At 46.9% G+C, this 144179-nt stretch overlaps 1 protein-coding gene across 8 annotated transcripts; it reads left to right on the top strand.

Annotated features, from left to right (window-relative positions):
• The first annotated feature begins 47819 nt into the window (after positions 1-47819).
• On the top strand, positions 47820-127963 carry Pcbp3 (poly(rC) binding protein 3). Of its 8 annotated transcripts, none has more exons than XM_051153281.1 (15): positions 47820-47897; positions 67356-67488; positions 92416-92570; positions 93689-93712; positions 94669-94701; positions 95368-95484; positions 102685-102816; positions 103784-103912; positions 107115-107189; positions 110282-110323; positions 121256-121331; positions 121985-122044; positions 124139-124191; positions 126427-126596; positions 127281-127963. In XM_051153281.1, exons 2-15 carry the CDS (start codon positions 67479-67481, stop codon positions 127315-127317), a joined length of 1113 nt encoding a protein of 370 aa, XP_051009238.1. In that variant the 5' UTR covers positions 47820-47897; positions 67356-67478; the 3' UTR covers positions 127318-127963. The 8 variants fall into 8 exon arrangements, with proteins under 8 accessions (XP_051009238.1, XP_051009237.1, XP_051009234.1 ...); XM_051153280.1 differs by having other exon boundaries at positions 121253-121331; XM_051153277.1 differs by having other exon boundaries at positions 107115-107258.
• Positions 127964-144179: the final 16216 nt, after the last annotated feature.

Here is a 144179-nt window from a genome sequence, read left to right as displayed (position 1 = left end):
CTGCTTGGGCTCCCTCCCTAACCTCCCTCAGTGATGGACTGTGACCTGAAAGTGTAAGCCAATGAAAGCCTTTCCTTCCCCAAGTAGCTTTTGCATTTCAGTACTGTAACTGAAAGCAAAGCAGAACATCAGCCATCGTATGGGGAAGGCAAGGCCTAGGCAGCTTCACGGTGACAGGAGCGTGCTGCTGGGAGTCCTCATATCTGAGCCAACCAGGAAACACTAGGCAGGAAGTGGGGCTAGGTTGTAACTATTAAGGCTGACCCCCTTCTTAGAGTTCCACTTATCACAGTGAGGCCTCCCCTTCTAAAAGTTCTGCCTTTCCTCCAAATGCTACCAGCTGGGGACCAAGTATTGGAACCTGTAAGCCAATAGGGGCCATTTTACATCCAAGCTATTAGCTAGAGCCAACTAGCCCTTCCTTGCTTAGCGTCAGATTTCAGTGTTTTCCTTGTGAGCTTCAGGAGGCGCTCTGCTGCCCAATGGCAGGAGTGTCACATGCACGGGGCCACTTGGTCAGAAGTTGCTTGCTTTTGTTCTGGTGGATGGAGGATGCTGAGTGTTTCTTGTCCCAGTGAGGGCGGTGGTGTGTGCGCATGCGCCCTGATGTACTCCCGTTCCCAAAGTTTCCCTCTTCAGTAGTAATTGTACTTTCATCTCCCACTCAAACACCCTTGGCTCTTTTGAGAAAAAAAAAAAAGTTGTTAAAACGAACCAAGCAAACAGACATTTGCTTAGCCTAAGCCTTTCACAGTCATGGTCTTCTGTGGTACTGTCTTCAACTCTACAGCGGCTCTCAACCTTCCTAACGCGGTGACCCTTTAATACAGTTCTTCATGTTGTGATGACCCCCAGCCAGAAAATTATTTCATTGCTGCTTTTTTGTTGTCGTTGGTGGTGGTTTTTTTAAATTTTTATTTTATTAATTTATTCATATTACATCTCAATGGTTATCTCGTCCCTTGTATCCTCCCTTTCCTCCCTCCCTCCCATTTTCCCCTTACTCCCCTCCCCTATGACTGTGACTGAGGGAGATTTCCTCCCCCTGTATATGCTCATAGGGTATCAAGTCTCTTCTTGGTAGCCTGCTATCCTTCCTCTGAGTGCCACCAGGCCTCCCCATCCAGGGGACATGGTCAAATATGGGGCACCAGAGTATGTGTGAAAGTCAGACCCCACTCTCCACTCAACTGTGGAGAATGTCCTGTCCATTGGCTAGATCTGGGTAGGGGTTTGAAGTTTACTGCCTGTATTGTCCTTGGCTGGTGCTTTAGTTTGAGTGGGACCCCTGGGTTCATTGCTACTTAATAGCTAATTTTGCTACTGTTAAGAATTTATACACACACACACACACACACACACACACACACACACACATACACTGCAGGATATCTGATATGTGACCCTCAAAGTGGTCGTGACCCACAGGTTGAGAACCACTGTTCTCTGTCTTGTTCCATTGGAAGGACTTCAAGGCAGATGATATGCATGGAGATGTCATCCCCTGTGGTAATAGTTTCTTCTTCAGGAATACCCCCTGAAAGGTAACTTTGAGGCTGCTTGACAGTAAACTCTTTTTTTCCCCAAGTAGAAACACTATTCATAAAAATGATGGCAAAGTTACAGTAAGCATGGTCTATAGTCATTATGAAGTATTATATACTCTACACAATTGTTTGTGCTGTAGTTCCATGTGACTGGCAGTACAGTGGGTTTGTTTATACCAGCATTGTGACTTACGAGGAAGGCAGTGTGCTGTGGGGTTACAGTGGCTGCTATACCACTGGGAAACAGGAGTTTTTCAGTTCTTTCATAATTTATTTTTTTACTGTGTTTCTCAGGCTGACCTTGAAATCCTAGGCTCAAGCAATTCTCTCCTGGCTCAGCTCCATTATAATCTGATGGGACTGCTGTGCTCTGTCACTGACTGAGATATTGTTAGGTGGTATATTGCTGACTCTAATAATTAAGCCTCAGAATATAGAGAATGCTCACACACATTTGTAATAGCTACACTTCACAGAGGAGAATTGGCCGACTTTTAAGGAAAACTTGATAAACATGCAATCACGTGAGCTCTTGTAGTATTCCCTTCTTAGTAATTCGTAGTCACATTCACACACTTAAAATAATATTGAAGGTTTTAGTGGCACATCAGGTTCAGTCACGTGGTCATATACAAAGCTTGTTATTATATTTGCTCATAAAGTAAACTCAAATTCAGACCATGTTCTTTGACCAAAAGAGTTAAGCAGGAAATAATAATGCAATCACAGAGAAGGAAAGCTTATGTGTTTGACATTTGAAAAAAAACCTAAAAATCATTCAAATTTAGTGAGTAGCAATGGACCTATCTAGGATTGAATGATTAATAGGGTCAGTAAGACTTATAGACTATGTAGTACTCAGAAGGAAATTGATATCTTTAAAGTTAGGTGTTTTAAAATGATAAAAGTTGAAAGCTGATATTGCCAAGTTAAAAAAGCTGACAGAAAGTAGGAAAAAAAAAGAGGAAGGCTAAGAATAGAAATTACAAGCACACCTGTAATCTCAGCACTCGGGAGGCAGAGGCAGGCGAGTTCGAGGCCAGCCTGGTCTACAAAGCGAGTTCAGGACAGCCAAGACTACACAGAGAAACCCTGTCTCAAAAAAACCCAACAAACCGACAAACAAAGAATAGAAATTATGGACAGGAACGCACATCATTCTTTGACCAGTGTGCAGCATGATGGTGTACTGCTGGGCTCTGGCACTGGGCTATCCTTTGGTAATAGGGATGAGTTTCTGGTTCTCTGCCCAGGACCGCCCTTGACATTGAAATCTTCTGGTCTCTCCCTCTGCCTTCCAAGTCCTGGGGTTAGGAGACATGCGCTGCTACTCCTATGACTGGTTATATTTTTGATCTTAAACCTTGAATTTTGGGTAAATGTCATTTGGTCATGCTGAACAATCCTTTTTATGGATTTGTGCATTTAATTTGCTAGTATTTTGTTGTGATGTGATGTGATGTGTGTGTGTGTGTGTGTGTCTGAGGCTTCTGTGAAGTTTTTTTTATATGGTTTGGTGTCAGACTGTCACTGGCTTCATACAGTGTCATAGAATGGATGGGCATGACGTATCCTTGTCTCATCTGTTCCTTGAACGAGTTGGTGAAAGACTGAAGTTCATATATATTTTTTTTAACATTTGGCAGAATTTACCAGGAAGCTGCTTGGGGAAAGTTTTTTTCCAATTCAATCTCTATATTTGTTTCAAGTTTGTTTATATTTTCTAGAGCTAGGTCTTTGTCTTAGTTTATATTTACAGGAATTTCTTAATTTCACCTAATTTGTTGATATGCATTATTCTTTGTTCCCTTATTCTATTTATCTTTATGAGTTTAGTAGTAATGTCCTTTATTTCTAGATTTTCCTGAGTTTAGTCTTGTCTCTTTTGTTAGTTTGGGTACAGGCCTGTCAGTGTTATTTTCAGGGAGCCAACTTTTGCTCTTGTTTTCCTGTCCTTTCCTTTCCTTCATATGTAGTATTTACTGTTCCTTATGATTGCACTGGGTTGAATTTTCTCTCCTTTTCTAGTTTTTGGAGGTAAACTTCCACTTACTGAGTTTCAATTCTTTGTTAAATGCAGGTGGCTTTGGTGCGGTGAAGTCCTGCCCTGCCCTCCGGTAGCTGGCTGCTGGCTCCCGGCCCTGAGCTCTTGGTGAAGCTGGAAAGGGGATGAGAATACAGTAAGTTAAACATGCCTTCTTACCACATGCTGCTCTTACCATGGTCAAGTGGCTTTTCCTCAATAAATGACTCTTGGAGTCCCCCGACCTTGTGATCCCAGAGCTCTTAAGTAGTTAGCTGGGAAGAGTTCTCTTTGCTTATATGGAAGAGAGTGCCGGAAGTGGTTAGTACTCCTCCACTCCTGCTGGTCTTAGCGACTTGCATAGTTTATGCTTAAGAATTAATAACAAGAACGCGATTACTGTAAGGCGTTTTATGGAATGGTTTTGGTTCTGCCTTATAACCATCACAAGGAAGCCAGTTGTATAGTTTACTAGGAAATTGTGGGAAAGAACTGATCCTAAGAGGCCAAGGGAATAAAAACCATGTGACTGCAGAGTAAAGCCCACTGCTTTCAGAGCCTCTAGAGTCTGGAGCCAAGTTCCTCAAAGGGAGCTTCCTCATATCGCTAGGCTGTGGAGAAGGTGCACTGGCTATCTTATTCAGAGAGTGGAGACCAGTGGCACCTGCGGGATTCCTATAGCTGCACATTCACAAGTCTTTGCTCTGAGCGAGGTCAGTTGTCCCCTGGGTCTGGGCCTGTAGTTGATGCTGAGGATAAAAGCTCTCAGGTGTCTAGCCATATCTGAGGGAGGGACAGCTAGAGTCACTATTGCGTGGGGAGTGGAGATAAGCCGGGAACTAAGTAGTCAGGACATTGTACTCTTGAAACAGCAAGTATGGAGAAATATTTTCATTGTGAGTTCCCCAGTCATGATCCTACATGTGGGAGCTCAAAGGGGGCCAGGATTCTAAGTCTAAGGTCAAGCGTACCACATGTCAAAGTTCAAAGGTCAGTAGAATAGTCAAGTGGTCACCAGACATAGCACCTATGGTCTGGCAACTGAGTGGTGAGAAAGGACAAAGGTTTGTAATATCTGAGAGTACTGGGACCCTCACTACTGTTTGTACGTTAAGACTTAAGAGGTTCCATGTGTGTGTGTATATATATATATATATATATATATATATATATATATATATATATATTAAACTAAAATTCATGTCACTGTTAAATACATTGGCGGCGAAGCCATGCAAAAATGTAGTGGTCACAAAATTGATAGCTAAATTTAGATCTTTTAAAGATCCTGGTATACGTGACCTTCGTAACTACACTTGAGGGCCATGGTAGCCTCTCCTGCTGTCTTGTGTATTTTTGATATAAAGATGACTTGAGTGGCCCAGAAGTTGTATCTCAGATCGGTAGAGAGCAGGCTGCACACGTTAGACCAGCTAGTTGGTGAGCTAGACTGCAGTTGCATATTCTGAGATGATTTAGACATTCAGTTCAGTCTGATCTGTGTTTCTGGATGAAACAGAGGATTCCTATACTCTTGCACACTGGGATAACTGCAAGGCAGCCAGAGCTCCCTTTAAACAGAAACTTTGTGGTAGCTTCAGGCATTTGTGGGTGTATTGTTTATTGGCGACCCTTTCCTTCAACCTGGTAGAGAGTAGTATTAGAGTCTAAGCTCTTGGGCTCAGACACGCCCCTGAGGATTTCTGGAGACGACCTTTGGTGAAAATTGGAGACAGACCTTTATATACTGACTTCACAGTGATTTTCATCCCTGCCCCAACGTTACCGTGTGTAGATTCATTTAAAAATAATTGTAGTTTGAAAATCCCTGATCTTCTCTACACCACACTCAGCTACGTGTGTTGGGCCTTCGCTGTAACTTCCCTTGTGCTGCTTGCTTGTCTCATCCGTTCCGTCCAGCGATGCATATTCTTTTCGATGTTGAGTACGTGTTTCACGACACCAGCTCAGCTACCAGAAAGCTCCGAGTGAGGCTGAGCCTACCATTCCTAGACAGAGCCGGAGCCCAGGCACTACTCTTCACGCACCTCACTGACTCACAACTTGAGAAGATTTGTAATTCTTGTGTTTGGCCCTGAGAGCATCATCTTATGGCCCAGGATGGCTGTAAAAATCAGGTTTCCAGAGGGCTCATTGTCCATGCAAATGAGAAACTTTAAAAACGTTTATGGACTTTGAAAGTTCCACTCTTCTGAATTTACCTTTAGGATATGAGAGAAATACTACATTTATGTACAGAAAATACTCATCATAGGATTAACTTAAATAATTAACAGTTTGAAGCAATCAAGTACTCCAGAATAATAGAAGATTAAATAAATCAGTTATTGGATTTCCATAGCACAGTGGAATATTAGATAGCAATAAGTACTCAGAGAACTGCCTCATGGCATGAAAATATGTACCCAGTTCACTGACGCATGTGAATAGAATGTATAAAAAAACCCAAGTATTAAAAAAGTTACCATGTGTATGTATGTATGGTGTGTATACATGAAGGCATGAATTTAAAGCCCTAAGGAAGCACAGCTAAAGTTATGCTGTTGCACTGAGAGGTGGGCCCAGTGCTTCGCAGTTGCACACAGTTTTTAAATTTTTCTAAGTTTTTCTCAATGGGCATATGTTATTTTTATATTTATGGGAGAAAAACATTATTATTAGTTTGGTTTTTCAAGACAGCATTTTTCTGTGTCGCCTTGGCTGTCTTGGATGTGCTTTGTAGACCAACTGGCCTTGAACTCACAGAGATCTGTTTGCCTCTGCCTCTCAGAGGGATTATAGGCGTGCATTACCATGCCTGGTAAGAGCATGTGTTTTTATTGCTAGAGAATAATTAATGTAAAGCAATTGCAACTAACAGATGTTTGATTTTCTTTTCTTTTTGAGATTTGTTTATTATGTATACAGTGTTCCACTTACATGTACACCTGCATGCCAGAAGAGGGCACCAGATCTCACAGATCCGGTGAGCCACCATGTGGTTGCTGGGAATTGAACTGTGGACTTTTGGAACAATAGCCAGTACTCTTAACCTCTGAGCCATCCCTCTAGCCCCAGATGTTTTATTTTCATAGACAGATTTCTTTGATCCACAATAAATACTATAACAAATATGTATGTTAAAATTATTACATATATATAGTAAATTATCCTGAGAGGATATATAGTTGATGTCATTTTGTTTCAAAACAATTATAATTATGAGAGAATACTTAAGAGAAAACATATAGCTGTCAGCACTTCTGTATGGGAATTTGGTACTTTTAAATGTATTTCTTGTGCTTTGCTCTAGTTCCCAAGGCCTCTACACATAGACCAAGCCTGCATTCTACAACAGCCTGTGTTTCTTCTGTCAGTGCAGGGGCTGCAGTGCAGGGGTCCAGCTGGCCTTCATGGGTCTCTGGCAGACCTGGGCACAGCTAACTTCCCTGCTCCTGATTGCCATGTGGTAGGTCATCTGGAAAATCCCGCAGATGTATTTTTAGGCTATGCTGGCGAGTGAGCAGATAGACTGACTCTGGTAGTGAGAATGACCCACTCAGAAAGCTAGGAAAGCAAAGTGAGGACGTTTAAAATTTTAATGTAACTCCACATACTGATAGCAATTAAAAACTCCTTTATAAATCATTGGAGGTTTATCATAAATAAAATCCACCCATATAGTTAAAAAAAAAACATGAAACATGGGTATATACATCTATGCCTACACTTACCTAGAGTATGGTCTATTATAAATAGGAAACAAAACAAATACAACAACAACAAAATGCTTCCTCCCTAGGTGTGGGCAGGTGTGTGTGGAAGGCGCTGAACTTCTCCACAGAGGCATTTCTTAGGCCTGAATATCTGCAGGGAGGGAAAGGCCTGCACCAGATAGCCAGCCCTCTGAGGTCTGTACTCCCCCACCCCAGATGTGTCATGGCCACACATTGTCCTCACAAGGCTATTTTTTGAACTGGAGGAGTAAACAAGCTCACCCCCAACTATTTCCTTCTCCATTCCTCCGAGACTCAGAGTGCTAATTATTTAGAAATGGTAATTGTACCAGTGAATCTGTGATGGGAATTGAGTCGGAACAGCATCGCCTGTCCTCCCCCAGTAGAAACCCTTTTTAAGCCTCAGCTCTTCCTCCCCTTAACTTTTTGTCAGCACTGCAGCTCTGCTCTGCTGTTGGAGGCGATGTAATGAGAGAACGCTGCTGCCCCCAGATCCGCAGGAGGAGCCAAGGTCGCCCTCTTCCCGAAGTCAGATCCTTGCTGCTGTGCCTGCTAACTGCGGGGTTTCTTTAGATCCACAACCATCTCAGCGCCTGCTGATACATTTAGCAAAAATGCCACCCAGGAGAGCCTAAGCGCCACATTTCCAGATGCGTCCATCTGCAGGACACTTCACTCCGCCTAGTCCCAAGTCATCAGTGTGGCCTTTGGAGTGGTGGGCTAAAACTGCCCACAGGGCAGTCCACCTGTGCTGCCCTCATGGTGCAGGTCTGTCCCCAATGGCCCCTTGCTCGTGCCCACCTAATGGGAAAGGCTCCTGATATCCATACTGTGGCAGAAGGAGCCTCAATCCTACCCTGCTGTGACATGAACACAAAGCCCCCAAAAGATGTTAGCTGCGTCACTGAAAATGTGCAAATAAAAAGGCATATTAGATGCATGGCGGTGTGGTATGGTAGAGTGTGGGGCCTGAGATCAGAGGAGGCGAAATCTGGTGTTAGGTTGGGACTTCAAAGGGTCTAGAAGAAGTCCCCTTCCTTAGCAGAAGCTGTCGCTTTGGGGCTGGCGGGATGTGGAGGACACAGTCACATCTAGAGAGATGTCTACTCATGGAATACTGCAGTGTGCTACAGAACTGTATGCCCCAACGGAGGGAAGTTACAGAGAATAACTCAAGGAAGGCAGCATGTCTGTGCCATTTTCAAGCTCTCTAAAGGCGTAGCACTTTACCCTCTCTTCGGCCTTCTTAGTCTCTGGCTCAGAATTAGTACCCTGAGGAAAGCATTGCTGTGGGCGAGTGGCTTCACACTGGTGCAGAGGTGTGAGCCTGGCTCGGCTTGTGCCACCTGGGTGCCTGGAGCACATCTCTCCTGGGTGTCTACAGGGTGCAGCACCTGAGTCCTGCACAGAGAGCATCTGAGTAACCCCATGCCTTCTGATCATGTTCCTCCCACTTAACTGAATTATCTGGTGCTAGATACTCCTTTTCCTTACATCTGAAGAGACAGAGAGAGAGAGAGAGAGAGAGAGAGAGAGAGAGAGAGAGGGAGGGGAGAGAGAATATGTCCACAATTGCGGCGGCACACATGTCCTGGGATTCCCTGAAATGTCTTCCCATGGCCCCCTCATTGTTTTCAGTATGCTATCCTTCAGGGACAGGGCCCTGACCTGTGTGTTGTCCCCCACTTGGGCAGCTGCCTGCCTGTCCTCTATTGTGATGCCACGAGGCATGTTCTGGGAGCTGTTTTTCAGGTTGTGGGTGGTGGCCTAGAGCGGAGGTCTTTGATCCTGTGGTGCTTTCATACTTAAGGTGATGAGAGAGAAAGCTGAGGTAGACGAGTAAAGCTATCGAGAATGATTGGGCATTGCTTAACGGGTGGTCACGGGAGACTTGTTTAAGAGCTGAGGACTCATCTAGGTGACAGGAAGGAGCCAGGTGTGTGTGGCCTGGACAGTAGTAACTTAAGGTGAGATGGGGGTTGATAGAGTGTGGGATCTAGGTGGCACAAGCTGGGCCAGGTTCGTATACTGGTGTGGGTTCACTTATACATCCCAGAACTGATATGAAGCCACTCACTCACAACAATGTTTCCATCAGGGTAATATTTCTAAACAGAGACTATTGAGAAAAGTAGTGTCCCTTTAGTGACAATCATGTTATCTTTATCTTTGAGTTCTTATCTGTACTTAAATTTTTTTTTTCTATCTGGATGTCACCTGCATGCCAGAAGAGGACATCACATCTCATTATAGATGGTTGTGAGCCACCATGTGGTTGCTGGGAATTGAACTCGGGACCTCTGGAAGAGCAGACAGTGCTCTTAACCACTGAGCCATCTCTCCAGCCCTATCTATACTTACTTTACTTTGGGGCATACCGTTTTATAGCACACTGCAGTATTCTAACTAGTGCATACACCAAGAGTAGACTTCTTTCTGGAGGCCAAGGCCAGCTGGGCCTATAGGGACATATAGAGAAGACGTGCGACATGGTCGGCAAACAGCATGCCTGGCTGATTGCTGAGAGGTCTGGTATCAACCTCCAGTGCAAAAGTGTATGCATGAGTCTGTATTCGTTTCCAGAAGCTTGTTGGCTACAGGGAAGAGTAGAGAGGAGCATATTCGATGCCCACGTTGCAGCAGTCTACAGAGACTCCTAGGTGATTAGGGAAGGAAGATGCTGAGAGATGGAGCATCAGGGTGTGTGCAAAGGACTGAACTCCATGGAAGGCGGGCTGGGGGTGGGGGCTGCGGGAGAATGACTCATCTCAAGGTCTGCCTTTGTGCCAGGAGCATTAGCAGAATTCGGATCCCTTTGTAAGCACCATGCCCTCACGCCAATAAGATTTTCATCTCTGAAACCCGTTTTCTCCCCCTGAAATGAGTGTAGTCTTTCTGTCTTTTGATGGTGTTAGTAGGGCATATCTTTCCTTATCATTTTATTAACCTGTGTGCATGTTTACATTGACAGAAATTTCTTTAAAAAGCACTTAGTATGCTCTCTTCCCCCCTCTGTCTCTGTCTCCCCTGCCCCCCCCCCCCGTGTGTGTGTGTGTGTGTGTGTGTGTGTGTGTGTGTGTGTGTGTGTGTGTGTCTGTGTGTGTGTGTGTGTGTGTGTGTGTGTGTTGGGGCATATGATAGGACTGTGCATGCCAGGCAAGTACTCTATCACTAAAGTATTTCCCAACCCTGTGATCACTTATTTATTGAACTTTTAAACCTATGCAATTTAATGGGAATGATTAGACCATTCATACTCAGTATGACTGGGTATAAATTGGTCATTTTGCTATGGGTTTTCTATTCTCATGTTTTATTAGATTCCTCTTTTTTTCCTATTTTGGAGTCATTCAGTTTATGGAAAATTTGGTCACTTTTACTATCTTATCAGTGATCTCTGTTTTTTTGAGAGATAACTTGGAGATTATTCGTGGTATTCATTTTTAATTCACCACAATCCATTTTGATGTAATATTATTCCACCCACAGTATAAGCCTTACAATAATCTATTTCCGTCTCACTCCTCTTGCTCTCTAGGTTATAATCATCATATACCTTTAGTTCTGTATTTTTATAAGACAATTCTATTTTTACTTTAAGTGGCCTATTCTCTTTGAAAACAAAGAGAAATGGCCTTTATATTACTATCTTTTCTGTTTCCAATGTCTTTTCCTTCCGTAAGCCTAACGTTCCTTCTGGTATTTTCTTTTGTGTTCTGGACTCCTTTTAATGATACCTGTAGTTCTGGCATGTTGGATTATGAGTTAGTTTAGCTTTTGTTGTTGGAATTTTACTTTTATATTTGAAAGTCAGTTTCATCCTGTCCGTTGATGGCTCTATTCCTCGTCAGTCATGGATAACATTCCATTTGCTTCTGGGTTGCAGTTTTCTTTCTGAGACATCCTCCATCTACCATGTCTGTGTTCATCCTTTTCTACAGAATGTTTCTTTCGTTTTTGAAATAAAAACCATCCTTTTCACATAATGTTTCTTTCAGTTTGAGTGAAACTTATTGTATATGCGTATTTAAAGTATACAGTGATATTAGGGGATATATATATATATATATATGAATGCATAACGGCTTCTATAATTACAATTATCCTTTTGATTGTTTTTGTGGCAAGAGCAGCCAACAAGCAGATTGTAATGCTTTTTGTTTTCTTCGGTCAGCTTGACCAGGTACATTATTAACGTCTATTTGTATGCATGCGTGCATGCACATGTAGGTGCACATGTGTTCGATGTACACACGTGATGATGTTTATGTGGAGGCCAGAGGACAGGTTGTGGGAGTTGATTCCCTCTTTCTTCTATATGGGGCCCAGGAACTGCCCTCAGGTCATCAGGCTTGGTGACAAGCACCCTCACTTGCAGAGCCATCTCACCAGCCCTCTGTCAGAGTTTAAGATTCCCCTCTTAGGTAATTGATTATGATGTACATTGGTTTAATTTTCTTTATCTTTTCTTTCAGAGCTATGCATTGGCTCATAATTTTTAGCCGAATCTTTACAATGCCTTGGGCAATTCTGAGTCTCACGCTACGCTCACATCGCTAGTTGAAACATGTCTCTAGTTTTGGGGAGAGAACCTTTATGTCTTTATGTTTCATTTTACAAAGTTTGGGCCTAAGCGGGTTGTTCCATTTCTCTGCCAGCTCATCCCTTCTCCAGTGGTGTCTAGTATGGCGTTAATCCCATCTAGTGTACTTTTCATCTCAGCCCTAGATGCTTGATTTATGGCTTTTTAGAATGATTTGTTGTATCTCCTTAGCATTTCATGCTTCATTGTCTTTAACAAATGCAATATATTTATTACGGTCATTTTATTGTCTTCATATACTAATCATTTCGGTGTAATTTCTCACTCTGTTTCTTATTTACCAAACACATTCTGAGGCATATTTTTTTTTTAAAGAAAATATGTGCCTTTTAATTTTATTTAGTTGGGATACACCTAAGTAAGTATTAAACATATTAATAAAAACTACTTACTGTTTTACTGTATAAGTCAAGAACTGCCTACATGTGCGAAAGAGAGTGACAGCTGGGACTGAGAAGGTGGGAGTATCTTGAAGGTCTACGTGTTGGTGAGAGTCTTAACTTTGCACTGCTAGGTGATCCTATGGATGCCGATTTTATATTAATTCGCTGGGCTGAGTTAGTCTAAAGGTTGTTTTCAGAGTTTTTAGCAGAAGACCTGCTTCCTAGAAAACCTATATAACCATAATAGATGCTAGTGTTCATGAGGCACATGCTTTGTACTGGCTCTCCTGACTTGAGTATCTCTGTTAGTTACTAGCTCAGTCTTCATAGTACTTCTTGAGATGGGTATTACTAACTCACCTCCCCCCCCACCCCCATCCTGAGGCTTAGAGAGCCAAGGACCTCTTGTCATCTCAGTTGCAAGCGGTAGGCCAAATCTGACTCCATGGTAGTGAGGTGAGAGTTCTCAGATCTTACCTCCCACTGGGCCTGACAGCAGCCTCTAAGGCTGTGGAGAGCTCGACAGCCACAAGCCACTGACCTCCCTGAGCTGTCGCACAACAAAAGAGTGGTCACTTTCTCATAAACCTCCCATGAGAGACACCATGAAAGGCTGGGGACTTGTGACACGTGTAGTACTGGAGTCCTGACTTTTCTACACAGAGCTTTTATTAGCAAATTGCTGGGGCAATGACTCTCTTTGTTCTTCGATTCACTTATGTGCCCGACGTTCCTGGGAAAGGCTGGGCACTCCTCCAGCATATTGACATCCTTGTAGGGGACACAAAACATGGCTGCAATCAGCTAACGCATTATATTGCATGCCGTGTGGTAAAGACTGCAATAAAGGAAACAAAGAAGGTAGAATGCAGTGTTGGTTCCGTGCCAATAGGGTGGCTCGAATAGCCTCTGGGATGGCGGGTATCATTGGAGTGAGTGGTAGGGTGCTGGGGACATGCCCGGTGTGGTTGCTGAGCTTCAAGGAGACATCATGGCAGGAGCTGGATGTGCAGAGGTGTGAAAGAGAAGTGAGGTCTGGGGGGCATCAGGAAACTTGTCTGGTGCTTTGCAGGGCATCCTAAGACTAGCTCTTAGTCTCCTCGGCACAGAGGTGGGACTAGAACATGTGGGACAAATGTGGGACGAGGTGCCGTGAGCCTGTTTTCTCTCTGTGTTGGATCGTCTGCTTTGATAATGGGTGCTGTTGATGATGCTTGTTTCTGAGAGGACGTACAAACACATCCTTATTGCCCAAAGACCACCTTTATAATTGTGCCAACCGTATCTCATTTTCACAGAACTCTCTAGGGAAGGCTTCCGGCTCCCTGGCACAGAAATACCTTCTCTTTCCCATCATGTTTTTATGCCAATTCGTCGTCCTGGCAGATGGAGGCCTTGAGTTTCGATCTGGCCTCCCGTGCTGGAAATAAAACAGGATGCTGAGCCGGAATCCATCATAGTTACCTCAGCCGTCTGCTCTGCACAGTGGGCTCAATGCTACTGACAAAGCTGCCAGGCTGCGAGAGAGGCTGGGCTGAGCCACACAGTCTGAGCCATCAAAGCTGTGAGCAAATGGGTTCTGGCGGGCTGCAGCAGGCAGACGCTGGAAGCTCCCAAAGGCCTTAGTCAAGTAGAGACAGGAGTGTTTTAGTGGGCACCTGTGGCCTGTGCTGTGAGTCCTGAGGGAACTCTTAGGGGTACTGAGCTGCTAGGAACAGAATGGCTCTACCGCCATGGGTGATGTTGATTGGACACTCCAGTTGCTTCTGGTGGGATTCCTGGCTGGCGTGCCAAACCAGAGCAGCTCATCTGCAGCGGACGCTTCCTAGGAGAAGTGGCAGCTCTGGAAACACTCCACTTCCATTTCAACACTGCAGAACTTTCCTATTTCCCTGGGGCCAGAGGAATGCTGCCCTTGGTGGAGAAGCCCAGGAGGGCCCTTCCAGGGCTTATGTGCCTGCAATCCCGCTGTATTTTGTAGCCAGACCAATGCCCACTGCTCCTCGGCCACTCCTAGTCCCACCTCAGAGCTTCCTTTTCTTCACCTATACTAAAGAGAACTGAGAAAAAGAACAAAGCCTCTGTTAAAAGATGTCTTTTGTTCTCTTAATATCAATTTGTTTATTTTTGTTTTGTTTTTTTGTTTTTGTTTTTTTTTTTTTGTATTTACCCAGATTACTTTGAGAACTTACAGAATTGGGACAATTTGAAATGATCTCATTATAGCTGATGTAGTTTTAGGTCCCCTTCTTGTCCTGATCCAGGTGGTGACTTGCCCTAGCTTCTCAGCTTACAGGCATCATGCAAACTCTTCACTTGTTCTGCGCATTGAGAGTCGTTTAGACCGAGGGCACGGGGCTGTGGGGAGGCCGCACAGCCATGCACACTAGCCTCCTGTCCTCTCCTGGGCCAGGGTTTGCCAATGCCTTGGACCCTGGCCAGTCCCTGCAGCACTCCTGGCAGATTGACCTGCCTGTCCATTTCTCTTCCTCACATTCCCGTGGATTCTGATGTCAGGCTCCACTAAGGGCTCCACTGCACTTACAGTGAGGAGCAGAGGCATTTCTCTGCCCCTTGCCCAGTCCTGAGGGCTCAAATTATTTCTCAGCCTTTCTTGTTCCTATACTGTAGAGCCATCTGCACTGGCTTTGGGTAATACCACCTTTCTTGTTTGGTTAGGGATATGTTCGTATGACCCCTGATGCTGCTTGTTTCCTGTTCCCTGCCTATTGATAGACCACGTCCACTAGCATGCAAGATGGCTCACGCTCTCCTCTCCTCGTCCCCTTTTGGGGACACTGTCTTGCTGTAGCACATCTGTTGGCTTCAGGCTCACTATCTCCTTCTCAGTCTAAGAACTGGGACTGCAGGTGTGTAACAGTACTCTAGGCTCGAAGCCCTCACACACAAAACAAAACAAACCCAATGGCAGACACAGTTTATAATGAGTCACTGCCTTCTTCATCTCTTCTTTGTTTTTAAAAACCAATAATCTAAGGTGGAGCTGAAAATACAGCTAAGTGGTAGAGCTCTTATCTAGCATGTGCGGTGGACTAAATTCAGTTCCAGCATCCATAAACAAATGAAAATGAGTCAACTGACTGACTGACCGACTGACGTAAGGATGGGGAGACTGCTCAGCAGTTAAGAGCACTTGCTGCTCTTTCAGAGGTCCCTAGTGCCAAGTCACAGCACCTGTAACTCCAGCTCCAGGAGATCAGGCCTCTCCTCTGTCCTCTATGGGCATCCACACACTTAAATAAATAATAAAAATAATCTTTAAAAATTTCCCTAAAATGACAAAAATGTATGTGGTGCCTTTGTGAATGTGTATCCATGTATACATGGCTGTAGTGTACATATTTAGGTGTGTAAGCAGTACCTGTGTATGTACTCTATACACATGTATGGTCCATGTGTGTTCCTGTGATATATATGTGCTGAGGGTACTAAGGGTCTCCTGAATCTAAGGAATGGCATTACTTGTCTACCTCTGAGAATGGAAAAGGCAGTAAATATGAGAAGTAGGAAATGGATGGAAAGCCTGTCTGAGAAGCAGCTTCTTTCCTATCTCCCTTTCGGCCTGGCAGAAGGGTGAGGACCCTGGCCTAGAAGGGACCTAGGAGCTTGTGGGCACGGCAGGGGAGTGCCACAGGCTGAAAGGCAGGGCTGCACTCTAGTGGATTTCTGATTCCAGGAACCTAGGATTGCTGTGGGAGAGAAAGGGCTGCTGGAGTGAAGTCCAGCCCGAGGGTGACCCGCCTCCAGGAGCATCCCAGGAAGATGCCAGAGCTCAGAGCAGATCCAGAGGCCACTGGACCACTGACTGAGTTTGGACAAGTATGTAGAGTGTGTGGATTGAAAAGCAAGCCATACTTTGTGGTATAGAAAGGACGCAGTTCTAGGTGAGGGGAGTAATAGTCGCCGTTGAGGATGGGGAGATGGAGGATGGGGTTCAGGGGAGCCAACGCTGGACCTTATAGAGGGAAGTTACAATGTAGAGTATGAAAATGAAAGAGCTCATCAGTGGCGCAGAAGCAAGGCAGTGACTGGGTGCTGCTATTGTATAATTATTTAATTTTAAAATTACTTGTTTATAGCCTTATAAAAGTGAAAATTAAAAGGCTATAGAAAATGTTTTAGGGGAAAAAAATCATGAAATTAAAGCCCCTTCAGTTTTCTTCCCTTGCTTCCCCTGTCAGGGAGGAACTCAATCACAGTCACACAATTGCAGGGAGGGTTCCTCACCCCACCCACGTGACCTGGCTTCCATCATGCAGAATATGAAGGGCATGGAGGTAGGAAGAGTTTTGGTTGCTTTAAAAGCCTAGTTATGTTGAGAATATGTCTTTCTTTTAATTCCAGGTGTGGGATATGGGGCTGCTTCAGATTGTCCTCAGCAGCTGACTATGAGTGGTCTAGTGCTGTGTGTGTGTGTGTGTGTGTGTGTGTGTGTGTGTGTGTGTGTGTGTGTGATATTTTTTGCCAGCTGAAAATAGTTTATGTTTGAATTTTAGGGACTCTTGAGAGGGTATAAGAAATGCCAGAACGCCAGGCGGTGATGGCGCACACCTTTAATCCCAGCACTAGGGAGGCAGAGGCAGGTGGATTGCTGTGAGTTCGAGGCTAGCCTGGTCTACAAAGTGAGTCCAGGACAGCCAGGGCTACATAAAGAAACCCTGTCTCGAAAAACAAAAAACAAACAAAAAAAGCCAGAACCCCGAGAGAAACAGTGGCTGATCTTCCCCTGCTGCTGCTGCTGCTGCTGCTGCTGCTGCTGCTGCTGCCTTTGTTAAAGCTGGATTGCTGGTTGCTGCTTGGAGATATCCTGGTGATAATATTGGACTTGCCCCTAAAGGAACTCAGCACCCCTAATCAGCAGGACGTAGTCTAAAGAGATCTATACCCCTTTCCTATCTATCCTTCTTCCTCTCCTACCTAGTGTTGGGGGGCTGGAAGGGATAGGGGTGGTGTAGGGAGGTAGGAAAAGGAACCAAAGAAAGTAGCCAAAAGCCTGCTACCCACAGGCCTTTTTAGGCTTCGTGAGTTCTGCAGGTTTGGACCCCACACCCTTCATTCAGGGCTCTTTCTCAGGCTCCTTGACTGCGCTCTCAGTTTTCCTATGTTTGTGGAATCACCTCTTCCTCACTGTCCTGATTTGGCTCATGAGTCCACATGTTGGGCACAGTCCTTGCCCAGTGCTTAGGGGGACAGATGAGGTCTCATGCCTGCCAGGGGATGAAATGGGTCTACATGTGCTTTTTTTACTGCTAGCATTCTGTGAAATGTTCGACCTAGTCTAGGCAGGAGGCCTTTGAGAGGCTTGAGTTGTTCCTTTTGTATGGGTGTAAATATGTTTTTTTTTTTTGGATCATTACCCCTTTGTACACTGTTGCACACCAGTGGTGTGGATAAGCATCTTGCTGTACAGCTTGTCTCTGCTGTTGTTGAATTCTTAAGTTGGAGCAGGTGGCCACAATGTAGAACTGCCAGACTGGTCTAGGTTGCTAGTTCATACCAGCCTTGGGCCAGCCAGGCTTGAGCTATGTCTTCCCTGGAAACGGGCCCCATGCACATCTGCACTTGCCACAGGGAAGCAGGGTCACAGTGGGCAGTTTTAACACCCATCGGGTCTGCTCCGGTGTATAAGCGCTCTTCCCTGCTGAAGACAGTTGTGTGCCTTTTTGAGGAAGGTATTTTCCCAGTTGTGCTGCTTGCCTTTACATCTGCCCTGTAGCATGCTGGGCGACTCACTTCATATTCTAGTTATACTGCCGTCCTCAACTGTTTTCATTTACAAAGCTCTTTCCTACCCTGAAGCAGAGGGCAACCACCTGTATATCCTGGCTTTCTCCTTCTTCTTCTTCTTCTTCTTCTTCTTCTTCTTCTTCTTCTTCTTCTTCTTCTTCTTTGCATTTATTGTGCAATTTACTTGAGATTTAGTTAGAAACATAAAGACCCAAGTAATTTTTCTTATAAATATTAAAACCCCACACACTGGAAAATGTTTCCTTTCCCCAGAGATTGTGCTATAGTTCTTGCATGGTGCACCGTGTTCCTTCACTTGTCGCTGTTGTCCCACTGTCACATCTCATACTCGGAATTATTGTAATCTTATTTGTACACATCTGATAAAGAATCCTGTTCTTTTACTCATTGTCTGGCGTTCTTGGCCTCCTGTGGACTAGATGAATTTTAGAATCCCTTTTTAAGTTACAAGGTGAATCACACTGAAGCAAGGCACAATAATATAATTATGTGCCTGTAATCTCAGACCTCTCCAGAGGATCATGAGTTCCAGGTCAGCTTTGGCTACATAAGGAGATCCTGTAAACACCAAATTATTCACATTAAGATGTGGATTTAAATGGATCAAGCATGGATTGATTGATTGATTGATTGGTTGGTTGATTGAGACAGTGACTTGTTATATATTCCTGGCTGGCCTGGTACTTGTTATGTAGCCCAGCTTGGCTTTGAATTAATAGATATGCCTCTGCCTCAGTGTTTGTGGATAACAGTTGCATCCTACAACTTCCAGCTTCAGACCTGTAGTTTAAATTGTGAGCAATTGAAGGATTTCCAGCTTCTGTTGTAGGGTGCCATCTTGTCTTACCATTAATTGTCTTCTTTGCTGTAAATTTCTCTCTTCAATTCCTTTTCCAACTGACTTACGTCATCTGGTTAGAGCAATTGGGATCTCGATATTGTATTTATCCTGTACATAATAGTATATAGAAAATAGCATATTTGGATGTGGCTGTGTGTTGATGTTTTTTAGTTGCAAGGGGATTTCTAGTTGAATTTTAATGTAGCCTTTACTTGGCCCAAATGCTGCTTGTTACAGCTGGCTGCTAAATATTCATCACTAAGTTAGAGTTTCTTTCTATTGCAACTTATGGTTTGTTTTTAAAAATTGAAAATCACAGTTTACTACGCATGTTAGTTGCAGCTGTTTTTCTCAGCTGGGGCTGGAGAGAGGATTCAGTGGTGAGCATGATTACTGTGCAAGCATGAGGACCTCAGTTTGGATCAGAAGCACCAGGCATGATGGCGCACATCTGTAATCTCTGCGCTGGGAACTGGATGGGAAGACCCTGGGCTGGCTGGCTGGCCAGTCTAGCTGAAATGGCACGCTCCAGATTTACAGAGAGGCTTGCTTAAAAAATAAGGCGAAGATGGATAGAAGACAGCTGACATTCACCTCTGACCTTTGCATGTGCATTCCCACATATGTACCCTCCCACACATGTGCACATACACATTTCAGACTCAATCTACAGATACGCTGATGACTTCCTTTCATCATTTAATGTGAGCTCACTGATGTCTTCAAACGCTGGTTTTAAGGGAGAAAACCTTACTGGATTTTCCTGATTCTTTTAACTATTTTTCCAGTTGTAATATGTCCCACTATTTTATTTGGTCTAGCATAAGCATTAAAGCTACAATCCAGTCAATGTTAGGGCTGGAGTTTGCATAGCATTAGTTCAAGTCAATGTCAGTACAAGGTTCCTGTGAGGGTTAGGGTTAAGGTTAGTGTGGCTGCACATTGAAAGTTTATTTTCCTCTAATTTTTTGTGTATATGCATGTATGTGTGTTTTTAAATGTGTGAGTACATGGGTGCATGAATATGTACATGGGTATAGAGACTTTGCATGATATTTCTCTCTCTCTCTCTCTCTCTCTCTCTCTCTCTCCCTCCCTCCCTCCCCCCCTTCCTCTCTCCCTTTCTCCCATGCCTCATTTGAGGCAGAATTGCTCACTGGCTTGTATCGCAAGTAGGCTAGGCTGGCCAAGGATCCCTAGGGATCTACCTGTCTCTATCTTTTCAGAACTGGAATTACAAGTGTGAACCATTATACCCATTAAAACAAAACAAAACAAAACAAAACGTGGTTGCTTGAGTTGGGTGCCATAGTAAATGCCTGTAATCCCAGCACTCGGGAGGCAGCGACAGGCGGATCTCTGTGAGTTCAAGGCCATCCTGGGCTACAAAGTGAGTCCAGGACAGCCAAGGCTACACAGAGAAAGCCTGTCTTGAAAACCTAAAAAACAAAAATCCAAACCAAACCAAAAAGAAAAACAAGAACAACACCACCATCACCCCCCCACAAGAGCCCCCCCTAAAATCCTCCCTGGATTCTTAGGATTGAACTTAGGCTTAAATGGCAAGCATTTTATCAAATGAGCTACTAATAGCCTTGTCCCCTTTATTTTTAATGTTTATTGTTTATGGCAGGATTTATTAAATGCCTTTGTAGCATTTACTTTTTGTAATAACTTATTATTTGTATATATACAAATATATATATTATGTATGTAATTGTATGTACTTATATGTATACACACACATACATATCCCATAATTTTGGTCACTTCCGGAATTTCTAAGTTTTACCTATATGATTTTACTTTTCTTCCTTTAGGTTGCTAGTACTTTTTAATTTCTTGGACACTTTGCAGATGTCTTTAGCATTTAATAAAAAATTAAACATGGGATGATTTTTTTTCTATAGGGAGGATCCTTTTTTTTTTTTTTTTTTTTTTTTTTAAAGAATTGTGAAACTATGTCTTTAAAGTATTGTTCAGAGATGATGGCCTGCGTGAATCAAGAGGGTGCCAGAGCTAGGAGGCCTTCAGAGTTGTGCTTGTTCTGTAGGGAGCAGTGATGAGGGTGTGGTTTGGGCAGGTGGCTGTGGGATTTGGGGACCAGTGGGGAAGTGACTGCAGAGAGGTTGAAGAGATGGAGTCTAGAATTTTCGGGGAGCAGGATAACTTCTCTGGTAGACCAGATGTCCCAAAAGAGCTGTAGGAAAGGGATGAGTGTGACTTGAAACCCCCCTGGTGATGTCATCAAGAAGGTTAAGCTGCTGAAAGAGTTCCCTACACCAACTAGCATCAACAAAGAAAGGTTTTTTCTTTTCTTTTTTTCTCATTAAGATCTTTTATGCTTTTATTTATTGTGTGAGTGTGGGTGTATGTAAGCATGCACATGACAGTGCAGGTGTGGTGGTCAGGAGAATTGTGAGTACTGTGGTCGTCTTCTTCTTCTTCTTCTCCTTCTCCTTCTCCTTCTCCTTCTCCTTCTCCTTCTCCTTCTTCTTCTTCTTCTTCTTCTAAAATTGTTCACTTTATATTCCAATCGTAGCTCTCTCCCTTGTCTCCTCCCAGTCCCTCCCTCCCTTCCTCCCTCCATACCCCTCCCCTAGAGGAGCCCTTCATCTCTATCATCCTTACCAAGTCTCATCAAGATTGCCTGCATCCTCTTCCTCTGTGGCCTGGTAAGGCACCTTGCCAGGGGGAAGTGATCGAAGAACAGGCAACAGAGTCTTTGGGAGGGACCGCCCCTGCCCCCCTTACTAGGGTCCCCTATGGAGACTGAGCTGCCTGTCTGCTACATCTGAACAGGAGGCTTAGGCCCTCTCAATGCACGGTCCTTGGGTGGTACATCAGTCTCTGCTGCTCTCTTCGGGCCCAGATTTGTTGACTCTGTTGGTCTCTTTGTGGAGCTCCAGGCCCCTTCAGGTCCTTCTATCCATAAGACCCCCTGCCCTCTGCTCAAAGTTTGGCTGTGGGACTCAGCTTCTGCTTCGATCCCCTGCTGGGTGGAGTCTTTCAGAGGACCTCTGTGGTAGGTTTCCGTCCTGTTCCCTCTCTTCAACTGCTTCCAGTGTCTATTCTATTTGCCCTTTTGAATGAGAATTAAGCATCCTCCCTAGGGTCCTCCTTGTTATTAGCTTCTTTAGGTGTGTGGATTATAGTGTGGTTATCCTGTATTATGTTGCTAATATCTGCTCATAAGTGGGTATAATACCATGCATGTCTTTTTGGATCTGGGTTACCTCACTCAGGATGGGCTTTTTCCAGCTCTGTCCATTTGCCTGCAAATTTCCTAATGTCCTTGTGTTTGATAGCTGAATAGTATTCTATTGTGTAGATGTACCACACTTTCTTTATTCATTCTTCGGCTGAGGGACATATGGGTTGTTTCCAGTTTCTGGCTATTATGAGTAGCTCTGCTGTGAACATAGCTGAGTACATGTCTTTGTTGTATGATGGAGCATCTTTTGGGTATATGCTCAGGAGCAGTATAGCTGGGTGCTTTTCTTCTTTGATGCACTAGTTCTAGGAGCGGAAGTGCTGACTCCCTGTCCCACCCTCCATCCTGGCCCAGCTCTGCTGATCTGCCATTCTCTGTGGTCTCTGTTTCTTGCTGTGTCAACATAACTACAGAGCTGAGTGGACTCTCAATGGATTGCTGCTTGTGGCAAGGATGATGGTATGGCAGAGGGCAAATTCGTTTTAGTATATTGGGGTCCAAGACATGTTCATATGCATCAGTATCCAGGGCCAGCTATAAACTGCTGATACCAAACAGCTCCACACCAAGTGAGTATGAGTGACCATGGCACAGGAGCATGGCTTCAAATAGTTCTGAATGACATGTTCCATGGGAGTGGATATGTCCTCTCTCCCTCTTTCCCTCCTCTCTTAACCCCTCCCCCTCTTTTTTGAGGCATCATCCCTGACTGGCTTGGAGCTCAGGTGGGCTAGGCTTGAGCTCCACAGCACAAAGGCAGCCATAAATCAACACACCAGTTTCATTGGTGGGGACAGCAGATAAGGCAAGCTACAGATGGCTGAGCAGAGTGAGGGGTAAGTCTGCTGTCGGTTTTAAAATTTACCTGAACACATTCTTAGCTGGTGAAAGCTAGTCATCTGCTAAGAACTAGCTCTAAAGGTTTTCTCTGATAACCAAGATGGGCAAGAAATGCAATTAAGGAGAGTACAAATAGCCCTAAGCCGTGTTGGCTTTTGATCTGTGGGCTGTAACATTCTTACTCCCACAGTCATGGAAATTCTAATCAGCTAGTCTGCAGAATCGTTAAAAGAGGTGGAATCCAGACTGGTCAGTATGTCCATGACTCTCTGTGGTAGGGTGATTGGGCCACGTGTACTCTGACAGGCTACCCTGAGCTCTGCCAAAGCTGTGTTGCCATGAAGGAGGGAAGAAGGCCTTGGGGAGAAGACCCTGTCTGCCACAGGTGAGGCCTCAGGTGTCTGAGAGAGCTCAGTTGAGAGGGGGGCTATGGAAGTGCGTGCCTGGCCAGGGAGCACCAACTAGAGCTTTTACTGTTTGAAAGGCAGAAACCTACCTGGGTATAATGGTGCATGCCTTATAGTCACAGCATTGGAGCAGGGGTGGGAGTTCTGAGGCAGGAGGCTTATGACTTTGGATGCTAACATGGTCTATATAGTGAAAACTGTCTTAGAAAAAGAAAGGGATGGAGGAGACAAAAAGAAGGCTGACATCTGACCTAGCAGGAAGACTTAGCTAATCCAGGGGAACTGCTAGCTAGCTGTACACAGGGCAGCGTGCATGCGTGTGTACGTGCACAGAATGCTGGCTCTTCCATGTAGAAAGGGCCTCATATGAAGATAGGTGGTTGTACCATTGCCAAGTTGGGTCATTCTCGCCTTTCAAAGAGCAGGGTAAGGCACAATAGGCTGAGGAGACTTGAGGTCTCACTAGGCAGCTGTGACTGTGACTGTAGCAGTCCTGCTCCACACCAATGCCTCCTTAGCTAGCAGGGGTCCTGCACTTCCCTGGAGTTCCAGCTGGTGGGCTGTCAGGTCTCATCTTCCTCTTAGTAGTTCTAGGAGCCTTCCTCACTCTGCCTTTCCTGTCATAGGATTCCAGAGTGTCTTTTCCTCCCAGAGATTCAGATTGGACTACCATCTGCTGTTGAGGACCTGTTTCCCCGCCCCCCTCCCTTCAGGATGAGATGACCCATGTACCCTCTACTGCCTGCTGCCAGACTGTCTGGCGAGCTCACAAGACAGAGACAATGATTGGAGGCACATAATCGCTGTGGCCCATTGTTGCTAGAGGGTGGAGAACTGTTTCCTCTAAGACACCTTGGGACAAATGCTTGGTATAGATGCTCCACAGTTTTCCTGCTGTGCTCTTGGGCAGGGTGAGCATTTGTGGGACAGTGAAGAACATTGTTTGTGGGATGGTTGTGTCGTACTCTAAGCTCCAGCTCAGGGCAGCTGATGTCACCTGACTCTTAGACATGCCACTCGGCATCCAGGGCTGGGATGCTTGGTTTTTTCCCCACAGAGCAACAGTATATATCTAGCAGCTCTGTGGAAAGAACCATACACACTGAATTAATAGGTTCCTGGATGCTGCCTTGGCTTTGTATATGAAGGGCAACCAACATAGGCTATGGTAAGGAGGCTGTGTGTGTGTGTGTGTGCGCGCGCGCGCGCGCGCACGCACGTGTGTATGTGTTGGGGTAGGGGCTTTATTCCTGGTGGCCTGGTTAATTTCTCTTCTACTGTGCAAGACTGCTATCTATAGCTCTGCCCACTTTGTTGAAAACATGTTTGATTTTTTTTTTTTTTTTCTTGCTTGTGTCCTTGCTTTTTCACAAGCTGGTGAGGGACCCTGTGAAGGGTCTGGGTCTTAGGCCAGACCTGGTAGGCTGGTTGTAGCTGTAGAGAGCTGTTTCGAGGAGTGCAAGAGCAAGTTTGGCTCTTCAGCCCCTTGTGGTCACCCTGAGTCTGGGTGGATATCCTGGGCATGGAGCTCTCTGACCAGAGCCCTCTTGGGCTGTGGGGTCGGCCTATAGCTCGGGAATCCAGAACTTGCAGGCTGCTTTTCTTGGAACCACTCAGTGACCTTGGCTAGGTCTTTCCCCTTGCTTTCCCACCCCTAGGATGTACCTGCTCAGTGCCCTCAGAGGAGATACGGGCAGGACTTGTAGGCGGTTTTAGCTGCTATAAGATGGTGTGGAGGTGGGGGTGGGGTCATCCCCTTTCTAGGAATAAATATCTGACCAGATGGTTTCTGTGATGAGTGTAATGTTCCAGGCAGAAGTTCCTCACTGAATCTTCAAGGTCTTTAATTCTCCTGTTTTATCACTGAAGTAGCAGAACCCTGAGGTGAGTCAGCATTGCACAGGCACAAGTCCAGACCCCTGGCTTCACCCCTGTTTTTCTTCACCATTAACTGAGAAGTCCAGAAGCCACTCACTGGCTTGTGCCAGGGCTAGGGTTGGCATCCATGTCTGAAGGCCTTCGTCATGGATCCTTTTCTTTTTCTCCAGCGAGACGCTCAGGAGCTCAGTGAATGGGGCCAGAGAGCTGTCCTTGGGTCGTCGTCACTGTCACGAGACAGCTTTGAGTCACTTCTGTTGTGAAAGCCGAAGACTGATGGAGGCCGATGGGTGGCTGTGAAAAATACATGACTTTGGAGCTTGGGATAGGGAAGCATGGGAAATTTCTTTTAAAAAATGTGTGTGTGTGTGTGTGTGAGAGAGAGGGGGGGGGGTGACTTTGTGGAGTCAGTTCTTTCCATAGAACTTCTGGCTTGTATGGCTGAGCCATCCTGTCAGCCCTGGACGGCTCAAACATGGCCACGGCCAAATGTCTTCCTACAGAGTCAGGACCCAGAGCTTGGAACTGTGCTGTATCTGATGTGGCTGTGTTCTCTCTTCATTTGGAGTGTTTCTCACAGGCTCCTATCATTGACATTTTGAAGAATACAATTTCTTTCATGAAATAAAGGTCCTTTACCAGCCTGGCATGTCTGGCTCACACTTGCAGTGCCAGCATCGTGGGAAAGCGGAGATGACAGTGTTGCCAGTGGTTCGAGGCTAGCTTGGGTCACCTAGCCAGTTTCAGGCCAGACTGGGTTACAGAGTAAGACACTATCTCAAAACCACTCTAAAATCCTTCCCGTTTGGGTGTTTCCTTATAATCTGATTCATGCACTCTTGGTTAGACATCACCTGTGTGGATGATGCTTTTGTTATGTACAGAATGTCTGCCTGCCCTGTTTGGGCACATGGAGTTGCTTTACAAGCCAGCAGGAGCCTTGGCTGTTTAGATTCACAAGCTTTCTGCGGGGAAGATCTGTAGGCTCTGCCCATCCTGCTCCATAGCAGAGCCCTGGGCTCGGCATCTGCTGGGGTGCTTTGCCTAGAGCATCTTGACCATAATACTTGTGTGTGCTTTCAGTTCAGTCATGGGACGCTGGCCACTCACGCCTCCTAGACATGGCCACCTGCCCTGAGTGGGAGTCTTCCCTTCTCTATTTGCTCATCTAGTATTACCAGCTTTGCTTTGTGACATTTGTGTTTCTAATTCGTTACTATCTGTATGTGTCATTCACCGGCCTCCATGGCTTAGGAGTTCAAATGTCTGGACAGAAGGAATCTTCCTGGCTAACTGAGTAGAAGCACTGTTACCTCTCTCCTTTCTTTTTTCTAATCTCTTTCCTTTCCACACTTTAAAAGATAACAAAAAATTCATTCTTCTCTTATTTAATATTTTAAACTTCTCTTGTGCCTGGTCTTCCCAGCCTCCATCAGGATTTCCTTCAAGGCCCTTGGTTCTTTGTAGTGTGGAAATATTCAAAGTTTGAGTTTTGGGTGTAGGTTTTTTGTTTTTTGTTTTTAACTATTTATTAGGGAGTTTCTGCGTCTAGCTTCATAGAGGTCAGCACTAGGAAGTCATTATGTGCACATACACGCATACTCACTCACATGTGTGCACATGTTTTACATCCAAATGTGTGTACACAAACGTGCATACACATGCATGTATACAGAAGCAAAGAAGCAACTCAATGGTACAACATCCTTTCTCTCTCTCCCACCCCACAGGTGGCAATGCTGTTCTGAGACCATGTTTTACCTGTTCCTGAGAGGCCCCGTGTGTCTCTTCCTGGCTCTGCTTGGGAGTTTTCCTGTCTTAGGAGGCTTTGTGCTCAGAAATTCCTCTGGCTAGTGCTAGCAGGCAGACCTCCCTTCCAGCCCCCAGAGCTGCTAAGCACTAATGTGCTCATCAGTATAGTCCTGTGGGTTAATTTTTAAAACTTGTTAATTATCTTTTCTCTATTACATTTTATAAAAAATCAGATCCATGTTTCCAAACTTTCTCACATAGAATATATATAACATATGTTGCTACATATGCTCCCTTTCCATTAATTTATTATAAAAAACATAGAACAAAATTAGAAAAAAATTTACTATTTTGACTTTTTTTTTTTTAAAGCGTAGACTTGAATGAGTTTTGCCCAGAGTGTCCTGCAGCCGTCCATGCCTGTGTTTCAGTCCTTTGGGATTTCCTATGGCTCTGTCTTCTTCAAGTCTCTGGCCTCTCTTTGTCCTCTCTGCTCTCCAGTTGCTTTATTGTCTGTTAGGGTGCTAGGAAGTGCAAGTAGTTCACAGCATTTTGAAGTTGCAAACAGTGCCCTGATGGATGACCTTGAGCATTTGTATTCTCATGGTATTGAGCTTTCAAAATAACAACAACAAAAACCAAGCTGCCATCGTGTTTTTTGAGGCAGGATCTTTTCAGTGGGATGCAGGCTTGCTGATGCGGCATGCGGCTGGCCACTGAGTCCCAGGGGCCTTGTGCTTATGTGGCAGGTGCGTCACCGACTTTGCTATTTCTCTAGCCCCAGTAAAAATATTCTCTGTGCCAGTTGTGATGGTGCATGGCTGTAATCCCAGCACTTGGGAGGCAGAGGCAGACAGATCTCTGTGAGTTTGAGTCCAGCCTGGTCTACAAAGTGAGTTCCAGGATAAACATGGCTGTTTCCGGGGGGGGGGCGGCCGGTGGCGGGGCGGAGATGCAGAAGAAAAAACCAATTTATTATTTTTACTCCTATACCAAACACTTTTATTTTAAATGTATTCATTCTTTCATCTGGATTCTAAGTTTTTGAGATAATTCTATGACGTATCCCTGGCTAACCTGGAGCTTGCCTGGTAGGTCAGGATGGCCTCAAACTCATAGAAGTCCACCTGCTTCTCCCTCTAGAGTGCTGGGGCTAAAGGCGTGTGCCACCACACTCTGCTCTATACGCTCATTAGAGGAAATCATTCATGCTTTATTCTGATATTTGCATTGTGGTTTATTTGTTATTATTATTTTTATTATTTACATAAATTTTAATTTAAAATATATTTTGACCATATTCTTCTCCTCCCCCAAAGCCTTCCAGATCCTCTCCCCTTCCCTTTACCCAACTTTAAATTCTTTCTAAAAAAATAAACAAAACCCCCTCCCCAAACCAAGAAAACAAAATAACGCACCCCAAAGCCCTCTAAAAACCAATCCTGAAACTGTAAGCAAATAAAAGCACACATACAAAGAAACAAACAAACAAAAAAACCAAAAAATCCCCCAAACTGTGAGTTCAACTATATGCTGGTCAATTCCTCCTGAGCACGAGGCCTGTGCTGGATGGTTGATAATACCCAGCGTCACTCTATTGGAGAGAACTGAGTTTCCCTCTCCCAACAGGTGTGACAGTTCAGTTGGCAACTTTTACCCCAGTGACTAGATGTTTGTCCACTTACTCACTTACTCAATTAAAAATATAACAAAATAAAATATGAGATAAAGTGGGCTTTTGTGTTGTGGTTTAAATACACAGTCAGTCCCCTCCCCAAAGCTCCTATGCTGAAGCGGCCTGGTCCCCAGCTGGATCTATTTTTTGAAAAGTGGCTGGATTAAGAGAGCTTTGGCTTAGTGGATTTGCTTAGTGGGGTTCATAATTTGACACCCTCACTGGGAGGGAGGACTTAGTTGAAGGAAACATGCTACTCTTCTAGTTTGCTTTCAGTTGCAGTGATCAAAAGCAACTTAAAGAGGAGGGTTTATTTCATCTTTCCGTTGTCTACTGAAGCCAAGACAAGAGGAAACTGAGGTAAGAGTTGAAACAGAAAACATGGAAGAATGCTACCTACTGGCTTGCTTTCTCTCTCCCTCTGGCTTCTGTTCAGTTAACTTTAACTAGCTCAGGCCCACATGCCTAGGATGGTACTGGCCACAGTGGGCTTGGTCCTACAATATCAAGTAGCAGTTAAGAAAATGCCCTCTTCCTGGATAGATCCTTGGTTGTATAAAAAAACATGCTAAGCAAGCCGTGGAAAGCAAGCCGGTAGGAAGCATTCCCTCACTGTCTCGGCTTCAGTTCCTCCTCAAAGTACCTGCTTTGAGTTCCTGCCATGGCTTCTCTCTCAGCGATGGACTATAACCAATCAGCCAAATAAACCCTTTTCTTGCCCCAGATTAGTTTTGGCTAGTGTTTTGTCACACAAAGGAAACTAATCAGGCAGTGTCTGCCTTTGTAGCCCAGGCTAGCCTTTGAGTTTGAAATACTCCTGCCTGAGGCTGACTAGTACTACCTTTTAAGTAACCAGTGGTTATGAGTTCCCTGTACATACTCTGATACAAAGAATCTGTCAGGTACGTTTTCCAGATATTTTCTGTCAAAATGTGGTTTCAACCTTGCCTATTTTTCAATTGAGATGCTTGTCTTTTTATTGTTGAGTTGTAAGGGTTCTTTGTGTATTCTGGATACCATACCATTATCAAATACAAGGTTGTTATAGAACATTTCTTCCATTCTATGGATTGCCTTAGTGTTTTTTGACACAGAAAATTTTTAATTTTGATCAGGCCCAATTTTTTTTTTCCATTTTTCTCCCCTTTGGCTACTTATGCTAAAGGTCATGTTCAAGAAATTGTTTTTAATGTCTTTTAACAAAAAAGGCCCGGAAAGAACAATAAAACAGAAATGCTTAGGGGTGTGTGTGTGTGTATGTGTGTGTGTGTGTGTGTGTGTGTGTGTGTGTGTGTGTGTGTGTGTGTGTGTGTGTGATCACTAGCTACCCTACTAGGGCCTATGGCCAGAAGGGCCATCAATAAATACACGTGAATCAGATCTACACCTATGTGTCTTCTAAGAGCTTGCTAGTCTTAGCCCTTTCACTGGTTTTTAGTTAGCTTTGGTATATGCTATGAATCAGGGTCCAGAAACTGTCTTGCATGAGGATTTCCATTTGTCATAGCACTTTTGTTGAAAAGACTGTTCCTTTCCCTGTTGAAACGTCTCAGCCTCCTAGTAAAAAAATGATCTAGTTATAGATGCAAGGTTTATTTCTGATTTCCAGTTCCAACCCCTGACTCCCACGTGTATTCTTATGCCAGGCCTACTCTACACCTGGAGGCCTCGTGCATGCTTTGAAAAAGGCCAGGGTGAGCATGCTGCCTTTGTTCTTGCTGTTCAGGGGTGTTCAGGCGATCCTGTTTTGTTTGTAACTCGGTGTGAGTGTTGGGGTCAGCTTGCCCACTCCTGTAAATAAGGGCGGGTTTGCTGAGGATTGCCTCAGATCTGCAGATAAATCTGGGGAGTGTTCCCGTGCTGACAACAGGAAGCCTTTGAATCTGGGAAGATAGAATGGCTTATGTTTATTTAGCTCTTTTATAAATCTTCCAACAATGTTTTGTAGTTTTTACACAGCAATGCTTGCATTTGTGTTAAATTTAGTTCTAAGTATTTTGTTCTTTTTTTTTTTATTATTATGGCAAACATAACTGATTTGATCTTGAATTTTTCTTGCTAGCTTATATAAATATAGCTCACTTTAGAATATCAAACTTTCAGTTCTCTCATTTGTTTTTTCTTCCAAGATCCCAATCCTTGTACTTTTTTATTTGTTCTTTGTCTTATTCATTTATTTTTCCTTCTTTACCATATCAGTGCAGTGATGACTAGACATGACGAGACTGGTAGGCCTTGCAGCATTCCTGAACTTGTGGGGCAGGGGATGAACTTAGTGTTTCATGTGAGTAAGGTTTTAGCTGAGTACAACAGTAGCTATGAGTAAGGAGTTTGTGGAGAACTATTTCCTTGGTGAATTTTGACAGGTTATTTATGATTTTTGTTAGTTTTGTTAAATGTGTATTGAAATATATTTTTATTTTTAATTTACAAATACTAAATCATATTGCTTGTTGAATTAATATTAATGAGTCAAATCCTACTTGATTATAATGTGTTGCCTACAAGGAGTTTTTTGGGACCATAATCACAAGGGAGTCTGACCTTTGGGTTCCACTGCCTCCAAAATGGACATTTAGAGGGTTTCCATGAAAGTGGTCTTGAGCTCACGAGGTCTCGTCTGTCTTTAGGGGGAGATAGTGTTCTGTCCTCTATGTTTACTAGACTTGACATCACAAGTGCTTATGATGCAAAGCTTATAGCTTTCTTTGTGGAGAATTTTCAGCTATAAAAGAAGTTTCCTATATGTCTATCAGAATTATCTTTGTATTTATCTACAATTCTGTTTGATATCAGAGTCCCTTCAGAATAGCTTCTGTTAGCATTTAAACCAACCAGCCTGATTTTCTGTTAGTCAGTCTGTCAGTCTGTCTGTTTGCCCTTCTTTCTTAATACTTCTTCCCTCTATATCCTGTGTACTCTGGCTTAGAACTTGCCATGCTGCCCAGGCTGACCTTGAACTCACTATCTTCTTCCTCAGCCCCCCCACATGCTGGGACCACAAGAGTGGGATATCACATCCAGTCTCATGTTTTATCTCTTGTCTGTATTGCCTTGCTCCTTTTTAGCAACCTCAGCTATGTACCATTCTGTGCTTCTTGGCTTCCTCTTATACACACTGTTCTTCTGTGCCATACCATGAGTGTCTAGGATACAGCACAGAGGCAAAGAGATGTGACAGGATATCAGACTGCAGTGAGGACCCTAAAACCTCACACAGGATTAACTGGTTTTCTATAAGGAGGAGACAGTAAAGTAGAAAATATTTGAAAAAGTGATAGCAAGCTGTTTTCTAGGATTGAAAGCCACCAATGTACAATTTGAAAAATTCTGACAGGTACTAACCAGATGAGACAGAAATAAGTCTGCTTCTTGCCTTGCGGTGGTAGAACTCTAGGGCCTGAGGACAGGCAGAGCCCTTGCAGAGGAAAGTGCCACCTTCCAAGAAATGAGTAGCATTAGCCTTGCATGTCACAGGAAGGTGGTGACCCAGCTGGACAGCACTTTATCGGATGGAAAGAAGACATCTGCTTGGCATTCCATTCATAATGAATACACCTTTCAGGAGTGGATGAGCCAAACACATGTTAATACAGATAAAACCAGAGATAATTTGATAACTATAGGCCTTTAGCAAAAGCATTTCTGCATGTTCAATTTTAGGAGGAAGTCATGTTGTTTCCTGTCCCCTGCCCCCAGTTTGAAGTTAAGGAGTTGGAAGCAGAATTATATGCCTGTAATTCCAACCATGTGACAAGTGTCCTCCAGAACAGGCACACTGACACATCGGTTAACGCCCTTAGGTGAAGTTCGGAGCAGAAAGGGTTAAAGGCCCTGGGACTGTTTGAGTGAAGCCTGAAGGCATTTGACTTGGATCCTCTAGGGCAGTGGCTTCCAACCTGTGAGTTGTAGCCCCTTTGGGGGTCAAAGAGCCCTTTCACAGGGGTCCCCTAAGACCACTGGAAAACACAGATATTTACACTACCATTCATAACAGTAGCAAAATTACAGTTATGAAATAGCAGTGAAATAATTGGGGTTAGCACAACATGAGGACTGTATTCAAGGGTCGCAGCATCAGGAGTTAAGGAGTTATTTCCAGGATAAAGAAAATAAGAAGAAAAAAGTATGTAAAATAGTAGAGAAAATGTATAACAACTCAAGAGACTTCAAGGGTTCCTACAAAGAAAATCCAATATGAAATGGTAGGCAAATCCAGAGGTACCAGAACCTCTACAGATGTCAGGGGGTGAGGGGGTTTGGGAGTGGATTGTAGCCTCGAACTGTGAGTGTCACTGTGCGGTTGTGGAGCTTTGTTTTCATCCTTTGGTTTCCTCAGCGCCGTCAGGTCTGTGCAGAGAAGGAATGGCTTGTCACATCTCATTCTGTGTACTATGGAAATCATGGTTTCCTCTCAGTGCTCCCTGCTGCCTCTCGCCTTTGTCTACATACTGCTGAGCCTCACAGCTCCATCGTGTAGCTTCCCACTTTGCCCTAGAGAAGCACTGTTCTCTCTAAAAGTTACACGTTAGGTCTGGATCTCGACAGTGTGCCGTTTTGTATGTTGTCTCGGGTCCAGGGCTGGGACGTTTAGCCTGGTGATTACTGTTTTCTTTCTGTTCCTTCTAGTGGCATGTTTCACATTGCTTGATGTCAGCATATGGATTTCCCAGAAAGTGTTTCTCTGCTACCTGGCAAGGATTGCATTTTAAGAGTGCTAGGTGCTCACTGTGGCCTGTCACTGGATCATAGTGTAGTGTCTCCATTGTCCCATGGATGCTGAGCATTCGTGGTGGCCTATCTCTGGGCCATGACACAAACTTGCAGCTGGGTATGGAGTGTTAGGGGATGTATGTTAGCTCACGCCTGTAGGATGCACTCACTATGGCTTTCTTCTTTGTCAGCTATAGTGTGACACAGACACCACTGCCCAACTAGAAAGGTACCAGAGGGCTCAGCTACTTTCCACACAGTCTTTATTGTTTGTCTAGTAGCTTTTCCTGTACCTGTACTCTAGTTGTACCTGGTTTCTTTCTACTTGACTTTTTCATGAAACCTGCTATTATCCCTAACACAAGCTTGTACTTTCCAGTCTGCTTTTTCTTTTTAAAAAAAAAAATTATTTTATGTATACAGTGCTCTGCCTACATGACAGAAGAGGGCATCAGATCTCATTATAGATGGTTGTGAGCCACCATGTGGTTGCTGGGAATTGAACTCAGGACCTCTGGAAGAACAGTCAGTGCTCTTAACCTTTGAGCCATCTCTCCAGCCCTAGTCTACTTTCCTTGACAGTTAGCTCTGTAAATTTCATCCTGCATGCTTCCTTTCTAGACCATATGATTAATTATGGGACTGCATTCGGTGTTTTTTTTTTCCTTTGTCCAAACCTCATCCATACATCCAGACAATCTGGTGGCATGTGTATGTCACCTGAATAACCCCTTGGTCATCAAGGTGTCACTCAGATGACTGCTTACAGAAAATTGTTTTTCCAAGTAAGAGGATACTCTAAAATAATAATAAATATGATGAATATATACACCAGTAGCATTGTTGTATATTATCATTAAATATGTATTCTACACATAATTGCATGTTCTGTATTGATGTATATTTTTCCAGGACCACAACCATGCATGTGGTCCATCATTGGCTGAAATGCCATTATGCTTGTTTTTCTTGCCATATATAACAGTCCCAAACTGTCCCTTAAAGCAATAATTACACATTCTCTCACTTTTTTTTTTTTTTTTTTTGTAGTCCAGGAACTGAAGGATAGGGAAAGGTGGTTCTAGATGCTGAGTCTACTGTAAAGCTGTGTATGTTGACTGAACTTGGGATAGAGGTCTGTATCTAAGGGAGCTTCCTCACAGGCTGTGGGATGGAGGCTTTGGTTCCTTTAGGCTCCCCTGCAGGTCTCACTGTGTGCCTTTCCTTTCTGCATGGCCATTGCTTGCCCTTAAAGGGAGGGACCTCAGATTGAGTGTAAGGAGGAATCTCGTCACCTCAGTATCTTCATCACACAGTGCTCCTCCTCTGAGTTCATCCTAAAGAGAGGCTCATTCTCTTAAGGGTGAAATGCTATAAAATATTAGTGGAAACGTTTTATAACCACCTCATCCTCAAAGGTATTTCTCAGATTTTCTTGTGCTCTAACAGGAGTAAGGTGCCCTGAGAGTCCATATCCACAGACTTTCCAGGGACCATTGAGCCTTGGCTGTTTTGTCTCATGACTTCTGTGGTTATTTTCATAGATGTTTCTAGAAGGCTCCCCCCCCCCCCCCCGCTCCTGTGATATAAAAAGACACTGTTTAACTTCCTCTAGTGCCGCGTGCTCATTATTGCTCTGACACACACCTCTTTGAAGTTTCCAGACCAGGTGCCCGTGCTCTGATGACTACACCAGGGTCTCAGGTTGCCCTCTGCTGGACACGTCAGTGTCTCACCACTGGGGCAGCAGCCTATCTGTGGGCAGGGAGGTCCTGTAGAACTGAGTATTTGCTGTTCTATCTATTGCAATAGTAAGCTCCCGTTTTTAGTTTACCTGACGCGTAGACTGATACCTTGAGAGGCCTGCTCAGCCCCTGGCATCATACTCCTTCTCTGAGGGGTGTGGAGGTCTGCTGGAAAGGGCAGACATTTCAGCTGTGCGGTTCCGAGAGCACTGTGCAGCAACGCACTAAATGTCGAAACACTGTGTGAAAGCAACTGAATGCAAATGGTTTGTTATTTACCCTTTAAATTTTACTTCTTTTAAGTGTAGAGAAACATTCAAAATACAAATGTGCAGAAGCCAAGAGAGGAGGGGCATTCACAGAGGGGCTCCGACGGGGAGGCGGAAGCATGGGCTTGCCAGTCTACTGCCTTGTGCATCCTTGTTACCCTTGTGATATAGCATTTGATCAGTGACCTGGCCAGGGTCGGCTACTGGCTGTGGGTTTTTGTGACAGTCAGCACCATATCCATAGGGCAGACCCAGGCCTAGCCAGCTCTGCCACCTTATTCTCTGCTTAGTGTCTTTAGGATACTCTCTCTATTAACTGGTACTGTGATTTGGGGGAGGGTTGCTCAAGATTTGTTTGCTAGGGGTTAGACTTGATTTTCTTTACATGAAACAATTGCTTTAGCTTCTGGTAACACGGGCTGTGTGATAGAGCATGACTTATTTCTTTGTTTCTGAAATAAATGAAGAAAAAGTATCTTTATGTAGATATATGAAGCCGGCTGCCAGGCATCCTTTCTTCTCCACTCGGGTCACTGCTTAATGTGATACAGTGTCAGGAATACTGGTTCTGGCAGCCCCACGCATGTCATTTGTGTGCTTACCCCTTTTGTGGGAGTTACTGTGGTTCTGTCCCTCTCTACTGCCCCTCTCACCTACCCAGCTAGGACAGACCTCCTGTACAAGGGAAGGGCACACAGCTGTGCTTAAGAGCGCACAGAGGGAACAGTGTCAGCTACCTCAAGGGTGTTTTCGTGCTTTTTAATTTAAATAGAATCATAGAATGTCAAAAATAGCTTTACAACGTTTTCTGTTTGTCACATTTTGGCAAGGGAAAGAGTGGTGTCATCATTCTGTGTGCTTGCTAAGTGATAATTACAAGCGTGGAGACAGATGCGACTTCCCGGGAGCCAGCAGGACTGTGCCAAAGTTTCCTTGCTCCTGGAAAGAGAAGTGAGTAGAACTTAGCCTTGGTTGACTGTGACAGTGGCCCCCAGAGGCTTGGAGCTGGATAGTTAGGGCAGCTGTTTCTGGTCCAGCGTGGACAGTGGGGACTGAGCCAAAGAGTGGATTAAAAAAGAAGCCATGGGGCTGGAGAGATGGCTCAGCAGTTAAGAGCACTGATTGCTCTTCCACATGTCATGAATTCAATTCCCAGCAACCACATGGTGGCTCACAACCATCTATAATGTGATCTGATGCCCTCCTCTGGCCTGCAGATGTACATGCAGGCAGAGCACTATGTACGTAATAAATAAATAAATCTTAAAAAAAAAAAAAAAAGAGGCTATGCATGACAGAGGATCCACATGTGGGGAGCGGGGGGACCAGCATACATGGTAACATGGTACACAGTTAAAGCCCCGAGTGAAGTCACCGATGATGGACCATGGTGCCCCTTAGGAGGACGCAAAGAGCAGGATGCATAGAGTACATAAAATGGGCAAACTGGAAACAGCTTTAGGTCATGCTGGCCCACTGGTCACATGCTCCAGCTCCTGGGAGTGTCAGGAAAAGAAAGGCTGGCTGTTTAAGCCACTTAAGAATTTTATCATGACAGCTGAACAGATTAAAAGGCAGCCTCCATTTACCCAATGGGTGTAGTCCCTGCAGAGATAAAGGATGCTATCCAGTCACTTGGAGACCAATTTCTTGTAGTCACCAGGGCTTTGCTTAGCCTGAGAATGGCCCCTACTCACTTTGGGTTCCATAGCTAGTTGACTTGTGGATTACTTAGAAGTAATTAAAAAAAAAATTTTTTTAAAGCAAGTGGGAAGAACAACACAATTAACAGCAGCATCAGAAACCAGATGATCAAGCGTGGGCTAATAGCACTCAGTCTCTGTCCTTCCCACTTCCCCCAGGGCAACGTTTGAACCAGACACAACTCTGTGTGGTGATTATGTTAATACACCTGGGTGTTGAGATCTAATTCATATAACATAAACTCCACCATTCTGAGGTGACCTATTGTTCAGTGGCACCAAGCATACTTGCAGTATGCACAGCTTCTGCATCTGTCTAGTTCCAGAGTATTTTACCACTCCAGAGTAAAGCCCTGGCCATGTGAACCAGGAATCTCTATTCTCAAATGCCCACCTTCCCTGGCCTACTTTTTGTCTCTGCCACTCTCTCTGCCTTAGACATTTTCTATACATGTAATCATATGCTACAGCCTTTGCCCCGCCCCATTCCCTAAGTGTTCATCATAGCATGCCTCAGAACTTCATTCTCTTATTTGATTTTATATTATTTTTTTTTGTAGATCTAGAGATTGATCCCTGTGCAAATAACTCTACCACCGAGCCACAGCCTCAACCTCTAATGCTTTTTATAGCTGAATAATAATTGTAGAAAGATATCATTTACTTTACTTCATTTTTCTGTTGATGAACATTGGTTTTCCGCCTTTTTTTTTTTTTTTTTTTGCGTGGGGGGGTGGGTTGGACATTTTCAGTTCCCTTGGAATTAAATTAAATGTGGATGTGGCATTTCCACACTTAACTTACTGAGGAACCCCCTGTCCTCCATAGCCGCTGCACTGCTTATCTTTGTAAGGTGGAATTGTTACTACCCCGGTTTCATAGGTGCAAGATAGAAAGACTTAGGAGCCATCGGTTGCAGAGCCAGCTGCATGTGGCTCATTGAACCATTGAATGCCCTGGTCCAGCTTTGTTGTATACATCAGCTAATGCTGTAGACTGGATCTGGAAGGCCATTGGCAAATGGCAGGGAAAGAAGGGCCGAGCCAGCCCTTTCAGGGGCCAGGACGAGGGCAAGGAAGCCATGCAATTGGGCAACACAAGTAAGGGTACCCACTCTCATGAAGCCGAAACAAGCTTGGCTAGATTGTTTTTTCCTGAGTGTAGATATGTCCTTGGGACTGGTACTATGGCCAAGGGTGTTGACCAAATGCCAGGGCACCAATATTCTTCTGTTTTTTATTGTCCGTATTCTCCACTGCTTTCTAATACCCAATATGAAATTGCCTTTTCACCTTTTGTTGAGACAATGCCCATAGATATGGTTTGTTCTGGCCCCAGCAGACTCTGGCCATGCCATTAGCCATGTGTAGCCAACTCTTGCCAAAGCCTCACGTTATGACTGGGAGCCTCCCTGATGTTCTGAGCACAAACACTTGATGAAATGAAGACTTCTGTCCCTGGCAGACTCACTTCTGAAAATGTGTTGTACTTGACACTGTTTTTATACACCCTGTGCTGCTGCAGGCGTTTTCGCTACACAGTGAAATCATTAGCAGGGCCTACACGCTAGCATTGCATCCGCAATGCAACCCTGGTTCCCTATGAATGGCAAAACAGATGCTCCTTAGAATATTTATTGACATTTTGGTATATCATGATCACATCTATCCGTGGATGATGGTCCCCAGGAGCCCCGTGTGAATCTAGTGTACACGGACAGCATCTCTTTTATTAAGTTATGGGGACCAATTGTTTAGCAAAGAAAATACAGAAGACGGCTCCCAGCACTCCTGTTTAGCATGGCCATCATGTGGAATGCTGGTGGGCCAGCATTTGGTTACTTGTGCTAGTCCACTGGCATGTCAGCCCTGCCTGAGTATGGGAGTCAGGCCTTTGGTAGAGTGGGGCATGTAGGTACAAGAGCTGGATGAAGTGCATGCTGTCACCCTCTGTGGGCAGGGAGCTAGCCATATCTCCTCATCCACTGCTCCATGGACTCCAAGAGGCTGTCAGTATGTGAGAATCCAGCCCAGGAGGCAAGAGGTGCAGACTGCTCCAGAGAGGTGATGTTCCCCTTTCTCTGCCAGAGTACGCTTAGCATTGGGGTTTTGTCTGATGCCAGTACTAGCTGCATGTGCTGAGCCACCATGATCAGTTCCTGACTGTGTTTAACTCACTCAGATTATCAGAGGCCTAAGTTCCAGGGTTCCAGGAGTGGTGCGAGGGCACTTGTTGCCTCTTGTTAGTTTTCACTCATTTAGCCTGCATTTATTCTGTGACTACAGTTGAATGGGAGTGCCTCTGCAGTGGTGCATATTGGTCGGTAAGACTTACTCTTTGAGGGAAAGTGGTTCTCTTAAGACTGTGCCTAGAATTCAAGTGGCCATGTGCTCAGGCTAGATTTGAATGCTCCCACAGGTCTGCCCATACCAGTAGTGTGGACAATGGCTGGGCATTGGTTCTGTGAGCGATGGGCCACGATGGTTACTTTCCTCATGTGGACTCCTGCTGGTGGTGCGATGTTCAGTTTAGTTCCTAGAACCATGGCTTTAGGGTGGCATGGCATTTCCCCTAACAGAGGTGGGAACTTAAGTCCAGATGGGTTGGAACGCAGGTTACCAGCCTCTGCCTCACATGGTACCAGTCTCTTGGGCTTTCAAGTCCTGTGTTTCTTTTTCCCGCTCTGTATCTGGCTGGTGGTCTCTGTATGGAGGGCTTTATGGTGTGTGTGTGTGATGATCTAGCAGAGAAAACGGCATTTGTTATACAAGGAATGTAAGCTATGTGTTACATCTCTCCGAGAAGACTCCTCACGCCTAGTGATTGAGTCTAAAGTGCAATGAAGTAAAAATCTGGATCGTTCTTGTTAGAAAAACACATCTTTTAATTAATTCTGTGAGAAGAACAGGAAGAAAAAAAAAAGAACTTACCCATCCCAGGTGCTGTGCAGTTGATCCTTATGGTTTTCTGTAAATGCACTCTGAGCCTTGGGGGAGGGCACTTACTCCTCTGTACCCTTTGAGCACAAGAGAGCCCTGCAGGTGGACACTCGAAGTCACCAAAGGAAGAGGACCACAGAGCCTCTCTCTTGTACATCCTCCTTGCATGAAGCTGTGCAGAGGAGTCTCTACTCTCTAGCAGACAGAGCTAGTGAGCAAACATTAAGAGACAAAAGGAGACAAAGCAAGCAAAGTTAGTGATTGTTTTGTTTTGTAGTTATATGGGATTTCCCCTATTTTTAATGTAATATATTTTGACTGTATGTTCTTTCTTCCCCCAGCTTGTCCCAACTCCTCCCCACCTACCCTGTATTGTATTAAAATATTTTGATATTATTTTTATTTATCTTTCTCTCTTAAAGAAAAACAAGCTGCAAAATGAAACTATAGCCAACCAGCCAATAAGACAAACCAACCAAACAAGCAAAATGTGACAAAAAATCCTTCCCACCAAAATCCAGAAAACCAGTGTTTGTGTTGGCCAACTACTCTTAGGCATGGGGCCTACCCTGGAATGGTTGATATACCCAGTGAGACTTCCTTTAGAGAAAACTGATTTGCCTCTTGCCGTAGTTATTAATTGCAAATATCTTCTTGGTTAAGGGTGGAACCTTGTGTCTGCCCTTTCCTCTGTCCTGGGTCTTCATCTGGCTTGAACCTGTACGGGTTTTATGGAGGGTGCCATAATGCTTGTGAGCTCATAGTGCATCAGTTCTATTATGTCTGAAAGATACTATTTCCTTGGAGTCATCTAGCACCTCTGGCTTTTAACAGTCGTTCCACCTAATCTTCTGCATAGATCCCTGAGGTGGGTGGAGGTGGGGTGGGGGTGGAGGGAAGGTTGATGAAGGCATCTCATTTAGGACTGAGCGCTCCAAAGTCTCTCACTCTGCACATTGTCCAGTTGTGAGTATGTGTTAATTCCTATCTATTGCAAGAAGCTCTTGGATGAAGGATGAATGAGTCACTGGTCTTTGGGTATAACATAATGCCATTAGGAACCATTTTATTGCCATGTTTCTTTATCAGAGTAATAGTAATATGCTTTCCCCTAATCCCATGACCTATTTAGACTCAGGTCCTGGGCCACTTTAGCAGTGTGAGGTATGGGTTCTCTCCCATGGAGTGGGCCTTAAATCCAATTTAAAAAGTGTGTGATGACTCCCATAGCATCCGTGCCACTTTTGCACCAGTACGTCTTGCAGGCAGGTCATTGCTATAGGTTGCAGGGTTCATAGCTCGGTGATATTGATTGCCTTTCTGGGTTTTGGACACACGTTGGCCCTTATTTTGCTTGGGGCCAGCTCCCCAGGTCCCTCTGCTCCCTGGCCACACACAGACGAGCAGATTGGCTTTAAGAAATGAGGTGTCTCTATTTTCTTCCCTTCAAGAAACACACCTCACAAGAGCTGGCCCTTGCCAGTTAGTTGTAGTACTCAGGAGAGTGGGCCCTGAGCCTTGCCTGGGCAGCACAGTTGAGCTGACCCTGGTGGTCAAGGCACAGGTGAGTGAGAGCAGGAGAGCTGGCCCTTCTCCTTACTGGCTGCAGCACTTGAGTGACCTGAGGGGGCAGGGGGATGGGGAAGCTGGAGAGCTGGCCCTGTTGGTGTGGGTGCAGGAGAGCTAGCGGACTGATCAACTCAGCTATCACCCAGGCCCAAGGATTTGAGCTGGCCTACTCCAACTCACTTTACACTGTCAAAGAGACAATTCTTCAAGGAGACATTACAATTTTAATATATATCCACTGAACATAGATGCACACAAAGCAAATAGCACCAGATATAAAGTAATAGATTAACCCCAACACAGTAGTACTAGGTGATTTCAGTATCCCACTGTCACTAATATACAGAACATCTGGGTATAAACAGAGAAACACTGGAGTTAAATGATACCATAGATCAAATCAATGGACAGCTACAGGATTTTCATCCATGCACTAGAGAATACATACCATTCTCATCAGCCTATGGAACACTCTCTAAAACAGGTCATGTATTTGAACACAAATGAATCTCAATAAACACAGATAAGGTGACATGACTTCCTGTATCCTGTCTGACCACAGTAGAAGAAAGCTAGAAATCAACAGCAATAGAAGCTACAGAAAATTCACAAATCTCATGTTGATTCCACTGTACACTATTGCATTGTGATTAAGTCACTGAAGAAATGAAGAGGGAAATTTAAAAATTCCTAGAATTGAGTGGAAATGAAGATGCAACACACTAAAACCTATGGGATACAATGAAATCTTAAGAGGGAAGTTGATAGTGCTAATTGCCTACATTAAGAAATCAGAGACATCTCAAATAAATCACTTAATGATGCACCTTTCACCTTGGAAAAACAAGAATAAGCCAAATTGAAACACAGTAGATGTAAATAATTAAGAACAGGCAGGAAATTAATAAAGTAGGGAAAATAAAAGAGAAACATACAAAGAATAAATGTAACAGAGTATTGGCTCTTTGAAAAGATATCTTTGAAAAAAATCAACAAATGCTTAGCCAAACTAATCAAAAGAATGAGAGACAAGTTCCAAATTAATACTGTTAAAGATAAAAAAAAAAAAAAAAAAAAAAAGGAGACATTATAACGGATACCAAAGAAATTCAGAATAGGAGAGTATAAAAGAAATGGATGAATTTCTAGACTATCATTACCTTATAAAATTAAACCAAAATGAGATAAGTAATTTGAACAGATCTATAACAAGCAATAAGATTGATACAGTAATTAAAAATTATTCAACTGATAAAAGCTCAATCCCAGATGAGTTCACTGCAAAATTCTACTAGGCTTTTGGAGAACAACTAACATGAGTCCTTTTCAAATTATTCTATAAGATAAAAAGGAAGAAATGTGTCCAAACTCTTTTATGAGGCTAGTATGGGATACATCTCAACACAATAAGGGCTATATGTGGCAGACCTACAGCCAACATCATACTAAATGGAGAAACACTTGGAGCTTTTCCACTAAGTCAAAGTTTTTCGCTTTCTCCACTGTTATTTAATATGGCACTATAAGTCTTAGCTAGAGCAACAAGAAAAGGGATACAAATGGGTAACAAAATAAAAATAATTCTTATTTGCAGATAATATGATCCCATACAGAAGAAACACTAAAGACTCTACCAGAAAACTCTTAAAAACTGATAAATACCTTCAGTAAAGTGGCAGAATATAAAACTAATACAGAAACCAGCCTTCCTATATATACGAAGGATAAGCATGTTGGGAAAGAACTCAAGGAAACAGCGCCACTCACAGTAACATAAAAAACAAACAAAAACCCAAAACACCCCAACAATAACCATCACCACCACCACCACCACCACCACCACAACCACCAACCCTATAATAAGCCTAACCTAGAAAATGAGAGATCTCTACTATGAAAACCTTAATACACTGAAGAAGGAAATTGAGAATTAGAATAATACCATGTTTATGGATTGGAAGAATTAATATTGTAAGAACGTCTGTCCTATCAAACACAATCTACAGATTCAATGCAATCATCACTAATATTCCAATGCATAGCTTGGTCTACAGAGTGAGTTCCAGGACAGCCAGGGATACACAGTGAAACCCTGTCTCAAAAACAAAAAACAAACAAATAAAAAAAACAAAACAAAACTTTAAAAATTCATCTGGAAACAAAAGACCTGGTATCCTAGTTTGGTTTCTGTTGTTGTGATGAACACCGTGACCAAAGCAACCTGAGGAGGGAAGGGTTTATGTCATTTTATGCTTTATAGTCCTTCATCAAGGGAAGACAGAGGGGTGATGTGTGCTGGGCTGCTCCCAGGCGCATGGGCAGCCTCCTTTCTTATATAGCTCAGGCCCACCTGCCTCTGAAGGGTACTGTCTAAGAATGGCCTGGTTCCTCCTACATCAGTGAGCAATGAAGAAGCAATGATGGAGGGAATCTTTCAACTGAGATCACTTTTTTCCAGGTTTGTTGTTAGCTGAAGTTAGTTATGACATCCTAAATTGTCAAAGCAATCCTGAGCAAAAAGAATATGGTTGGAAGTATCACTATATCTGATTTCAAATTATACTACAGGGACATGGTAATAAAAACAGCCTATTATTGGCACAAAACAAACAAACAAACAAAAAACAAGCATACAGATCAAGACAAAGAAAAGAAAAGAGAAGAAAAAAGAAAAAGAGGACCCAGGATGTAAGCCCACACAGCTCCAGCCACTTGGATTTTTGACAAAGATGCTAAAAATGCACTTTGGAGAAAAGATAGCATCCTCAACAAATGGTGCTAGAAAAACTGAATATCTACCTACATGTGGGAGAATGAAACTGGACCCTTATCTCTCACCTTTCATAATCAGCTTTAAATGGATTACAGACCTTAATGTGAGACCTGGGACACTGAAGTCACTACAGGGGGAAAGAGAATAGACTTCAAGATACAGGCACGTGTAAAGAGTTTCTGAACAGTACTCCAGTTCCTCAGGACACCAGGCCAGTAGTCGATAAACAACCTCATGAAATGAAAAGGCTTTGCATAGCAAAGGCAGCCATCAGTGGGGCGACCAGGCAGCCTATAAAGTGGGCATCTGTCCATCTGATAGAGAATAATACACTAGAACTCAAAAAAAAAAAAAAAAAAAAAAAAAAAAAAAAAAACTAGACAAGGAAAAAAGTAGCCCAGTTAAAAACAGGCTAAGGAACTGAAGAGAGTTCTCAAAAGAAAAAAATACACAGGCCAATAAATATTTTAAAAAGTGTTCAATACCATTAGCCATAAGGAAAATACAAGTTAAAAGTACTCTTGAGATTTCTCTTCACAGCGAGAGCCCACCTTGCCCCAGTTAGATTGGCTAGCTCCAGGAATCTAAATAATGGGGATTGAAAAGATGGCTCAGTGCCTAAGAGTGCCTACTGCCCTTGCAGAGGTTCAGGGTTTGGTTCCCAGCACCCACCTAGAGGTTTACAACTGCCTGTGAATAATTCAGGGGATCTGGAACCTTCTTCCAGACGCTGCAGGCATCAGGAATGCATATAATACACATACATAAGGCAGACACTCACGTACATAAAGTAAAAATAATATTTAAAAAATAGATATTGGCAAAGGTGTGGAAAAAGGGGAAACCATATTCACTGTCAGTGGGAGTATAAACTGGTATAGACATTGTGGAAATCTGTGTGGAGGTTTCCAACAAAACTCCGTATGACCCAGGCAAACCACTTCTGGCCATTTACCTAAAGGACTTTATATCCTACCGTGGAGATTCTTGTACACCCAGGTTTATTACTGCCGTCTTCACAATAGCAAGGAAATGGAATCAGCCTAGAGGTGCACCAACTGGTGAATATGGGTAATGGAACTGCGGTGCCTAAACACAATAGAATTTCCTCCAGTCAAAAGAAAATGGAAACTGTGAATTTTATAGGAAAAATTGGATGGGCCTGGAAAATACATTAAATGGCATAATTCAGGCTCAGGAAGATAGTGGATTTTCTCCCTCTTATGTGGGCCCTACCTTTTAACCTTATATATCTGCTTTTATGTGGAAGTGAGTATTTTTAGAGCCTAGGAAACTAGAAAAGAAAAAAAAAAGAGGGTTATGAAACAGGTAAAAAGATTCTTTACGTTGTATGTGTATTGGAGGGTTGCATAGAACACATGTAGTATAAAATTAGAAGAGGGAATTCTGGGAGTGGAAAAGTGAGGGATTGAGGTGGGAGCAGCATCCAAAACCAATGATCTATGGGAAGGTCATAAAATCTGATAGTCAATAGGCTCATCAAACTGTAAAAAGGGACTTGGAATGCAGGTACTGTAAGTGTGTAGACAAAGCTGCTCCTAGAAGCCATGTGCTAATAAACAAAAATCCTAATGTGCGTGGCCTGCTGTTCTGTTAGTGGTTGGCCAGGGAGGCTCCTGAAGGCCCCAAAACAATACAGGCAAATGCTGTTGGTTGAGACCCTAATGCTGAAGGCAGTACATGCCTTGGTCAGAGGACATAGAGGAATCAGCTACAATGGGCTGCAACCCTGCTCCCTGCTTGCTAGCGCACAGTGGTGGAAGCTGCTGTTCAGGCTGCTGAGGGAGAACTGCCATCAACAGCCTTGCTCAGCTTGGGCTCTGTGTAGCAGTACTGACTGGCCAAGGGCGAGCCCACTGGCACAAGAGTACCACATGTTTTTGTATTGAATATGATGCCTGCTCCACACAGGGGATTCCTGATGGATACCCTGAACCTGCTCAAAAGCCTGCAGCTGGGGAAGTGACAGGCTTTAGTGAGGAAGCTACTGCTGTCGTCTTGCTAAATGGACCTGATGTAGCTGTCGAGTCGCCTTGTAAGCAACCGTGTTTATGACCATGGATTGGTGCTAGCGCCAGCCTTGACTAGTGAAGTTTCTTCTACACAGCCAGCAGTGACTGTAGAGACTCACTCCAGCCAGAGTGCTGAGAACAGTTGACCAGTGAATTCCTAGCAAGGGGCAGCTGCATCCCCAGTTCCAAGGCTCAGAGAACATAGCAAAAGAGGGGATGGAAGTGGGGGTGGCGTTGCAGTATGGAACATTTGACGTCTGGGCATGACATGGCTGCTAAACTCTTAAATTCACGGTACAAATCGGAACAGGATTGAGCCTGCCAGTACCCTGCCGTGGAAAAGAGAGGGTCTTATGGGAGCCACTTCTGCCTGAGGGTTTATATTCAGTTAGTGGTTGATGGCAGGAAAGACATTTTTCTTCAGTAGTGTAGCCACTAGTTAGGTGCCCATGTTCCAGCAAAGAATCCCGATGAAACTCATAAGATCAGAGGGAGGAGGTGGGGAGAGACACGCACACACAGAGACAGACAGACATGTCTGACAGAGACAGGGAGGAGAAAGAGGGAGAGACAGAAAGAGGCAGAGAGAGGGGAAGGAGAGGGAAAGAGATGAAATAGACAGACAGACAGACAGAGAGGACATGAAAGTAGAAGGGGGAACTAATTGGGAAGAAGTTGATTGGCAGAGGGGGACTAGGGGTGGATATAATTGAAGTACATTATACATGTGTATTGAAAGTTTTTATGAAACTATGTATAACTAATATATGCTAGTAAAATACTTCAAAAAAGATGTCATGGCTGCTACGCTTAGAAGACAGCATTCCATGACACTAGATAAGACCCTCCCCATCGACTGATGGGTATTACTGTGTACAGAGCAGTGGAGGCATCCCAGGCAGGACTTAATGGCTTCCCTTTTCTCTTTTGCCACTATGTTCCACAAACAGTGGGCTTGGCTAACATATAGCCTGGGTCCTTACTGTCCTTCCAAGATGTGTGGTTGGCTTTCAAAGACGCATTTCTGTGTCCACTGAGGTTGCAGACTGTTGGACAGTAAAATTAATGAGTCTGGCCAGACAAAGTGAGCACTGGGGTGGAGCTTTAGTAGCAGTGTGCTACAAGCAAGGGGCTGGGTAAAGGTGAGGCTATCCGATACAGGCTTAGTGTCGGGAATGGGCCCACATCACGTTCACATTGCCCCTTTCTTGGGGTGTACTGTGAGCCATCGAGGACAGTGTCTGACAGTTGCTGATGGATACCTTACCTAATTTTTTTTCGTGAGCTTCCCAAGGGACTGAGAAGGGACTGGAAGGGGTCAGATGGGATATGGCCTGTGCGCCTTCATACTATTAGCCTTGCCAGGTTCCTCAGGTAATGTGATGCTTCTCCCTTGCTTTTTGGTAGATGGACAGTCTCTCCTCGGGGAGCAGGTGGGCTGGCAGGACAGGCGTCCCCAGGCCGGGAGAAGGAGGCGCTCCCAGGTACTCTCGTCCACCCCTGCTGGTGACTTGCCCACCCAGCCCCGTCCTGTTCCAGACAATGGCCACCTGTGACCCTGCCTGCCTTGACCTGCTTTGCCCACCTGTGCCCACCTGTGCCTGCCTGTGCCTGACCTCAGCCCAGAACTCCCACCCTTTCCCACCCCAACTTAGGACTAGTCCTGACTTCCGGTTCCTGCCTTGCTTTACCACTTTCACCCAATTCCCAGTAACCCCCTTCTGCCATGTCATATCACAGGGGCTTCTCATGAAGGAACTGTTGAGAGCCTGTTGGTGCTACCTGCTTCTCGTCTGTTTATTTTTGTTCAAAGGGTAATTTGTAGTGAAATGAAAACAAATGCTTATTTCTAAATAATCTGGCCTGGATTCTGTGACAGCTGTTACGTCTCATCTACACAGACTGTGGGTAATGCTTTATTTGCTCTGTGCTCATCTCCATCGGGTTAGAAACAGTGGATGGAGGTAATGAGAGATGTCAGGGTGGCCCTGACCTAAGTGAGGCTGGAGGAATTGAGCGGCTTACAGGGTCAGCAGGTCAGCAGTAACCGAAGTGGACTCTGTCAGGCTCTGAGAAGTCTTGGGACATGGACTTTCCATCTGAGAAAACTAGTGAGAGATTCAGAAGTAAAAAGGGGGTAAAGGAAGGGGGTCGAGAGTAAATGGGTACATACATGCCTGTTCGTATCAGTATGCATGTAAGTTTGCATGTAAGTTTACATGTTAGTGCCTGTGTGTGTGAATGTGAGTTCACATTGGTATGAATGAGCACAGATGCACATGGGTGTGGGAATGCATGTCTTTATACATGTTTGATTTTGTGCATGCATGTGTAGGGAGGTGTATATGTGTGGGTTTATGCATATGTGATTGTGCTGTATGTCTGTTGATGTGCACATGAGTGCATGTTTGTACTCATTTGTGAATGTATGTATGCATGATTGTGTGTGTGTGTGCATGCGCATGTGCATGTGTATAGATGTGCACACATCTTGCCGCACTTGAGAAGGTGACATTTTAACAAAGGTGATAGAATAGGCAATAAATGAAGAGCAGTCATGCCAGTGTGAATGTTAATGGTAGAGGAACGCCAGGGGCCAGTGTGGCCACAGGAGAGTGAGCATGGGGACAGCTTAGCTCAGAGAGGCAAGGGCGGGTCCCTGCAGTACTTTTGGCCTGAGTAAGAGCTACCTCATGGTATAAGCAGAAGAGAGACTTGAGCTGATGGTTTGTTACAGAGTCACTGTGACTTCTGGGTAGGTGAGACTCAGAGTGTGACTAGAGACCAGTTAAGAGACTGCCTGGGCTCAGGCAAGAAGCAGTGGTGGGTAGAACCCTGTGACTGTAGCGGGTGGTCCTGGTCCCCTCTGGAGGGCCATCTCTGGGGACAGACCACCAACCGCCAGTGTGGTCACTGGTGAATCTGTCCCAAGCCTCACCAGAGCCTGGCACAAAGCCCTTGTTTGGCTACTGTTGGCTTACTGACTATGGGTAGCAGCTTAAGGCTTTTCATCGTCTTCTGAGGAGAAGGCAGGCCCTCTAAACAGTGAGAAGGGCGTCACAGGGAGGCAGTCAGCACTGAGGCAAAAACTGAGGCGAGCCTTTCAGGTTGAGAGGCGCCTGGCATCTGGAGAAGACAAAGGAGCTGTGGACTTGTGGTTGGTTGGCAGATGCACGTGTGGCTAGAAACAGCATGGACTATTGAGGGAGCACAGGTAGACAGAGGAGAGGGTCAGGCCCGGCATGGGTGTTCCAGCCTCTGTAGAAGAGGAGAGACAGAGGAACAAACAGGGATTGTGCTGGAGTGCAACTAGGGACAGGAGGAGCCATGAGGTACAGAAGCTAGCAGCCTCAAAGGCCAGGGACATTCCATCCCTGCGGACAACCCTGCCAAGGTGAGAGTGAGGGCTCAGTGTAAGAGTCTGGGAAGCCACAAGCTGTCTTGAGCTGTTTAGATTTAGGGAAGCAGGAATGAAAGCATGGGGCAGAGGCAGCTGGAGATGTGGTTTTGTGCGGGGGCAGCTGGAGATGTGGCTCTGTGTGTGTGGGGGCAGCTGGAGATGTGGCTCTGTGTGTGTGGGGGCAGCTGGAGATGTGGCTCTGTGTGTGTGGGGGCAGCTGGAGATGTGGCTCTGTGTGTGGGGGAGCAGCTGGAGATGTGGCTCTGTGGGGGGGGCAGCTGGAGATGTGGCTCTGTGTGTGTGGGGGCAGCTGGAGATGTGGCTCTGTGTGTGGGGGGGCAGCTGGAGATGTGGCTCTGTGTGTGGGGGGGCAGCTGGAGATGTGACTCTACGGATAAGAGTTCTTGCTGCTGTTACAGAGCACCGTGGTTCAGCTTCCAGCACCCGCATGGGAGCTCACAACCACCTGCACATCTAGTTCCAGTGAATTTAATGTCCTCTTCCAGCACCCATGGGCACTGCATCATGTGGTACACAGATACACGTCACCACAAACACATAAAAACATTTTCTTAAAAAAAAAAAAAAAAAAAAAAAAAAGAGTGCCAGGTACTGTGGTGCATGCTCATAGTCCCAGCTACTTGGGAGGCTGAGGTAAGAGCATCGCTTGAGTCCAAGAGTCCTGGGCTACAGTGGGCTATGCGGACCAGGTGTCTGCACTAAGTTCTGCATCAACATGGTGACTTCCTGGAAATGGGCAACCAAAAGATTGCTTAAGGAGGGGTGAACCAGCCCAGGTTGGGAAACAGAGCATGTCAAAACTCCCATACTGATCAGAGAATTTAAGCCAGGCATAGTGGTGCATGCCTTTAATCCCAGCACTCAGGGAGGCAGTGGCAGGTGAATCTCTATGAGTTTAAGGCCAGCCTGGTTTATAGAGCAAGCCCAGGAAAAACCAAAAAGAAAGAAAGAAAGAAAGAAAGAAAGAAAGAAAGAAAGAAAGAAAGAAAGAAAGAAGAAAGAGAAAAGAACGAAGGCAGAGTACGCGGTGTAAGTTAGGGGTGGCAGGCATGGGGGAAGCTACTTCTGAGTTTTACAACACAGGACAAGCAAAAGGGAAGAAAAAAGCTAGATTTCTTTTGGAAATTGGAGAAGCAGCAACATCTGAGGCGTCACACACAAACAGGAGGAGGGAGAGAAGACAGCCCACAGAGGCCAGCGCTGGGTACTTGTGGGTACCTGTGAGGTTCAGCAAAAAAGTCCTTCCCTAAGGTGCTGCTGTCATCAGCCCTGTGAGAGTGGAGAGGCATGAAGACAAAGTGTGCAACATCCCAGACAGTTTTGGTTGTAAAGGCTACATTTGAAAATCTGAGATTTTGACCAGACTGGAAAGGAGACTTGCGACCTCTGGGCTGTGTAGCCTGTATGTGACGATGGCATGTACTTGGTGACGTTTGTTTTCCAGTGGTGCGTGTACAGTTACATGGTCAGGGTGGAACCAGCAGAGTGACATTTTAGCAGAGGGTAGCTATCAGTGAGAACAAGTGGCAGATGGGGCCAAAGAGAGCTGATTGGTCTGAGCAAGGGCAGGAGAGAACCTGAGAAGATGACAGCAGAAAGCAGAATGCCCCACCTGGTTGATACACACACACACACACACACACACACACACACACACACACACACACACACACACACACCCCTCTCCCCACCACTTTCTCAAGTTAGAGAACACTACTTGGTTTCCATGGTTATTGCCCTTTAGCTACCCTGCAAGTGTTATGTAGTGACACAGGGTAATTACAGACAACGGAGAAATTGCAGGATAAGTCTCACATAAATACAAAGCAGCTATGTACTTTAGCCTCTGCTCCCGCGAGTGATGCGCAGTTCGCTTCTGGGCCTGAGCTGCTTATAGGAGCTGGCCCTTGGGCCTGTCACCAGCCCAAAGCCAATCTTCTGGCCCTCAGCTTTTCTTTGCTTTATCACATGACTGGATTCCCCCCACCCTGCCCCCTCCCCACTTCCTTTCTGTACCTGGACCTCAAGGCAAGCAGCCCTCAGCCCCACCTGGCCTTTGTGGCGCCCTCCATAGATAAGACTGGGAAGTAAGATCCGGCCTTATGTGACACTCTGGGCTGGAAATGTTACCAGTACTTTAGAAAGGGAGTTTTGAGCCTAAAGATAGTACACACCAGTCTTCTGGTGATTTATTACAACCGGAAGACTGCTAAGAACCGTCATCTGCATCATCTTAATTCAAAAAGCCTCCAGAAGAGACATAATTTAAGCAGCAGTACACCAGGGACAGGGGTGTCTGTTCTTAGAGGCATATAGATTAATTGAAACAAATAATGTTGGTGAACATTGCAGGAAACCTGCGAAGAGGCCATAAAGAACATGTTTCATGAAGAACAAGACTTCTGATGCACTGAGGAGCTGGAGAGAAAGGGGAGGGGCAACCCCTCCACCCTGAAGTCCTCTTCAGCAATCTTCAGAGATGTGTATGCCCAACTCACATTGAGAAAGTGGATTATGGATTGGGCCATGACATCAAAAAGCATGCCCAGCTATCTGTAACTCCAGGAGGGACTGGGGACCACTCCCTGAAGACAGAAGATAGGTGTATGGGCTCTAGGACAGGCCAAGCAGATGGGGGCCCAGATATGTATATCTTGTAAGTGATTCTAAATTTAATCACGTTGACAGTGAAAGTTAACAAAGGATGTCTGATACTGCCAGCAAAGATTCCCTCATTGCTTGACCCCACAGTGATATACAACCCTGTTGTGGGGGAGTAGTTTACATCCTCCCCTCCCGTGGCTATATGTATGCTAAGGCCTCAGGCATCCCTGAATTGCTTTTGGACATCCTTATCCTGGCACCATGGTGGCCACATGGGACACCATCACACCAGAAACTTAGCACAGCTGCCCAAGTTTTGTCCTGTGCCCTTATGAGATTGCAGGGCCTAACGTTGTCCCCTACCAGGGGCCTGGCTCCTATAGGAAAAGATATATGTTTGACCTTCTGGTTGCACGCGTGGGGGAGCAGGATGCTCCCCCTACCCAAGGCAGATCAAGGGGAGGAAAGTAATTTGAGCATTCTAGATGGGAGGTAGTAGTGGCAAGGAGGCATTTGGAGCTGGACAGTGCGAAGATGACAGTGGGGCCAGAGGTTTGCCTTCAGAAACCATAGGCCCCTAACATTCACTTCAGACAGCCCGGTCAGTAGTGGACCACTGGAGTCTGTGCACTGTTTTAGTCAGGCTTCCCTAGAGTAACAGAACTTAGAGACTGAATCTTATTCGATAGATAGATAGATAGATAGGTAGATAGATAATAGATAGATAAAGGGGATTTGTTAGAATGGCTTACAGGCTGCGGTTCATCTAGTTTAACAATGGTTGTCTACCATTGGAAGGTTCAAGAGTCCAGTAGATGTTTAATCCATGAGGCTGGGTGTCTTAGCTGGCCTTCAATATACACTGGAGTCCTGAGCAGGTAGGCTCGATTGCCAGTGAAGGAGTGGCCTAGCAAGGCAGGAGCAAGCAGGCAAAGAGAAGATCTTCCTCCTCCCATGTCCTTATCTGGGCTTCTAGCAGAAGGGGTGGCCAAGATTAGAGGTCGGGTTTCTCTCAGCTCACAAGGTCAGTGTGGAGCCCGAAGTGCTTGAAGAGAATGCTGCTTGCTTCCCTTTTTGTCCCCAGTTGAAACAAATGCCAGCGTGCTCATGACGTGATTCTAAGTAGGTGAGATGCCTAGCCCTGCATCTGACCTTGTCTGTGTGTAGGGTGGCATCTCCCTCTGCCTTGCCTGTGCATCCTGGAACCAGGAAACTGAGAGAAGAATTGGCAGGATGGCATGAAGAGACATCAAGAAAATTCCTTCATGCCTTCAGGGACAGTAATCCCCTGGCTAATTTTGCCTGAGATAGATGTCAACCCTGTTCAGAGTAAGTGTGACCCATCTGATGAACAGTACAAGAAGGCTGGCCTGCTGGCAGAGACCCGGCCACACTGCCAGTGTGACAGACACAGGATAAGTGACTCAGCACTGCTGTTTGGCTTCTTCAATGGTTATAAAGTGCGGTGAGGGAGAGAGCTCGGGCTGCTGGGGGCTACCCTCAGTCTGCAGACTGGGGAACAGCGCTTAGGTTCTGTTCTGCGATGTCTTACCCAGAGTGCACCTGCACTCTACCAGCAGACAGTGGTATCCTGGTATCATTTGGTGCTAAGCCAGGAAATGCCTTTCTTTTGTCTCCTATTTTTACTTTAGGATCATATGAGGGAAATAACGCCTAAAATTCCCTCATCTGTGTAACATTTTGCAAATTATAGAGTACTTTCCCCAGCCCTGAAAGGTGGGTATTTCATGATCCCCATTTAGAATGAAGAGCCAAAACTGAGAGGAATTGAGTCACAGGATTAACAGTGGGAGTGGGAGTGGCAGGTTCTCTGCAGAGCAGGCCTCCAATGGCCATGGTCTCAGGTGTGGGTCCCTATCTCCCAGAATACATCTGCTGACCCTGAGTTGTGGGCCGGCCCTATCCTCCAGGGATCAGCCTTGGCCTTGCCTTCTGCTGCTCATGTGCCAGTGTAAGCAGCAGCCATTTCCTGCAGATGCTGCCTGCATGCTCTAGGAGCCCCAACATTCCTTCCTAATTATTCTTTGAGAATTTTATATTTGTGTGCACAGCCGATTTTCCTCTTGGGAAAGTCACATTTAGCCTAAGTGTCCCTCAGTAGAAGAATGGATAAAGAAACTGTGGTACATTTACACTTTGGAATACTACTCAGCTATTAAAAACAAGGAATTTCCGAAATTTGTGGACAAATGGATTGAACTAGAAATGGTCATAATGAGTGAGTTAACCCAGAAGCAGAAAGAGTCAAATGGTATATATTCACTTATATCTGGACACTAGCCCAAGGGGCATGTCCCATGAAGTCTTCACTTATCAGGAAAGTGGGACAGAGGGGAGGACATCCTATTGGGACTTTAGGCAAGAGAAGCATGGGAGACTGGGGAAATAGAAGGATCCAGAGGGTCCTAGAAACTACAAGAAGAACATTATGACGGGTGGATCTGGGCCCAGAGGTCCTGCTCAAACTATGGCACCAACCAAGGACTATATGTGTAGTAAACATTGAACCCCGACCCAGATCTAGGCAAGGGACAGGACATTCTCCACAGTTGAGTGGAGAGTGGGGACTTTCACACGAACTCTGATTCCCCATATTTGACCATGTCCTCTTGATGGAGAGGCCTGGTGGCACTTAGAGGAAGGATAGCAGGCTACCAAGAAGAGACTTGATACCCTATGAGCATATACAGGGGGAGGAGGTCCCCCTCAGTCACAGTCATAGGGGAGGGGAGTAAGGGGAAAATGGGAAGGAGGGAGGAATGGGAGGATACAAGGGATGGGATAACTATTGAGTAAAAATAAAAAATTAATTTCTGGGCCTGCTCTTCTAGAGGACCCTGGTTCAATTCCCAGCACCCATATGGCGGCTCACACCTGTCTGTAATTCCAGTTCTGGAGGATACAACACCCTCACACAGACATACATGCAGGCAAAACACCAATGCACATGAAATAAAAAAGAAATTTAAAAAAAAAGTTAATTTCTGGGAATGCTTTCCATTTATGAGTTCTTACTTTTGATTAAATCATATAAGTGGTTTATTCACTGCAGCGCTCTATAAACATAGGATGTTGTGGTAGTTAGTAAGGCTATCAAGCCAACTGATCTAGATTCTCCTAGGAGACACGCCCTTGGATGGGCCTGTGAGGAACAGTGTAGATTAGCTTAGTCTCGGCCTTGCTTGTGAGAGACTGTCTTGGTTAGCTAAGGTGGGAGGCACCATTCCTTGAGCTTAGGCCTACACCGCATAGAAAAGAACAACGCTGGCTGAACAGTGGCAGCCAGCACCCCCTGCTTCCTCACTGAGGAGTCAGTGTGGCCAGCCGCCTGGACTTCCCCGCCATGACAGACTGTGCCGCAACAAACCTCCCTCTCCCTTAGGCTCTCCCCTCTCTATCAGTAACTGATCAGAGCAAGAGGAGAAGTTGCTAATGCAAATGGTGCCCTGTGGGATGGATCATCTTCCATTTGTATCGCTGTCTAGAATTTATTCTGATGATCCTACAGTTCAGGACTCAGACTGGGAAGCAGGTCCTGCTCCAGGCGCTTTCAGTAGAGAGCTCTGAGCCCATGGGATTGTTTTACAAAGGGAAAGCAAGCCAGAAGGGCAGACGGGATGAGGGGGAGGACCTGGGAGCAGAAGTGGGCTCACTGGAGTCAGAGGGACTCTTGTTCTGAACCAGAGCCCACTCACCTGTGCCAAGTTACTGACCTGTGTCATAAGAGATGCTAGAAGTTCCTTAGAGAGAGAAAGTGGTAAAGAGAAATTCAAAATTGTTTTGAAGTAGATGAAAATTAAATTGCAATGATAAGACCTAATGAAGTAGAAGGAAAGATTGAAAACAAAGTAACTTCTTAGAAAGGAGATAATTTGACTCGTGTGTGTGTGTGTGTGTGTGTGTGTGTGTGTGTGTGTGTGTGTGTGTGAGAGAGAGAGAGAGAGAGAGAGACAGACAGACAGACAGACAGACAGACAGACAGACAGACAGAGTAGGTTCCAATTCTCATTAGGGGCACACCTCCTCTGAGCCAACTTCTTCCCACTAGGTACCACTTCCTAAAGCTCCCAACACTTCCAGGTAGAACTGTAGGCTGGCAGTCTAGCCTTTGACATCTGCCCGTCAGGAGAACATCTAAGATTAAAAATTGTAAATAGAGAAAAACTACACAAAATTCACAAAGCTAGTAGATCACTACAGAAAGGTTTTCAAATAGGAGATTAACATACAAAAATAAGTCGGAGTCCTGTATACTAGTAATGAACATGCAGAATTAAAATTAGAACACAGTGCCACATTAGCAGACCTCATGATTCCTAGGTAAAAACATGCACACACACACACACACACCACACACACCACACAATCTATATGAAGCACACTTAGAAAAGCTGATAAATGAATCAAAGGAGAATTAAATACGTGGAGAGATATTCCATATTCAAGGATTATATACTGTGAAAATGACACTTTGCCGTAACGATGCAGAGTCAACACAATACAAATAAACATTCTCTTAGTTATATTCAGACATTGACAAAGTGACTCTGAAGTGTACGGAGGGAAACAGTGGGCCCAGAGTAGCCTAGTGGGGGGAAAATCAAGTTGGCGTTTGGTTTTTCTGATAGGATGTTAAAAGTACTGATTTATGGGGGAAAGAAGCGGTAAATTTTGTTAAAAGCTTTCTGCTTTATAGAGTATGCTGCTGGCTATGAGACTGAAAAACAAGCCCCAGAAATATTTACAGAGGATACCTCAGTTACAGGGCCGCCATACAAAACACAGAAAATTCCTTAAATTCAGATTCTTCATCAGAAAGGATACATATGTAGCAAAGAGAAGAGATTTCCACATCATATCTCATTAGGGAAATGCAAATTAAAATGAGATCACTACATGGCCAAAAGTACAGAGCACTGACAACACTGCAATCTAGAACAAATGGGGAGAAATAAGAATTCATGCTCATTGGTCCTCCCTCCCTCCCTCCCTCCCTCTCTCCCTCCCTCCCTCTCTCCCTTCCATACCCCCATAGCCATTTGTGAAGAAAGACGTTACCAGCTCTCTCTCTCTCTCTCTCTCTCTCTCTCTCTCTCTCTCTCTCTCTCTCTCTCTCTCTCTCTCTCTCAAATGAGATATTCTCATATTTTATGACCCCACAATTATGCTCCTTGATATCTACGCAAATGTGTTGAAAAGTTATACCCCCACAGAGATCTGTAAATGGATGTTTGCAGCAGCTTCATTCATAATTGCCAAAATTTTAAATGCAACAGGATATACTTCAATGGGGTGAAGGAATAAGCAAACTGTGGCACATTCAGGCAATATGGTATTCAGTGCTAAGGAGAAATGGGCTACCAACCATGAAAAGACATGGAGAAATCATAAATGCTTACTAAGGAAAGCTGAACAGAATATGCCGTACACTGTGTGACTCTAACTACATGGCGGTTTCGAAAAAGCCCAGCTACAGAGCAGAACAAAGATGGGTGATTGCCAAGAGGCTGAAGGCTGGGAAGGATGAGGAGACACGTTACAGAGCATATATTTTTAGTGCAGTGAAATGTGTCTGTGTGACACTGTAATCATGGGCACATGTCATTATACCTTTGCCTGAAGCTAAAGAATATGTGACAAAGGAAAACCTTGATGTAAACTCCGTATTTTTCAATGAGAGTGACGTGTCGCAGTTGGTATAGTGCTTGTAACAAGTGTACAAGATGTTGATAATGGAAGGGACTGTACGTCTCCAAGGTGATACCTGGTAATCAATTTCTTGTGAGCCTAAATCTGATCTTTAAAAGTCTATTGAGACACTGGGTGGTGGTGGTGCATGCCTCTGATGCCAGTCCTCAAGAGCCTGGTCTACAGAGCTAGTTCCAGGACAGCCAGGGATACCCAGAGAAACCCTGTCTAAGAAAAAAGAAAAGAAAAGGCTTATTAAAAAAAACAAAAGCATTCAAAATCCTGAGCACTGCCCTGGGTCAGCAAGGAGGGCTGCCCTCACTCTGAGGAAGGCTGTGAGTGTGTGTTACAGTTTTCCCAGGAAGAGAGACTCTTCTGGATGTTGTTTACTGATGATGCTGGGAAGGCGGGACTGTGCGGCACATCACTCCTACTGACCCAGCACAGCACCACCAATGGGGCCAGTACTTGGTTGGTGGAGGTGGGTGGGTGGTGTGTCACTGACCTGTCCATCCATTTACAGTAGAAATAAGGGGCTTAGACCTCTCTGTGACCTCAAGTCCTTGATGGCAGGCTGACTCCACAGTTCTTCCCATGGGCTATTTGTCTGGGGTTGGAGTGGTTTTCTCAGAGATCCTACCTGACTTTTCCTTTCCAAGAGCATAGTAGAAACTAAAGTGATGGCTCTGGCACCTGCCGAGTATCTCACCCCAATTTTGTGATTAGTAATGGTGAAAATGTCCAGCTGTCACTTGATAGCACAATGGCCCTGTGAAGGAAACTGAGGCAAGGGTTCCATGTGTCACTTTAATTAGGGTTCATGATATTGTTTGGGCCTCCTCCTGAAATGGACAGAGCTGGACCCAGTGTCTAGCAGTCTCTGAAGGTCTGCAGGGACTCCTTGCTGCTTGCTACTTTAGGCCCCTTAGGGAAGGGTTAGGAGAATGCTTCGTACACATTGCAAGGTTGTAGGTCTTCTTCCATAGAACCCAGCATCCCTCTCAGTGCCCCTTTCAATCGCAGGCTCTGCTCAGTGGGCAGCTTAGTCCTACAGCCTGGACAACACTCATTTCCAGCTCTCATGGTCATGTAGATCTTAGCCTGGAGGCCACCGTGGCTACAGGGCTGTGGGCCAGCACACCCTGGTGACCCAGGCAGGGGTGACTATTAGAAAATTGTGCCCTCCTACACTTGGTCTTTGATGCCTTGGAACCTCCCAACCCTCACATCAAGACTGGGTCTTGATGCCACGTACAGTGCACAAGCCTTGATGCGACAGTGAACTGTGTCACAGGAAAGTGTTGATGATCCGGGAAAGTGGTAACACACAAACACTGTGGCACCCTGTCACAATGACTTAGTCGAGCCCATGTACACTTTCTAGACTAGCCTGGAAGGAATTAGCGTCCATTTTGTAGTATTGTTCCCTTCCGCCCTGGGAGATAGAAATAGCTGTGGACAATAAGGTGAGCAAGTGTAGGTGATTCCCTTATTAGAATTATGGAAGCAGGTGTCTGGAGGCCTCAGTGCTGGGATACAGCCAAGGCCGGGACACAGCTTTGACTTTGAGGAGAGGTGCTTGAGCAGGCCTCGGTGCTCTGCTGCCACCTAGTGGCACCGATTTCACATAGTCAGTGCGTCATCATCAAGCGGAAGCACCCAGACTGTGAGTGTGCCTTTCTAAACCTGCTCAGTACGGAAGTCCTGTTGACCACACACTGCAGACTACAGTAGCCAGCCTTCTTTGGAGAGGCTGGAGCTGTATCTGGGGTTAGCACCCCATGCACAGGGCACAGATCGGGGCTACAGCTGTGACCTGTGTAGTTCTCCATGTAGAGAGCCCCTAGTGTATTCCATCCATCAACTCAGGGTCAGAGCTAGCATGCCTGAAGCTACATCTCAGTTGACTTGAGGGTTTCATGTTTCGGAAGCAGAAGCCTTTCTTCAGTGTGTGCTTGTTTGTTGTGTTTCTGCCCAGGCACGAAACTCGACCTTGTCCCTGGAGTAAGCAGGGACAGTAGTAGAAAGCAGAAAGGAGTAAGAGGAAAGTTCACTCGGTGAAAGGTCATTCCTTAGATGGCTTCACTATGGGGCTTCTGACCAAAACCATCTTATCTTGCAAAAGGACCGGTCACTATTCACAGCTCATAGGGAGCAGTGGCTTTTACGGTTCCCACCCAGGGTGGCTCCCTACGACCCTCATGGCCACGTGGCCCTGGCTCCTCATTCATCCCTGGTCTCACGCATGCTGGAGCATGTAGCCTTGCACTTGCCATCTTCTCCTGAGTCCCCTAAGACTCCTCACTGCCGGCAGGCACCCCTATACCTCACAAGTACTTTTACTCCCTGACCTCTCGTCCTATTGAGATTCCCACCCACACGTGGCTGGGGAACCACATAGGCAGTGGGTTACGCCAGCTGCCTACTGGCTGCCCAGTAATGGAAGAGCCTCTCCATGAACCAGGGTGCTAAGAACTTTGCCATCAGTCGGTGTGGCCAAGTTTTCTTGGTGTGCAATGTGTCTTGGTAGCCAGAGCCCAGGCATGTGTCTGCCTGTGCACATCTAGCCCCTAAGTTTTCTACAAGCCTGTGGCTAGACTCTGGGAGGTCGGGGAGTGGGTTGAGTTTGCGGGTCTTAACATTCTGAGATTATAAACATCTTGGGGGCCTGTGGAGAAAGAAGGTACATACCTTTGCTCAGAGCTTGTGAGTTGCTCCTAACTGCCCATCTCAGCTCCTGGCTCAGCAGTGGCCTTCCTGCCCTTGCTTCATGAGCCCCTTTCTTACCGGGCTGACTGCATTGCTCCCTCCCTAAAGGGATCATCGCTGGACTTTGTGTGGTATACTTCCAAACCCTATGTGCTGAAAGCCTCAGGGGGAGTTCTCCTAGCCACATGCAGTGCGCAGCCTGGCCACTTGAAGCTGTCTGTGCATCTTACAGTGCACAGTGGAAACCCACATACAGAAAGAGCAAGCTCCAAAAAGTTCTTATGGCTCTGGTGCCTGCAGATGACTCTCTTGGTCAGCTCGGGTGCCCTGGGCCTCTGCTGTCTGGAACCCACCCTCCTGCCCGTTCTAGAAGCCACTATATTTGTCACACTTAACAAACGGGAGCCCCATTTTCCCTGACAGTCTATGAACTGAAAAGTGGTGTTTCAGAGCCCTTCGGAACCCTGTGTCACCAGGTTGTGACAATTGGCTCTTGCTTGCCTGACATACGGCTGCAGCCCAGTGCCCTGTTCTCATCTTTGTTCATCCCTTCCCCCTGCCCTGCCTAGTGTTCCAAGAGGTTGTTTGTCTCAGAGAATGTGAGCCTGTAGCCCCAGGTACTGTCCTGAGCCCTGAGCAATAGGAGGCCACTTTCACCTGATCTTTCCAGGGCCCACATCTGGGTCCTATGACCTATCTCTTGAGGTACCTCGTGTCTCATTTAGATAAGGTCTGTGCTGAGACAGTGACCACTCCATTAGACTCACTGCCTCACCACAGCATCTATGCAGATGTGCACCAAGGCAACACATCTGGACCCTGCAGGCCTGAGTGCCATGTGTCCTGGCTCCTTAGAAGTACTCTGGCTCCCTCCTGTGTATCTAACAGCTAAAAGCCCCTCTCTGGAAAGTTCTTGAACACACAGCTTGATAGAAGCCGTGCATTGATGTCACTGTATATAAAGACAGAACCTCAACCTACAAACAAGTTCATTTAGAGGGAGTGAAGACAGGAGTCTTAAAGAATATGATGCCAGAAGGCTGCACCATCAGGAAGGGGTGTGTGTGTGTGTGTGTGTGTGTGTGTGTGTGTGTGTGTGTGTGTGTGTGTGTGTGTGTGCGCACGCGCACGCACACACAAATCCATGTTTCCCATCCAGTCTTGGAATGGACTTTTAAGAAGATTGAGGGGCTATGCTCTGAACAGCCAAGGGCTTCCTCAGTTTGTCCCTGCCCAAGCCATAAAATTGGGGAGACTCCTCTCTAATGAAAGACTTGTCTTTTGTTATTTATGAAAGGCATATTCTTAGTGAGGGGAGATACTTCTCAGTAGTTGGGAGTTTGGCAAAATAATGACATAAGCTAGCATGATGCTGAACATATTTCAGGGTTAGGCTTTCCCCTAGTGGGAGAGGAATCAATGGAGTCACCATCTGCTTTGTCCCTATTGTATATGAACAAGCATCCCTTACCGCCTCCTTCCCTTCCCTGGTCCAGGCACCTCCCCAGCTCAGCAGCTGGCCCTCTACAGTGCTCCAATGTGGGCATCCCTAGGGCATTCCTCAGCCTGCATCCCTAGAGTCCATCCTGCCCAGTCTTGTCCATCTTTCCTGGCCCTGTTCAAAGGTCTTCTGAGGGCTTCTTTGTAGCTAGGCTGCTCTGAGGACCTGACTCTGGCTTTCCAGGTTGTCATAGGTCTTCCTCCAGAAGTCTGGGATTGCTGCTCAGAGACCCAGCCTCATTTCTTGCCCCACTACTGTAATCCCAGGGCTCCTGGGGGCCTTCCTGGGTACTGTGATCATGCAGAATGGTGGTAAACAAGGGTGTGCTCACTGTAGCCCTTTGGTCTCATCTCATTGGGTTATAGTGACTGTGCCACAGCACCTGGGTACTTTTGGAGTCTGATGTTTAGTATTTGTTTGGCCCTGCAAACCCTACCATGGACCATAGTCACGCAGCTGGAAAGAACTATGGTGAGGCGTGTGCTCCACTTTTCCTGGTGAGAAAAGAAGTGAGCCACCCTTCCCATCCCAGTTCTCCTTGTCCTCAGGTCTGTGGCCTTCATGGCTACAGAGAACAGGATTCTCTGTAGAGACAAGGAGAAAACTGAAAATACGTTGAGGTTTTATTTTCTATTTCAATAAATTTATCTACACTATCAAGTTTCACTGAGTTTAGAAAAATGACTCCATGAACACAATTGAGAGAAATTTTACACACACACACACACACACACACACACACACACACACACGATAGGTTTGGTCATTGAAAGTCTTCCTCACAATAACATAGAAGTAGCAGAACTCTCTAAAGACTATCACAGTTTTCACCCCGAGTGCTTTGTTACACAGGCTTCAAGGCACCACGCTAAAAGGAACCAAACTTTGGAGAATCTGTTACCGTGCCATGTTCCAAGGTGAACCATGGTCCTGGGATTCTCTTCAGTGACAAGCCATCGAACACATCCAGTACCGTGAGAAGAAAGTAATGTGGCCAAATTGATTTTCACAGAAACAGCCACTTAGGGCTCATGTGGGCAGGCTTGTGGGCCACCTCAAATGCTAGCCTCTCAACATGTGGTACACCATGGGGCTGTCTCTATCCAGCAAGTGGAGACAATGGGCCAAACCATGGCCAGCCGGCAGCCACACTCATCACACTATGATCCTTGAGGAAGGGCACCAAACAATAGGAATCACATTTGTATTTGTTAGTATGCTGCATTTTTTTTCTTTAGTTCCCAGAACAGTTTTGTACTTTTCTGTAAAAGACACAAACATTAATATTCAAGTTGAAAAAAAAAGTAGGGGTTTCACAGTGAAGCAAGCAGAGGCCAAGCTGATGGTCACTGTAATGGCCACTAAGCTTCAGAGTGCTGGCGAGTTGCAAGTAGCTGCCTGCCCAGGTGCTTCCTTTCTGCTCGGGCTTCTTTCTACTGGTTTCTTAGTGTGTTCAGATGAGCGGCCTAGCTCTGGACTTTTCCGGATTGGCTAGATGGGCTGTAGGGAGCAGGGGTTAACCAACAGGAAATACTATTTCACCAGGATTTCATATTTGGCTTGCCCCTGAGCCTGGCCAGATGCTTCCAGGGCCCAGGCATATAGCCATGTGCTGGAATAGCAAGCACATAGGCAGAGGTCAGAGCCACGGGCCTGGACCCCTGGCAGTACTGTTTCTCTCCCTGGGACATAGGTAGTTCCTTCCCACACAGCAGGGTTATAAGCTTCGGGGCTGAAGGGGTTCTGGACATCAGACCAAGAAAGGCATCATGGCTGTGTCCTTCTCCTGTGCAGATCTGTAGGAAGAGGGTCGCTTTGAGTTTATACATTTATCACTCAGAGGTATACTTTGATCAATTCTTGCTATCTTTTTACCCAGGATTCTAGAGGTTTGTGGCCCAGCCTTCTTTCTGAAGAGCTCACCTCCATAGTTTCTAGGGAGCCCTGGGGGTGGGGGAGCCCACATTTCAGCTCTCTGGCGCTATTATTATTCTTAACCAGTTTTAGATGACCTGGGGTCATCAGCAAGCATCTGTCCCCAGAAGCATCCCTTCCCGCTGGCCAACAAAATGCACCTTTAAACAAAAACAAACAAAAACAAAAACACAAGGGGCTGGAGAGGTGGCTTGGTGGTTAAGAGCCTTTGTCGCTCTTACAGAGGACACCGGTTCAATTCCCAGCACCCACACTGTGGCTCACAACCACTTGTAACTTCAGTTCCAGGGGATCTGACGTCCTCTTCTGGCTGCTGCAGGCACTGCATCTATGTGATGCACACACTGGATGCAGGCAAGACACTCAGACACTGTAATCTTTAAAAAGCAAGTAAACAAACAAGCAAGCAAACAAAAGCCCCAAGTGGGCTCTCCGAAGAGGAGACCAGCACAGGGTGTCTTCCAGTGGCTTAGTTCTCATTTCTGACATCAGCTCAGCTCCACTCTCCCATCCTTCATATGCTTCTCCAACACAGCTCTAGAACCTTCCTCGGCCACTGCCCCAGCCCCTCTGAAGCACCTTTGTTCCATGACCAGCAGTTCTATTCTCACGTACGCCTCACCTCCACTGGAGGCCCAGGACTTGGTGCTTTGGTCCTGAAGCCCATTGGCCCTCACTCTTGGCCTCTCTCCTGGGGTTGTGTGCTGCCCCTGCTTCTGCCATCTCCACCATGGCTGCCGCTGCCACCACTGCTAGAACCCCACAGTGCTTCCCTTCTTTCTCAAGCACTCAGCTCACAGTGAAGTTGTTGGCTGATGAGCACGCAGGAACTAGGAAACTCAGAGCCAGCTGTATGAAGCCCACACTTCAGCTGCAAGGGAAAGAAACACAAACACCGAGGGCCTGGCCTTACTGTCCCCCCACCAACACAGTGCTCTGGCTGCTTCACCGTGACATCATCAGGACTGCTGAATCCTAATGTTCTTTTCCTGGCTTCATGCTGATTGGCGGGAGAATTCTCAATTCTGATTTGAGAAAACTGCCCTTGCTTCTAGAATTCGGAGGGCCTTGCACAGGGCACTGGGAAGGCCCATGCTTTCTCCTTGAGATCTTCATGGTGACTAGTGATGAGAGGCCCAGTGGGTTGGAGTCTGTCCCAGAGGTCTCACTGTGACTCTTGGGATGTGACTGTCATTAATTCCTGCAGTACACCTGAGCATGCCGCATGAGCAGGGCCCTGAGGTGTTCACTGCTCATGGCGTAGGTTTCAGTTTTCTTTCCTGCTTTGCTTCACTCACCCACTTGAAGGTTCCAGTCCTGGTTCCACGGCTTCTCTCTGTTTTTCAGTATGCGTGCATGTAGGGTTGTGCCCTTTCAATCACTCAGTGTCAGTGTCATATCAGGGTAGCTCCGAGGGTGGGAATGGGGTGAAAATGAATACAAGCTAATGTCGCAATAGTTAATAGAGTGGAGGATCTCTTTGAGTCCTACTCCCCTGTATGGTATTGGAGCTCAAACCCAGGTTTTGTGAATGCTAGGCCAACACTCTACTACTGCTCCATGTCCCTAGCCCTTGGAGTTTTGAATGAAGGTCTCACTACATATTGTAGGCTAGCCTTGAATTTGTCATCCTCCTGCTCTGGCTTTCCTTGTGCTGGGATTAGGTGGAAAATACCATATACCTGACTCTTACTTTATTTAATACTGTGTGTGTGTGTGTTCATAGTGTGTGCAAGTGCACACATGTATGTGCATGTAGAAGTCAAGAGATTAATATTAGTGATGTCCCTCAATTGTTCACCATCTTATTTATTTATTTATTTATTTATTTATTTATTTATTTATTTTTGCAAGAGTCTTGCACTGAAATTTACCAGTCTGGCTAGAATACCCAGCAATCCCCAGGAATCCTCCTGCCTCTGCCTTCCCAGCTCTGGACTGTAAGTAGGTGCCACTGCACTTTGCTTTCTACGCAAGTGCTTGGGGCTGAACTCATGTCTCCGTGCTTATAAAGCAAGTCATTTACCAATTGAGGCATCTGCCTACCCCACTGTGTAACTTTTTAAGTATTACCTTAGCTCCTATGCTCTGTACACATTCACGTGACCTCAGTATCCCACACACTGACTTCAGGGCCCAGGTCCATACCCTGGCACTCAGAGTTCATTTTTGCAGCAGCTTTCCCAGATGCAGGACCTGGGGAGAAGGGTGGGGTAGGCGTCTTTCACCCTTGGCTGGCATGGAATCCCTTTGCACCAGTCTTGTCTTTTTGCCTGGCTTGGAACTTGGGTGAGTAGCACACACCTGCTGGAGACAGCCTCCCTCAGCTGCTTCGCTGGCCAGCTCCGGGAAAGGCAGACACAGCCCAGGCTGTGACCGCTGTCGGCGCACTGATCTCACAGGTCCAAGTATAAGCCACCTTTTAAGCATCCCTGCCAATCACTTGTGGATGCCATGGATGTGTACACGTAGATAGAGTAACAAACAGTGAGGACGATAATGGGGAAATGCTGCTGTGACCAGCAATCAAATGTCTGCTGTTGGCACCAAACCTGACTTCCAAAAGTGAAACGCCAGAAGCCCAGGCTGAGACTGCAGTGAGGCTGGAGAGGACCAGACAGTGTGGAAGGGGGCTCCAGCAGCAATACTACAAAGGGGTGAATTGAAGGGACTGGTGTTATTACATTTGTGAGCTGTGAACATAGAAAACCAGCAATACACTTAGCATGTAATCTGATAACTGTCATTTTGACCTGTGCGGACATATATGCTAAATATTATAAGTAGAAGATATACATGCTAAAATTCTAAGCAAATCAGCCATGGGATGCGTGTTGTGAAATGGATACCTTCTTGGCATTCTTTTGCCTCTACTGTGCTGCTCTGCCATCATCTCAAGGGCATCTTTGTTGGTACATAACCTCCCCACATAGGTCTTAGGTTTGGCCATTTTCAGAAACATTTGCTGCTCTGCTGAATGTGAAAAGAAAGACTGCCAAGGGCCTGGTCCTAAGATCAAGGCCTTGGAGTTCAGGTTCACACTCCACTATGTTTCTCTTTCAGGTAGGTGAGCTCCAGCCAAGCCAGCCCCGCCAGAGACCTCCAGTTTTGGTGGACGGTGCTCTGAGCCACAGTGCGTTTCAGTATTTGGATCTATGGACCTGCTTTGAACCATAGAGCCTGCCTATGGGGGAAGGTGAGTGGCCCTAAAAGCCCCTCTGTTTGTTTGTTCATCAGATGCGATGGTAGCCAGAGCCAGGTTCACCTTTAAGGAGCATCCATGTTGGCAGTGCCACTGCACTCTCTTTTTCCAGCTCCATTCTACTAGGCCCTGAGGTTCTGTAAATACTTTGGATTCCTTCCCAGAGCTGTGAGCTTGTACACCCTCTGCCCAGACCACCCAAAAGGAGTCCACAGAGGCTGGATCCCTCTCCTGGAGCTGCCCTGAGCAACCAGGAATCATGAGGCAAGCACAGGTTTAGGGACTGAAGAACAGAAGTCTCCAGAATACTGATGGTTGCCATGGGGTTTTATCCCGATTTTCTGTTTTCTCATACTATGTTGGAAAGAATTATTTATTTTGGGCTGCTCATTGCCATTCACAGTGCCTTCTGATAATAATGGGTAGATGAAAGGGCAGGTGCTTTGTAGTTAGGCACGTGGCAGTGGAGAGAGACTTCTGCCCTTGTTGCAACTTTGGATGAACGCCATGAGTTCTGGAAAGCCAATGACGGCGGGAGAGGTAAGGCCGCAAGGTTACTTTCTCTTCTTTCAGTGCCTCCCAAGGCTCATTGCAGCCCAGACTGCATGTTAACCTGAAACCCAATGGGAGCTCCCAGAGAAGGGCTAGAAAGGGCCATGGAGCACAAAAAGGTCTTAGTGCACAGACGGTGGGGACAAGACGGCACCTGGGCTCCGCGCGCAGGTAGTGGTAGAGCCACAGAGCAGCTGACTAGAGGGTTAGCTCTTGGAGAATTACTCTAGTTGAGTGGGAGAAATACTTTAGGGGGCACTCTCTAAGATACCCCCTCTGTTCCTCTGTCCTGGCCTGCACCCCCACTTTGAGACCCCAGTCCCTAGAGAATGTCATGGATTGGCCCTTATTGGGCCAGGCTGAGCCAGACAACATAACTGTGAGTGGTTGGTCAAGGGGGGAAAGGGTTTGCAGAGTCAGGGCCCCGGGCATGGTGCCTCAAGAGGGAGCAAAAACAGGCCATCCGGTGTCATGTGACTTTTCCTGAAGAGTCTGGTTTTATTCATCTCAGATAGAGAAGTCAATGACAGACCAACGGAATGACTGTATCCAGTTGTGTCTTGGTGAGCTAATGAGTTTATTGGAATTACAGCAGCATAGGTAAGCAGCTACTTACAGGAGCATGGGAAAATTATGGGCTGGCAGCTATCACCACTGAAGACTCTCTCCTGATAGCTCCCACCCCACTCCATGCAGTTATTGGGGTAGAATACTTATATACACTTGGGAAGAGACGAACTTGGTGGGCCTTATGAACCTGGTGAGCTCTCCACTCCTTCCAAGAGGAGATGTTCCAGAGCCCGATTTTGTAGGTCTTGTAAAGGTCTCATGGAGGTAATCCTAGATACTCTGAGTTCAAGATATTAAGGGCCTTGGGATGCCTGGAGGTCAGAGTTCTACAACCCCACCTCTGCTGGGTCAGTGTCCTGGGTTGGCTAGGTGCCTGCTGCTGTTGGCCTTGATTCCCAGGTGAGACAGAGGGCTCCTTCTCCCGCCTCTACCCAGAAGAGGCTGATCCTAATAGGCAGCGACTCCGCCCAGCTCTGTGATCGCTGGTGTGACCAACAAGCTCCTGAAGGACCTGGTTCCTACAGCCATGTCTCTGCCATGCCCAGAGCCTCCCTCTAGGATGTGCTATGCCCCCTGCGTGAAGGTGCATGGTCTTTCCCAGGCACACCTTCCCTGAATGAGTGAGCGGCCATTCAGGTTCAGGTACCAGCTACTGTGAGTTCTGGGACTGCAGGCAAGCATACCTGACATCATTATGTATTTTTGGCCCAGAAATGTTATGCTATAAATATACATGCCAGGGAGAGCACAAGACAAAGAGGACATATTCCCAGGACTAGATAAGCCACAGCTCACGTAAATCTACTACTTGGAGTTCTAGAGTCTGGAAGGTCAAGGTGAAGGTGCCAGGCCATCTGTTCATGTCTGGTAGGGATACAGCTGCTTCCAGATGAAGCCTCCTTGAACACTGCATCCTTTGTAGAGAACATTCTATGTTTTCATGTGACTGGAGGACCATATGGCAAAGAGGGCCAAACTAGTCGCTCTGTGAGACACTAGTTGGGTTATGCAGATGGAGGGCACAGCCTAATCACCTTTCACACACCTCTATATTGGCATGGTGGAGATTGATTTTGCCCTTTTTCTTGTTTTTTGTTTTGGGTTTTTGTTTTTTGTTTTGTTTTGTTTTGTTTTAAGGCAGGGTCTCACTATGTAGTTCTAGTTGGCCTGGAACTTGATGTAGACCAGGCTAGCCTTGAACGCATGGAGATCTGGCTGGGTCTGCCTCCTGGGGGCTAGATTTAAGGTGTGTACTATCACAGCTAGCCTGGAGATTGATTTTAGAGCATACATATTTGAGGGGAAACATGTGCCCCAAACCTCAGCAATAGTACTACAACGTTGCTCAATACACCAACTCAAAATATCTGGCACGTTTAACTATTGTAGACTCACTATAGACCTACATACTAAAACACAAAATGGAGTACCTGAAATCTTACAGAGAAAGTGAAATACCAGGAATTTGGTACTATTACTTAAACCTAAATGCGTTAATCTAGGTAAGTGTTTACTGTGGAATACTAAACGCAAAAAGGGAGGATAGATGTGGGCAGTTTGGTCCTATTTTGTTTAAAAGATACAGTGATGGAACCTAAGCAGCGCCCCTCTCAACACTGTAGATCTCAGGCTGCTGGTCTTTCAGGGGAGCACTTAATTACGTTATTTCTCTGCAATGGATATCCATTGCTTGTAGTATTTGCTTGGTGAGGCTTCAGGACACCGTTTTCGTTTCTGTGCTGTGGTGGGCATTGAAGAGTTACTAGCAAGTTCTGTGCTCACAGTGGCCAGCTTCTTCCACTGTACAGTCTGCCTTCTAGCACAGTCCATAATAGCTCCTCCTGCCCTTATCCTTCTCATATAACGCTTGCTAGTGTTCTGGTTCTTACCTCCTCTGATCTTATAGAAGTTGCTAGGATAAAGTTAACATATAAGTATCAAGTAGCGTGGGATAGCTCTCTTTCCTGCTTAGTAGCAGACATGCCCAATTTGATGGTGGTCAATATGCATGCTACCCCTCCATTGAGGTCTCAAGTACTCGAGCCTCAGGGTCCTTCCTTACTTGAGCCCTGCATCCTGCTTACCACAGCCTACATCTGGACCACCTTAAATGACTTAGGATGCTCATCCACTTCTGACTGTATGTATAGGCTTGCTTCGCAGGGCTAACTACAATTAATTAAGAATAGGGAAGGTGAGAATTTCCCGTTGGTATCATTTTGGTTACCTAGTTCTGGTGAGGAATTTCCTATGAACTTGGAAGCGTATCTCCAGTCAGTCCAAGGCAGCCCCATAGTCAATGGCTAAGGACCTGCCTCTGCCCAAGCTGGACATGGCTGGTCAGCACAAGAGCAATGTCGTATATGAAAAGCTGTGCCTGGATTAATGCTAGCCAATCCCCCTTCCCCATTTCAGCCTGAGCTGCTGTGCATATGTCCTGCAGGCACATTGGCTTGTTCAGTCCTGTTGGGGGCTGAAGTGACAGCCCACGAGTGCTGGGTGCCCCTCCAAGGGCACAAGGGGAGCTGGGCAAAAAGTAGGTCACATGTGCCTGGGCGATGTCACGCGGTTCCCACCCCAGGCCAATGGGATGGGTGGCCTCTTTCGGTTGAGAACAAAACATCACTCTAATTTTTCTCTGTTAGCATTTCATCTTCTCTAAACGGGGAGAGGAACCATCTGTCTGGTTCCCACATCCAGCTCGATCCTCTTGACCCCACGGGGCTGCTTTGTTCAGAGGTAAGGGGATTCTGTGGGCCTGGGTGAGTGGTCAACAGAGCAGGACAGGTGGCTAAGGCTGACAAGTCCTAGCTCAGATCTTCAGGCGGTGTGTCAGAGCATGCCGAGGTCACATAGGTGATGTGGTGGGAGAAGGTACCCAAGGAGCTGCCACAAAAGTGCACAGAGCTCTGCCGGGCAGCGGGAAGAGTGGAGTTGGTAGTCTATACCAACAGCTGTAGACATTTAGGTATTGGATCCTCTGCCTTCATAATGCAGTTTTTTTGGGGGGAAGACCATTGGCATTCTGATGTTCTTTACTATTGAGGTGACATTATGTACAAGAAAGAAAAAAGCATGCAATCTTACAGTCAGAAATCTCAGTTACAGAGAGGGATGTAAGCCCTACCCACGGTCAGATGAGCATCCTTAGGAGCAAGGACCCAATGTTCTCTGGCTCAGCTAGCTCCTTCAGTCACGTCTTTGTTGGAGACATAAGCCTCTGAAGTTAATTGCTCCCCCAGGAAAGAGCACTATGAAGTTCAAATATCAGAACCCAATATCAAAAGATTGATTCACATATATTGTTAATAAATAGAAAATGTACATTTTAGAGTTTAATATTTATATTGTACAATTACTAACTATCTTAGTGCAGAGCAGGTCATGTGTGAGTGTGTGATAGTTTTTTAAATATTTGCAAAACTAATATGCATTTTACGCCTTATAAATAACAAAATTTCACGGCTTTCCTGTCCTGTAAATGAGCTCAAGTGTGTGCATTAGGTCAGGATGTTCCAATGTGTGTGTTTGACAAGCAAGTTGCAGCATGTATGTGTTTGCGGGCTCTGGTTATGTCTGCCATATTCAGACACAGGGAAATACTTGCAGAAATAGTGTGCCAGAATAAGAACTGTAACAATTGAATCTTCAGTATGTTCCAGCAGGGTTTTTTTTTCCCCCTTTCAGATGAAATTTGTGCTTATTCTAGTTTTTGGGGAACACGGGTACGTGGCCAGCACTGTGAGGATGCGCACAAGCACTTCGGATTCTGCAATGTTGTCCATCCCCCTTGTGTGGCACATAGTTGTGCCCTTGGCGACAAAGCAGGGTTCACAAGGACCCTCTGTGCGATCAACCTGCAGCCTCAGAGTGAATCCTAGATGAGATCCTAAAGCAGTGGTTCCCAGCCTGCGGCTCGCAGAGCAGACATCCTGCGTAGTAGATGTTTACATTCGGAGTCGTTAACCGCGCAACGTTACAGTTATGAGGTAGCACCAAAATGACTTTATGGCTGAGGGTCACCACAACACGAAGAACTGTATTACAGGCTCTCAGCATTAGGAAGCGTGAGAACTATTGCTCTAAATAATATTTCTTTAGTTATTTGGAAATCTTGAGGCTCTTGAGTTTTGCTTCTTTGGGTTTTTTGTTTGTTTGTTTGTTTGACTAAGACAGAGCAGAAATGTGTAACGCTTTCTACACTTGTGGCTGTTAATGTGATGCCTGGAGAGAGCCCCACACACGGATGCATTTTTAACATTGTCTCTTTCTTTGTGCCTCCTGTAACATGTATTCCAGAAACTAGGTTTTAACGCTAGCACTCATCCATAGCATGTGAAGGTGGAGGTGTACAGCCGTGACAACCATCCGTGCTCATGGGACATTTGAAGCTATAACATTCCCTATCATATCTCGGATGAGGGATGAGGGCTGCTGCTTCTGGAAACGAACCCACTCGTGGTACATGGGTATGGTTTATGACCCTTATTTTCCTCTACCCATCCCGTATCCTGTACATGAGAGGGATGGGCTATTCCAGGAGCTAGCTGAGCCCTGATCATAGGCCAGAGGCCTCAATAAAGTATTCTTCCACTGGGCAAAGAGGTCTGGGGAGGATTAGGATGAGGAGCAGTACACAACAGGAGGTGCCTGATGAGGCATCTGATGAAATAGGCTTTAGACGGTAAGGCGCTCAGAGGACTACTGTCTCAATATTGGGAGTTGGGGGTCAGGAGGTCCCCAGAAGTGCATGGTTCTGTCACTTGTCAAGTGTTTCCACCCTAGTTTTGTGATTACTAATGGGTGACGATGTCTGGCTGTCACTTGACAGCACAATGTTCCTGTGAAGGAGGCTGGGGCAAGGGTTCCATTTGTCACTTTAATTGGGGTTCATGTTAGTGTTTGGGCCTCCTGAAATGTCCACAGCTGGGCCCAGTGTCTAGCAGTCTCTGAAGGTCTACATGGACTACTTGTTGCTTGCTGCTTTAGGCCCCTTAGGGAAGGATTGGGAAAAAGCTTCTTGCACCTTGCAAGGTTGTAGGTCTTCTGCCATAGAACCCAGCATCTCTCTCAGCCTCCCTTTTAATCATGGTTTCTGGTTTCTGCATTGCATCTTGGATGCTCCGCTTATGAAATCGAACGTGTCTCTGGTTATCCAGGTATGATCTCCACACCCCCACCATCCCCTGTGGAGATGTAGATTCCCCACTGTCCCCCTGAGATCAATGGAGTCAGAGCCTCTGGAGCCAGGCAGGACAGGCCTCCCAGGTGTCTATGCAATGTCCACTGTGAGTCTGGGAACCCCTGGTATTGCTGTGAAGTGAACGTGTAAAGACAGGGCTCCGGATGCAGCCAGAGTTGGATGCAGAGGGTCTGGACCCAAGTACCAGGCCTAGAAGAGCAGAGGATGCTGCTGATGGTTACCTGGTCAGATGCAAGCAGACCATCCTGTGGGGGCATTTGAGGCCAAGTCACACAGTGCTTCAGTTGTGTGCAACCAGAGCTTCCTATAGGAGAGGACACGGCTGCTCCACCTGCACCTGTGTGGGGCTCAGAGGCTTGTGCAGACGAGGAGGAACTGGCTTGCTAGAACTCAAGGAGCGTTAGAGCAGAAGCCCAAGGCCAGTGCTTGAGCAGGAAGGTGTGGCAGGAGCTGCGACTCCTGCTGACTCAGCACCTCCACTAGGGCAGGCATCCAAAGGCCACTCAGCGGAGTAGTCTAGAAGTGAGGAGACTGCAGTAGCCACCTCTAGCCCCTAGGCAGATGGTCTTAGTGAAGAAAGGGCCTGTTGGGCTGGGAAACAAGCCCGGCAAAGCTGAGGACTGCACAGGACGGACTAGATGCACACCCTCCCTGCTTCATGGTGATGCGCTTTGAAAGCCGCCTGCCTCCCTCTCTTCTGAGCTGCTGGTGTGGGGTATAGTCGTTATAGACAAAATAGGACAGAAGGAAAAAGAAACTTGTATAAGAATATGCTATCGGGGCTGGGGTGGGGCGTGGTACAAATGGGACCCGAGTTCAATCCCCAGGGCCCACAGAAAAAAGCTAGGCATGGTGGCATTAACACTCCAGCACTTGGGGGTGGGGGTAAAGATAAGTAGATCACTGGGAACTTGCTGGCCTTCCAGCCTAATCTACTGGGTAAGGTCCGGACCAGCAAGCCAGCAAGAGACTTAGTCTCAAAAAACAAAATGGGTTGCACCTAGGAGCAACATATGAGGTTGTCCTCTGGCTTCCACAGGGGTGCAGAGACACAAGTGTACATGCATGCACGCGCTCTCTGTCTCTCTCTGTCTCTGTTCTCTGTGTCTCTGTCTCTGTCTCTCTCTGTCTCTTTGTCTCTCTGTCTCTCTCTCTCTCTCTCTCTCTCTCTCTCTCTCTCTCTCTCTCTCTCTCTCAGGAAAATAATCAAAATGTTGCATAGGAATAAAGGGCAGAGACAAATAAAAATGTCTGGTTTTGTTTTGCTGTAATCAAAGTGACATTTGGATTACTGAGAATGATAAGCTAGTCAACAAATGCTAGTGGGTCAATTAGCAATCTGTTTTTTAAAAGTACTAAATTTAAAACTCCACGCAAGTTTTGGGATGGAACACTGAGCTACAGGCATAGAAATTATATGTTTGCTGTTTTGTATGTCTTCCTGAGGAGGCATTGTAGGTGATCCCTGGCCCCAGAAGGCTTGAGTGCATGGCAGACATGTGGGAACGCTGCCAGCTTGTCATGTGGGTAGCACCTTTCACAAGGCAGTAGTGTTGCAACAAAGCACAGAAGCATAAGCGAGCAGACAGGTGAGTGTACAGCACTTAGGGAGTGACCAGTGGGAATGAACTGACAGACAGCCTCGTGCACGGCAGCAGGAGTCTGTACAGCAGCCTGCCCGAGTGCCCTGCAGGCTTGGTCAGGTGTGAACTGCATTGCTTTGTAGAACATGTGGCTGGTCGTGTCTGCCAACATTTTAGTGTAAATACCGTTTGGTCCTACTTTTTTTTTTTGCTACAAGCCAAGTCTTTTCTCTGATTAAACCTTATTGCACAGAGATATCCAGGCCCGCAACTCTTGCCACATTGTGGTTTATTTAAAAATAAATAAATGAAGCCTTTTAATTCTCAGTCAGGACATGTGAAACTTGGGTGAAGTAGGTCCTTACATGGCCCCATGAGACTCAGCGTCCAGGCCATAATGTTGTCTTTCCCTCACCCCAAGAAGAAACTGCTGATGCCATCAATAGGAGACGCAGCCACCATTTGTGGTGACGGTCATGGCTGTGGGGTTCTGTTTTGCATCAGATACTCACTATACCTGTCACACAGCAGCACGGGTGAATCCTAGTGTCAGAGAGGCCAGGCAGAGAGGGGCCAGAAGGCGTTCCCCAGTGCTGGGTGAGAGCCATCAGTGGCTGCCTGGCAATGCCTGACTTTGGATGTGAATGTTCTAGGTTACAAAGTAGTATTGTATAATTAAGTGCTGTGTGACATTTGAGCTAACCTCATCATATTTGTGCTGTGCTTGTGCCTAACGTGTAAGTCCCAGATATATATATATATATATATATATATATATATATATATATATATATATATATATATATATATATATACACACACACACATATATATATATATGTATACAGTGTTGAACTTGTGCAGGGCAGGCCTAGGCAAGGGCCAGCACCTGGGACATGTGGGGTGTGGGTAGCTGGAGTCCCTTCCAGAGAAGTTCTGCTGGCATTGCTGTTGGGCTTCTGACACTGTGGTTGGCTGAGCCCAGGAATCATATCAGTGTGGCAACAGACCCACAGCTGTATGACCCCAGCACCTGAGGGCCCCAGTATCCCTGCACTGATCAGACATTTTTTTCTGGCCAGTCCCTGGGACTGCACCCAGTGAACAATTCCTGCTGTCCAAAGACCCATGGCACCAGGAAGAAAGGAGAAAGGGCTGAACCAGTGTTGACCCCGTTGTGTCTTGCCTCATTGCTTCTGGTAGGGACCATATGGAATCTCCCCTAGATCTTGCTCAGTAACATTTTTTTTTTTTTTTTTTTTTAAGCATCCCCACCACTTAACTCTTTGTGGTATAGCTCAATAGTTTCATCTTTAAGATCCTAGGTACCCAGTTTGGGGCTTTTGAACTTATTTTGCATATGCAGTTGTTAAGCTCATGAATCTATACTTATGTTTTGGCAGGTGAATACAGAGTTTATTTTCATCTACATATCTATTTCTTTGTCTGTCACATACACTGAAATGAAAACAAGCCAAATGCATCTAAAATAAATTAAACAAGCAGCAGTGAGGCTTTTGGGATTAGGCCCTGAGCGGATTGAAGCCGGAGCACTTCTTGGGGCACTGCTGTCCCGGGGGATTAAATTTAATCCTAAAATGTACGGGGAAAGCAGGGCAGCTCAGTGCTGTCACGTGGCATGGCATGGAGGCTGAATCCTTGAGCTGCCTTTGCACAGTCCCCTACTGAGTCAGCCCAGCCTAGACCTTGCCAGAGCCCAGAGGATGCTGCGAGGTCATCGGGTACATGTCAAGTGTGGGGCATGAGGGAGATGCTGTCACTTTCCTTCCCCGCCTTCCCAGACACACGGGTAGGCGACACCTCCAGGATACTGATGTGGGTACACACGCATGTGGGTCCTTGGCAAACATGAGGCTTGGATGCAAGGACTTTGAGAGTGGGAGACAGGGGTCTTAGCGGGCTTCATGACTGGAGCCACATGTCTGTGAATTTGGGGAGCCTCATGGGCCTGGATCGCATGCTGCTTTCCCCTGGGTTCAGCGAAACCATCTGCAGAGCAGTACTGCTGAGCCCAGCTGTTGGCTCGCTGAGGCTTAGCGCCTTAATTTGATCCCTCAAAGCTTACAGTCACGCTCTAGGCTTCACATTTTCCTCTTTAAATTTTTTTTACTTGTTATATTGCTTCAGATTTATCTAAATGTCCTTTTATTTATATGTCATTTCTCTAGTGTATCTTACATTTTTCTTTACTTTGCAGTATCTTTTCTATGTATCACTCGTATTCTATTCCTTTTAAATTTTTACTCATATTTGTCATTGTTTCTATTTGTAGTCTTGTTTTCACTTCAGCCTTTCAGCCTTTTTTTTTTTAAATTCATTTGTTAAAATTCTTAATGGTTTTAGTTATATGTTTTCCAATTATTCTGTCTGAAGTAATAGCTTTGTGCAGGGCAACAGTGAGCTATTATTGCTCAGACCTTGGGACACAAAGAAATGACCTGTCAATCGAATTTAGCTTGTTTTTCTATCAGGGTTAATCATGAGCAGTGATTTTTGCCTATGTTGATGAGTGAGTGTTCTAAAATCATTAATGAGTGCATCCCCAAGGACTTGCCATGAACAGCCTCCCAGGAAAGCTGGGAGCTACGTTCCTCTCTTGCCCAACCTTGACCTCCATAGAGATCGTTGGAACTTGGCACCTGCTGGCCATGCTGCCTGCAGCCTCCAGAGAACCGGCCTGCTAGAAGCCATGGCCTACAGTATTAATTCCCTTCCCATGTGGGGCCACTGTCAGGTATGTCGCTGTACTGCCCACCGTGGACAAGCTACCTTTGCCCTTGTCCTTTTCCGTGTATCAAATAGGCAGTGATCTGTTAGCACTGTTTTCCCACTGTGCCCTCCCAAGAGACTGAGCTATGTCTTAGGACAGAAAGCGCTGCCTACTCACTGAGGATGTGCTGGCACCTACGGTACTCCTCACATTCTCTGTGGAAGCTTTCTAAGCAGAGGGTCAGGGAAGGCTGCACTGCATGGTGCACAGGGCAGGGCATCCTGTCTCTGAACTGGCGGTGAGTCACATGTGGCTGCCCTGTCCCTTCATGCCTCTCAACTGAGGAAGAGGCAGCAGCAGGCCACCACTGGGTGGAATGATTATTCTCTGGTTCTCGCTGGGCCACTTGGGCAGGGAATGTGCCAGGGACTTGAGCTGCTGTGACATACCATCAAAGAGGCTCATCCTTTTAGATGGTCCCCTGCCACTCTTTCCTTCCAGAAGGACAGCCATGCTTCCTGCCACAGGGATAGCATTGCACTGGATATTGGAGGGAGCCAGAGGCCATCCGGGAACAGAGCCCTTGCGACAGTCTGGGAGTAGGGCCTGAGATCCCGGATTAAGGGAGACATCGAGTACACAGCAATGGGCAGAAGAACATTTGTTCCGTCCGGCAGAGTGACAGTGCCTAGCAGCTTCTCACACAACCTAGCACGTTGTCTTAAAGGAGTCAGTGAGGGGCAGTGACATGGGGCGGAATCTCTCATCTGTGGCCCAGTTGAGACCCCACAAGTTACCATGGACACTGCCCATAGCCCTCTCTTCCACAGCCGGTTAGGAGTTGTTTTTCCTTAAAAATCTCATTTCCTGATCAGCTGCCTTGCTTTTCACATAGGTGGCATTTCTCCTTCGCTAGATATATGTTAAAGGCTGCCTTGGCGCCTACGCTTATTACCCGTGGTTCTTTAATACTAGCTAGAACTTGGAGTACTTGATGCTTACCACCCACCACCAGTGCAAATAACAGCAAGGACACAGATGTGAGACAAGCTTGTGGTGCAGGACATTTGTGCTTTAGTGGATTACCTTCTCAGTGTACGTGCTTCCTGCTGGTCCCGCTGGTTTGATCTGGTCAGTGATACTGTGAACTATACTCAGTGCTTTTCCCTCATCTGGGTAGGAGCCACGTTTTTGTACCAGATGAGTGTCCTGTCCTAGTCCCATACCCTGTCTGGTGTCTGGATGCTTTCCTTGCCCAGGTGTGGTGGGGACAATGCCTGACCTGTGGCAAACACCTGTCAGCGTGAGACACTGCTTCCTAAAGTTTGCATGGTTACTGAGTTTCTTCCTTATTAGTTATGTGAGCAGAAAACCTGATCCTGTAGTGCCTACGTGCCCCAAGTATAACCTTCACAAAGCCATTGTGTAACGTCAGTCTACTCACATATTGCTGACCTATATGTTAATATTTAGTTATGACTATTAGTTGGCATTTTTGTCTAGGCCAGTGGTTCCCAGCCTGTGGGTCAAGACCCCTTTGGAGTCAACTGACCCTTTCACGGGGATCATCTAATGCCCGAGACCATCAGAAAATACAGATATTTACATTATGACTTGTAACAGTAGCAAAATTACGGTCATGAAGTGGCAATAAAAATAATTTTATGGTGGGGAACAACAGGAGGAACTGCGTGAAAGGGTCACAGTGTTAGAAGGGCAAGAACCACTGGTCCAGGCAGAATCTGGGGTTGGATCTTAGTTGACACACATGATCCATTTCATTGTTTTTCCAACATCTTTCCTAAGCAAACACACACACACTGGAATGCAAATGAGGAAGCAATGAGTGTACTAGTTACACTGCTGCTTTCCAGTGCTTCCTGTTACGGTTTTAGTTTTTTAGATTTTTATTTATTAATTTATGTATTGCATGTATGTAGGTGCACACATGCTGTAGCACACATATGGAGGTCTCTCTTCTCTCTTTGTCTTATGTGGGCCCCAAGGAGATGAGGGCATCATGGCCTTAACCTGCTAAGCCATTTTTCTCGTCCTTCTGTTAAGATTTTGTTGTCTTTTAGTCATCCTGGTAGGTGTATGGTGACATACACTGTGACTTTAAGTTGCTTTCCTCTTAACTGTTGAGGCTGACTGCCTTTTGAGAAACAGCCATTCTTCTGTATCCCCTGGAGTATTGGCCCCAGATCTACCCCACAACTCCCCACACATGTCCCAGATTCCCCCAGATGCTCAGGTCAGATGGTGTGATGTGTGATAGGATTTCACACGTCTTTTCATGTACTTTAAATCACATCTAGGCAACTTAGACCGCCGAATGCAATATAAAGGCTCTGTACACAGCTGTCGTACTGTGTTGAAGAGATACTGATAAGGAAATTCTGTCCACTAGTCAGTATAAGTACAGTCCTTTTTTTCCAAATGTTTTATCTATTGGTTGGTTGGACCTGAAAGACACAGACACAGAGGGTCAACTGGACTAGTCATATGAACAAGCCCCTTCAGGACCCACTTATTCAAGGCTCTTGCTATGGAGGCCCTAGCAGTGAAGGGACAGGCAGCAAACATCTGCCTATGGGCTGCTTTTCTCCCTGTTGTCAGCGTCTGGGGACACAGAGAATCTTAATCCTACTGTGGGCCATCATCTCAATCTTTGTTTTAGCAGCTAATAGCTTTTTATGTCAAAGGCAGTGGCTCTCAGCCTTCCTAATGCTGCCCTTCAATACCCCCCACCATAAAATTAGTTCGCTGTTACTTCATAACTAATTTTGCTTCTGTTATGAATCCTGGTGTAAATATCTGTGTTTTCTGATGGCCTCAGGTGACCCTGTGAAGACCCACAGGCTGTGACCCACTCCTCTACTTCATATAAATTGTTGTGCTGTCCAAGGCTTCCTGTTGACGTTTCCTGTTGGACTCACTGGCGTTGGTCTTAGGGTGGACTCTGTAAGGGGGTGCCCTGTAAGGCCTCATGTCCCCACTTGCCTGTTCAGTTGGCTGAGCGCTACCTCCTGAAAGTCCATCTCAGACTTTGCCATAGTTTTAAGCACTGGTTCGTGACTCTCACATCCTCCATCTATTCATCTCTTCTCGCACCTCACACAGACATGCTGCGTTGGCTCTGAGTGCAGAGTCCCCTCCGCTTCTCTTTCTCAGCATCCGCTCCCTATGGCAGCATCGCAGTGCTGTGCCAGCATCACGGTGAGCAGAGGGCCAGGGCAGAAGACTTGGGGTTCATGGTGCATGATGGGTGTTCTCTATGGGCGCCTGCTACTGTTGTTCTGCTCTTGACCCCATGAGTTTTCCAATTTGAAATGAACCTGCCTATAGAATTGGCTCTGTAGATGAGTTTGAAAGAATTGATGTCCCCAGCTCTAATCACTTGAGTCTCTTAGGTCTGCTATTCTATGTAGAAATTTTTCACATCATTTTAAGGTTTTCCCCCAACTTTTTTTTTTTTTTAATTCTTCCAATTTTTTAAAAATTTAATTTTAACCCAGGTTGGTATAAACATATGCTAGCTTAGTCACTCTGATAAAAATCCTCTTTGACTATCATTCATAAGTATTTGGGCCTTCCTGTGCCCGCCTTATCTTCTGTGGCATTCTCTTCCTTCCTTCTCACCATGCCCATAGCAGAAAGAAGCCTCCACTACATATCCTGGAGAGCTCCTCACAGGTCACATGTCTGGGCACATGATCCTCAAACAGGAAGTTACTAGAAAGCTGAAAGTGTACTCAGAGGAGTTCTTGGACCACCCAAGTCCAAGGCAGAGAACTCTGCCACTTCCAAGGTAGCCCGTTACATGCACGTGGCCAACTCAATGCTTTCCTTTCCCAAAGGAAGACATTTAATCCTTAGCTAGAACTTCCAACCTCATTCAGAGGTGTCTCAGGATCCCCTGTTGAGAGCTACATCTAGCCCTAGCTGGCCCCAGGCTCTGAATGGCTGGGCCCTCTACTCTGCAGGCCCTGGTCCATTGCAGGGCTCTCTGAAATCATCAGCTGTGTGTGTAGGCCATTGTATGCCCCAGATTGCAATATTGAGCTGCACAGTGACCTGCAGATAAGATGAGAAGACATGGGGGTCTCTGCTGTTGCATGGTGGGTGGTCTCCATGGGCTTCTGCTATGTCTGTTCCGCAATGCTTAGTCCAACATGGCTCCTCCTGCTCTCATCTTCCTTGTTTCCAGACATCTTCTAGCAGAGGTCAAACTGGTCCTTTCCATTCAAGGTGGTTGTTCTGGATGACCAGTCCTGGCTAGGGATGTCTCGCCCCAGCCTCTCCTCCATTGTCTTAGGGATCCTGAAGCCATACAAACTTCTCTCCACTTTCTTTAGAGCATTGGCCTTTGGCCTTTCTCTTCTAGAGCTTTGGCCAATGTGAAATTCATAGCATGTAGATTTGTGAAGCATGACAGAAACAACAAAGACAGGTGTTGACTTTGAACCACGATTGTTTTAAGCTGCCCTAGCCTCAAGACTGATTTCTTTACCAAACTTTGTAATGATGGCCACCCTTCATGCCTGGTACCTGGTGAGAACTGCAGAAAGATATGGCATGTTCCAGAATCCCTTTGCTGCGGGCCTATGGACGGTCCGTGGGGTGCAGGACACGAGTGGTGGACAGGGTGTTGTCAAGACCTGATTAGGAGATTCAGCTCAGCTCTTATGCTTAGCCTGTATCCACATTAAAGATAGTATAGACCTTGAAACCAGTATCTTAAATATGAGGGCATTTGAGAGAGATGTGTGTGCTGACACGGGTTTTATTACAGTAGGACTCTGTGAAACCTGGCTCATTGCTAGAAAGAGAAGAAAGCTCCACAGATTCCAGACCAGGCCCAGGAATAGCCTCCAGAGCAAAACAGTAGGGCTGAGCTCATTGGTCCTAGGCATGTCACTTTTTGTCTTGACACTTGAGTGACAAGTGAATAGGCTATTTAGAATGCTTTCTGAAATCAAGGTTGTGTAAGTCTCAACATCTTTCTAATGCTAACTGTGACTGGCAAGAGCACTGAATTGCAGAGTCTCCCTTAGCCTGGATGGCCTCAAGGACCTACATACATTGTGAGTCTCTCAAGGAGAATGAAGCAGCTAATCAGCTTTGTCGGCTTCTGCTGCCATGGCCTCATGCAGCCTGATGTGGGCAGTGAGCTGTTAAACACAATAAATCAAATCTGTTTGCTTTCCCCCATCCCACATCCCTTCTAGACAGCTGAGGCCCTGGGTGCAGCCCTGGACAGAGCACAGCTAATGAGAGCAGGCCAGAGCCACTGGCCTTGACAGGCACTCACGATGGTTGTATGGTCACAGATGTGTGGCTGGCGGTGCTCCGCATCGTTATTTTGTGAGAGCTCGTATAATGAGGGACTCAGGCAAGCTGCACCCACAGTGGAAGAGATTGCTAGTGCAAGAGCCAGGATGCCTGTTACCTATTTCTGCGTTTCCCCCGAAGCCTACTTCCCTCCTGAGAAAAGCCTTGCTATTAGGACATTTAAAATGTGAAGATTGTGTTCCTCCCGTCTGAAGCACGGGGTTACTAGCTTTCATTTTTGCTCTGTATGGACATAGTGCATAGCTGGCCTACTGGTGGTCCAGAGCCTGGCCTGGGATCTGCCTGCTGGCTCTCTCCCTAGTACCTCCTTGCTCCATGTAAAGCAGAGGTGAGCATGCTGTTGAGTGAGGACAGGAAGCATGTGTATACAGACTCACCTTCACCAAGCACACTTGGCTATAGCGCTTGAACAGCTGCACAGCAGTTCTTGCTATTGCAGTATTTACTTTACTAGCATTTGTTGGTTTGAATGTTATTTAAAAGGAAGATTAGGCAAATTTTTTTTTCAGAATTCCATTATAGTGTTTCTAGTTCTAAACAGATTTTTGCCATTTTAATCCATCTAGAAACTAAAGGAAGGCTTGGCTCTAGTTAAAATGTAGCACTTGCTACTTTTCCCTTCCAACTAAGCCACTGCGCCTTCTGGGAAGAATGTGTGGGGCAGCTGCTGAAGAACTGTGATGTCCGGGACAGCCTAGGAATAAACTAGAACTCAGCCACTGGGTTCTAGCCTAGACCCAGAGGCAGCCCTGCCCAAAGGTACACACTAGAAGCTCTGAGCTCAGCACTGTACTTGGCTGTGTGGAGCAGTGAGGGAGCCCCTAGAGGATGCTGTGGAGAGGCTCTACTATTTCCTTTCCTTTCCTTTCCTTTCCTTTCCTTTCCTTTCCTTTCCTTTCCTTTCCTTCCCTTCCCTTCCCTCCCCTCCCCTCCCCTCCCCTCCCCTCCGCTTCCCTTCCTCCCCTCCCCTCCCCTCCCTCCCTCCCTCATTCCCTTCCTCCAATTCCCTTTGGGTTGTCCAAAGTTGTGATGGCCAGTATGTCTAAACATAAAGAAGAGAGGAAGGACAAGGCCCAGGGTATAAGGACTTCAACCATCACTTCTCATCCTAGCCCTGGAGGCATATTCAGTGGCAGGCAAGAGAAGACTCTGGCTTTTTACCAGGAGGTATTGGACTCTCGCAGAGGATGAGCTTGAGAAAGCGATTGCTTACTTAATGTTGTGTGCCACTCCCAGGATGTGTCTCTGTATGTGTGGATCTGACTGCATGCAGCACAGCAAAACCTTTGACAAAAATAACCACAGGGAATGACCCTCCCTGTCCCCTAGCACCCTGCTGTGATATTCTGTCGTGCCGTGTGTGCTGGACACTTGGCAGCATATGTTGGCACAACAAAAGGTCACTGCAAAATCTCTTGAGACTGCACTGACATTGGGGCTATAGCAACCAGGAGGGCCTGGGCCTGGCAACCTGGAACTTCTACCTAGCATTTGTAGTCGTAATGTAGTGCTCAGAGTGACCACACTTGACATAAGAAACCAAAGAGCAACAATATCAACCTATGGTGGGAGAAATGATTGGCAGGCACCAGCCAAGATGGCCCCATGATAGACTGACGAGAGACTTCAGGTACTAAGAAGGTAGGACTTACCTTTTTGAAATAAATGTAAAAACAAAACATCCCACAGGGAATACAAGGTGTAAAAAAATGAAGATTTTAGAACTGAAAAATCTAATAATCTAAGTAATGTGTTGTGTGGATTCCGTCACAGAATAGAGGTAACGGGCCAGTCTATGACATGGAGACAAATATAAAACAAATGGGAGAAACTGATAGAGTCTGAGACTATGGGACAGTACAAAAGATATGCATAGCTGGCTACACATGTGCAGTATTCATGTAGTGGCCTGTAGTTTGTTTACACAGGTCACTATGCTAATATTTTAAGGCCCACTAGTTTAAATAATTGAAATCATATGAAATTTACTTTCTAGCCAGAATGGAGTTACAATGTCAGCACACAAATACTTGAAAAATCAAAGCACGTACCTTTACATATGTAATGGTCAAAGAAATATCAAAGGAAATAGCTTGGACAATAATAAAAAAAAAAATAATGAATGAAAGTTTTTCAGAATAAATCCAGAAGGAGGGATGTTTCATTGGAAAAGAGGAAAGATCAAACAGTCCTGAGTTTCTACCTGTGGAAATATAAAACCAGAGCAACCACGCAGATGGAAGGAAATGATAAAATAGAAGTTAGCGACAAAACCACGGTTTTCACTGTGGAGCAGCTCAGACAAGAGACGAAGCAGTCATTCGAGAGTTTGAAAGAGCCTTGTATAGTTTTATTTTAGGGGTTGCATTCATAGTAGTTTCACTGGCCTTGGCAAGACCCCTTCCCTTCCTCAGCAGGCCTTCTCTCCTTTCTGATATTGGGTGGATTCACCCTTAAGGTTGAGCCTTAAATTGAGAGAATGGTCACTTGGAGGCATGGAGCCAGATTCCCAGATGTTCAACTAAAACTTTGCCTGGGCCTCTGGTGGTAGTGGGCCTGGGGCATCATGGTTCTGACTCCACAGGCTTTACCCTGCCATAGTTGAGACTGCCTCCCACAGAACCCCCACACTTCAAGTCTGTGCCCCTTCCATTGTACCCTGACCCCAGCAAATCCTCAGTGAGTGGAGGAAGCCATGAGCAGGTGAATGTCCTGGGGTCCATGGAGGCATATGTGTGACGATCGGCTCTACCTCATGGGTCCCAACATTCAGTGTCAAGTCCCTTCTATAAAGCGTCACAATATGACATGTATCATATGTGTATCCTTCTGTATATTTACGTTATCTTCGGATGAGTCACAATACATGGATACAGTACAAATGTTGCATAGTTTCTATGCCATCTTATTTGTAAATAATGACGGAAGATAGCTGTATGTGTTCAAGACAGGCAAAACTAACATGGGAGAATTTCTAGCTGTGTCCTAGAGGGACTGAGACTGTGCAGCAAGGCCCAGCAGATGTGGGTGCAATATGGAGAACTTTTGGGGACCATCCTAGAATGGGATGTAGCTGGAACTCATAGGTATGGGGGGCTATCCAATCTTGGATATGTATGAGTCTCAAGAGCAGAAATCATCAAGTTCTGACTTCAGAGTCTTCTGTGAAGCCATAAAAATTGAGTTGGGTTCGGTACTCATGGTATGCATTGTCTGATTCTTAAATATGTTCTGGGCTCCTCTGGGCCAGGAATAGGGTTGAGTGGTGAATGAAGGCAACGCTGTGATCCCGGTGTGGGGTGAGAGTCCCAAAGGCCCAGCTGTTGGAAACTTCGTCCTCAATGGAGCAGCGCTGAGGTGGTGGGATCTGTAAGAGGTGATTGGGTTATGGGGTGCCACCACCACCAGTGGGGATTGATGTGGGTCCTCCAGAGTGAAGTCTTTGAGAAGAGCTTGTGAAGGGAGGCCATCCCATGGTCGTAGCCTACTTTGCATGTGGCTGTTTCCTCTCCGGCCATAACTTGAGGCAGCTAGAGGCCCTCACCAGGATACCAACTGTTTGCTGTTTGGAACTCCCAGCCGTCAGCATTTATGAGTCTAAGCCTCTCTTGCTTTGTAAAGTACTAGCTCAGAATTCTGTTACATCAGCACAGACCAGACTAACACAGAGAGCACGAGTGGGGAAGAGTGTGTGGTGGGGTGGATGCCTGGCCAACACAGTCGGGTCTGGTGATGGTAACAGGCCCAGGTAAAACAGGGGTGCCGAGAGTTCCCTTCTGCAGAAGTCCCTGAGACATACGTAGGAGAACGTAGTACTCCCCAAAGAGAGCCAGCAACCCGGGTCAGAGGAGTAGGGGCAGTAGCAGATAACAGCTTGTAGACAGGCAGGTAACTCTAGGCTGAGCTGCATGGAGGTGGGCTGGTACGTGAGCCTTCCAGTAAGAGGGTGGCATGGTCTCTCCTGGGGGAGTGAGGGTGTCAAGCTTTACATGTCCCACCATGTGTTTCAAGGCAAGAGTAGTGGGAGCTAAGGGTGCACGCACCTCAGTGCTTGTCCAACATGGAGTTGGCATACACACACATATATACACACACAAAATGGACCTGACCACAACAGGATCACGTTGGGCCTTTAGTAGTTGTCCTTAAGGGTGTTTCCTCTATCTGCATATGACCCTTTTCATTTTAAAAACCTCCTATCGGTACTGAAATGTGTTAAATGCTTTTCTTCTTACCTTGGTGTGACTATGTATGTCTTTCTTCTAATAATATTTTGGATTGCACTGGTTGATTTCCAATTCCTGTCATTACTGGAAGATTGGTCACTATGCATAATTACTTTCGTATATTGCTAAGTCCTATTTGTTAATGTTCATTGTATATAAAAGGACTCAGTCAAGCATATTCATATATGCATCGTCTCATATACTTCTGTGGTGAGCTCGCTCACTAAGAGTCGGTGATTTTCAAGACTGTGGAGTTGTGAGCTCTGATGTCCATGCCGTAAGAAAGCTCATTAGCAGGCATTCCTCCTCCTGTCTGACTGAAACTTTATAGCCTTTACCCAGGATTTCCCAGTTTGCCACTTCACCCTTCTAAAGTCTCTGCTTCATTGAGTTCAGTTTTAAGAATGCACATTTAGGTGAGCTTGTGCAGCTTATTTCCCTTTACACGGTGTCGTGCAGGAGCGTCCACGTTGGACTGAATGACATGGCTCTTTGTGGCAGATTAGCATTCCATTGTGTATACATACAATGCTTATTAATCATGAGTTGTTGGACACTTAAGTTTGATTCCATGTCTTGTGTTATGAATAGTGCTGCAGTGAATATGGAGGTGCAGAAGTCTCTGACATGTTCACTTCATTTCCTTTAAATCTGTGCCCAAGACTGGAATTTCCAGGTCCTATGGTGGTTCTGGTTTTTTTTTTTTTTGGGGGGGGGGGGGGGGAAGAATTGCCATATTGTTTTTCCTAACAGTAGAACTAATTACAGCTTTACCAGCTGTGCACAGAGTTCTCTTTTCTTCCTTGTTAACCTCATTTCATTCTCTTGCTGACAGCCATACCAAAGGCTTGAGGTGGTTTTCATTCCCCACTTCTCATTTTCCTTCTATTGAGAGATGTCTACTGAAGTTCCCGCTAGCCTACTCTCCCCTATTTTGTTGTAAGATGTCCTCTCTGTGTTAGCTCTCAGCCCGATCAGAGGTTTGGTTTATTGATATTTTCTCCCGTCTGCTAAGTGTCACCTTCATTGAGCAGAAGCTTTTTAGTTTGGTTTACTCGTGTTATCTATTTTTGATTTTGTCTCTTATGCTTTGGGGAATTGTTTTTTTAAAAATCATTGCCTAAACTAGTGCTACAGAGATTTTGTCATTTTAGATCTTAGATTCTCAATGTTCCCAACCATATTTTTCCTGTAGTCAGTTCCCTGTCGCCAGCATAGGAGTGACTGTTCTTAGTCTACTGTTTTTGTTTGGTTTGGTTTGGTTTTTTGAGACAGGGTTTCTCTGTGTAGCCTTGGCTGTCCTGGACCCACTTTGTAGACCTGCCACCTGCCTCTGCCTCCCAAGTGCTGGGATTAAAGGCGTGCACTACCACACCCGGCTAGTCTACTGTCATTTTTAAAATTACACTATTTACATTTCCTTATTGAGATGTTAGGGCTTAAGTATGTCATTTCATTTTTCATTTTCTGTTTATTCTTTCATTTATGTGACTTTCACGCTTTCCTCCTGCCTTCCTGGGAGTTATTAAGTTTTTTTTTTTAAATTCCATTTTGATTTGTTAATAATTTATGACATCATTTTATCAGTTTGAAGGAAAGGTAGAAAATTTGCCTTCCTTTACCCTGGCTCAAGATACTATTCATATCAGACAGTGCAGTAACTTTTACTTTAGCCATTAGAAATAATTTTACAAACAGAGGTCTATGGCATTTACCTTCATTTAAAAGTGTTCTCTTAAAAATTATGACTATCAGCATATTAATTATCCAAATGAGTGTGGCATTCCCTCTGGTGAGTCCATAGGGCGTGTGTGTGTGTGTGTGTGTGTGTGTGTGTGTTGGTCCGACTTCCTTCTTCCCACTTCCCACGTTGCCTGCTGTGTTTGGCTATCCCCTCCTACCACTGCGAGGAAACCTCCCCAGCTGTGCTCCTGGAATGGAGCCACTGGCAGAGGTTCTTAGTTTCCTTTGTCCTGGAGTTCTGTCTTCTCCTTTACCCCCCCCCCCCCCAAGCCTACTTTCCTGGACCTTGCACTTGTCCTCTGGCAGCCTTTTCCTTCTCAGCACCTTCGGGTCAGCTCTGATTGGCTCCAGTCCCTGACAGGTGGCCACTGCCTGCTTGTCTGTGCTGTCCCACCATCTAGACCACTGCCTTTGCCGCACAGCCCTATCCCACCATAGCCACTTTACTCCTGCCATGCCCACCCTTTATGTCTTTCATTAATTTGGCGTCTTCTCATTGGGCAGAACATATCCCTGGGCTAAAGAGATGGCTCAGCTGGTGAGAGTGCTTGCTGCCCACGGATGAGGATCTGAGTTCGGATCTCAGCACCAGCATAAACTGGATATGGACCCATGCTCCTTGTAAGCCTAGCCCTGAGGGAGGCAAAGAAAGGTGGATCTCCAGGCTAAAGAGCACAAGTTCAGAGACTCTGCCTCAAAGGAATAAGGTCAAGAGTGATAGAGGAGGGACCCAATGTCCTCTTCTGGTGTCTACATGCACAGTACATAGCACACGTGTACACATGTGACACCACCACGCAAAGAAGATTCCTAGTTGTTCATAGGCGCACTTTTATGGTGGCTGCTTTACAGATGTCCACTGGTATTAACATCTCTGTCATCTTGGGATTGGCATCTGCTCATTGCCTTTCATCCACCTTGAAATTTTTCCAGGTCTTTGACATGTCAGGTAATTTTCTGTTGAACCAGAACATCTGGGCATTAAGTGCTAAGGCTCCTGCCTTCGTTGAAGCTTTCCTTTTCAGCTAGTTTCTCCTGACTGTGCCCTGCTGGGCAGCAAGAGGGTGGAGATTCGGGCTTTCCCTGGGCTTCTGTAGACTTCCAGGCATGGAGAATCTCCTTACTGCTGAGCCAGAACTCTGTCCCCTGCTGACCCCCCTCTGGTTCCTTCCTGCTCCCCACAGCCTGCACTGCCACCATGAGCCAGGACCTGTTACCCCTGGGACTTGAATGCCTGATGAGGACAGGAGGTACCCCAGCTTGGCCCCGCTTTGAGGAGAGTAGATGTCCTTTCAGGGTGTAGCCACACTTACTGCCTCCTATTGACCCTCTGACCGAGAGAGAAGACCTCTGCAGGGCCCTGGCTTTTCTCGTCCCATCAGAAGCTCTAGATTGATGCTTTTCCATCTCTAAGTCTGCGAGACTCAGACAAGCTCACCTGTACTATAGGACAGACTATCATTCGCAGTACAAAGAGCGCTTGTGCCACCCCCTCTGTGTGTGTCTGTATGTCTGAGTCTGGGTCTGTCTTATTCTCTGATGCAGAAAGGCACTGGCCCAAGTGACTGATCACTCCTGACAGCCTGGAGCCGAAAGCACCGGGGGCAGGCACTGACCTACTTTCTCCTTCCTGAGCTGGAAACATTTATGTAACAGACAGCCACAGGGCCCCGCTGTCCCCACGATGGCTAGGAGATGCCCCAGACTAGCTGTAGTGTGATCCAGTTTACAGCCCTTGCAAATCAATCTCAGCAGAAACAGGGCTTCCTGTAAAGAGGACCTGGCTCAGCTTATCACAGGTTGTCTGCGTAGACGAGTGTTCTTTGGCGTCACATGAGTCTCCTGAACCAGATGCTTGCTTCCTGCTGTGGTCCTTCTTGTTGAGCTCTAGCTGGGGGCCAGCAGTCCTCTGGGCCTGTGCAGATGCCCTGGTCAGCAGAACTTCCCATCTGCCTGTGGTTTTTTTTGCACAAAGCGGAAAACAGTCACATAAGACATCAACTTCCAGAGCGCTGCCCAAGCCCAACCCATAGAGCTGAGGTCCTGTGTTCCTGATCTGCCTTCTTATCTCATGCCTGCCAGCTCCAGAGTGTCTCCTGAGAAGGGGCAGCTCGTGCCTCTTGCTTCTAGAAACCTAATTGGAGCCACTCCTTTCGCCCACCCACGCCCCCAACCTCTACTGTCATCTTCTAGACCTCCCTGATGTACGTGCTAGCCAAGCTAGCATCGATGACATGTCCCTGATGGGGGTGCACCATCTTCTTCTTGCTTGCTCCCTCATAAGGTACTGGCCCAGAGTCTGTGGAGGATCCAGTGACACGAGATGCTCACCAGGAAGGCCTGATACCAGGGTACCCATGTTGGCATAAAGCCGTCATGTCCCTTTCCCACAAGTACTCTCTTGTACCTATAGCCTGTCTTTGCCTGCAGATAAAAAACCGAAGCCTGAATTTATCCCCATACAGTTGACCATTAGAGGTTGTCCACAGCATAGACCAACACTGTGCAGGGAGGAAAGCAGCAGTTCAGTGGCCAGAGACTGAATTCACGTTAGGGAAGGGCATAATGTGACATCAGTACGTGTCCTTTCAAGAGCCTTTCTAGATGGTTGGAGGCAGAGAGGGACCCTCGGGGGAGTGGGGGGTCATGGTACCCTAGAGTCTGTTTCCTGATGTGACAGGGAAGTAGGCAAAAGAAACACTAGAAGAGTGGAGGCTTACCATGCTGGGTAGCCTAGTGCTGGCTTTCCCTAGAGTTCCCTGAGCTGTCTGCCTTCCTTTATGATGGAGAAAACTGAGATCTGCGCAGGGTCACATGATTAGGACCCAACTCTGGGCTTCCCCTATGATGGTGACAGTGGCATACCTACTCCCCTGCGGCTGAGTCCCCATGAGCCAGAACATGGTCCTAGATCCAAAGTTCTGTGTCCATGGTCACAGCTGTGCCTTCTTGTTCCAGGTGACGCCATCTGGGCCCCATCCATCCTTCCTCACGGTACCCTCAGCGCCGTCAGCCACCACCCTGAGCTACATTTTGGAGGGAAGATGGAATCTAAGGTCTCAGAAGGTGGCCTGAACGTAACCCTGACCATCCGCCTACTGATGCATGGAAAGGTGAGGGGGGCTGAAAGCAGGGCGCCGCCTGCCAGAGATTTGCCCCGTCCTTGTTTTTATTCTACACGATCTCAAACCCACAAAGATGTTAATGTACAGTTCAAACTACGCTTTTCTTAGGCCTAACACCTATACCTCAGGCTGTGTTCTCTTCTTCTAGCTCCCGGCGTGTGTGCAAGGTTTCCTGGCAGGGCTGGCCACTAAAACAACAGTTCTGGGATATCCAGCTTTCCAGAAAGCATGTCCCCTTGCAACCAGATGTCCATTTTCTGTGGTGGGAGGTGTCCCTTCCTCCCTTCTCGTAGCATATTGCCAAATGGGATTCTCTACAGGTTGGGCATTTAGTTCCTATGACAGGAGGGCTACCGCTGGCCACTCCCTCCTCTTGTTTCCTGAGCCTGTGCCACGCCTCCCACATGGATCAACAGCAGCTCTGGATTTCTGAGGGCTTGCTTACAGTGAGAAAAACAGGGCAGACTTTGAAAAAGGTTACCTTCCATGGCAGGAAGTCAGCCTGACTCTGTCCCAATCAACGCAGCATGGTGGAACCTTCCTGGCGCGGTCCTGTGGGCTGGGACAGGCTGGGGCCACTGGTCCAGGTGATCATGTACCCCACAGGCATATGTCCAACTGCAGAATGGTGGTGCCTGTGCCAGGGGCTTCTCCAAGTGTCCTATGTAATAAGTAAAGCCGCAGCAGCAGGGCTGTGGTCTTAGGCTGGGGTGTTATTTCCTGTCCAAGGGCTTCCTTGAGGCCTTAAGTGCATGGGTGACTTTCCCTCCTTGTTTATCGAGGAAGCAGCTGCCTATGTCTGTGGCTTGCTGCTGGGCAGTTTGTTGATCAAGCTCAGCTCCATCTCTGATCACCCTGGTCAGCTAGGTGCAGAGGATCTGGACAACTCAACATAGACACATCTTTTGACGAGATTCAGCTCTCCCATGGGGCAGGTCTATGGCTCAGCGCAAAGTACCTGTCTGGCATACATAAGGCCCTGGTTCCATCCCCAATACTGTTAAGATTTTTACTTCTCCCTCATGTCAGATAGACTGTTTGTTGACATGTCAGCCCCTGAGTGGTCTGTGACATCATATTTCTGTGATTTTTTTTTTTCCCTGCAGGAAGTTGGAAGCATCATTGGGAAGGTAATTACTGCGTGAACTTTGCCTTTCTTTGGGATTTCTATAAGATGATAGACAAAGACAGCAGTAACCCCCGGTGCTGACAGGCCCCAGCAGGTGCACAGCCCCCCCACCCCCGACAGGCATCCAGCACTATGCTAGAGGAAGTCAGAGTCCCAAGGAGCTCTGCCTGGGCAGCGCTGTTCACGCCCCTTCCTTGCTTAAACTACAATGCATGAATCTTGTTCTGGGTGAACCATGCAAGGAGCACTCTTCCTCGGCCCTTGCAGGGTCCCAGCTGGTCACTTTGAAGCTTCCTCTTACCACGTCATCAGTAGGTGGTACATCTGGGTTTCAGGCCCCAGGAAGCGTCACTGTGCTTGTGTTCTTCAACAGTCCTGTCATCCAAACATCCTTCACTGAATTGGTAACCCCTTTCTACACACTTAGAGCAAAAGCTGTTTCCACAGGTGAGGGGCTGTGTGAAAGAGGAGAGGCTGGGCCAGGCACTGCCCTCCCAGCATGCTCTACTTTGGTCATCTCTCCTAACCCAGCACCTGTCCAGTAAGGGAGCTTCTAACTGTTCCATGTCTCACCTCTTTGTTTGGAAAGCGCATCACCACTCATGAGACAGGTGGCAGTAGACCTACCCTGCTACCATATCTGTAGTGCTGTCATGAAAGCGGGCCCGAGTCTAATCAAAGCCTGCCCACGTGGCCAGCTCAGCCGTGGGGTGACGGCACCTCCCTTTCCATGCCTCAGTTTTTTCATCTGAAGTGCCCTGGATGTGACCCAGGTAGTATAGAAACCAGACGAGCTAACTCATGGGGGCAGGTGAGGACAAGGAGCAGACTAGAGGCAGGCAGCACCTCATCACCCTCACTGTGCTAGAGCTCCTGGCAGGCAGGGCTGTGCCGTGCCAGGCACATGTACCCTCTGCACCTGGCAGTGACAGACTTCCTTATCTGTGTCTATTCCAGAAAGGAGAAACAGTGAAGAAGATGCGTGAAGAGGTAAGTGTGCTCCACCCTAGACATCAGCTTCTCTCCAGGCCAGGGGTGGATGTGGGGTGGGGGGGCACTACTCTCATGGTCCTGTCCCCTGTATCAGGCATGGTAGGGCATGGAGAGGCAATCCTCTCTGACACGCTACACATGCAGTGTTCAGCTACAGAGGGTGTAAGCTCTCCTGGGGTTCATTGGGACTTTACTAATTAAAATTCTAGCTGGGCATTGGTGGTACACACCCTTAGTCCCAGCACTCAGGAGGCAGGCAGACCTCTGAGTTCAAGGCCAGCCATCTACAGAGTGAGGTCTAGGACAGTCAGGGCTACACAGGGAGATCCTGTGTTGAAACAGAATTCTACTTTGATAGGGCAGGATGGCACATACCTGCAACCCCATCACCAGGGAGACAGAGAGAGAAGGACAGAAGTTCAGTGACGTTCTCCACTACCCAGGGAGTTTACGGCTAGTTCAGTTACATGAGACCCTGCCTAAAACACCACCACCACCACAACATTCCAATTTGACGGGGCTTTCTGGCAAGGATTTCACTGTTTAGAATGAGAGTTCCCCAGCGTGTCTTAGCCTTACCTAGCACCCCTGCCTGAGAAGCGAGGCCCACAGGGGGACAGCTTTTATCTTCTGCCAGCTGCATCTCCTCCCCTCTCACCATAGAGCGGTGCCAGGATCAACATCTCAGAGGGAAACTGCCCGGAGAGAATCGTCACCATCACAGGCCCGACCGATGCCATCTTCAAGGCCTTCGCTATGATTGCATACAAGTTTGAGGAGGTAAGGCACAGCCTGGCTCCTGGATGCGGCCCAGGCCCAGCCGCCTCCCAAGCCCGTTCATCTTTCTCACCTGGTTGAGGCACTGGCTTGCTTTGTGACAAGGCCACCTTGGAATTCTCTTCACCTTCAGTACCTCAGGTGTTCACCCTGCCTCTGTGCAGCTAGTGAGGGCCAGCACCCTTCCTTCTTCCCATAGTTGGCCACTTCTACCATGTGCACAGCGGAGAAGTCTACCTCCTTAATGTTTCCCAGGCACCATGCTGAGCCTCAGAACACAGGCCTCCCACCTCTCGACATGGCTGCTGTTGTGTGGCTTAGGCTGTACCCACACATGTAGGGTCCCGCTGGCTCTGTCTGCCCCATGGCCCCTGTTGAAGCCCCGGCTGGCACAACTCTGGTCTCAGCTACACACCCTGCAGCAGCCCTCTCCCTAGAGAGTTTATGTAACTGTGTCTTAGCTGGAGATAGAAGTCTATTTACATGTTGGGAGATGTGTGTATACGCATGTATGTGTAATACTTCTGTCTGCTCTCCGTGAGCTACTCTTCATGTTTTTAGTGTTTCCATTTAATGTTTAGTCACATGTGGTGACCAAGCTGGCATATATTTTTTTTCTGTCATAAATGAAGGGTGATTGTCAAATTATGAGATGGGTTTTGTGCATATAAGCAAAGAGCCCATCTAAATGAGAACAAGAAGACTGTATAGGCGGAGCTCACTGTAGCAAGGAGTCAGCCTCCCTCATTTGTCACTGGGGGAGGAAAACATCACAGAGGGAAGATTTTAGGTGTGCCCTGAGGATGGCTGTGGGTATAAGGACTGGAGATGCCTGACTCCCTGGTAGCCAGGCTTCCTGTGAGAGTCATGAGAGCAAGGATTTGCTTTCTCTTCTGATCCCTGACTTAGAACTGGGAGCAAGCCTTAAGGAAACCATGGGTGCCCAAGCTTTGACCATCCTGGCTTGAGGCCACAGAGGCTGCTACAGAGGTATGGGCCATCCTCATGCCACCCATGGCCTGGCCATCATGAGTTTGCATACTGAATTCCTCATGTGCCCTCGCAAGAGACTAGCCAATCAGGCAAGGCTTAAAAGCAGATGTTCATTATGCAGGGCTCAGCTGCCTTGGTGGCCACTGGTGTTCCAAGACCCTCTTTGTTTCTGTGTCTTGACCATCATGCACTGAGTGTGTGATTGCATAGAACGTGTAGGATACATGGAGAACGTGTGTGGCCATGATGTCAGAGCAAAAGCTGTTTACAGTCCCTGAAAGGCACTTTGAATCCAAGAGCTCTGAAGCCCAGCTCAGACCAAGAGAACCATCTAAGGACTGTGAAGTTCAACGTGCTGTCATCTGTCCTTGAGATGATGTGTAGTTGCTCTTTCATCCCAGCAGAGCAGGAAGTAATCATAAGGGCAAAGATGCTGCCATGACCAGCCTGCTAGAGATGTAGAGTAAGCCACCACCTAGTGCTGCTTATGCCAGTGGGTGGAGACAGTCCACCAACCATCTAGGGTTCAGATGCCACTAGTCACTCCTGTCAGAAACAGATAGGACTCAAGCAGTGTTCTCTCCAGTAAAACCCCTCAGGGTGCTCTGCAATGGTGGCTTTCTGAGCAGTGGGCTAGTGACTTGCAGGAGAGTGCTGAGTGCTTAGGCCAGCCTTGTTTTGAAACATCCAACTTGAGGGTTTGAAGAATCAAGTGTCCATATCCAGAGAAGTCTCAGGTCCTTTCCTGCAGTGCCTGAGAAACCGTCTGAGACAAATGGGACCAGGTTTGTTCTGGCCCCAGAGGCAGTGGTGCCTGGCAGAGGCCCCTAGAAGCCAGAAAAGAGTCACTGCTCAGTGCGGATCTGGATGAAGCTCCGCGGGCAGAGTCGTGACTTGGATTTGCAGTGTCTTCTGTTGCTACGTGAAAGTTGTTAAATTTAGACTCACCTGATTGATTACGTGCAGTGATTGCTTTCCTAGAAGGAAGATAGACTGGCCAAGGCATCGTTGGCCACGTAGGGCCAGATGTCTGTCACCATTGCTGTCCTTCCTTTTGCTTCAGTGGATGAGACCAGAGGCACCATTATTATCCAAAGCTCTAGGAATCAGTGGTATTTTGGGGGGCAGAGAGCTGTGGCTACTGTTTGGGTCCTTTAAGAATGGAATTAGAGTATGCTGTCCCGTTTTCATGAAATAAGAAGAGATGAGGGAAGAAGGCCATTTGAAAATGAGAGGAGGAATGATACACTGCTCAGGTGTCTAGCGATGTCCGAGACCTGAGTTAATCCACTTACCAAGCGAAATGCTTTATTTTGCCTTGTAGTTCTAGAGTCTGTAGCCTGTGGTGAGGCAGGACTGCTGCTTTTAGGCTTCTGGTAGGAGTGGGCCATACATTCTAATTGGAGCACATGGCATAGAAAAGCCATCCCCCTCATAACCATGAAAATAAGACAGAGGCCAGGGCCCTCTTTGATCGCACACCTCTGATGAGCTAAAGTCTCCACAAGGCCCGTCTTAGGGTTCTGCCACCTCTCTATAGTGTCAGCTGAGGACTAGTGTCAGCTGAGAACTAGGTCTTTAACACATGGACATCTTGAGGCCACTGCCAATGACTTGTCACTCTTAGCCAAAAAGGCTTATAATACAATCGTACAATACAAGATGCATTCAGTCCAGACTCCCAGAGTCATAGTTATTATAACGTGGCTCAGAAGGCTGAATCCCAGAGAAGACAAATCACAAAACAAGTTACATTCTCCAGGCACACAGTGCAGACGTGCCTACATCAGCCGCTCCAGAAAGAGGGACCTGGGGGGAAAGAGGGTAGAACTGGACCAAAGCAAAAGATCAAACAAAAAAACCACCTAGCAAGCCACGCCTTAATTCCTGTGGTTATGTGTTATTTGATTCACGTGGGAGGGCTAACCCCGTGGATGCTGCCAACAGGTGAGCCCCAGACCTCTGGGTGGCTGCCGCTTCAACTGTCACGCAGCGGTTATGGGCACTTCACTCTGAGAAACTAGCAGCTAGGGCTGAGGAAGCAGGGTGCCTGTCACAAATAGGGCTGTTTAGGAGCTTAGTGTCAGAGAGGAGCGTGTCTGTGTGTGGGGTCGCACAGGGTTCCGTATGTCTGTGGGCAGCACAACCCCAACACCATCGGGTTCCCATGACATTCACTGGCTCTTCAGTTAGCAAGCTGCTGAGTGGTGCAAATGGCGGCAGTGAGATTGGGCTCATGTGGCGCCCACCGGATCAAGACCAGCATTTGTTTTGTCAAGTTGTGCCTGTTGACAGGCCTGAGCTGCCTGCCTAAGAGCCTGACAAGGAGTGTTTGGACCAATCACAGTCTTTAAGGTTTGTATTTGGGACTAATCACTTAGTGCCAACAGAATATTGCCTCCACCAGGGAGAGTGCGCCCCCTCTGGCCAAGTTATAAACGGTTTCTCAGACAGCCCTAGTTAAGGCTGCTCCTTCAGGAGCCAGGGCAAGCGTCTCTTGCATTAGCTGTCTCAAGGTATCCACGTGCATTCAGATGGCTGGTGCAGGTATAAGGGTGGCTAGAACCAAATTTTCATATACCTAGTGATGGGCATTAAAAAGAGTGCTTATATAGGCTTATAGAACTTATCATTGATACAACAGTAATTTAAAAGACAAACAAACCAGTTTTTTAGCAACTGCCTTACAAACCTGTACAGTAATCAGGGATGCAGCTCACCCTTTTTTTTTTTCTCTCTTGGACACAATGCTCTGGCTTCTAAGTCCCCTCCTGGTTTAGGCTAAGGCAATCCTAGATGGGCAAGGCTCTCTTCTTCAGGACTCTGCTCAGGAAAGTGTTTGAGACAAGTTTGCACTTACACAACTCTGAGCCTATAACAACAGTGGCCCTGCTAATTGCTATATTTCTTCCAGGCATCTTCGCTGTCACCCCAGTACAAAGAACTTGGCTTCGATTCAGTGGCACTTAAATCTCTGTGGCCACTGTGTCACCCTTTGCTGCACCTTTGAACATGCCCCATCTCTGTTAAAAAAAAAAAAAAAAAAAAAGGCAAATTTCTCAACTCTTTAGACTGGTTTTGCTTTGCTCTCTTCTGTACTAGGAAACTGAGCCAGCCTGGAAAGCACCCTGAATGGAGTTGCCTGCTCTGTATTTTACTTCCAGTTCTCACTATAAATTTGGTTAAGAGCCGCCAATGTTACCCATGTTGTGTGTATGTGTGCGTGTGCGTGTGTTGTGTTGCCTTGAAAATTCATAGCCTTTAGTCTATTCTCTGTAGAGTCCTTATTTCTCCTGAAACCTCATCAGTCTGTCCCTTCCTGTCCACACTGATGCCCCCACAGAATCATGTCCAAGCTCCGCCTGAGTCATTCCATGCTATTTCTAGATTAGTTCTCTGCACGTCTTTCATAAAACAGTTCCAAAACATCTATTGCGCTATTAAAGGTAGTCCAGCAATATGGGTTCCTTAAAACCAACGGTCCATTACAATAACAACTACCTAAGATAAATCCGTTTTTAAAGAAGAGGCTTATTTTGGCTTACAGTTTTACAGGGTTCGCTCCACAGTTAAGTACTGCCATTGCTTTTAGGACTCAGGCTGTTGAGGTTTGATCATATCACGGCAGGAACATGTGGTACAGTGAAACCATTTACCCCACAATCAAGATACAAGTAAAAGCACAAGGAAAACACTGAGCTCTCACGCTTTCCTTCAAGGACATGTCTCCTACTAAGCCCCACCTTTTATTAAAGTTTTCATCACCTCCTATATGAGTTACTTTTCCCATTGCTGTGGTAAAATACCCAACAAAAAGCAGCTAAAGGGAGGAAGGGTTAATTTTGGCCTATAGATCAAGAGTACCAGCCATCACACAGGGGAGGCATGGCGGCTGGAGCATGAGGCGGCTGGTACTGCTACGACACTCACACTCTCCTTTCCTTCAGTGCGGGACTCTGGACCACAGGATGGCGATGCTCACCTTTGCAGTGAGTCTTCTCACCTCAGTTAAGCCAATCCAGACACCTCCTCATACCACGCCCAGAGTCTGGTCTCCTAGGTGACGCTAGATTCCCCAGGCTGACAATTCATAATTAGCCATCACATCCCCCAAGCCTTTAACACATGGACCTTTGGAGGACATTCCAGATGGAAGCTCTAATGAGTGGATTAGGTAGGTAGGTAGGAGTGGGATGATAGCTCAGGAAGAGATAGCTCATTCGCTGTTAGCAGCTTCCTGTGGTTGTCTGAATCTACCTCTCTATTGCTGCCTCTAGAGTGTCTCTGAGAGCTACTCGAACGGCTTTTCTACTATATGGAATACTGGATTGTGGTTTGCGCTGTGAAACATGATGTGTGACGTTTCACCACTGCAGTTTTTGATAATGGTATGGCTGGGATACAGAACCTTCCATGAAGCTCTGAGCCTCTTCTCTTGAGGAGACAGCGCCTCCTGGTGGAAGGTTATAGAGCGGTGCCTGGGAAGCCCCTTCAGCCTATGGTGGTGGACAAGGCAGCCTTCGTCCACTTCCTAGTATCTGCCACCTTTGCCTGTAGCAGGACAGAGTGTGACGTCGGCACAGGATCCCCAAACTCACAGGGAAAAAGCGTCTGCTAGCAGCGGGCAGTATGGCCATAGAATTGGGTTGTTTGCCTTGGGCCTAAGGATCTCAAGGCATCCTGGAAACTGTATCTGTTTTATGCCAGGGATTAACTGGGCACCTCACACATTCTAAGGACATTCTGTCACTGAGCTACACCCCAACTCCTGAAAGTGTAGGTAATTTTGATTACTTTGATCCTTCCTGCTTCCCAGAGCATTGGTAAGGAGGGTTTGTAATGGATGACTACCTCCAGAGTCCTGGTTCCTATAAAGCGTGCACCCCGGCATTTGGTATAAAAGTTAATGTGCCCCCAAATGAAGCAAAACTATGCCATTTCTAGCAAATTTTAGGGCTATAACTTTCTGCAAGGAGATGCTTTGTTACCTCCCGAAACACACATACAGTCGCTAAAACACCCTCAATCCTGAGACCTCTTACCTTCTCATTTCTCCAATCCTTGTTTTGCTAAGAAGGTGGCATGTGTCCTAAAAATGTCCTGTCTGTCTCTTGCAATCTCTCTCTTTCATGTTTTCAAAGTAGTAGCCAGTCTTTTCTAGTAGATGACAACATAGCACATGGCAGTCACACTAAGGCCACCAGAGGGATGAAAGATCATGCCCCAAGTCTACAATAGATGGCAACCAAAACCAGCCCCCAGCCTGGAGATGAACAGAAGGAGAGCTCAGTACCAAGAGGGTGGGTCCAGATGCAGAGTGAGCAGTAGGCGCAGAGGCCTCTGGGTATTCTGCCCACATAGAGACTGGGTCAAGGACAAGGATAAATGGAGGGGTATAAACAAGCTGCCTAAACAGAGCCACTGAAGCTATGCAGAGCTGGACAGGGCGAAGGGTTGGCCACTCCCTGCTGCAGACAGATGAATTGGCTGGGCAGGAGCAGTGGCTCACTAGCCGCAAGGCTCCCTGGTGCTCACCCAGGGAAAGTGAGCATTTCTAGATGGTTGAGATTAGAAATGGAGCCAGACGTGAAGACATGAGGTCCAAGTTCTGGCTTTTTAGCCCAGCACCCCAGACACTCGCTCAGGCATGACTTTCCAGGGTGGTGGTATGTGTTGATCTCGGCGTCTTTCCTCCAAATTGGGCTGCCTCCTCTGTAATCGGGCTCCTTGATGCAGAGGTTCCTCTGCATTTTCAAGGAAAACAGGGCCTTGGACTCGCACCAGTTCCATCTGACTAGCTATAAACGTCCCTTAGGAGTGCCCTCCAGCCTGCTCTCCACGGACCCCAAGCAAATCGGCCTCACGCATCAAAGTCCTCATTCCCCATAGATCTTTAAGAGGTCAGACCTGATCATGTATCTTCTTAACCTGTCCCCTGCCCCGAGTCCCCTGTGACTCACTGACCGTCTGTGTGCATGGTTGGCACATGTGGCCATCTGGCCCATGTCTTATGTTCCTCCTTGGCCTGGCTCCGAAGGTTCCATGATTGCCAGGTCCACTTCCTGAGTCCCTTCTCTATGTGGGAGAGGGTTCCTTGAGGTCTTCCCAGTGTGCAGTGAAGCAGAGATGCACACAGTCCTCACAGTGTTCCTACGCCACACAGCTGTGCTCACTAATGTGAGTCCAACATGACTATTTTCTCCTCCCTAGGACATCATTAATTCCATGAGCAACAGCCCTGCCACCAGCAAGCCCCCAGTGACACTGCGACTAGTGGTCCCTGCCAGCCAGTGTGGGTCCTTGATTGGGAAAGGCGGCTCCAAGATCAAGGAAATACGGGAGGTACTGCCCACCCTGTTGCATGACTCCACGTAGTCTGTAAGTGCACGCCCTGATGCCTCAGACCCTGACGGCTCAAAGCTGATGTGCAAACATGACAGTCAAATTCACCAGTGAAAAAAGGGGCGGGGGGTGGAGGAGCCTTGCCACATTCCTATGAACACACAGTGGCCTGTGCCAGGAGTAGCCCTGCTTTGCCAAGGGCAAGAACAAAGCTGGGGGTGAAGGTCCCTGAACATCCATGCCTTAGCACCTAAGTCCTGTGGCTCTGGGCACACTCAGGCTCGGGTTCTGTGCCTATGGTGTGCCTCTTTGTCATCAGGTCCTGCCTCCTACACTAATGGAGCCTGAAGTTGATGTCGGTTTGATATTGAAAAAAATGTTACTTTCAGGAAAGCCAAGTCCTTCCCTTAACCAGGAGGGCAGCCATCCTTTCTTGATTCCTTCCTGTCCTCTTCTGTGACTTAGAAGATGCCAGGAAGCCTAAGCCTTGGTCAGGGCCAGGCTCACTCTGTGTGACTCCCTAACATTGTCACTAAGGTTGGTGTGTCTCACTGGTCCGGAGGATTCAACTAGTCACTTAAGATATGTTTTGGGCAGACATCAAGAGCAGGCAGGTCCCAGGCTCAGGCTTTCTGGCCTCCATGGGACCTACCTCAAGGAGGAAGAAGAATCATGGGGTTGGAAAGAGCACTCCTATTTCCCTGTAGCCTCCTGTCCAGCACCCCTGCTGAGACCACACACTCTGTAGACCAGGCTGGCCTCGAACTCACAAAGATTCTCCTGCCTCTGCCTCCTGAGTGTTGGGATTAAAGGCGTGTGCCCACACCACCCGGCTAAGGCCCTGCTTCTAATGAAGGATTTTCAGTGCGGATCACCCTGAAGGCATCCCCAAGAGCTGGAGGTGCTGTTCTTCCCATACGTGTTGCTACCCACAGTCCACTGTTCTTTCAATGGCTCTTCTCTGCAGTCCACAGGTGCTCAGGTCCAGGTGGCAGGTGACATGCTGCCCAACTCCACAGAGCGGGCGGTGACTATCTCAGGGACCCCAGATGCCATCATCCAGTGTGTGAAGCAGATCTGTGTGGTCATGCTGGAGGTACGGTATGAACATCATGGGCCAACACATGTCACCTGCCCGGTGCTCAATGCTGGCCTCACAATGCAACGCTCTACCTTTGTCGCTTTGTCACTAAGGTGCCTGTGCCTCAGTTGACCTGAGAAGTGGGGTAGTCACTGTGGGTGTGGGGATCAGACATCAAGAACAGGCAGATGCCAGGCTCGGGCTTCCTGGCCTTTGGTGAGAGCCGGGCAGGCTGAAGGGACACGCTTGGAAGTGTCTCCTAGTGCCAGCCTGTGGCCCTCTTCTTGTCTGTGAATGGAGAGCAGGGGGAGTGGTGTGGGCATTTCATGGGGCTTCAGCCTTGGCACTGGCAACCACTCTGGCTAGAAACAGGTGTGGTGAAGGATAAGAGGATGTCCCCTGCCTGTCAGGCCACCCAGCACTACAGGCCTGTAGGTCTGCAAACGACAAGAGAACTACTACCCTGTTCTCAGGCTAGGACTCGGGGCAGACCCGAGCAACAATGATATAGAGTGATGTGGGACGAGAGCGGAAGACAGAAGGAGAAAGGAGCCACAAGACGGGGGAAGCCTCCTCTAGTTCCTGTCAAGGATGGAGAAGTCACAGGAGCTCCTGCACTTGTGCCCACCCCTCAAGCTACTTCTGCAACCCTTCCCAAGCACTGCTGACCTCTGCCCTCCCACAGCCCAAGCTGAGGCCACTCCACAGAACTACCACCACTGAGCAGCTGCTGTGTCATCTTTCCTTCAAACAACACGCTTAACTCTTTGAAATGTTTGCCTAGTTTTTTTTTTTTTTTCCCTAAAGAGTATTTTGTGAAGTTAAAGAAATGTTATTCTCATGCAGTTTCCCTCACACACTGATGAGGGTGATAGGATGGTCCCATCACAAGAGCCCAGAGGCTGGGAGCATCACCAAGGACTTACAGCTCCTTGTACTGTCATCTGCCCCAAGCAGGGAAAAACACGTGGTCAGCTCAGTGGCGCTCCTTGACTGGCAATGAATGATGATAAAAGTAGGTCTACAGTGGACATCAGGGGCCAGCAGCCCTCTTCTCATGACAGAATTAGTGTCCTCATCAGAAGCTCCAAGCAGACTTCTGGGCTAATGGTAATAGGGCCAATGCCCAGGGCTGTGTCATAACTCACATCTCTAGACGATATGAGAGAAGCCATGGCCATGCGCAATGTGGCTGTCAGCAGTGGAGGCTGACCTGACACCCTGCTCTCATGTGCATGATGCAGTTTGCAGAAGCTGAAGGGTGTGGCCTCCCTCACCAGGAAGGAAGCCATCACAGTCAAAAGAACCTCACTTTTACCTGAAGAACAGCAAGGGAAAAAAAAAAAAAACGAAAGATGGATCCAAGACTCTGCCTTTCAAGCTTGCTTAAGGGGGTACCCTTTGTACCTCCACAGTCCCAAAAAGCACTGCCCCCAGCAGACGTACTTGGGTGAGGCCTGCAAAGAAAGCAAGTGTTGCCCTTATGGACCTCCTGCCACCCACAACTCTGGTACCTCTTGCACCTCCTGAGGAACAGCCTGATGGCCTTGCCTACCCAGGGGATGTTGGTGGTATAAGCCCAGAAGATCACTTTTCTATGGGTGGGCAAAAATGAAACTGGGCCTTCTGAGTGGACATAGGGAGCCCCTGTGTCGGAAGGGAAGCAGCCTGGAGCACAAGCGACGGTGACCCTAGGTTCTGGAGAACTTGGCAAGAGCAATGTAGCAGCTACCATGGGTGCTAGACACATAAGCTCCTGCCGTAACCTTGTACCACAGACCCAAGGTCGGGCTGGGCTACCTCAGCAGCAGCATTTGCACAGAGGCTCTCTTGGAGACATTTTTTTTTTTTTTTTTTTTTAGAGCCCCAGCAATGGGAAATATGGTCATTCCCAAGGGCCAGCTCAGACAGCCCATTACTGTCAGCTCCAGAGTAAGGAATATTCCAAGGTCACACCCTCATTGACCTCCTGTAGGCTGGGGCCACTGTCCTTGCAGAGATTACCTGTGGGATGCTTATTGCTATAACAGAATATCTGATAAAAGCGCCTTAAGTTCAGGCTGGTTTATTGTGGCTTAGACTGTGTGTGGGGGGATGGGTGTTATTGACCATCATGTCAGGAGAGGCATGGTGGCTGGAGCAGAGGGCCCCCGGGCATGGGCATCTGCAGTCAGGAAGCCGAGAATAACGACTGCTAATGCACAGATCACTCTCTCCTTTTCATTCAGCCCATAGAATGGTGTTTCCCCGGGCATGCTCAGAAGCTAACCTAACCTAGTAATCACTACAGACATGCCAGTGCCCAGAGGCAATGTGGAGACTATTGGTCACCAATCTGCTACATAGCTAAGAGCCTCAACCTCTTCTGCCACGGTAGCTTCAGCTAGTATTGCCTGGATCTGGGGGATCATACCATCTGGAAGTGCAGCACCTCTGACCAGCACAGAGAGGCTAAAGGGGGACTTGTTGGCACCTGAGGACACCGTTCATCTAGGAGGAAAAGCCTATATTCTGGACCCAAGGGTGATCAAGGGAGACTATAGCAGACTTCTTCACTGTGGAATCTCATTTGGCCTCTGCAAGCTACCTAAGTTTTCACTGGTGAAACTGAGTGATCCTAAGCCACTGGCGACTACTATACGCTAAGCAGAACTTGATTGCTAGACGCCAATTCCCAATGTGAGTTGTGTTCAAGGTTGGCTTTTCCCAGGGACTAAATAGTATTTCTTTTATCAAAGGATACAAGCTGCTTCTCCATGCTTCCACTGCTAGATCTGCCATCAGGTCCCCCATGGGACCATACCAGGAGGAAAGCCAGCAGTGGTACACAAAGCCCATGGGAGTTGGCTACAAGCGAGCAGGTGGTCCACATACCTACCTTGGCACTCTTGTGGAACCCTGCTCCTGCCTGGCTGGACACAGGATCTATTGAGGATAGGTAGCAAACAGTGCAAGCTTGGGAGAAGCAACGCCTACCTCAAGGAAGAAGCCATTGAAGATGGAGAATTTGGCCTGCCTCAATGTGCTGAGGACAGACTCATCTCCTTTTGGTGTCCTTGGATGCCCCCTCCCCTCACTGTTGTGGCCTGTGGAATTTTTGCTGGCCACATCTGGAGGGCTGGGGTTCCCACAGAGCAGGGTGGGTGTGGGAAGGCAGCCCAAGGCCAACAGCAAAGCTGTTCTAACCGCTCTCTCCCTCTCCTGTCCCTTTTCCTAGTCCCCACCGAAAGGTGCCACCATTCCCTACCGCCCAAAGCCCGCCTCCACCCCTGTCATTTTTGCAGGTGGTCAGGTAAGAGCCGACCCGCTCGCGGCCTCCACTGCCAACCTCAGCCTTTTACTGCAGCACCCGCCGCTGCCCGTTAGTGCACTCAGGTTTTCTCGCCTTCTCACGTGCACGTCTCCCACCCTGTGATGGACACAGAGCTCTCTGGCTCACACCAGGCGGTGGGTGGGCGGGTGGGTGGGGCCTGGGGAGGCAGGACTGCAGCTCACAACTACATCCTTCAGACACATTCTCCAGTGAGATCCCTGAGTGAGATCGGGAAGACCCACAGACTCATGCAGATTTAGGTGCTGCCTAGCAACGCCTCCCAGACCTCCTCTGTGGATGTTGCTTAGGTAGCTAGTAAACAGAAACATTCTGGGTGACTATGGCTTGGGTTTGAATACTCTAAACCAGGGTCCCACTTCCCCTGAGGCATATCCAAGATCTCGGGGAGTGGCAGGCACATCCCTGTGAGGAGATGAATGGCTCAGACTAGCCCGTGTTCCCCCATGGTTGGGATCCATCCCCGCTACCCCTTGCCTGCCTGAGAAGACACCCGCACAGGCAGAGCTCACATTTACAAAGCCCATCTTTGAGGATTTAGTGGCCAGCATCTGTCTCCTAGAGAAAGGAGGCGGAGAAGGTAGAATGGAGAAGAGCTTGTGTCTTGGAGCAGCACCAGCCAGGAAAGGATTGGAGAAGGCCCCATCTGGCTTGCTTACGTGCTCACCTAAGCTCAGATGCCCACCTCAGGGCCACGAGACCCACCCCACACAAATGACTTGAACATGGACAGCCAGGGGTCTGTCCAGAAGAGCTCTGTGTCTGTCGGCCGCAATGTGTGTCTTTGTTCAAGGGAGAGTTAAGTCAAAGGCTCCCCATGGGTGACCCAGCTGGCAGAATAGACATAGGGTTTTACTGCATCTTTCAAAAAAGAAAAAGAAAGGCATAGACTTTTCTCCTTAGTATAAAGGGACAATAGCAGCATGTGTGGGCTCAGACATGTTGCCCCATCTCCCTCCCTACTCCCCTATTTTACACATTCCCTGCCTCAGCTCTGCCCCATCACTGGCAGAGTCCTATGCCCTGATACATGCCTAGCATGTGACACATCCCACTGTACAGCAGGTGTTGCCAGCCTCCCAGCCTTAGGCTCAGGGCAGTACCTTGGCCTATGCTGACATCAGAGGTATGGTCACACTGCCACGCCCATCAAAGCTCTCTGTGGTTCTCCCCAGATTCATGGCTAGCTAGCTGACAGGTCAGTAACCAGTGTGAACTGTATCTCTCTGTCAAATCACAATAGCCCCAAATAATGAAATAAGGGATTTTATTTCGAAGGCCTCTCTATGCAAATAAATGTGGACTCTGTAAAACTACATGGCAAGGAGTCACGGCCCCAATTCCAAGGGCAGAACCACTACAAGAAGGATCAATAGTGCCTCTACTGCAGCCACAGCAGTGGAAGTCACTCTGCTATGTTTATCCCCGGACAGGGTTAGCTTTTTAAAAGCCCACCACCATTCCCTTGGACCAGTTCAGTCTGGCCTTGACTGCCTTGGCTAAAACATGGGGGATAGACTCATATGAGAGTCATTCTGTGAGGCAACCTAGCAAGGAAGCCAAACTACACACTCAGAAGTAAAGATGTACCCCAAGACATGGGGTAGATTCTAGAAGAGGCCACCTAGGTATCTGACACTTCAGGTGGAACAGATGAAGAGGCCTAGAATCCTCAGCAACTGACTCTACAGCCATTGTTGCTTACCTGGCCAAGCTCAGGACTTCCTGAGAGATGTGACAAGCCTGAAAAGGGAGTGGAAGATGCTAGACACTAGCCTAGGTAGAGCTCTGTGGTTCAGCTTAGACACAGAGGGCTGGGAGAGAGCAACAGGCCTCAAAGGCCCTGGGGGCTTGGCCAGGATGGTAGCCTATGTCCCTTCCTCAGGTGAAGCCTCCTCGGGTAACCTGGGAGATCACCCCTGACGGCGGTTTTCCAAAAGCCAAGGCTGCACCTCAGCCTCACTCCTCACAGAGCAGCTAACCTGTCCCTTTCTTCATGAAACTGCCGTGTCTGATTGGATTGTTTTTCTCCCTCTGCTAGCACAGCCAGGTTGTTGCTGGAACTGTGTCTATTTCAAACCTGCCCTGTGGCCAGGTCCCTGTTAGGCGGTCATCTGGCTTTGAGCTCCTGCATTTGGTTGTGATTAGAAAAACAAAAACAAAAACTCTTAGCACATTAAAAAGAAAAAAGAAACTGTAAGAGGGGTCTGGGTCCGTAGCCGTGACACATGATCCCAAAGGAACTCTTCCAGATGCCCAGAGACCTCAATGGTGGTCACAGGTCTAGATGAGCCAGGTGAGGGGAGCCATGTCGTGACTTCTGTACCTCCACCAGGGTAGTCCAGCACTGCCCAGAAGCCACAGCTTTCTGTCGTCTTGCTCTCCCTTGACTGTGTTGTTTGTTTGTTGTCTGAGTTGACAAAGGGCATCGTAGCTGAGGGGCACTTTTGAGGGCTCTGCCCTGGGGTTTCAGAGTGGGGCCGGGTAGGAGGAGCCCGCAGGGTGGAGAGTTGCTTTGGTTGGCACAGTTGCCTTGGGGGATACCACACTGGCCTTCAGAGAAGGGACGCTCCCCATTTGAGGAGACTTCACGTAAGATTTGGTAAGAACAAGTTAGGTCAGTCCTATGACTGATTCAGACCCACTTGTTAATACAGATTTGGCAAAACTTGTTCTGGTCGCTTTGAAAACATTTGTTTTCATTTGGATGTCTTGGGGGCTCAGTGGTCCTCTTACTAGGGGGTTAAACGGGTCATCTGTGGGTTTACAATTTTTTAAAAAAAATTTGAGGAATCAGGGTTAGAATCAGCAGCTGGCCACAGCTCAGGGAGGTCGTACCTTCCTCGGACTCACCAGTTGTAATTGAGACCTTGTCCCCGACCTTAAGCAAACAGGGGCAGGTGGGTAGAGCTGGACACTGATGGAGAACACTGTCCCCAGAAGGTCCTTATCATACTAGGGCATAGCAGGCTGGGTCACCAGTGGCTGACAAGCTGAGGTCCTGCCATGTCGCGAGCTGACTCTCTCTCTCTCTCTCTTACTCTCTTCTCCAGGCCTACACAATCCAGGGACAGTACGCCATCCCCCACCCAGATGTGAGTTTTCACTCTGCCTCTTCCCTATCCTCTTCATTAGTGTGTACCTTCCTGCATGCTGCTGTTAATTGCTACTAATATTAATATTACACAATAATATTAGTCAATTTTCTCTGTGTCTCTGACGTCTGTTGTATCCATCTGACCTTGGATAACGTTTTAACCTCTTAGCACTAATTCTTGCTTGTGTTGAGGACTTGGCCTGATGTCAAATTGCTGCCATCCAGGGCTTCCCTCCCACACTCAGGCCTAACCATTTGTCTGTGATCACAAGTGGTCACACTCATCCCCATAATATGGGTGCTACATGCTGGCTTGGCAGAGTGTGGCTCACCACCTATGGCCAGCATGGGCAAGGCACTTTCTGGGCACTTAAGTCAGGTGACGTTATGAGAACTATTCCTTTAAGGTGTCTTAAAAACGGGCAATAAATGTACCTAGGGGAGTCAAACTTGCCCAAACTGAAGCATGGATTCTCTCCATGTACAAATGCCTAAGTGCTAAGAGCCTGCGGTTGGGTCGGGGTGGAGTGGGGCAGCTTTCACTCCTTCTGTAGCTAGTAAGATGCCAAATGTGGAAGTGGACTCCTGGGCTCAGACCTAAGCCTCTCTAGCTGGACCTATCACCTGTCCTTTGGCCTAGGTCTATTCAGACATCTCCTAGTGGTATAATTGTATGAGTGTATGATCCGTACTGGAGAGCTAAAAGCCTCCTGAGGGAGTCTGTGGGGACCAGAGGGGAGGGTCTTAGTCTGCCTCTTGACTCACCTCCAGTGGAGAGCTGAGTACAGAAGAAAGATCAGGAGACACTTGGAGGGGCGGTGACTGAGCCTGTAGGGGCCAAGAGATAATGGGCAGCAGCCATGAGAGAAGGTCATTCCTTAGGGGCAGTAGAGATGCTGGGGAAGATGTGGGGGGAGGGAGACAGCAGCATGAGGAGAAAGGGGTCCAGCCTCGTAGTGTTAGGAATTGAGGCTAGGCTCTCAAGCATGCTAGTCAAGTACTCCCCTGCACAGTGCTCTTTCCAGCCTGCACGACTTTCTTAACCTGGTTTGAGCATGTGCCAGGTGCAGCAGCTCCCCCTCAGACATGCGTGCACTGCGTGGTGCCCCAAGACACAGCTAACACTGTCTCCAGGGATACCAGTTGTCCTGCCATTCTTTTGGAGGCAGGGCATAGGAGGGTCTTAATTAACTAACACTAAATAAGTGTCTGAAATATGGATTCACTGTTGTTGCCTGCAAATTCTAATAGTGAAAAGTACATGCTGCTTTTTTTTTTTTTTTAACTTTTGATAAAACAACACACAAACAATAGAGAAACAACGGGTGGGAAAATCCACACCCAGGCATGGCCATACCCACAGCCTATGTTTGATGGTTCCTGGTTATAGATTGGCTGGGACAGCTGTGTCTGAATTCACAGCATCTCACTCTCAGATCATCACAGCAGATACATCTGCCTAGGCTGCTTAGACCTGAGGCTGTGGGCCACCAGGCACCCACCTAGCACAGTCACCCTGACCAGAATATGCCACTGTGGCTCTACTCATCCTGCCCTCAGTCACCAAAGCTAAGTACTCATTATAGGCAAGGGTTAGCTTTGTGCGTGGGTAATAGGACTAAATGAAGGAGACCAGGAAGGGATGGAAAAGAATTTCCAAGGTCAAGGACTAACTGGAGTGTGCCTTGTGGGTGTTCTATAGCTGAGGGACCTGAGGTTCTCAGTGTCCCTCAGACAATGTCGTAGATACTGGAGTTGGTGGAGCCCATTTCAGATCCACCTGACTGACAGATCGGTGAGGGCATGCACGCAAGAGAGAGACTGTGATTGATTTTTCTGATGGGTTTCTGTGTCCCTGTGGTATTGTCTCCTTTCTCATAAAGTTCTCAAGATCGCTTACAGGGTGGTGCATAGATTGCTTCAGCTTAATTTAAACTAGGATCCAACCATCGTTGTTACCGCCTACATACTATGAGGTTTGACGTATGCTGTGGTTTGGATGTGTGTGCCCTTTCACCTTCATATTCAGACCGGATCACGAAGGCATGAAGAGTAGGCAGCAGGGTCCCTGTGAAGCAGTTGGCTCCTTGAAGTTCTGCCTCATGAATGGGTTACTGCTTTTACAGAGCTTCCGGGAAGTCTTTGTTGCACCATGTGAGGAAATAGCATTTCAGGAGCCATTCTGGAAGATGAGGGGGGCCCTTACCAGACACAGAACTCTTTAGTACCTTGATCGTAAGCATCAGCTTCCAGGCTTGGGAGCAGCAGATTCAGGCTGTTGACAAATTGCCCTGTTCTAAGGATCTTGCTAGAACAGCAAGAATGAGCTAGTGCCTTGGCTATTTATCATGAAATGGCTTTTCTTATGGGAGTTATTCTGTTTTCTATAGCAAGAATATGTGCTTTGGGAGCAAAAAGTGGAACTTCTAAACGCCTTTCCTTCACATATAAAACTGAAGACTTTAGATAGCCCACATGAAAGAAAAAATAAAATAAAATAGCATGAGTAATAAGGACCAGGAGGACTTTCATCTAAGCCAAGTGCTTGGAAGGGTCGTTTTAAAGCATTACACTTCATAGAATGCAAATATCACTATTAGAAAATATTAATTGAATACAAAATTCACATCCGCTGCCATGGTAGTTATCATTTATCTACTTAATTATTTACCTGACTATGGAAGCCCGCAAGTAAGACATGGAAGCCCTCGGGAGCTCCATCTTTAGTTCTGAATACTCCTTACCTAGATAAGAGTGTGCCCTTTTCCCAGACTCCATATTAAGCACAGCTTTAAAGTGACTCTTGTTTGGAAGTCATTCACCTGCTAAGCCTCCGTCTCCTATGGTTCCTGCATGCCACTCACCGTAGATTTACTACAGGTTCTGGGTGCTTCCACTCCTGAAGTGCAGAAACCATGAGGGGCCAGGCTAGCACAGTCCAGGACAATTCTCTGTACTCAGAAGCCTTGTGAAGTGCGCATGTGCCTTTACGCTCAGCGGCTTTGAAGTCTCCAGCATAGGGCTTTTGCATCCAGTGCTCTGCTCTGTAGCCTTCCTTGGAAAATGTCTAGGCACCTTTGCATCCTATAAGCATCAGTCATGTGTGGCCCTGGGACACAGGAGTGATGCAGAAGGCACACAGAGCCTGGACAGACAAGTGAGCAATAGGGTGGATCACTTGGTCCCTCACGTCTGTCTGTGTCTGTTGTTTTCTTGGCATCAGTGCAATCACACCAAGAAGGAATTAGTTTTATCTGGAGGAAATCATAAATGGTCTCAGTTTATATGGAACCATGTCCCCGTGAAGCCATTATAAGTTAAAAGTATCCTAAGTTGAAAAATATATGACTACCCCTAGCATACTGAGCATTCCGGGTGGGCACTGCTGCACTGAATGCCTGTGGCTCACCCTGCAGACTGAAGCGCTGTGCGGAAGCTGCAGCTCATTGCGGAAGCTGCAGCTCATTGCTGCTACCCAGCATAAGACACATGGCTTGTCTGTTACTGGTTCGTAAAAGGATCAAAATACCCAGTACAGTTTCTACCAAAGCGCAAAAGCATCCTAAGTCAGGACTGTCTATAGTGAACTTCAAAGCTACCCTCACCAAGTGACTCCCTTACTTAGCATCCTCGTTGTTCAAAGGAGTACTGAAAGCAAGCAAACATGGAAGCAACAGCATGGTGATACTAACAGAATATGGCTCTGCCCTCTTACCTGGGCCCTGTGCTCTTACTGTATGTACCTCATGCTCTAACTGCCCCTTGCACTAGCTGTGACATGGACCTCAGGGCCATCAGCCCCACATCATGCAAGAGGACGCTTTTAGGGATCCCCTTGACAAGGACCACTGAGAGTGAGTGGGAGAGCTGGCGTTCCGATGCGTCTGCAGCAACCATTAAGGACCCTGGGGATGTAAAACTTCTTACCCTGCCAAGATGTTTGGTCTTTAGTTAGTACATGCTGAGACTGTAGAGGTGTGAGAAGATGTGTAGTCTCGATGCTAGCTACACTGGAAATGTCCTTCATCCTGGCAGTTGAGGTGATATGCCTTCTGGGCTAGAATGCCATCATGGTGAACAGAGGGCGGTGATCCCAGGCACTGCAGAGTGTTGCATGGCTACCTACCGTGCTTCCCCTCCCTCTAGAACCTCAGGGGAGTGGGTGAGGATACCCTTCCCACTGACTGACTGTGAGAAGGGAAAGAGCTATGCACTGCAGGCCATCAGGTGCCACCACACCTCCTGGCTCTGTTCTCATCCTGGAACCAGGCTGCTCAATGGGCTTTCTTTTCTTTTCTTTCTTTCTTTCCTTCTTTTTTTAATTCTACCTACTAGTAGGCAGAGCACCTATAGAATGCCTCACAAAGCTGAGGGTCCAGGTAGCCTTCTGTCAGCTGAAGTTCAGCCTTTTCTTCCTCTCCCTCAGGTCTCCTGCGGGTCTTTCACTGCTGAACTGACCAGTGGCTTGGCTCTGGCACACCCCCAACCTCATAAGCTCCTGAGGTGACTTATTTCCATTTTAAAAACCCACAAAAGCACCCTTAGGAGGGTGGATCTGAGCATATGCAGCTCCTTAGAGCCCAGAAGACAGCAGGAAGGAACGGGGTGCCCTGGGTGGGCTCTAAAATTAATAAGAGAAACCAATCCTCACAGTTAGCTATCCCAACAAGTTCCAAAGGGATAACCAAAAATAAGTCCATCACAGACATACCAAAATAAAACTACATAACACCACCAAAGGCCAAGGTCAAGCCCAGAGACGACTGAAAAGAGCAAGAACATAACAGGACAGGCAGGGAAACACAGCTGACATCTCACCAAAATCTGCCAACCAAAGATGGTGGCAGAGTAACAGAAAGTGTCATTGTCCTAAAAGTATGACTCGGGAGGATCTTCGCAGGAATGACTTCAGCACAGCCATTTGTAGAAAACCAGCAAGAACCAACAGGACCACAGCAAACAGCCTCCTAATACATGCCACTCAGCAAAGACAACGTAGCTCAGGACTTGTAGGAAGGAATGGCAAGCAAAGAAAATATGAGGCATCCGAGAAACACAAATCTACTAAACTAGTATTGCTGTTATTAGTGCTTTATCATTGATAAGAATCGCATAACAGAATTAAATGTACAGAAATAAAATGGCACATATGCTGAGGAGGTAGCGCAGTGGTGGAGTACTTGCTTAGCACACACAAGGCCCAGATTCGATCCCCGGTGCCAGGGGGTTACAAAGACATAAACATATATAAGATTAGGGTGTGGGTGAGAAGAATTAAAACCTTAGGTGGGTCACTGTGCCATTCCACTAGACTGCAGTGACTAGGGTAAAGACGGGATTTAAAACTTAGATTTCTATGTTGAGTTAAAGTGACCACTAACAGGAAAGGAGTTCATAACACTGGTGGGTAGAGAAGAAAGTGGGTGAGAGGAAAGTAATCCAAAAATTGAAAAGTAAGAAAAGAAATAATCCTTAGAAAAGCAGGACAATTAAAAAGTTTCGAATAAGATGGCAGGAAATAAACGAACTAAACATTTTCCAGTTTTTTAAAGATTTATTATTATGTATATAGTGCTCTGCCTGCATGTACACCTGCAGGCCAGAAGAGGGCATCAGATCACATTATAGATGGTTGGGAGCCACCATGGGGTTGCTGGGAATTGAACTCAGGACCTCTGGAGGAGCAGTCAGTGCTCTTAACCTCCAAGTCATCTCTCCAGCCACATTTTCCAGTTTAAATAATAAAAAGCAAAGGCTATCAGAATATATATTAAAGCTAAGCAGATAAGTAAACTATAAAGTTGGGCAAGGTTCTTTATCTTCTTTCAAGAGACACACCTGAAGCATGAGAGCCCCAGAGTTGAAGAGTGGAGAGATTGGTGCTAGGGAAAGACCAACCACAAGAAACCCGGAGAGTTTGCCTGACACTTCCGAGAAGTCTCCTCAGTAAGTGACAGGTCAAGTGTGGGTTCGTGAGGTGAGTGCCATGCCACATGCCATATCCAGCTCAACAGGAGAATCCCTGGAAATGTTTGCAAAATTGGACCACATGCCTGACCATGAAGCCGACTTCAGAATTTGGAATCATACAGATTGTACTCCTAGGTCAGGGGTCTTAGTTTGAAAGCAATAAAGAAGGGTGGCTTTGATAAACCCTGCCTTTAGAACTCAGGGAGAGGTGGGAGGGTCTCTGTGACTTCAAGGCCAGCCTGGTCTACACAGTGAGTTCCAGGCCAGCTATGGCCACAAAGTGAGACCACATCTAAAACAAAACAAAAATCTGCCTTGTTGCCAAGTACACTGGAGGCAGAGACAGACAGATCCTTGAGTTTGAGACCAATCTGGTCTACAGAGGGAGTTCCAGGACAGCCAGGGCCACACAGAGAAACCCTGTCTCAAAAAAACCAAACCAAACCAACCAAATGAAACCCTGCCTTTGTTGGAAGTTCCAACCAAAAGATCTAAGCAAGGATACATTGTATTAGTGGATAGAAACACTAAGCATCATAAGTGCAGTGAAAATCCAGACCCCTAAAGACCCTGTAAGGAAATTACGTTGTTTTAAACGTTGTATGAATGAATATGCACCTAAAATCATTAGGGTATCATCAAGGAGAATGATAAAGTGATTTATCTTTGTAAGTACGAAGATTTACTGTAGGGTTACAATAATGGACATGGTACAGTTTGGGTCCAAGGAGCAGCAGACAAAGCCTGACTGGATTGTTAATCTCTAGACAGTCCAGGGTCTGAAGCCACTAGGGTAAGGAGGCCTGTCATGACCAGCTTTTACTATACTCCCTCAAAGAGAAGGGGCCATCCACAAATGGTCCCCAATGGTGAGTCATCCAAAGTGGTTCTTTATGACAGCCAACAACTCCAATATCAAGAACTCCACAAGAGGAAAGGTGTCAGTCAGGTTTAGGAAAAAATAAACAAAAAGGAAAATGGCTGCCTGTTCCCTGGTCAGGGAAGGGTCTCATAAAGAAAATACAATCACAGAGCAGAGTTGGGAGTGATTGATAGAGTGTTGGCTTCTCTCAAGAGAATCTTTGGATAGGCCTGTGTAGTGGATCCTGTTTGAACTTGGACAAAAGGCACCACAGCTATTTCCCCCAGATGCAATGAAGTACAAATTACTAGGTGCATCTGCCCCTGAGTGGTGTGTGCACTGCCTTCACTTCCTCATGGTGCACCGAGGCACGAACTTAGGAGCACGTGTCTGTTGTGCATTTTCAAGCACCCTTAAGTGATGAGACATAGAGCTTCCTACAGTGTGACAACTTGCCTCTTTTCCTGTCTGCTTGATGCCTCTTTCCTCTCTCTAGCTCCCTCCCTCCCTCCCTCCCTCCCTCCCTCCTTCCCTCCCTCCCTCCTGTATATGCCTCCTCAATAATTTGGAGGAAATGGTTTATTTGGCTTACATTTCCAGTTCACAATCCATCATTGAAGAAAATCAGGACAGAGACTAAAGTAGAAACCATGGAAGAATGGTACTTACTGGCTTATGTTCAGCTAGCTTTCTTATATAGACAGGTCTCATCTGCCTAGAGATGGTGGTGCCCCACATAAGTTGTCAATCAAGACAGTCTCTTACAGATATGATAGCCACAGGCCAGTCTAATCAGGACAGTTTCTCAATTGAGATTCCCTCTTCCCAGATGACCTTAGGTTATGTCAAGTTGACAATATAAACTAACTAGCACAAATTACTCCTTGTCAACTTGACACACACACACACAAAAATCACAGATAAGCCATAACCTTTCCTTTCTTGTTTGTCCTCAAGAGCTCATGTTAATATTATAATATAGAATACAGTACAATATTTAAGTCTTGGAGTCTTTAAATTTTCAACAATTTAAAAGTTCAATTATTTTTAAGGTTCAAAGTCTGAGCTCCTATAAAAATTTTTTTAAAGTTACATTACTTCTTAATTCAAAAGGGAAGAACTGGCCTAGAAAAACAATCAGATCAAAGCAAAACCAAAATCAGCAGTGAAAATCTAAATCCTGTAACTCAGTGTCTGACATCTGAAACTCATTAATGATCTTTTGGGTTCCTAAGGGTTCGGGCAGCCCTACCTCTCCAGCTCTGCTGTTCAACCAGACTGCTCCCCAAAACTGATTTTTACATGGCAGAGCTATCAAAAGCAAATGTTAAAAACTTCTCAGCACTTAATCCTTTAACAGTTGTGGAAAGTAAGTTGCAAAGAGGTTAAGTAGCCTGATGAGGACAGAGCCATACCAAGAAGAGGACATTGGCTAAGATCCATCTCTCATGTACTACCCCAGCATACGCCCAGCTAGTCCTGTCCCTGTGGCATCACTGCATTTATTTGCTTTGTGGACATTTTTTAATAAAAGAAAATCTTTTGAAATGGGGAAGAGGTTAAAGTTACAGAACTACAAAGCGTCTGAACATCAGAGTCTGGATATGAGTGGAGCTAACTTTATAGGTTCCATGGTTTGCCTATGCTTTGCTAGTCAGTGGCTTCTGAAGCCCACCCTGAGTAAGTGAGCAGCGCCTATAAGACCAGCCGAAGACAGAGCCATAGAGCCTATGGACAACCGGAAGCCCTTGAAAACTCACAGTGACTTTAGCTGGAGTATGGGCAGCACCCCACAAACTGCCGTCATTCACAGGTGAGAGAGCTGGGCCTGGTGCCTCCTCGTGTCTGGTCCACATTAAATCCACCAAGCTCACTCCCTTGGCACTTAGCTCAAGTACCCAGTTCCACATTCCGTTTCCCTGCCGTCTTGAACCATCCAGTGCTCCATAGTCTCCAGGGATTCAGGCAGATGAAGGCAGCTCTGTCCTCAGATGTGCAGTGTCACAGGCAATGGTCACAGAAGCATAGAAACAGTGGGTGTGAGCAGCATGCAGCTGCTAAATCTCTCCAGGCTGGTGGCATCTACACAAGTCACACCCAGCACCTCTTCTAAGGCCCCTCTTGCAGATCTAAACAGGGCTGTACCTTCTAGGGAACCTTTCTGTGGTGTGTCTCTGTCAGAAACACTGCCTTCACCAATGCTCCAAGGTGGAGGAGACAGGGTCTTTGGTCTCTCAGGCCTTTCCCTGTGGGGTCTCACACCCCACCTGGAGATACTGTGTTGTCCTTGAGATGTGGCCTGGTGACAGGGTCTTCTGGTCATGCTCTTCTGCCTTTGCTAAGCACATCTGCTCTAGTGGCTTAGTGTGCCCATTGACACAGATGTAAGCCAGGTGGAAACCAAGCTTTGTCTGGCTAGGCATAGTCGCTGATACTACACAAAACAGCAGAGATTAGAGGTACTCTTTTCAGTCCCTGCTGTGGCCGGTCATGTACCACCTCTACAAGGAACTTTTGAGCTGAGTCTGGCCCCAAGAAGAGTAGAGTTGCATTAGGGTGTACCCATTCTTCTGCCATCTTTCTGGGGAGAGGGTCAGACATGGAAAAGGAGGAGTACCTCAGTGGCAGGCCAAGGAAGTTGGCTTTCTGCGGCTGCTAATACCTTAAAGCCTCGGGTTCATGTGGCAAAGTTCTGTCTCAGAGATGGCATCCAGCTCACAGGAGCAGGAAAGGGCTGACCAGTCAGCACCCCAGAAGCCATCCTGTAGGCCAATATCAGCTCCACTGGCTCAGAGGCAGTCAGAAAGGGCCAAGCTGAGGCAACCCCTGGTCTTCACAGGATACCTTGCAGCTAGGAGGCTAGATGCAGGAAAGCTCTATTGAAAGGCAGCTAGACAAGTCGCTTGGTCCTGATGACAGCAACACAGGCTCCTCATTCTGTTTGAGGTGCTCTCACCAGTCCCAGTGCCCCCCCCATATGCACTGTCTCAGTCATTGTCAGCTCTGCCAGCTATGACCCTAACCATGAAGGCAGCAGGAATCTAGGCCAGATTCCAGAACCTTAGCTGATAACATGCAGCCTTGCTAGGACCCATTTGAAAGAGAAAGAATACCTTTCCTGCGGGTATGCTGTCTGATGGGCCCCTATTCCATGATGCCTTCAGCCAGGCCTGGGGAAGCCCACGCCCTCTGTACCGGTGCCCCACAGTCTCAAAAGGGAAGTGTGGTCCAGAGCATCCACCATTTGCTCAAGGGAAGTGTGGTCCAGAGCATCCACCATTTCCTCAAGGGAAGTGGGGTCCAGAGCATCCACCATTTGCTCAAGGGAAGTGTGGTTCAGAGCATCCACCATTTGCTCAAAGTGTACCTAGACCTACTCTCCCTTGTTTTCTGATGTTCTTTGTGTTAATTTGAGAGCGAGGTGCAGATTCAAAGGAACCACATATTCAAGCTGTACCTTGAGAAGCTCAGTGGCTGGTGGGAGCTGAGATGTAGCCTTTGGGACAGCGGTAAGCAGTAGCAAGACTGCCTCCATAGAGAGCCTTGTTCTCAGGGTCTACTACGTCTTTCACTTACGCCTGTCACCCTAACCTAAGTCAAGAAGGTGGTCGCAGGGCAGGCTTGTGGCTCTACCAGTTGCTCCCCACAGGCTCACTGCCTTGTGTTAAAATGAGGCCTGCAGGCTAGGAGGTGAGAGGTGCTTAGCAGGAAGCTGTACCCAGAGCAAGGTTTGATGGTCTGCTAGACTGAATCTGCTGGTCTCTTAGGAGCCCAGCTGGCCCTGCTCTGTGTCCCTCAGACCTTCCTCTCAGAGTCCCCGCCCCCCCCCACCCAAGGGCCACTGGTCCCTCCCCCTCCTCACTAGCCTGGTAAGGGAAAGAAGGCAGCACTCAGTCAGGCTCATGGCTGCTGGCAGCCAGGCCCATTCGTTCCATCCAGGCCAAGTCCTTGCGTCCTGCTGCGCTGTCTGCCATGTGTCCGCATGGCCCCTCTGAACCTCTCTGTGCAAAGTTCTGTTACTGCCATTTTTAACTTGGTGTGACTTGTACTCGATGACAATAACCTTCTTAGCTCTCGTGTCCCTCCTACCCCCAGCAGTTGACCAAGCTCCACCAGTTGGCCATGCAGCAAACCCCCTTTCCTCCCCTCGGACAGACCAACCCCGCTTTCCCCGGTACGTACCCAGCTGCCCTTTTCTGACCTTCTCTTCTCACCTGGGGACGCGCTTTCTCTTTCTGAGCTCTATGCAGTGCGTTGAGTAGCGCAGGCGCTCTCGGAGCTCTGAGTGTGGCATCTTGCAGTGTTAACGCAGTGGGCTGCACACAGCTGAGGCTGGGTGGGTCAGTCTGCCTCCCACGGTGGGCTACTTCACTGCTCCTCGGCTTCCGTAGTCTTGACTTTTGAGGGTCTGATGTGCAGAGCAGTGCTCTGTGTCATTCACGATCCATCCCCAGGTGGCTTTTCCTACAAAGGCTTCTACCTGGCCAAGCTTGGAGTGCATCATTTCCTGGATCAAGCTTTCTCACAGGAGGAGTGACCCCAGCCTCAGCTGCTGCAGCCCTGCCTAAGGATAGCACTGACAGAGCTAGCCTGCACTTGGGCCAGTGGTGAAGCAGTCAGAGGGGCTGGCTACAGCCTGGCCCGGCATCTGCAGCAAGTGTCCCTCACAGAAGCAGAGCCACCCAGCGGCTATGGCCGGTGAAAACACACTGGCCGTGCACGTCGGCTGTGCATGCACCAATCATATTTTGAGCTTTCCTAGTTGAAGGGACCTTGCTTCTCTCCTTGAGGGCAAACCATTAAACCTCTCTCTTCTTTGCTCTCCAGGAGAAAAGCTGCCTTTACACTCCTCCGAAGAAGCTCAAAATCTGATGGGCCAGTCGTCAGGTAAAACAGACCACAGTACTGGGGGAGCAGGCCAGGGGACATGTGCAGAGGACGAGGGTACCCACACCCGTGACAGCTGAGTGTCTAGCTCCCAAGGCGGCTGACTGGCAATAGACAGTTTCCAGGAGGCACAATGGAGTGAGCCATGGCACCACCCAGGAGCCAGGTGGTGGATCTGTTCCATTGTTGATGAATGGTGGAACTGAGCAAGCACAGTATGCAGCCACCCCTGTGAGCGGTGGGGTGGCCTAAGGTGGTGTGCACCTACATGAGGAGAGCCTGTCTGAGTTGTTACTAATTCTCCGGCTGTGCAATGTGTAGGGTTTCTAGCAAAAGCGTGACTATGGGGACCATGGGACGTTGTGTGCTGTTCAAAGAGGGATTTTCCTGGAGAAAGCACAGACTCTTGGAAGATGGATCTAGACTGGGTGTGTCTACACCTTCTTCTGGTTTTTCATTTAAATGCCTGCTCCCAGGACAAAGCAGGGCGAGTGTAGACTGGGGTGTGGTGACTGAGGAACCAGCCTTGGGAAAAGCGATAGGCTGAAGCTAAGTGTGTGTTCTCTGGGCCCTATGAGGGAAATAGCATACGCTTTAGACCTGTGGGCCACTGTGGGTACACACCGCCAACACCGAAGCCCCAGAAATGGCGTCACACCATGCTGCTATGTGGCAACTTGACCGTGGCCCTGGAGACCTACAACACGAGCACATGTGCATGTGGGCATGCACTCGCATGGCAGCCGTGGGAAGGGTGTGTGCTGAGGCAGCCATGAGCTGCACGGTGAAATGCAGCTGTCGTTGAAGCCTTGGCCTGAGTAGGGATGTCAAGCAGACAGGCTCTTAACAACTTTGGTGTCCCAGAAAAAAGGACTCTTGTTCTTTGCGCAGTCAAATGTCAAGTCCGACAGATGTGCCTGCTGCCCCAGGAACTCCTGTCCAGCACTCCAAGACCCTAGGGAAGCCTTTCAAATGGCATGTGACACGTCCCTGCTTCTGGAACGTGTCTAGGTTCCTAGTCAAATAATTAACTGTATTTAAACTACTATTAAAAAAAAATAAGGGGTAGCAACCCCAGTATAAGCAAGACAATAGTCAGGATGGGCAGCTTCATTCAGCATTTCCGCCTGGGCCTGACTGCTGGGCTCTGGCCCTTGGGGTCACACTCTGGCAGGAGCCAGTGACCATGTTAGACAAGACTGTCAGGAGGCCCACCCAGAGAGCCAGAGGGAGGAGCAAGGCTGGGAGGGTGAGGGGTACAGCGAGAAGGAGGGCTCCCTGAGGTTGTTTGGGGGGAAGATCCTGGGTCCTGTGGCTGTATGGACACAGTCCTGAAGGGCTAGTGCAGAGGCAGGACCAGTAAATAAGAACAAAGTGAGGAGGCGACCTGGGTTCTGGGGCATTCGTACCGAGTGGGCAGAGCTATGGTGTCCTGGACAGAGCCTGAGGCTGGACCCAGCAGTCCTATGCAGGGAGTCTGGGGGCAAGAGATCAGCTTTAGAACTTGCAGACCTGAGCTGTCTTTTGTACGGAGCACATGCCGTCCCCAGGATGTAGCCACTGCACCTTCCACTGAGGCTGGAGAGATTTAGCACATGGACTCTGGTGACATAGCTGAGACTTGCCAAGATGAGAGAACCTTGGGCTAAGCATGGACAGAATTGTGTCAGAAGCAGAACAAACAATGAGTGTTTGGCCACCTCTGGCAACCTGTAGCAGAACCTATGTGAGATCTCAGCATGGAGCAAAGTTGGGGCACAGCACCCACAAGTCTCCCTGAACAGAGGGACAAGTGTTAAATGTCACTGTGACCAGCGTTGCCTGTGCCCCAGCTGCCTTGTGAAGGCCTGAGGTGTGTTGGCTGCTCTCTTTTTAACTCAGGCCCTGCCAGGCTGTGTATGCAAGGTGTGGGCTTTCTTTTTCCCCTTGGGAGAAGTTGGAACTCCAGGTGTTGGGTTCCATCTGGGCCTGGCCCTGAGCTCCTGGGCTGTGCTGATGTTCACTTCAGCCAGCCCGAGGAAATATGCACCATGTCTGGCTATGGCGATGAACTGTTTTCCTTCCAGCCTAACCGTGTTCCCTTGGTGTGCCCAGGTCTGGATGCCAGCCCCCCGGCCAGCACTCATGAGCTCACCATTCCCAATGATGTGAGTATGCCCAGCACCCTCCTGCCCTCTCTCTCGCGCGCGCGTGCGCGCGCGCGCCCACACCCACACCCAAAACAAAAAACTGTTCCAGTGATACCCTCAATCCTGGACCCCAGAGTTGAGTCTTTTCCCTCCTTCCTGTCCCACCTTAAACTGATACAATGCCCATGAAAGATGCAGACAAGAAAGAAGCAGGAACATCAGCGCAAGTCAGAAGTCAGGACTAGGCGGGGGGGGGGGGGGGTCTGTGGCAACAGCAGCAGCTTGGGGACCCTCCAGGAAGGTCTTGGAGTGATATGACCCACCCTGGAAGTTTGAGAGTCTCTGGGGCATGAAGTTGGTTGGATGTCACAGGTTGTCTGGACTACTTACTCTAGTGTGCCTCAGTTTGTAATTTGTCATGCCTTGGAGACACCAGAAGCTGTTGGTCTCAAGGGCTCTGTCAGTGCTTTTAGTCCTCCCAGGCTCAGCAGGGGCTGGAGCAGCGAGGGCAGTCTCTGCGTCAGTGGGTGCAAGCAGGCTGGCCAGGGAAGGAGAGTCCATATCTTTTGAGAGTAGCTGCCAGGAGAGGTCCAGCTCCCCACCCCCACCCCATGCCTGCTGGAGAGGAATGAATTCAACAGTGCAGCAGGGTCTGTGCTGAGGGTTGACAAGTGCCACCCACACCTGAGTGTGACACCAAAAAGAAGAGCTGATCCTGGAGCAGCCAGGAGGAGTGCAGGGAGGGAGAGAGATGGTGGAAGGCGGCATCCTCCATGGATACCCTCCTGGATAATGACCGCTTCAGAGATGTGTAGCCACATATTCTCCCTCAGCACAGGAGCCATGCTCCTGCCCAGGGGCTGCCTTGCCTGACCTAGCCTTGGTCATAGAAGAACCCCATAGCTTTTCTGCCAGAAGGACAGGAACACAGACAGCTAGGTAAGTTGAGCCATGGCTGTGTGCAGGTTAGGAAGCCCTCCTCTACCACAGGGCCAAGCACTCTTGGAACACCTGACATAGGCATGAGTGGCAGAGGCAGGCCAAGGGCAGAACCCAAAGAGAAGAGTAGTGGGCGGGACTTGAGAGTGAGGCCCAGAGATATAAGGAGACACTGAAGAAGAGCTCAGGTTTTAGCTGAGGGAGAGATTTCCCTTTGTTCATGAAGATTAATTGCCACAGCTCAGTGAGTGCAGCAGGGAGCCAGCAGCCTGCCTTAATGGTGAGCAGAGCAGAGCACATACCCGTCAGGCCTCACCTCTTCGGGACAAGAGCTAGTCACTTACTACCCCATCTTGCCCAGGTGCACTGTTGCCCACTGTGCGGGCTTGAAGGAGATTCTCCCCCTGCCTTCAGGTCCAGCCCAGCCTTCTGCCTGACATCTCACTGCACGAGAATGGCTTGTTTCTAGTTCTCAGCCTGATGTCCAGTCAGCCAGGTCCCACAGAACCATTGGGCCTGTGGTGGCTGCTCTGCAGACCAGGCTCTTGATGCCTGTCCAGCCAGTGTCTCTTCTTACTCCAGAGCACTCAGTGCCTGTGTGTGCATATAGGAATTCTGTTTAATCAGTGATGAAAGTTGAGGGATATTATCTGGTTCCTCTGTAGTCTTTCCTGGGGCACCCAATGTACATACCCAGCTGCAGCTGTTGCCAGAGAAAAAAAAGATCTTGACCTCCAGGATGGAGGACATTCTTGTCCCTGAGCTGCCTTAGAAATGGTCCTCTCTCCTGATGACTACCTTGGCCACAGGTCTCTGCATCCATTAAACAGAGCTCACCAAGCAAACATGTGGGTTTGTCCTAACTTCATTGAAGTTCATCAAAAGACAGGTTCCAGCAGCAATGGCCTTCAGGCGCTCCTTAGTGTGTGTGATGCTGGCACCAAAAGGCCCTGACCCGAGCGAGGCCAGAGCTGCTGTGGGATTCCCCACTCAGTCCGCATGCTCTGTCTTTGGCTCACTCCTGACCATGTAGAGGAAGCCAGTTAGGGAGTGGCCATGTCTCTTGTGTGGACTTTTCCCAGAGGGACACGAAGTAGAGGCTCTAAGACTGTCAATGGACAAAGCCAGGACCTCTCTACATTGTCCCAGGGACTGAGCTCAGGATTTCCGCCATGCCTTTTTCTTCCAGAGCACTGCGTTCATAGGCCGTGCTTCCTGCCTATCCCCTCAGGTGTTCCCACAGTGCTCTCTCAGATGCCTCGAAAGTCATGTGCTGGGCTCGTCTCTAAGAGATTCCACCATCATTTCTTCTAGCTTATAGGCTGCATAATCGGACGCCAAGGCACCAAAATCAATGAAATCCGACAGATGTCAGGAGCTCAGATCAAAATCGCCAATGCCACTGAAGGATCATCAGAGCGCCAGATTACCATCACAGGGACCCCAGCCAACATCAGCCTTGCCCAGTATCTCATCAATGCTAGGTGAGTGATTCTTAGCTAGCTATGGCTGTGCAGCCCCACACCCTGGCTGATACAGTAAAAGTTCAGGCGTGTGGAGAGAGGTCTGGTGGACACAGCCTCCAGAGAGACATGGGCCACTCCATTTGCTAACAAGAAGCTAGAACGCTATGAGGAGAGGCACCCATATTTTCTTATTCCCCTCTTCCAAGCCTGTATTCAGGCTGTGCCCATCTGCCTCAGGCAAGGGGTGCTGGCAGACTTGTAGTAAGTTGGAGGAGGACTCAGGGAAATGCCTAGCTCCTGCCTCACCTGCCCCCAAGTCCCCTAAGCAACCCTTCTGAAGCTGTCCAGGGTCCCCACCCATGTTACAGCTTTTTCTGTGACAGTCATGAAGTGAGCCTCTGCTTAAAAGTCTGGATCCCTCACAGAGGTATTAGGCTCTGGCCCAATGCTCCAGCCTGGAAAGACCGGAGCTCTCTCAGCAAGGTTGAGTGGCAGGCACAGGCATAGGTAAAGCTCCACAGACCTGACCTGACAGGCTCTCGCCTGCTATCGTGTTGTGGGTCCAACGCTCATGGCTACTGAACGGTGAGCTGGAGTAGCTCGTCCCCTGTAAATGGAGAGGTGCCCTCGCCCTACCGTCTCATCGCCATCTCACCTCATAAGAAATCCATGATGTGTCTCTTGTGCCTTTGTCTGTTCCAGGCTGACGTCTGAGGTCACCGGGATGGGTGCACTCTAACCTACCCAAGATCCTCCATTCCACACTTCGGATGGCTCTAGCCCGCAGCCTCACCAGCTGGCACACTGTACAGACTGCCTGTCCTTCCTTGCAGATATGAATAGAGTGTTTTCTTTACAAACATGATAGTGCGTGCCTGCCCCCTCAGGCCCTGTACGTGCGTGTTAGTGTAGCCTCCACGCATTGGCATGCAGCCCTTTACTTTACTGCTCAACGTATTCTCAAATGTGATGTTTCAGAGATTTATTCCTCAGTATCCATGTGACTATCTGTTTAAAAGTTGGTTTGATGCTTTAACAGCACTTCCTCTGTCCTGCTGTCCCCTGGTCTCAGACCCTCCCCTCTCACCCAGTCTACTGACTCATTTCTACCCTAGGTTGTACGCAGGGATCAGAGGTACTTTTCTTGCAACCTGCAGGTAGTGTCTGGAAGAGGAGGGACTTGGGGGGGGTATCTAAGGAGCAGGGTGGAGTGCCAGAGGGTGGGGTGGGACCCTGGCTTCACTGGGAAATCTCGGGGAGGGGGCACTTGTGGCCCCCAGGTGTCTTCCAAAATGGCTAAGAACAAGAACTTGCCAGAAAGTTCATCTGCACCCATCAGAGTTCAATAAATGTCGTGTTCCTTCCCCCATGGCTCTGGCTTCTCTCTGCTCCCCTATCCTCAGTGCCCACACCCACCCTTGAGATGCACCAGTGCCCAGCCTGAGTCTGGAGACCTTGGGTTCTACTGTTGCCCAGGTGAAGCTGCCCCGCATGGAGACTACCTATGTTTGACCCTGCCAGGGCACCATCCATACAGCCTTGCTCCACACCGGGACTGTCTGCTGCCACTTAACATGAAAGTTCCATTCCCTCCTTCTCTTGGTTGGTTAGATCAGAGGACCACAGCAGAGGTGGAAACTGCCCAGGGCACAGCTTTGTTGTAGCCCCTGGCTCAGCTCCAAGGGCTCTAGTACCTACCCCCGTCTCTGGCAGAGACCAACTCAGGCAGGGAGAGGGGAGAGCTGCCCAGCATATGCCAGCTGCCATGGAACCTGTCCTTACCTATGGGTACAGTGACCTGCTACAGAGTGCTGGGGTAGGCAGCATCCATCCCGGCAGGAAGAACTTCCTCCTGTCTGCCAGGCAGACAAAGCCAGTTGTGCCTCAGGCCATGGCTTGTATTTTAGTCAGGAGTCTGACTCAGTTGCCTTGCCCTCTACTGTGGATGGTGCACAGTGTAGCAGTGAGCGTGAGCCTAGCCCCCGTGGCCACTCTTCATGCCCAGCAAGTTAGGGCTAAAACCCACTCCCACTCCCTCTTGAACCCAGACATATGGTCTGAGAGGTGACAAGGACTCAGGACAGGAGCCTTCCCCTAGGGCAGCAGATGGCCTGTCGGCTGTGAGTACCACATAAGAAATAATAGCTATTGTGTGAATGAGATTTATAAAAATAAAATCAGCGTAAGGATATCAAAAGTGCAGGATGAAATGGGGCCCAAGGGAGGCCACAAAGGTGATGGGGAACTGGACAAGTGAGGAGTCAGCCATGTGTGTACCTAAAGAAAAAGGGTCAGGTAGAAGCGCACGGGTAGGAGCACATGTAGTGTAGGCCAGGCCACGATCCCCCGACACACACACACTGGCTCTTCCTCTGAGAACGCTGGGGCTGCTTTAGGAGGTCTGGTGCCTGCCAGGCTATAGGTGTGTTTGCTGTAGTAGACTCAGGTGTTCTCTACAAACAGAAATCCAACCCATGCCTCAAGGGCCAAGGGAGACCAAAGATGGTGACACCTCAGAGACAGGAGCTTGAGTCTATACTCCGTCTTGTCAAGACATCCCAGCATCTGGGTCATGGGTCGCAGGGGAGCGTAGTCCCACAGAGATTCCTGGACCCAGAGGTGTTCTGCACCTGATGGATGCTGAAGGTGAGGGGTCACCATGGTGATGGGGATCTCAGCTCCATCTGACATCCTCGAGGATAAGCAAACAAGAGACACGCCCCCCTGCCTGAGTACAGATATTGTGCGGATGGACGGAGAACTGGGCCCAGGAGGCCCCAGAGGAGTGGAGTGCTCTGGCCACTGTGGAATTTGCTGGATGTGTAATTTTGTTTCTCGGTGTTTCTACTATACGACCGGGGATAGTTGAGGACTAGCCCATTTCATCTGGACATCAGACAGCTCCCCAAGACTCACAGTTCAGTTTGTTTTTCCTCCTCAGGCTGGCCCCAGGACTAGATACATGCACACACATGCACACACATGCACACATACACACGCATGAGCAGGGAAGCCTGCTAAGAGCCCTGAAGCCATCCTCTACCAGCACCCACTAACCTGGCTTTACCTCAACCTTGAATGACAAGATTTGTCTTCCTGATGGTGGGGTGGGGAGACAGGGGAGCCACGTTATAGGTCCAGTACTTGGGTACCTACTACATAGCTGACTTGGTCAAGAGCTGTGTCAAATAATCACCTCATTTCACCCTATGAGCAGGTTTTGCTAAGACACAAGCTGACCGTTAACTATCTGCCATAAAGACAAGCAGTCCATGGCCTGGAATGATCCTAGAGAGTAAGTGTACGATGCTATAAAAAATAAAGTTGCACATAAAGCTATTTTGGCAGGAACAAGTTTCCCAAGCCAAAGCATTAAGGGCATGATCTGTCGGGTTGCTCAAAGGCTGTGTTGCTACAGAATGGATGGATAGATGATAGATAGATAGATAGATAGATAGATAGATAGACAGACAGACAGATAGATAGATGCCACGTCATGAGCTCGTGCTCTTTGTCACACTGTGAAGCTCACATCAGCTCCCTGTACTTAAGGTTGGGTTGCCAGTTTTGGAAATTTTTTTCTCTGTTCTCTTTTTACCCTCTCTATATAAACCTTGCCTTGTTTTTCTTTCCTCTGTATCATGTGGATCCTTTTTTTTTTTTTTTTTTTTCTTTTTTTTTTTAAAGATTCATTTATTAAGTGTACAGGGTTTTTTGTTGTTGTTTTGCTTTTTTTTTTTTTTTTTTTTTGCTTGCATGTACACCTGTTCGCCAGAAGAGGGCACCAGATCTCATTCTAGATGGTTATGAACCACCATGTGGTTGCTGGGAATTGAACTCAGGACCTTTGGAAGTGCAAGCAGTGCTCTTAACCCCTAAGCCATCTCTCCAGCCCATTGTGGATCCTTTTCAAAGCATCTCCTTTGGTGTTTGCTATCCGCAATACTTATTCTCCACTCGCCATCACATTTTTCTTTAATTGGCACGTGTTTTGCTTCACCGCCCTGCCTTCTAGTACTTGACATCTGTGAGTCCATCCTTGCCTGACTTGTCGAGGCTATAGATTTCTGAATGCTCCTTTAGCTGTGCCCTGTGAATTTACACATGACAGTGTCATTCAGTTGGAAGAGCCCCCACTTGGCAAAGGCCCTTAAAGGAAAGCATTAACTGCTCCAGCGCAAGACTCCCTTTCTGATCTGAGTGCACCACATTACGGATCTGTCACTTAGGGGCTGTGGAGTGTCTCCTGTGACCAGCTCTGTGGTGGGGTTCTGTATAACCTGTGGATCAGACACTCTGCCCACTGGCTGAGAAGGTCAGCCTTGTTCGGTCATGTCTTGACCATCCTTGGCTACGTTCATCTGATTTGGTGTCTGGGAGCCGAATGATGGCCTAATGTTCCATCACCGGGGGTGTTAATGTAATGCCTTTGCTCGGCTGACTTTAAGGAGGTGGCCTTGAATTTCCCCAGTTCAATCATCTGGTCATTACAAGGGGACCACGGAGGCTAAGGTCACACCCAGCCATCAGAGGTTGAGATATGGGGGTGGGAGGTAGGTCATAGGCAGAGGACTCAGGCTGTTCTGAAGAACCAACAAGGAAAAGTTGCCTCTGTTGATTAGGTGTTGCATATGGTTTGACCCTCTAGGGCAGTGGTTCTTCCTTTGGGGTCAAATGACCCTTTCACAAGGGTCACATACCAGATATCTTGCACGCCAGATATTTATATTACAAATAATAACTAGCAAACTTACAGTTATGAAGTAGCAACAAAAACATTGTGGCTGGGCAAAGGGGGGGGGGGGGGGGAGTCACCACAACACCAGGAACTGTTTTAAAGGGTCACAGCATTAGGAAGGTTGAGAACCACTGCCCTAGGGAGGCAGGCCTCCAGGAATGCCCATGGGTTTCCCGTTTGTCCTTCCCAGATGGAACAGGGACTTGAACTGGTTGTCACCTCACTGCAGCTTGGGCACGAGGCAGACACCTCATACAGTTCTTTGTCCCCTGTGGCATATTCAGATATCTCCGCCATGGGGATTCTAAATTCTCAGTTCTGCTAATCATCATTAGATGCTTCTGGATATTTGCCTGGTTATTTCTCCTATTGCTTAATTTTCAACTCTTTATGGCTTAGGTAGGATTTTCTCCCAAGCAATTATTAGGTCTTGTTTATAAGATCAAGATTCTCTATCATCATTGAAATTTTTTTATTTGCTATAATAGTGGAACCTAAGCTACTTTATCTTATTTTTCCCATTATCACACTTCTCATATTTCAGTTTCCATTGAAATTATAGAATTCCCATTAGCCACACAGTGAACACGTCACATTAAGGGTAATATTCACTTACTCCTATGAGTTTGCTATACGTATCAGTAACTATTTGCAAAATGCATGTAGTTCATTAAACTCTCCAGTGCCCCCTCTCCTTGAAATGGTGTGTTGTCTCCAACTTTAGTTTGGGGCTGTTACAAATATACCTGTTCCTTTTTTTTTTTTTTTTTTTTTTTTTTTTTTTAATCTAAATCTGGCTGTCTAATTCTCAGTGGCTGTTTTCTGTGGTCCCCTCTCTGACCCCTGACTCAGACTTTTTCCATGCACTAACTCCTCCTTGCTCTTGGCCCATCAGTGGCTTTACAGCTTTTACAGATTTCATGGCCGTAAGAAGTCATAGCTGTTTTTCTTGGTAGTTCTATACTGCTTTCTGGCTGTTAAGAAGTCATAAACTGTGGTTGGGGATTTAGCTCAGTGGTAGAGCACTTGCCTAGCAAGCACAAGGCCCTGGGTTCAGTCCTCAGCTCTGGGAAGAAAAAGGAGGAGAAGGAGGAGGAAAGAAGAAGGAAGAAGAAGAAGAAGGAAGAAGAAGAAGAAGAAGAGGAAGTCATAAACCCAAGGTTTCTTGGGATTTTTTTTTCTCCTCCTGCCACTGAGGCCTCCAAACCCTGAACTTGTCCTTGTGTTTTTAAAACTTCATTTAGAGTGCTCGCTGCCTCTGATGATAAACAAGATTAAGGCTATGTAGGCCCAGGCTATAGAGGGCTGCTGAGCTATGAAATGGCTAACCTACATCAGCCTCTTCCTGTACCTGACCCAGGCAGCACACAAAGACCTATGGGAGGCTGGACGTACAGCTCAGTGGTAGAGTGCTTTCCTAGCATGTCTCATGCCCTAGCTTTGAATCCTAGTACAAAAATCAGCAACAACCACCGTATTGGAAAAGGCGGTGTCCCTAAAAGCTGCTGTCTCTAGAAGCAGTTCTGTGTTCCCGAGACCATAGTGGCACACCTATGATGTGGCCTGTCACCTGTGTGCCCTGCTTGACCCTGACTTTCTGGCCAACTGCTCTCATGGCATTGCTTTAGCTAATAGACCATATACAGGAGGTAATGGTAGGTTTACTTCTAGTAGAGGCTTTCTGAGGCAGCGTAAGAATTGTAGAGCATTAAAGAGGCAGAATTAACTGTCCGTGCCCTCAGGAATACTTGCAACCACAGGCCAGTGGAACTCTATAGACCCCTATGTGAAGTTATCTTTTTGCATTCAAGCTCCTGAGAGCCCTCCGTGTACTGTTCAAGGAGAGCTGCAGCACTTGGCTCCTCCTGCCTGAAGCCGGTCCTATGGTAGTTCAGGTATGTGGTCACGCTGGCCTTTATGTCCTGCTCTGCGATGTTCCTGAATGTCACCAGCTAAAGGCAATGACAGATGAAGCCCTGGATGAGGTCCCTCAGGATGCTTGTGGAGGATGCCCAGGGCCTCTGCCAGGATCACACATGTCATTTTCTGGTGCACCAACTAAAGACAATGCATGCAGTAAGCCTAGACCCCCTGCTCAGATCTAGCCAATGGACAGCCTATTCTCCATCATTGCGGGGAGAGCAGGGACTGCCTCTGAAATGAACTCTGGTGTCCCTGATTTGATCGCTTCCCCTTGGTGAGGATGCCTAGCGGGCACACAGAGGAAGGGGAAGCAGGCTATCCAGATGAGACCTGATAGGCTGTGGGGGAGGAGGTCCCCTTCTGTCAGAGGATTAGTGAGGGGAATAGGGCAGAAGAGGGAGGGAGGGTGGGAACGGAAAGATACAAGGGAGGAGTTGGAATTGGGATGCAATCTGAATAAATTGTAGAAAGAAAGAAAGAAGGAAGGAAGGAAAGAAAGAAAACAGATGAGAGAGTTAAAGTGGATAGGGAGATAAAAATAGAGGTAATCCAAACTGTCAAACAAGTGGATGGGAGGAAATTTCAGGAGAGGAAGTCTAAAGGAAATCGTAGGAAACACCATCATGCCTGCCTGGGAAGCAGGTAAGCTGCCTGCAGGCTTTCAGCTCTTCCTCTGTTCCCCCAGACCCAATCCCCCAGTCTCATCCCAAGCTCTGCAACAGGACACCGGCCACAGCCTTCCCTCCCCCCCTTCCCTGCCCACATCTTCTGTGGATCCTATAGACCTTCCCCCTTCTAACCATCCCTCAACCCATTGCTTTACCCCAGCCCCCAACTCCAGCAGACACTCCCTGCTAACCCACAGACGACTCCTGCGACCCCCACCTCTTCTATTCCTCCAGATCTGAACCTCAACTGTCATCCCCAGCTCTAGAGCAGGTCTCCTGGAGTGACCACTCTTCAAGGAGTCTAAATAAACAGGTCCTGGTTGAACATTTTGTTTTCCTTCCCCCTGGGAACCCCTTAGGCTATCCCCATTCCTACATGTGGGGGGGGCCAATACACAATAACACATTCTTCCTGGACCCCCCCCCCACTGCCCCACGTGGCCACACCTATCAGGTAAACAGAAATGTCCTACCAGGTGATACACAGCCATCAAACTCTCCTAAAAACCAGAGAGGAAGCAAACGCCCACTAAACCAAGACAAAACCTGATGTTGGCTCCTGGGACTGTAATCTCCCTAGGCCCAGATGTCTGCCAGCAAAATCAACCAAACAAACCCAAAACCCCAACACCAGGCAGGGCAATGTGCCCTCCAGAGCCCAGCGACCCTACCACAGCAGGCCCTGAGTATTCTGACAGAACTAAAATACAAGAAACAACACCTTACAACAGCCCATGTGGCTGCGATAGAGTCCTTCAAGAGGAAATGAGTAAAGCCCTTAAATCCAGGAAGATAGGCAAGAAACGAACAGAACCATTCAATACTTGAAAATGCAAACAGAATCAACAAAGAAAACCTAAACTGAGGGAATTCTGGAAATAAAAAATGTTAGGAATTTGAACTGGACCACAAGGGCAAGCTTCTCCAACAGAATACAGGAGAGAGAAGAAAGAGCATCAGGTGTTGAAGGCACAGCAGGGGAAATAGAAATGTTGGTCAAAGAAAACGCTAAATCTAAAAGCTGCCTGGCACAAACCATGCAGGAAATCTAGGACACTATGAAAAGTCCAAGTCTAAGAATAATAAGAATAGCAGAAGGAGAAGAAACACAGGGCAGCGGCCCAGAAAATAATTTCAATACAGCTATAGAAGAAAATGTCCCTAACCTAAAGGAGGGGGTGCCTATCAAAGCACAAGAAGCAGACAGAACACCAGATGGAAAAGAAAGTTCCCTTGGCACCTTAAAAACAAAACCAAAAACAAAACACTAAACATACAGAACAACGAATATTAAAAGCTGCAAGGAAAAAAAGATGAAATTACATGTAAAGGCATACCTGTTAGAATTACACCTGACCTCTCAATAGAGGCTCTAAAAGCCAAAAGGGCCCAGACAGATGTGCTGCAGATGCCAAAGGACCATACATTCCAGCCCAGACTGCTTAACCCAGCAAAACTTTCAGTCACCATACATGGAGAAAATAAGACATTCCATGATTTAAAAAAAAAAAAAATTAACGTCTGTCCACAAATACAGCCCTATGGAAGGTGCTAGAAAGAAAATTCCAACTTAAAGATTTTAACTACAACCACAAAAAATACAGGGAATAAAAATCTCAGACCAGCAACTCAAAAGAAAACACACACCATCACCACCATCAACAACAATAACAATAACAACACAGGAATCAACAATCATTAGTCACCAATATCTCTCAACATCAATGGACTTCATTCCCCAGCAAAAAGATACAGACTAACAGAATGGATGTGAAAACAGGATCCATCCTGCTGCACCCAAGAAATACATATTAACGTCACGGATAGATCTTTACCTTGGGGTAAACTGTTGTTTAAAAGATATTCCAGACAAATAGACCTAAGAAGCAAGCTGGGGTATCCATTTTAATATCTATCAAAATAGACTTCAAAGCAAAGCTAATGAGAAGAGATAGGGAAGGACTACGCACTCAAAAACTCCAACAAGAGGGCATTTCAGTTCTTTATGTCTGTGTGCCAAACACAAGGACACTGATGTTCGTTAAAGAAACAAAAGTATGGCATAAATCATATATTGACCCTCACACACTGCTAGTGGCAGACTTCACTACCCAACTTCACCAATAAACAGGTCATTCAGACAAAAACTAAACAAATGCTGGAGCTAGCATGTTACAAACCATATGGACGCAACAGATATTTACAGAACATTTCTCCCAAACACAAAAGAATACACCTTTTTCTCAGCACTTCATGGAACGTCCTACAAAAGTGACCACATACTCAGACACAAATCAAGTCTTAACAGATACAAGGACATTTAAATAATTCTCAAATAACCTTTTATTGGACCGCCACAGATTAAAGCTGAATATCAACTCCAACAGAACCAGAAAGCTTACAAAACAACTTTCTACTGAATGAAAAATGGGTCAAGATAGAAATTAAGAAGAAAATTCAAGACTTTGTAGAATTGAATGAAAATGAAAATACAACATACCCAAATTTATGGGATACAATAAAGAAGGTTCCAAGAGGCAAGAACATAGAGCTAAGTGGAGGGAGAGAGAGAGAGAGAGAGAGAGAGAGAGAGAGAGAGAGAGAGAGAGAGAGAGAGAGAGAGATCTAACACTAGCAACTTTAACAGAACACCTGAAAGCTCTAGAGAGAAAAGAAGAAATCATGCCCACAACGTATAGACAGCAAGACATATGCAAACTCAGGGCCAAAATCAATAAAACAGAAACAAAACCAAAAACAATACAAAGAATCCATGAAACAAAGATTTGGCTTTTTGAGAAAAATCAGTAAGATTGACAAGCCCTCATCCAAATGAATGAAAAGGCAGAAAGAAAAGATCCAAATTAGAGTTGAAAAGGGGCATCAAAACAGAGACACTGGAAATCCAGACAGTCGTAAGGACATACTAAAACAAAAAACCAAAAAAACAAAAAACAAAAAAACAAACCTTTACTCCACCAAGTTGAAAAATCTAAAATAAATGGATAAATTTCTCTATAGGTACAACTTAACAAAGTAAAATCAAGATCACTGGGGCCAGATGGCTTTAGTGCAGAATTCTACCAGACTTTCAAAGAAGAGTTAATGACAATACTCCTCAAATTATTCCACAAAATAGAAATAGAAGGGACATTGCCCAATTCATTTTATAAGGCCGCAATTAGTTACCATGATACCCAAATTACATAAAGACTCAACAAAGAAAATTACATAGCAACTTCTCTTATGAACATAGATGCAAAAAGATTCAACATACTTGCAAGCCCAATCCAAGAACACACCAAAAATGTCATCCACCAGGATAAAGTAGGCTTCATCCCAGAGATGCGGGGATGGTTCAACATATGGAAATCAATTATGCAATCCACCATTTAAAAACACAAAGACAAAAACCACATGAAGGAACATCTCATTAGATATAGAAAAAGCCTTTGACAAAATCCAATACCCCTCTCCATGATAAAACATTCTGGAGAGACTGGGAATACGAAGGACATACCTCAACACGATGAAAGCAGTTTACAGCAAGCCCAGAGCCAACATCAAGTAAAACAGAAAGGAACTCAGAGCAGTACCACCAAAATCAGAAACAAGACAAGGCTGTCCACTCTCGCCATGCCTAGTCAATGTAGTACTTGAAGTCCTAGCTGGAGCAATAAGACAACTGAAGGGTCCAGGGGCTACACAACGGTAGCGAGGAAGTCAAGCTATCTTACTTGCAAATGGTATGATAGTATACGTAAGGGGCATGAAGAAGTCCACTGGGAAACTCCAACAGCTGGTAGACACTTTCAGCAAAGTAGCTGGGTACAAAGTTAGCTCCCAAAAATCAGTAGCCTTCCTATATGCAAATGACAAACGAGCTGAGAAAGAAATCAGGGAAACACCCCGCCTTTCACAATAGCCTCGAATAATAGAACATATCTTGGTGTTTCTCTAACCAAGCAAGTCAAAGTCTTATGTAGTAAAAACTTGAAGTCACCGAAGAAAGAAACTGAAGAAGATATCAGAATATGAAACAATTTCCTATTCTCGTGGACCAGTAGGAATAATTATAGTCAACATGGCCACCTTTCCCAATGAGATCTATAGTTCTCTCTAGCCCCTTACTCTCTGCCTCCCCTCTGTGGTTCTGTGAATTGGAGCTTTATTGTTGACTTAACAGCTAATATCCACATATCAATGAAGAGATAGAGTATTTGTCTTTCTGGATCTGGGTTACCTCACTCTGGATGCATTTTTCTAGTTCCACCCATTTGCCTGCAATATTCATGACATTTTTTAAATGGCTGAGCAATACTCCATTGTATAAACATACTGCATTTTCTTTCTTTTTCTTTTTCTTTTCTTTCTTTTTTTTTTTTTGTTTGTTTGTTTTTGTTTTGTTTTGTTTTGTTTTTTGAGACCAGGGTTTCTCTGTGTAGCCTTGGCTGTCCTGGACTCACTTGTAGACCAGGCTGGCCTTGAACTCACAAAGATCCACCTACCTCTGCCTCCCAAGTGCCCAGCTCCACATTTTCTTTATTCATTCTTCTGTTGAGGGGCATCTAGGTTGTTTCCAAGAAATCAAAATAAAACCAAAAAGAAAAAGGAAACAAACACACACACACACACACACACACAGGAAAGAAATCCCATGTCCCCCTTTTCCTTCTGTATATCGGCTTCTGCAGTTGATGAAACCGCTCATGTCAGCTGTGTTTGTTTAACTCCTCCCGGTGGGACTGGTGGAGACAGAGCCCCACATCCCCCAGGGGCTCCTCTGGTGATAGCCACTCACTATGGAAATACTCCACAAGCGAGTTTGAGTGGGAAGTTACTATTTTTAAGCTCTCTACAATCACATCTATTATCTCCCTTTAGCAGAGGCTCGTTTAGCCCTTTGTCCGTTCTCCAGGGACACTTCGAGATCGTTTTATAAGTAGATAATTGATGTTTTCAAGAGAAGTGAATTTCAGATTTAGGACAACTAATGAGAGTGCCTTTGGCAAAGGAAACAGGAAACTTTAGCTAATTTGCCAACAAAATTTTTTTAATGGTGTCTTTCACCCATTCAAACAGCCCAGAGGCCCACTTGATTGTAGGCACAATGAAAATTCTGAGCAGCAGGCCAAGCTTGGCAAATGGATTTAAAACCTTGTCTAGTAAGAAGTATTTCACAATACTTACACAGTTCGGCAGGGATTTCTTAAACAGGAATAATGTAACAGGCCGTTTCCTCCCCTGGCCAGTAGCTTTCTAAGGAGAAGCTTCAACCCAGTGAGTAGCTATAAGCCCAGCCAGAGACCCGTCTAGCACCCTTCTGTGGGAAGCCTCTGCATGGAATCCAATTGCCCAGTCAGGACGCAGAAGGAACTCTTAATAATCTTTAAGTCAACCTAGTCATACACACATCACCTTTAGATTTTATCTCTTATGGACTTTCCTATTACATACATTAATCTTTGTTTAGTTCTCATTCACTTTTTTATTGTAGAAAAATACCTATTGGGCAACATTTTATGTTACCATGCAGAGCTCTCTTTTCAGTTAAAGCATTTCCTTCCTCTCTAACCTTCTTTATCAAATCTATATTGTATTATCTATATCTTTGTATATTGCTTTATCTTGATAGATACATTTTGCCTTATTTTTCCTTGGTATTAGAAAAAATTTTCCCAATAAAACATTTTAATGAAAGCTCTGGAAACATAGTAAATATGAACATTATATTTTGAATATGTAGAAACAACACAAGTGAAACATGTTCACAGTTTTGGAAACACGGATGTTTGTTCTTTGCAACAAATTTGATGATTTCATAGAGTTAAATATTGTGAGTCGGAAGGTATTTCAACTAAGTTTACATGAGCATTTATTGATGAACCGACTGGAATCAAACATAGCACATAGTCTATTCCTAAAGTAAGAACACAGATAAGGAGAGAGAGGAGAGGGGGAAGGGGAAAGTCAGGGGGCAGATATCAAGATGGTAAACTTTGTATTACAACTCCAAAGACCGAGCAATAGTGATACTATGGGGAGTCAGTCAGATGTGCGAGGCCAGAGAAGAAAGGCTGAAAACCAGAGAGCAAGCCAGTAGCCAGCACGCCTCCAAGGCGTCTCCGTCAGCTCCTGCCTCCAGGCTCCTGCTCTGACTCCCCGGGATGGTGGGCTGTAGGCTGTAAGATGAAATAAATCCTTGTCTTTCCCCCTTGCTTTGGTCATGGTGTTTAATCACAGCAATAAAGCACCGGGAAACCGGGTAAACACACATCACTTGTGAAGACATCCACAGACTGAGGCTCAAAGGGTGAAAACCAACCTAAGAGAATTGAGGCTGGAGACAAGCTGGTCACGCTGTTCTATATCCGATAGAGTAGATTTCAAACCACAACTCAGTCAAGAGAAATAAAGAAGCTCACTGCAAATTAATAGATAAACCATCAAGAAGACGTAACAATTCTACATATGTGTATATACTGAGGTTCCCAGTTTCATAAAACAAACACTAATTGACTTAAAAGGTCACACTGGTCCTGATACAGTAATGGCGACTGATTTCCAAACCCACTGTTATTTCTCCATAAGTCACCCAAACAGAAAACCAACATAGAGACTACAAAGTCAAACCACTTAGTAGAGTAAATGAGTCTAACTGACATCAAAGACATATATGTCCTATATAAAGAGCAATTTGACAAATAAATAAGCATGACCATCAAAGTTGTTGCAGAAATCGGGTGACACAATTCAATATTCGTTCATGGGAAAACCTCTGAAAAACACTAGTGATGTAAGGCACATACCTCGACATAACAAAAGGCTATATACAAGAAACCTAATGGCCAACAGTATATTTAAATGGGGTCTCTAGTCAGGGTTGCTATTGCTGCGAAGAAACACCATGACCAAAGCAACTTGAGGAGAAAAGGATTCATTTGGCTCACACTTCTGTATATCTGTTCATCATTGAAGGGAGTTTCCTCAGCTTGCTTTCTCATAGAATCCAGGACCATCAGAGGCCAGGGATGACCCCACCCACATGGGCTGAGCCCTCCCCATCAATCACCAAGAAAGAAACCGCTCTCCAAGCTTGCCTACGGCCGGACCTCATGGAGGCTTTTTCTCAGTTGGGGCTCTCTGCTTTAAGAGAGCTGTGTCAGGTTGACACAATGAGCCAGCACAATCAGCTCCTTGTCAGCTTCACACACAATACTTTTTTAAGACATTATCTTTCCTTTTGTTGGTTCATCCTCCAGATCTCAGGCTAATAAGTACCAAAGTATAAAACATGTTACAAACTGAAAAGTCCCACAGTCTGCAACAATTCAACCACTTTAAAAGTTTGGTCTCTGTAAAATTCCAAACTCTCTTCAAATCCAAATAAGCTAAAGACTTATTCACTCCAAGAAGAAAGAACCAGAGCGTAGTCACAATCTGAACAGAGCAAAACCAAACTTCAACACTGTAAACAATTCAATTTCCAATATCTAGGATTCACTCACCATCTTTAGGCTCCTCCACAGGACTTGCGTCCCTCTTCTGGCTCCATCCCCTGCAGCACACACAGCCTGTCTTCTAGCCTTGGGCAGCCTCCGTTCCGTGGCTGCTGCTGTTCTTGGTGGTCACCCCACAATACGGGCATCTCTGAAATGCTGGGGTCTTTCACGGCGACTGCCGTGACCCCTTCAATCCTGGGACGTTAGCTGTTACTTAGGCTGCACTGTCACCAATGGCCTGTCACAGTGTGAAGCCTCAGCTGCTCTCTATGACACCTTCATGCCTTCAAAAGCAGACCCACCTGATGACTCTTACAATGCCAGGTTCAGCTGGTGACAGAAAGCGCAGCCTTTGCCACTTCTGGAACACAGCGTCTGTGTGCTGCCTCTCAGGAAACACTTCGCAGAAGATTTCATTTCAACGATGCGGATCTCTTCTTAGTCACCGCTAATTTCCCAGCCCCAGCTGACCGGCATCCATTGTCCCAGGAACGCAAAGGGTTTTAATGGTTTCTGTTAATCACACCTGAGTCTTCAGCTCTGGGCGAGCAGACACTAAAGGGCCCAGCAGAGTCTGTTCTTCCTTCAAGCCAGGCCTCTATCACACTTCCCCTCAGCGTCCTTCAAATACCCAACACAACAGCCCACTGAGCTCTTCAACGCTTCTAGCCCAACATTCCAACCTCCTTTCACAATCCTCCCAAAACCAACATGGTGTCAGGTTGGAGCAATACCCATTATTGTAGCACCAACTTGCTTCACTCAGGGTTTCTGTTGCTCATGACCAAAGCAAGCTGAGGAGGAAAGGGTTTATTAGGCTTATACTTCCACTTCACTGTTCATCACTGAAGTCAGGACAGGAACTCAAACAGGGCAGGAACCTGGAGGCAGGAGCTGAGGCAGAGGCTGTGAAGGGTGCTGCTTACGTGGCTCACTCAGCCTGCTTTCTTAAAGCACCCAGGACCTCCAGCCCAGGGATGGCCCCACCCACGATGGGCTGGGCCTTCCCCCATCAATCACTAATTAAGAAAATGCTCCACAGGCTTGCCTACAGTCTGATCTTACAGAGGCATCTACTCAGTTGGGGTTCTTTCCTCTTTAGATGACTTTAGGCTGGGTCAAGTTGGCACAAGATTAGGCAGCACATGGCGGGGGGGGGGGGGAGTTAACAGATTTCTTTTAAAATCTAGAACAAGGGAAGAGTGCCCATTATCCTCGCTCATATTCAATAGAGTGTTTGAAGTCTCAGCTAGAGCAATAGACAAAATAGAAAAATAAATAAATGGTTACAAATAGGAAAAATAATATTATCCCTATTTGCAAAACACATGAACCAATACTCAAAAGACTGTAAAGACTCCTCCAGAGAATTCTTAGACCTGAAAAACACTCTCAAAAAAGCAGCAGGATACAAAATCAATATATAAAAGTCAGTAGCTGCTCTCTGCCAACAATGAGTTCACAAAACTCTGGAAAATCTGCACAGCAAAAGTGCCCAGATGGACAGCAGAGGGCGCCCAAGCCCAGCATATTGGCCCCTGAAAGCCTCTCTGGGCCTCATTCCTCCAGCCTCTGCCTGTGTTCTACAGAAAGGTGGCCTGGGAGAGGAGAGGAGGCGGGACAGCAGGGTCCCAGACTTTAAGGCCGATGTGGAAACAGAGTCCTCTACAGTCCCTGTTGCTCCCCATGCATTGTCTGTGCTAGGCGGTGGTGCTGTTTTGCTGGCCTGGACTCCCAAAAGGCTACACTCTGCTGGTGGCTTTGTTGAGAGCCACTGGAGACCCAAAGCTGGCCAGCATCTCATTTTGTGGCCCTTGAACTCCAAGCTAAGACACGGAGGCTGCTGGCTCTGATGGTGTAGGATTCCCCAGTGTTGGCCCCAGCGCCCTTCTCAGAGAGGTTTTAGCCAAATGGCCAAAAGATACCCCTCTTGGTTAGTGGGAGTTCATGATGTATTATTAAGCCAGGACCATCTCAATTTTTTACCAGGAGGCCACAATCAACAGGTCCCTGTGCGGAACCTGTCCAGATAAGCACTGGGCAGATATGCTAGGGACAGTGGTTCTCCACCTTCCTAACGTTGTGACCCTTTAATGTGGCCTCATGTTGTGGGGACCCCCAACCATAAAATTATTTTGTTGCGACTTCCTAACTGGAATTTTGCTATTGTAGAGAATCATAACGGAAGTATCTGATATTCGGGATATCGGATATGTGACCCCTGTGAAAGGATCGTCTAACATCCCACCCCAAGAACTCCCGCCTCACAGGTTGACAATCCCTGTGCGAGGAGGCACCCTAGGACCATCTACCTGGGGTGTGGCTTGCACTGCCCCAGAGTCCTGGAGGAGGCCATTTGGCAGAACAGTTTTTGCCTGTTTCCCTGGCCTAATGTCACAGAACTATAGACGACAGAATTGGAACCAACCCGGATCTGAGTGTCCCTGGTTCCTTATGTCCTCATCCTAGAGCACAGAGGGTAGAAATGACCCTAAGCACCTCTTGCATGCAGCCTGTCCAACTGCCCTGGCTAATCCCAAGGACCGAGAGGACGGAGGATCAAGGGGACGTCTACGGTTGGGTTGTGAGGCAAAGGGAATGAGAAGACAACCAGGTCACCCTGAAGCTCCAGACTGGAGATTCTCCAAGCCCCAGCATGGCTGAGAAGAGACCAAGGGTCTTAGCAGCCCCCTTGTGTGTGTTGGCGTTCTCCGTGGATATCCGTGAGCTGCCTGAGGCGAATGGAATTAGTGAGCGGGGCCTGGAGTAG

Source organism: Acomys russatus, chromosome 11, assembly GCF_903995435.1.
Source record: "Acomys russatus chromosome 11, mAcoRus1.1, whole genome shotgun sequence".
Taxonomy (NCBI): Eukaryota; Metazoa; Chordata; class Mammalia; order Rodentia; family Muridae; genus Acomys; species Acomys russatus.
This window is presented reverse-complemented; position numbering and strand designations above follow the sequence as displayed.

Bases quoted from the DNA above. Each gene is read 5' to 3' on its own strand.
- Pcbp3 (XM_051153276.1), top strand. The intron at 94,702-95,367 runs GTAAGTGTGCTC...CTCTCACCATAG, and splicing joins TGAAGAAGATGCGTGAAGAG to AGCGGTGCCAGGATCAACAT. The intron at 122,045-124,138 runs GTAAAACAGACC...TGGTGTGCCCAG, and splicing joins TCTGATGGGCCAGTCGTCAG to GTCTGGATGCCAGCCCCCCG.